The sequence below is a fragment of the Rhipicephalus sanguineus genome, chromosome 10 (genome assembly GCF_013339695.2).
Source record: "Rhipicephalus sanguineus isolate Rsan-2018 chromosome 10, BIME_Rsan_1.4, whole genome shotgun sequence".
NCBI lineage: Eukaryota > Metazoa > Arthropoda > Arachnida > Ixodida > Ixodidae > Rhipicephalus > Rhipicephalus sanguineus.
The window spans coordinates 39,001,820-39,114,217 of record NC_051185.1 but is presented as its reverse complement, the minus strand read 5'-3'; the positions used below and the strand labels follow the sequence as shown (position 1 = coordinate 39,114,217).

The window sequence follows — 112,398 nt, the reverse complement described above, 5'->3', positions numbered from 1 at the left end:
GAACTGCCGCGTTGTGCCAGAAGGGAAACATCCCTCACCATCCTGTGATACAATAAAGCGTTGAAACAATTTTGTTCAATAACGATTATCACTCATAATTTTTTAAAATCTATTTACTACGTATGCACTCGCACGTAATGCTTTAGGCTTCTACAGCGTGGTTTACTTCCACAATGGAAACAATTTATCTGTGACTGTCCTAAGGCTAGTAATGTGCCAAGATGTTTATTAGGTCAAGAACATTAAGCTTGACGCTCCAGCACAATGAGGTTTAGCTACCTCTACAATACAGCCTTGTTAAAATGTTACGTTTTCATGCCATGTCAACGTATACCCTTGCAGTGTTTCAAGTTACGTGATAATCGACCCCTGCACTTCCACATTACATTATTTTCTTTACTGGGTTGCGGTCTTCTCCTTGTGGCATAATAGGCCACTCAAAAGCTGGTTTTGCCGAACGATTCTGCTATATGATAATGGTACCAGTTACCTTAGAAGAGGAAATGTAGTGTGCAATCTGGAATTATCTAAATTTGTAGGCAAGCGCCAGCGTCCACCGAATTTTTATTTGAATGCCAAGGCTTCAACGTGACTCTTTTTTTTTTTCGAATGATATAGCGGATTCTGTACTGCGGCTGTTGAAGCTGTGAGCTGTGAAGCTGTTTCGCGCTGAAGCTGGCAGATAATTCTTTTATGACGTATGAAAAGAACCGCCCGCGGGAAAGCTCTCCAATTCGAAGTAACTCCTTGCGTTTCTTCTCGCCACAAGACAGGAGTTACTGCGGCTATCAAGCGAAGCCTAGCTTCATAAAAATTAGAAGTGAGCACTGTTCATTGGCCGTACGTGCGGAATACGATCAGCAACGGTGAAGTGTTTCATCCGGAAAAGGCAGGAGGGTCACGTGACCAGGCAATGTGTGCGTGACACAGACTTCGCCCGCATCTCCCCAAATCACTGTAGCAGTTGGAGCGATGCGTGAGTCGGAATACTGACACTACAATGACCGTCAGATATATTGCCGCGTTCTGAAATTCGTGTGAGGTACTGTGGTCTGTCTGCTGGCCGCAGTGTTTTGCTTCCTGGTCTGGAGTGAGATAAGCGTTACATTTACTTGCCTAATGTAGAATTTAATCTCCTTATCACCCGTAGAGGTATAGTATCTCCACTGCGACCTTTGTGGAAAGCGTGGGCTAACGTGTTGCACTTCACTGGGTGTTTCACGCGGACTTCTTAACGGGTGCTTGGTTCAAAAAGATACTTGTTAAAAAAAGCCAGACAACCCTTCGTGATGGCAGCCAGCGCATTTGACGATGACCACATCGATGCTGTTGCGATTGTGTCAGGGGATGTGACATCGTTACCTGACACCAGAAACATAGAACGTTCAAGTCCAAATGGAGGAACAGCCGATTGGCCACCGCATCAACGAGATGTACATTATTCAGGAGTTGATGGTGAACGAGGCACCGTTTTCACAGATGGTGGCGAATACTTCGTGGACAGTGGAACTGATCGACGTGTGCAACAGCACGGCGATGTGGAAAAGAGTGATCCATTTCCCGAGCAAAGTACACATATTCGAAAGTGTAGAGTATCAATGAAACACAGCGACTACTTCGATCACGAAGTAGAAGCGGATGATCGCGGAGACCACGAAGACGCCAATTTATGTGAAGCCAAGGTAGCGTCGCCAGAAGGCTATGATCGATGTCAAGCAGACACTGGAGACGATTTAGCGTCGCAAGAGGAATGGCCTTCCGGAAGGAAGCAAGGCTCACCACAAAGAAGCGCCGGCCAAGACAGCGAGTCCGCTGGTCAGCAGGACGGCTACCTTTCGGACAACGGTCAACCGAGTTCCTGTAACTCGTATTCCTTCGAAGAGTTGGCACTGCAGCCAAAGATTAGCATCGCCGCGATGCCACTCGCCATTCCGATAATTTTCCGACATCAGGAAGCTTCTCGAAGCTTCTGGCAGGCGGACTACGCGAAGGTGAGGCGAGATCTTGTCCAGTGCGCCGGATGCAAGTTACCCTCCCAGAAGGTGCTCAGGTCTGGCTTCCTCTCCGTCATCGCACCCAATCCGGACGCCGGCCGTAGGCTGCTCCAAATGTCCTCCATCGCAGACATAGCCGTCGCTGCGGTCCTTCCCAACTGGTACAACAAGAACATGGGCAAGATATCGGGCGTGCCTTTCCGCTACACCGATCGGCAGCTTGTGGACATCTTCGCCGAGGCCGGCGTCATACACGCTCGACGACAGGTCACGTTTCTGCGTAGAAAGGACGGCTCCGTGTCGGCGACGCCGGAAGACGGCATCGTCCTGACATTCAGGCCCGACATCGAGCTGCCGGAGACCATAGCGTTGGGCTTCGACGAGTTCCGGGTGCACACATACTGCGCGGCGCCCACTCAGTGCTACCGCTGCCTCCGTTTCGGCCACATCGCGCACGATTGTAACTCGGCGCGCCGCTGCAAGCTGTGCGGGGGCCCGCACATCTACAAGGACTGCAAGTCCCCAAACGAGCCGGTGTGCGCCAACTGCGGGGGCGATCACGCCGCAACGTTCACGGGCTGCCCGGAGAGACGCAAGGTCGCCATGGCGCGTCGCTTTATGCCCCGTTACTATGACGAGGGCGAAGACGCGTCGTCGGATCGGCGCTCATCTTCTCAGCGCCGCGCGAGTAGAGACGAGCGCAGCTCCAGAGGCAGCGCCTCTGAAAGAAAACGCTGCAGGAACAGAGAGGAGAGTTCCAGGAGCGATAGGGGAAGTCCACCTGACGAAAGTGAGAGTTCGAAGGAGGACACACGGAGCTTCAGACGAAGTAGAAAAAGGTCCAGCGACCGAAGAGGTTGTTCGAGAGACCGAAGCCCGAGGGTAGATTCGAGGTCACCCAGGAGGGAGAACGGCACTCCGAGCAGCTCCGACGACGAATATCGTGGCGGCAGCAGGAACTCCGGGGACACGACGGAGGATGGCGATAATACGGCAACGCCGGCGCGCAGGTACGTTTCGCCACAGAGGGAGAGGCTTACGCCACCCAGCGTCATCACGTTCCCGAGGTTCAGCAGGGACAGCAGGCGTCGGTTCAAACACGGCTATCACCGTTACCTACATAAGCTGGTGAAGCATGGCGTGCCCGTGTTCGAGCGCCCGCTCGATGATTAAGAGCTCTGGAGATTGCGTGCTTCGGGCTCCGTACAGTACGAGATGAAAAAAAGAAAACAAACAGAAAGCTAGAGATGTTCGACTCTGGTTATTTGAAACTGGAACACACATATGATCAAGAAAAAATTAGCATGTATGCGCTTCCACTTCGATTCTGTGGCGAAAGGAACCGATAGGAATCTTAATACTTGTGTTGTATTTGCAGCGTAAGTACTTCGAGCATGCGTTTGACCAAGCTCTGTCCGTCTTCGGCTGAAGTTAGGTGCGTGAATACCAAAGTAGTTGGTTGTTTGTTTTGTTGTCTTGAAAGGGAAATGTTTATGGTGAAAGATGATAGCTCTTGTTCTCCCTTTCATACTATATTACAATCAACATTAATTTTTGAATTATTGTCTTTGCTTAAAGTGCGAGGCGGTGCATGCGTAATGGTTAGATCTTTTGACGCAATGATGACTCATTCTTTGTTTGTTTAAGGAGTACACGTTTGCTTTTACGCACTTACACACTAGACTTTTAAGTCATGCATGAGTACATGACCGGACAAGCAAGTTGACATAACGATCAATAACAACAAAAACGATGCAAGCAGATACAAGGTTGAGTGCAATACAGTCCATATGGTGCACTTAGAGACGTAGACCTGAATGCGTGCATTACAGAAACACATTAGGGATTTTATAAGTGCGTAGCACTTTAGGGGCCCGGCTTGTCGTGCTCACAATCAAGCACTCAATACAGTCCTAAAGCATGGCTAGCAATACTCAAAACCAGGTTAAAATAAACGAAAAATGTCTAAAATATTATACTTAACTGCAATAACCAAGACGTAATCGCAATAATTAACCTAAAGGTCGCTAAAACTGCTTCGGACACATGCGTTTGACTCCTGAGCCGCGCAAGAGAGGGCGTCACCGCCTCGCAAAGCGCACGATTGCTCCTCCCGCCTGCACTTCGCTGACGCTTCCTCGCTATATATGAAGGAGGAAACAACCTGACGGTACTCACTGCAGACGACACGTTTCTCAACTGCCGTAACACGCAGGAAGTCGATAAAGAGCATCAAAAAGTAATGCGCATGTCGCACACCGAGCTTGCGATTCTCCCTAACAAGATCCTACTCGTGCCGGGGAAACCCTACATGCTTACCTCAAACATTGACGCCATAGACGGTTTGGTAAACGGAGCAGTGGGAACTCTACGAACGGGAATCGCTGGGTGACCGTGCTGCGCACTTCCTCAGGTTTCACAGTAGCGGAGCTGCGCTGTTTTTTTTTTATTAGTTGCACCACACCTATTCTGCGCAGTAAAGCCCTGCTACACAACATGATCTGTGGGCCTTCTGCGCAAGCAAACACAAAACCAGTGAAGATGAATTGGTTTCTTTGAAAGCGAAACTCAGCGGCGATAAGGGCTTCAGTGGTGTGTCAGTGCTTGTGTGCTTTCTTTGTTACTTCACGCTCTCGCTAGAATGTGAATCTTCACGGCTTACCGCCAACGGGAGATAATCCAAAATTTGGGCCGGAGCGGCACTTCCTCCAAGGCTCACTCCCATTTCATGGCAATGACCACTCGTCCAGTTTAGCAGCAGAGGAATGACAGTTGTTACGGTGCTCGGCCGCTGACCCGGAAAAACGCGGGTTCGATTTCCGATGGAGGCAAAAATTGATAGAGGCCCGTGTACTTAGATTTAGGTGAAGGTTAAAGAACCCCAGGTGGTCGAAATTTCCGGAGTCCTCCACTACGGCGTCTCCCGTAATCATACCGTGGTTTTGGCGCTTCAAACCCTAGCAATTTTTACACGTCCACGTTACGAAGAACGTTGGTGTGACTAGAGGCCTTTCGTGCGACTGCCATAATTTTGTTGCCTAAACAGAAGTGCCTAATACCTTATGACAGGACAGCACAAAAAAACGGAACACTGAACACACATGACAAAGCGCTCTTTTGCCGTAACATTGTGACATAATGTCTGCCATAACGTTCGTGAACCAACTCGCCCACCTAAGAACCCCTATCCTATAACACCCTGCTGAACAACCCTCACAGTCGCGCCAACACGTAAACCGAAATTCCTGTGCCTCCGTTCCATCTGTCGTCAGCCCCAGCTGCCTAAAAGTGCTAGTCTTCGATGCGTCCAGATGACACAGGAACTACAGTGTGTACATTAGGGGGTCTTAAACCCCCTCTCCTCCCCCCTCCCCCTAAGAAGATTTCTTGCTACGCCCCTGTCTGCTGTAGCATCGAGAAGCGTTGAACTGTGATAACGTTCGGACACCAACAATTCTACATATTTCATTTATACAGGCTTTATTCTAGCAATAAATGCGCGCCTAAACATGGTTCAGAATGCCCACTTTCCACAGTTCAGCGCGATTTCTCGGAATTGTGGCTCTCTCACCCTTTTCCCAGCTAAACCTTGTGGCATGCGTCTAAACGTCCCCGGACAATAGGTGTTGTTGCGTTAGCGCTAAACTATTTCTTTGTCGTCGCTTACCATCATTTTTTGCAGAGGCCGTATATAAAAATGCTTTCTTTTGTGCTATTTCTTTAAGGTCAAAAGAAAAGAAAAAGGTAACAATATAGCACTCAGGTCACTGCTTTTGCCGAATAAAACAAGCTCCATATCAGCGAAATGTTCCAGTGTAAGTCTCGCGATGATGACAATAAATAAAGATCTACGCTACTCGTGACATTTTATGCTCTCATCTGATGCGGCGCTTTTAATAAAGTTCAAAGGAAATGAAATATTCAGCTATTTTATACACCATCGGTAAGAGGCTTTTCAGCGACATCGAACATACCGAGGTTTAATTTAGACTTCGGTATGGTCCAGCTGACTAAATGGGACACCTGACTAATTGATTAGGCATAACGGTATAGTGTGCTTTTGAAACCTAGTTTTGACGACGGGAAGGGTACACTTGGCTTGGTTTTGCAAAGACTATACACATGCAGTGTTTTCTTCGTCTGATCACGTGGTGCCGCAGCGGCGAGGCTCCGAGCGAGAGCAGCTGCGACGCCTGTAAGTTGCGGATCCCGGGGCGTGACGTCACGCCTGCCACATTCGCGCTCTGGTTGCTCAAGGTCATTGCGACGCGATGAATAACCATGCAAGACACATTGTAGTAGAGCTTTCGCTCTCAAAGATTCACACTCACGCGAACAAAACTACGAGCATTGACAATGACGGCGAGAAAATTATTCGCCATGCTAAGAATAAAATAACCTGCGGAGTTAATTGTCAGTAATTCCCCAGTACTCCCAGTTATTATAGTAGCACACAGTTTATTCCGGGAACATAAAATTCATTTCTTTCGTTACTTTGTCACCACACTCAATTTATCCCCCGCGAAGTCACAGCGGCGAACACTGTGGTAGAGTGTACTGGAATCAAGAAGGTTTAACAAATGAGTATTGGCGATTGATCTCCAATAAAATTTGCCATGACTTTGAGGCTTGCTAATGAAAACTAGTAACACAAAGGCACACTTGGAGCAGTATCTGACCCGTAAAAGTTGCCATATAAAATTCGTCTGGCGTGCGAGAAAAACGCTCCCTTTCCTTCGCCAAACGCCGATGGTTTATCGTGCCTCTACTAAGATGGCGGCCACAGCCGCCATCTTTGGGTGGGCACGGCTTTAATCTTGTGCAATAATTGCCACTCCAGCAATTTTTGTTAACCTCCTTGACTGGAATAGACTAACTGTGGGCTGTACTTGCCGATGGTAAGTTATCGGAGGGCAACTGCTAGTTTTGTTTTCGAACTCCGTGATGCCGCCACTGTGGCCAACCGCTATTTGAAGAAAGTATAAATTAGTATACGGTATAAAAGTAAAGGTGTGAATTGTGCTTGCTGTTTAACTGTTGTTGTATCGCATGCATGGAAAATTGGGAGGCGACCCTATTCCTTAACTTCGGTGTCTGGTAGTGGTACTCGAACCTCGGCGTTCCTGTGCCCTGGTATATTCCTTGGGCTAACTGTGCGTTCCGTCTCGCTGCCGAAGCGGATCTCAGAGGCCACGAAGAAAGAAGCGCGTGCATTAGATCCGCTCCGCCAGACGCCACATCGATTCCAGCTGCTTAGAAGAAAACCGCCTTCTCTTTACCTGGTTCACCCAAAATGTTTCAACTTTGCATGTGTGTAATATACGCACACATACAAACGCACACACGAACATACATAAAGATTGGCTACCCCCCCCCCCCAAAAAAAAAAAAAGTTTCTGGCTGCGCTAATGACTCGATGTACAAGAGAAAGGTGCGTCATGCCCAATGTGTCAAGACTGGCTGACGTTCACGTCTTGTTCGTATTGTTCCCACGATAAGGTGTCCTTCTTTACGCTGCGTTTTCAATAAACCAGCGCTTCTGTAAGTCTGTTTCTTTTTCCTGTTGTCCGCATTTTCTTTCGCTGCTGGATTTTCGATCATGTATCTGTACCAACTGGCCCGAATGCTTCCTCCTATGACGTCACAACCGCGCTTGAAGTTTTAGAGACATTCTTTAACGCCGTTCACCACTATAAGAGAAATTGGCGCTGATTGTTTAGCCTGGCACCACTGTGTCGCGTTTCGACCCGGCCAACGGGCGGCGTAAGGAGTTGCTCTGCGCTTCAAGTTTTTTTTATCCGATTTATCTAAGCTCGTATTTGACACTCGCTCGCCGGTACTGTACGGATTCGTGTGGGCGTGCTGGGACTGATGAGGGAATTAACGCGTCAACAAGCGAATAACGTGAAACCGCTGAACTGTGAAAGTCGCCAAAGGACTGAATGCGCGCAATACGGCGCACGTGAATATCCCCAAATCATAGTATAACCCGTTCGCAGCTTCGTGGTGTCCTAAATACAGACGCGGGGATTCAGTTTGGATCTTATCTCTTCAAGTTACGACAGGTAAGTGCCACTTCTAAAATATCTGGTGTCGCTCGCAACGTTTTTTTTTTTTTCGCCAGAACTTCAAAGCAGTGTACGTAAAAGCCCGGAAAAAATCCCACGTCGTTTCGCGCAATCCACCTTTTCTGAAGGTGGTGTACGTGGCTTTAGTGGCTGCGTGTAGCGTAGAAAACATGCTTGTCGTTCTTGTGTTTTCGTCATTTCGCATAAACGATGTACTACATGTGATTCCATTCATTACCTACGTTTTCATCGCACAAAACAAAAAAAAAAAGAAAGATTCATAAAGGGGTTAGAGAGAGAGAATTAAACTTCATTCCTTAGGCCACCATGTTTACACCCGGAGATGGGCGACCACTTCAGCCCAAGTAGCCGCGAGCTTGAGCTGATGGCCCAGCCTTGTTCACCAGCTGTTGCTGGTCCTCGGGATTTGGTCTTTACAGCTGGGCCTCCCATTGGTCCTCTGTTGGTGAACCGATAGGTGTAGTCTGTCTATTCTTGTTGCATTCCCAGACCGTGTGGAAGAGCGTTCAGCAACCTGCGAAATTTGCAGTCTCTTCCATACGTTCCAGGATACTTCGCACGTAGCAGAGGGTAGAATGTAACAAATCTTGGATAACACCCAATGGCGACAGCAAATTGCACTGGAAATATCATTACCGAACTTCCAGGTTCACTTGCTAACTAACTGTTATGGAACGATGCATGGTATCTTTAGTTTCGTCGCAGCAGAAGAGAGGCAGAATCGCTTATTTTCGGAAAGTGAACTGACGTGGGACCGTCACGCGAAGTTTTATTCCGCGGATGCCAAGATAATCTCAAACTATACCATCTACTTTTGTTTCTGCGTTCCGATTCACTATCGTCGCTATCAGAGACAAAAAGCTTATTAAGCCTAGCTGTGAACTTCTTTTCTTTCGTGAAATGTGTCTAGCTTTCAATGATGAAAGGCGGATGGCGTCTTTTCTCTATTATTCCCGCAGACAAACAAGTAGTTATAAGTCACCTAGTGTTCTGTCTTGCCTCACCCCAAGTTGCCCGAGCGAATTATTGCGCGAACATTTTTATCAGACGGTCCATAGCGCAGCGCGCGAACAAAGATAAAAAGTACAGAGTAGAAAATGAGCACTAACGTCCAAATGAGCGTTCTTTTGCAAAAGAGAAAAAATATATATGTGCAGAAAACGATAAGTACAAGCCTTATCAGAACTTAGTCAAGTCAAATCATTCTGAGCACGTGGCCACAATTACCCTTTAACCCGGCTAGATAATCGCTCTAAAGCTGTGGCAGTGCAACGGACTGGGGGTTTGCAAAACGAAAGAGGGTGGGTGTGTTGGCGCGCTCACAACCTTTCGTGGGTAGTACTTGCTAGCCGTCGGTGATGGTATACAGGTGTCCAACTCAGCCTCGATAACTCATGGCGAAATTATATCTGTTGCCAGTTTTATAGCATATGCAAGAGACAAGCTGGATATAGGAGCTTACAGCACACTGAAATTCGTTACACTGTCTAGGAACGTTTTCAAAACGTCTTGCTCATGGGTCAGGGAAGTATTCGAGAGCCGCGTGCAGCATATTTATTTATGCGAAAGCCTTAGATGCCTCACGAGACGCGAAAAGTGACCGTCGGCGTCAACACGAACGTCATAGTGACGCCATCATGACGTCACACGATGACGTCATCATATGACACCGCGTTTTGTTCAAAGGTGAGCCGATCCCTGAGGCAGTGTATCACAACGTGAGGTGCCGTAAGCTTCAGGGTGATGGATCAATACATTCGATTGAAAATAAAAAGATGGCTTTCGCCTTCAAGCCGTTTTAGGCAGACGCTTAAGGGACCGTGTGATTTTATTGAGGACGCGTGGCAGCGGTAGCCGCCGCTCACGACTTGACTGCGCTCTCGAGCCACGAGTTGCGCGAGTCCGACGACGCGAACACGAGGCGCACGGGACAACGCCAGTAGGTGGACGGGTGTCCCTCGCCGCAGTTGACGCAGTGCGGCTTGTTCCGGTCCTTGCACTCCGTGTAGTAGTGGGCGCTCCCACAGAGTCGGCACGCAATGGTCATCGTGCAGTTTTTGGCGTAGTGGCCGAGGCGCTGACAGTTGAAGCACTGTATCGGTAGGGTGAGCCTGCAAAGCGATACATGGGATTTTGCTTTAGGTGAACCTTCTTTGTCGGCACTTTCGCGATTTGGGAGAATGAGTGCGTACTTGGCGAGTCGCGACCGAAGAACACTACCACAAAGGAAGAGAAACAAGGGGAAAGACTGAAGAAGGCCGTTCACAGTGAAGGCCATGCTCAAGTTTATAGATTGCTATTGCATGATCAAGGAAATGGGCTTCCGTATTATATACAGCAGCAGGAAATGGCCACTGCAGCCAAGGTGAACGAAGGCCATTAACGGCCAAGGTGCTTGAAGGCATTGGCCGTTAATGGCCTTACCATTTTCTGGAACGAAGCGACAACTTGATGGTTCTTTGGAAGGAGGCGCCGCTTGCCAACCACTTGAGTATAAAAGTGCACAGCCAAAATGTATGGTGCCCTGCATCTGCCTTCGGCGCGTCGGCATTGGAAATGGCAGATGAAACATCAGCGTACTAGAAGTTACACCTTCAAAGATATTGTGAAGAAACATTAGCAAGACCTCGGAACCAATATTTTTGGAAACTCTTTTGGCAGTATCTAGCGCATGCAATTCTGTCCTGCACAAAGGGTTGTGGGCCAGAAAGCCTGTTTTTTTTTTTTTTAACTTTCGGGTTGTTGCCCGGATAATCTCGTCTTAGTGCCCGTATTGCGGTTCTGGCTTCCGGCTTAAGTTCACTTGAAGGTCCTCGACAACGGGTGCTAAAAGCATGCCTTTCAAGCTTAAAATTTCATCATGGCGGTGCTTTGTGGCTGATCCTGTTTCGTCCAGTTATACATGACATATAATTCAATAATACCAGCGACATTTGCAATATCTATCTATCTATCTATCTATCTATCTATCTATCTATCTATCTATCTATCTATCTATCTATCTATCTATCTATCTATCTATCTATCTATCTATCTATCTATCTATCTATCTATCTATCTATCTATCTATCTATCTATCTATCTATCTATCTATCTATCTATCTATCTATCTATCTATCTATCTATCTATCTATCTATCTATCTATCTATCTATCTGTCTGTCTGTCTGTCTGTCTGTCTGTCTGTCTGTCTGTCTGTCTGTCTGTCTGTCTGTCTGTCTGTCTGTCTGTCTGTCTGTCTGTCTGTCTTACACACACATGTTCTACACAGGCAATACACAGGCAATACACACGCATATGTGCTACACAGAAAATACACACGCATATTTGACACGCAGACAGTACATACACACGCACATATGTGTGTGGGTGTGTGGGTATTGTCTGTGTATCATTACTACAATCAGACGTATAAGCACTGCACGACGAACAACGTTTCACCAGCGAGCCATATTCTCGCTGTTTCCCATCTATGCCTCCGTGCTTTCTTTACCTGTACCCCGTCATCAATAAGTATCTTCTGGGTACCTGCGCGTGACCTCGTAAGAAATAAGGCCGATGGTGACCGTCTTCGGCAGCCGTCGGTCGGGCAGGAACGTGAGCACCACCGTTCCCGTGGTCGTGTCTCCGACAGAGCCGTTGGTGTACCGCATGAATCCGCTCTGGCGCTGGGCGCAGATGACGCCCTGGTCCTGGAGTATCTCGAACAGCGCGGTGTCCGTGTAGCGCCGCGGCACGTTACGAACGTAGCCGACGCTGTTGGAGTAGCTGTTGACTACACTGCACTTCACTCGCATACCCGCCAGTGTCTCCGTCTGAAGAAAGAAAAGACAGTCAGTTTCGCTGCACGGGCGAAGCAATGCATGCGATAGCTACAAACTGTAGTGTTATACGAAATAAGGCTAGCAGCTCACTCCTTTCAAAACGCGGCCGCTGCAGTAAGCGAAGTGACCTCAGTGCTGTGTTTGGCTTCAACGCAAACTTTGCGATGAGAGCACAACACGTACAAAGCTATGAGCCATCGGCTCACCCCCTCCAGAGATCCGAATTACGGCGCGCGTGACCGCGGGTGACCACGCCCGGTCGTTCAAAGTACGCATTTCCTGCCGGAACCACGCACCTTGGTAGAGTATTCGAGCTGCCGTTACCCTGGTGCATGCCAATGGCGGACGCGTTCAGGAAACGTACCGGAAGTGACGCGTGGGCAAGCTATTTACTATGCTGTAAGCACGCAACTAAAGGGATCCACGGACATCTGCGTGTAGTTAAGAAATATAACATGTCGATTCCTCGCGACGTAGGAACCTACGCAATAAAGAAGCACTTGGCCGCTTAGTGCATGCGAGTAGTCATTTAACGTTTCCTCGCTGAGTGTACTTAAATTGTGGGCAGGTCCTAAGGTTGCTTGTCGCGAGGTTTGGGCAGTCACGGTGTGCACTGCAACGACATTTTGAGGTCGAACTGCTGGCAGCCTTTCGGTTTCACACTTTGGGGCAATCAGAATCAGATTGATGCATAAAACTGAGCGTCTGGTGGTATTCCAAGTATTTCTAAAGTCGCGCTTGGAATTTTACCTGCAATTGAAATGTCCACAAGCACACCTAAAGTCCAAAACATGAGACATCGTCGTTGGCATGTGGCCTACGAGATTGCATCGCTTATGCGGTGAAGCTCGTCCAATCTCGGAGGCCATAGTAGAGAGCACCAGAAAACACGAGGGGGGGGGGGGTGTCTAGAATTACGGAGCCTAGATATATGTGCATATAGCGCAAGCTCTTCCTTTGCGCGTCTACCTCAGTACACGGCAGGGGTGCATTCTCCAGAATTGGGGATGAGCTTATGGGAAAGTCTGATACCTAAAGCTATGGGCGTCAACACCCATAATCAGTTTGTACATTCATAAGTTAAGAGGGGAGGTTAAGGCGTTCGGTCTGCCCCTTCCCCCGGATACGCCCTGGCGAAAGTGTGCCTAGAAAATCGATATCGCCGAACGCACAACTCTATGCGCACCGTTTTGAAGTAGTGCGCAGCAGCGTATACGCAAAAAAAAAAGACTTTCCGCATAAAACGGCGCGAAACGGCTTCCCGCCGTTTTATGCCGAACTAAATTTTCTGCAGCTGGTGCGTTCGCTTTCTGCACAAAACTTGACAAGCTGTCACCGTTGCTGACTTAAGGAGACATGCCTCTGAGCATAGGCGTGCGTAGGGTTTCCCATAAAGGGGGGGGGGGGGGGGGGGGGGGTCGAACGTTCATCGCAGTGCCCCCCCCCCCACCCTACTAAGTTAATGTATGGAGCAGATTTTGCGCCCCCCTCCCTCTTAGGTGACTACAAGGGTTAATGTACGGGGCAGATTTTGCGCCCCCCGCCTAGGTGATTAGAGGGGCGCCCCCCCTGCCCCTCCGCACCCCCCCCCCCTTGTGCGCATGGCTATGCCTCTGAGAACACTATGGCACACTTATCGTTCATTTATCTACTCTTTGCATAACGGGTATCTTAGAAATTAATCTGGTAGGAGAGGCTGGAAGGTACAGCTTTTAAGCCACGTTGATATTTTTGCCAATAGCACACGCTAATAGACGATCATATGTGGACGAGACGACATCTGGGGTTGGGGGTTGGTGTGTGGCGGCAATTCCTTTCGCTGTATCACATTTCTTTCTTTTCATCCGTACCGTTCACAGGCAGAGAATCTTGGTGATGAGCTAGATGCGATGTTTCGATGACTAACTCACTATTTTGACGTCACATTGGCTCGGCTTACTGAAAAACGGCTAGCTTGAGTTCGATATTCGACGAGGGAAGGTGCAACGTTGATACAGCCTTTAAGTGACTTCTGAAGCGATCTGTGCAACACCGCTGGCGGCTCGACCGTTAAACTGATCACGTCCCATTTGCAGCCAAGAATGAGAAAATTATTTTTAAGATCCCAACTTGCACACTACTTCCTCCAGCAAACTGGCCACGCTACCGCTACCACTGTCCTGGGGGTAATACCGTCTACCAGAATAACGCCAGAATTCTGAGAAGAAACCAAATCTTCAACGGCGCCACTAAGAATTGAAAAGTACGCTCAAGGAGACCATTAAGGGCCTGTTCTTCCTATTCCATCCTTCCTTTTACCAGCATTGCGTGTGCAAACTCATCAGGTCCATGGCACGGAGTGTTTGGTTAAGGGGAGAGTGTTGTACCGCTATGTTGATATAAATTAAGTACTGGGAATCGCCGTCCTCTAAATTTCATCTAATGTGGATTAAAAGATTTCCCGTCACGCTTTTCTTTTTTTTTTTTGCTGCTGGCTAGAGTTGTACACACTCTGCACCTGGACCAGGTTGTGCGCGGCTCTGGTTGACTTCACGAAGATTTTCAGCCATCCCCTGTGATCCAATGTCTGGGCGAACACTTCCTCCTGAGCGGCGAGGTAGACGCACTGGGATAGCCAGCCGTAGTCTACGAAGCGAAACGACAGGCTCTTGTCGCGCGGCTTCACGAACAGCGGGATGGGTAGCGGCCACTTGAGCTTTCGCTCGCTCGGCTTGAGACTTTCCAGGGCTGCGTGAAGCTCGAGGGACCTCATCTCCTCCGCGCACCCGCCCGGACAGGCTTGCGGGCCAATTTCCCACGGTACGGCGATCTCCTCCGCACTCGAGACTCCCGGTGTCACCACCTTCACAGAGGGCGCTGTGAGGCTGTCCTCTGCGGTCGTGGCAGACCCGGAGGAGTCGTCGCGGACACACTGTCCGACTGTCCCGGGCAATACTTGTTTCTGCAAGTTCGACCTTCCGCCGGAGCCGTTCACGATGGCGGGTTCGTAGCCCGTGGCGACGATGGGGGTCTGCGTGCTGCTGAGAGCTTCCTGGACTTTCCGAGGAAAGAACTCTGGAACACTTGCAAATGCTTCATTAGAGCTGCTATTGAAGTCGACCATGTTGTACGAGCGGTTGATTATGGACCCTTGTACTTGGTCGTAATAGTCTGCCCAGTATTCGAGGTTGGCGTCTTGCCCGACACTTCCAGGAAAGATGTGTGTATTATGGGCGTTTGTATTTGAGCCTGTGAAGACATTCGAGTTGTCTGATCGGTCATCAGATAATTGCGTGTGACCGTTGTATCCCGCCGTTACATGGACAACGTACGTGTTTTGGTCGATCGCTTCGTGAAATGTATCTGAGGGGGTGCTGTAGGCGAGGTTGTTCTCAGGATCCTCGACAACCCCACAGTTGCCCATCTTTTCGTTCATGTACCTCCGTTTTGGCTCGCGGTATCCTAAGGTGCTGTCAAATGAACTCTGACCAACCGCTTCGCGAAAGTAATTTGTTCCGTAGCCTATAACTTGACCAGGATATTGGAGCATTCGATAGCTGGGGACTTGTTCGTTAACAGGCCCTCTGATCGGCTCAATGCAGTATGTAGCATTTAGGCCATTCAAGCCTGGGTCGAAAGTGTCACCACCAAAAGTATCAGTTGATAACACACTGGCAGAAGTTTCCTTTGCTATGACACACGACGAGCCATGTGACGCAGTGAATTTGTTGCGTTGATCCGTTTCAAGGGCGCTATTGACATTCTGTTCCTTCGACAGGTTCGTGCCGTAAGTCGGTGCATTGTAGAACGCCCCACAGGTTACTTGATTCACAGCCTGGCTGCTCGCATCGTTAGCACATGAGACGTAGGACACGGGCATTCCAAGACTGATGTTGTTTGCGGCGCCATAGTGATGCGGATAACACGAAGCGAACAATTGCGAGTAAAAAGCGCCGTTGTTGCAGAGAACGCTTCCACCGAATGTGCTTACGTCAGAGCTAGCGAAAGGTCTGAAATGATGGCCGTGCGGGTCGAACGCGCAGCTTCTGGCGCTGCTGTCTAAAGCGTCCTTTCTGTATTGGGCAAACGGGGGGCAGACTGTTGTGCTAGAAGTACTATTGCTGGAAGAGGTTGTGTTTTCGACTGCTGCTGCGCTGCCGACGTTCACTGTTAGGTTTGCAGGAACAACTTGTTCTCTGTGCTCTTCTGCCTTAGAATGAGTGTTGTTATTGCTTGAAGATGGAATCCCTACGTTTTCAGTACACCTGGTGTTCCCTAGATCTTCCTCTTGAAATGCATCGCTTCCTTCAAAGCTCCGCGGGTACTGGGATTGACCACTAACGGTGCTCTCGCCGCCAGCACCGTTCTGATTCGCAGCCTCCATGCATGCTTGCGTGGCGTGACCATTCTTATCGCTGTCACTTGCAAAACCCCGGTCCATGAATCGACGAGGGCCTATGCGAATCGCGTTGTGGGAGTCTAAGCAGCTGGCGTCATTGTTGCTGTTTCTGTCGCCACTGCCCTGGGCGATGGACGTTCGATAAGATCGGCTGTTACCATCGCAATAACCTTCGCCAACGGGATCGTTCATGACCACACCTTTCGAGTCGTAGTTGTCGGAGTACTGGGCGAAGGAATCAGAGTTTGAAGATAGAGGTTCATGAGCACGGCGAGTCACACCCTTGTCGTAGCAATCATCTACGCCATTAGGGGCGAAACCATGCTCTTCATCGCGGGAAAGTACGGAAGTTGTTTCACCTGAAGGTAGAGGTGCGTCCCAGTTGTGGCAGTGTCCGTTGGGACTGTTGAAGACGGCGTCGTCGAGATAAACCTCCTTCGGCGCATGTTGTCGCCTCCAATGCAAATCGTTAGCTCTATCTCTGCAGGAAGTACGGGGGATCGTCGTAGGCCCATTGTCGTAAGTGTTGAAGGGGAGACCATCGGTGAGACGCAACTTTTTCGATGGTGGAGGCTCAGAGCACGGCACATTGGTTCTGTCCTTGGCACGATCACGGCGCCTCGACAGTAGCTTCCCTGCACCAGTGTCTTCTGGGTCCCTGTGCTTCTCTCTTGAGCCTGACGGGGCATCGATTGCCCCTCGCGACATTGCAAATCTGTAAACACGTACAAGAGTTGAGAGTTAGCTTTTCTTCGATATATCTCTTTCAATGAGGACGCGTGGTTCAAACGTGGCTCAAACGGTTGCCTATGAAGGTTAGAAGCTCACGTCGATGTAAAGATAGAACAAAGGCATCTTTTCGCCTTCATAGCGTGCTGCAAACATCTCAGCTGCTGACTGCATTTTTTTATCACCGAATGCACGGCCGTTGGTCTTCTCTGGGTGTGTTTAATCTCCGATAAGTCACGACAGTTTGATGAACGCCGTTCAGCATTGCGCGCCTTCCAATGCGCCTCGAGTTTCTTTGCGCGAAACGCCAAAGAAGAAGTCAATGGCGAGCGGCAGCGCTGCCACCGAAGTCACTATATACGAGCGCAAGCAGTAATAACAAAGCAGTGGCAATAAAACGCTACGGCAGCTCCGCGAGTAATGAAACGGAGAGGCCTCGGCGTAACGCTTCGAGATTGAAAGACAGCTCCATGGTTTGGATACGGCGCGTGGTATTTACGCTCTCTGCGGTGTCTCACTCCATAGGCGGGCGCAGGGTTCTCATTTTGTGGGAGGGGGGGAGGGAGGGGCAAGTGTCATTGCAATGCCCTTCCCCCCTCGTTAGTCGAGTTTGAAATAGAACGAACTACGCAATGGAGGAAAAAATGAAAACGAGGCGATGACGTGCGTCTCACAAGAGTGTTCCATTGGTCTCGGGCTTTCTGGGGTAAGGGTGGGGCGTAAACTATTTCCTGGATGTAACATCAGGGGTCCTTGGTCGCTATTAGCATCAAAAAAGACCCGTAGCCATAACTCTGCGCACTAACTAAATTTGACGTGAAAGGTCGGACGGAGTAAAGTTATGGGGCAGAATTCGCGCCCCACTTTAGGTGATTGCCCCCCCCCCCCCCCGCGTGCGCACGCCTTTGTCTGAATCCACGCCCCGGCGACTCTTCCCTCCGAATAACAGAAATAGATCTAGAAGGTCAAGTGTTACGCCTTCGCGTGCTGCATGGACCGGAAGTACCTGCAGAGCCAGAAACTCGTCAAGGCCCCCCACATTTAGAGATTACCTGGTTCAACTTCAGCTGAGAGTGCACAAAAGAGCAGCACTGAGTTTGGGTTGCTGAATGTTCTCGTTATTGTTCTTTGTCTCCGTGGCGGTTCAGTTCCTTTTCCGTTTCCCTACCGAGCCCAAGGCCGGGGATGCCGAGGTTAGAAATGTGGCAAGGGTGGAGATGGGAAGCATTCGTGTTGCCACCCTTCGGGCGCGCATTAAAGAACCTCAGTTAGTCAAACTAATCTGGCTCTTTCACGATGTCACGGCGCATGCGCCCTTCTCCTAGCAGAAAAGTCGCCAAGCGCCTCTTGATCTCGGAGGCTTTCCTTCTCGCGACCTCGGTTGTCCCAGCCCCCATCTAAAACCATAACATAACGGCAGATGGCAGCACAGGAAAATGAAAAAGGCTGATTCACGAAACTGTCATGGTATTGCCAATTAACAACTGCGAAGACTAGTGACTCTAATATGACAGTTATTTTAAAGACTTGTTTCGCATTTATGTGATGAAAAAAAAAATGAAGGTCATTCACTGAAAAATACAAGGAAATTTCTCCTATTCTCAACTACCAGTTGGAACACTAAAGCCACCACGACGTTGCGGATTGCAAAGGGTCCACCTAACAAACGAGGGTTTCCACGTAACTTGAAGCGAATCTGAAGAAACAGGAACAAAGCCTTACTGCGTATTCTTCCAAACATTTTCTTCGTTAAGGCCAAAACGTTAGATGTCTCGTAAAATGCGAAAATTCACCATCGGCGTCAACATGAGTGATGCCAAAAATGACGTGATGATGTCACTATATGACGTCATCATGTCTTCCCATATCGCCAAAATTTCTGACGCCATCATGACGTCGTGACGTCGCTATGACGTCACATACCATGACGTCACGCGATGGCACCACATGGCATTGTCGCTTGGCCGAACGTAGGCCGATCATGGAGGCAGTGCAAAACCCTGGAGAGCTGCAGAAAGCTTGCAATGCTGGAGGCTGTGCAAAACCACGTTATGTACAGAAAGCTTTCGGACGGGGTGGGGGGGGGGATCTATACATCGACTGAGAAGAAAAAAAAGATGGCTATAGCTCTCGAGTCGTCTTGGCGAATGCACAAAGGATCATGTGAGTTTTTTGTTATTTTGCGTTAAAACTTCGCGTTCGAAGAAAAGATAAGCAGTGTTTCTCTTTTTTTTACCTCGATTGGCACCGAAATCTCGCTGCTGGTGCGTCACTGTAAGGTCACAGGTTTCCAAGTATCATTGTTTTACTGTAAGGTCATAGGTTTCCAACTACCATGTTTTTAGCGTTAACTACACTGGCCGAGGCGGAGCAACTTCGCGTGGCAGTTTGAGAGCGGTGCTGCGCATGCGTGAGGAGCAGTGACGTCACACGGCGCACAGCTGGCGCACCGGAGCCGCCGCCGCCGCCGCGCGCGCCTCGCCGATCTGCGCATTCCAGAGGAGTGACGTCATGGCTGTGGCAGACGCATTGGCGCCGGCGCACGCCCTGCTGTACGCCTCCGTTTCGCAGTGGTCGTTTGACGCTGCGCCGGAGCCGCTTGATAGCGTCTCTCATTTTGCGCGCATACGCAGACGTATCAGTGGGGGTACATATATAGCGGAGAGGAGGAGGAGCAAAAGGAAGACGGAAGGACGGGGAGGTTAGCCATTTGTCAGACCAGCCGGCTGGCGTGCCGGCTGGTCTGACAGGAGAGCGCAAATACTGCTAAGCGGCGCAGAAAAGCGGAGAAGCTTGATAACCAAGAAAGCTAAGAATAATCAGCTGTGTTTTTCGCCTTGACGTGGTCAGTGACCGCATCTACATCCTCATCATGATATTTATTTATTTATTTATTTATTTATTTATTTATTTATTTATTTACAAAATACTTCAGGCCCAAACAGGGGCCCAAGCAGGAGGGGCAAAGGTACATGAAAAGGCACATCAAATAAAGGCAGAGCAATCGCATACTCAACAGAAATAACACAGATAAATATAAAAATATATCTGACCAGACGAACTTTCGTCGAACTCTTGACTACAAATCAGCTGAACCTTAGCTAACGCTACATATATCCTGGCATAGCAGCAAAGCCACTGCAAGTTTTTTTTTCGTAATTGGGTTGCGGGGGGGTGGGGGGCATTGTGTCTCAGAAGTTCTTGCAAGCTGATACAATTCTTCACTGGGACGTTAAACCCCAACAGCTGTTATCATGATTATAACAATATCCTTTGACTCTTTTAGAGTACAACTTAAGACATCTCGATCGATAAACAGGAAACTATATAGATATTCTGCAATTGTATTTTGTTTCGAATTACGTTTCGGCGTCCATTTATTGAAAAAAATCACAGCATATCCACGGAGTGAATGATGATGGGTGGGCGAAGCTGCGGAGGTTCATCGGTAAACCGTGAATCTTCCGTAAATTCTGCCCAGTACATCATCACCGACGTGAGATCGGCCGCGTTTATACTAAAGGTTCGATGAGAGTTATGACGACTTGCAGCTCCCTTTAATTTTACATGTACGCTGTGAATTTTCATTGTTTAATCACGCACAGGAGAAATCGCACACACGCACTACCTTGGAGGTCAAAATCCAGTGCCTATATATATGGAGTGGTCAGTGAACGGTTGTGCGAGGAGAAACGTCTGGCGTCTTTCGTTAAGCAGCTGGCGTCTTTTCGTTTTGCTTTAGAAACATCTGGCGTCTTTCGTTAGTTTATTTCATCAATCAACGGCGTTTTGAACAAAATTTTTATTGTTTAATCACGCACAGGAGAAATCTCACCAGGCACTACCTTGGAGGTAAACAATGGCTGCTAATGGGAATGAGAGACAGAAGAAATCGGCTTTTAGCTAACACTTACACTTCTACTAACGTTTCCTACTGGAACATGCCAATGGCTGCTAATGGGGAATGAGAGACAGAAGAATTCGGCTTTTAGTTAACGCGCACGCTGCGAATTTTTTATTGTTCAACAACGCACAGGAGAAATCTCCCACCGGCACCACCTTGGAGGTCAAGATCTGGTACTAGCGTTAAGACTGGTTACGCACTACGACGGGGACGAACGGGTGCCGCTTTAAGGAGCTTCGCCCCTAAAATTTCGGCCGCACGTTACGCTCTGTATACAGCACTCGAAGGCGAAAGCCTGCCGCGCACTTGCTAATGAGTTAAGCTATCTAATCAGGGACGAGACATTTTTCAAGGCACAGGGAGCCGCAGCGTGGTAGACACGCATTAAGTTATCTTGACACTCTCAGTCCATTGCACTGTTTCTTCCCCATCCACTGAAGCTTTCTGTACCTTCACGTGGTATTGAACTACCTTTGGGATCGGCCCACCTTTGATCAAAGGACAATGCCATCTGGTGACGCTATCGAGTGACGTCATGATGACGTCACAAATGTCGGCGATCTGGGACGTTATCACGAAGTTACGCCACGTAACGTGTTTTAATGCTTTCTTCTTCCCAGACTACCTCTCTTCATGGCACTTACTAACAAAGTAGTGCAGTAATTGTAATGCAAACGTGTCACCAACGGCATCGTATTTGTTGAAACATCAGCTGTCTCGTAGGTAAATTGACACACTGTGGTGTAGCTGCATTAATTAGAAGGTGTGTACTTAATGCGCCGTTTTAAATACGTGCCCTTTACATAAAAAATGTTTCGACAAACCTCGTCGCTTTTATGTTGCTGCACTCTTCAACGATGGTTACTTACGTTTTATGGCCTCCGAAGTCAATCCATAAGAAGAAAAAAAGGGGTCTCCAGAAGGTGGGCTTCACAGAAAATGCAAGTGTGTACTCGCTTGATGCGTCACTATAAAACCGTTCATTAGAGCGCATTTGCATAGAATAACCTTGCCGAAGTTACTTGCAGAACCATGTACAACGTGTCTGTGTTTTATTCGAATATAAAATCCAAGTAGAATTTCCAGATCTGTCCTAGAGGTCGCTTTATTACGTTGGTCAGGGTATAAAAATGCCTTATATTGAAACAATGCGCAAATAAATACGATGTTGTTTTAGGGGCGAAGCACGTTAGGATCTCGTCTTGTCGGCATGTCATGCCGTGGTCACGGTCCATCATAAACTGGTATACGCCACAAAAATCCACTACACGCCACCGGTCCATACTATGCATATTATGAGTTAATGGTTGGTCGTTACTGCCTAAAACATTGTTTGGCTTAACAGCGGTGTCAGAATACCCAACGAACTTTACCGAGCCGTTCGAGTTTCTTATCTGAAACCAGAGACACAAACATGCATCTCTACGGTGAAGTCGTCTATTTGAAACACCACTTCTTGAGAGAGAGAGAGAGAGAGAGAGAGAAACTTTATTTGCGTATAACGCGGAGCAAAGCAAATGGTCGGGCCCCTATTCCAGGGCTCCGCTGGCCCTTGCCATCTTCTCTGCCCGTTGGATCAGACAAAGCTGATCATCAAAGGCCGAGCTGGACAGCAGTGCCTCCCATTTTTCCTCTGTGTTATTCATGTTGTGGTGTTCTTCGTTGTGAAGTGTACACTCCCATGTAATGTGAAACAGAGTTGGTGGGGCCCCGCACCACGGACATATATCTCTGTATGCTGTGGGGTAGAATACATGTAGCCTGTGTAAGTTCGTGTATGTGTTTGTCTGGAGTCTGCGTAACGCCGCAGATTCCATTGCTGTGAGGTTCTTATGCGGTGCTGGATAGAGTTTTCTATTCTCCCTGTAATACTGAAGAATTGTAGCAAAATTAGGGTCTAGGGGCGTTGGGTCCTCTATTGCAGTGTGCAAGGAAGCTCGGTGATTTGTGAAGCCTCGAGCCGCCTCATCCGCAAACTGGTTCCCGGTGACGCCCGCATGCCCTGGCGCCCAGATAATCGTTTGGGTGTATTCAATTGGAAAATCTCTAGGAGCTTTGGTTAGAATTTGGAAGGCCTTCGTACATATTCTACCCCTTTCGTAGTTCCTACATGCAGCCTTCGAATCCGTGATTACTGGCAATCAAGGAGGGCAGGGAGCGAAAAGCCCCACTGACAATAATCACTTCTTGAAACATATTTGCAAAGTGATGGTGCGTTAGTGTACCGGTGGCGAGTAAAGCACAAAAGAGTAAAGATTTTGCTGTAGGAAACACCGGCGCATACTGCGTGCATCTCCCCTCCCCAGGTTTCACGTTAGTGAAGCTGAAACACCCTTCCCTACATGCTTCGCCCCTACCCTATCCTTTTTTTAAATTCTTTGGCGAATTTACGCGAACAAGACTGCATTAGTATACTGAGAAGAATGTGCGCTGACCACGATTATTGCCGCCTTAGATATGTTGTACTGTTTCAAGTGACGGCGTGAAGCCAATTAGTTTCATTATTCAGACGTTCGTCGAATGACCACCGCTCTAGATTTTCGCCTGGCTATATTGGTCTGAAACTAGAAGCCTCCGATATTGGCCTCCAAGATCGTACCATGCGTAGGCACCGATCTTGGATGCCAGCTTTCACGTTCAGCGCTTTCTTCGCGCTGCGAAAGCGGAACACAGATTATAAGCAAGGCCGCGTTCAAGAAAGGTCCATTGTCATTTGAATCGGACACGACGCGCCCTTCGCTAGGCCTGGTGCTGGTGACAGCAAATCAATAACGAGAACCGGCTGCATGTCCAAAAGATGCAAGACACGTTGTTCGTAAAGAACTACGGGTGACCTCCCTGTGCGTTGTTGAACTAATTGTGAAGCTTTCGTTCGTCCATTATCCTGCGGATACCATTACTTGATTCTCGTTTGTTATTGGCCAACGTGGTCCATGGTTTTCGCTTCCCTACACCTGGTTGGTGAGATTGACGCACAACTGGTATGAGATTAGTGCTCCTGTTAACAAGAGCGGGAGGGAGAGGGGGAGGGAGGCTTTCCACTCAATGTGCGTCATTGTGTGCATTTCGTGCAGGCCCAGCCTTAGGATATGTCGCCTTACCCAACCATTGTAAACAGTCTCTTACCGGTAGGAAGCGCGAAAGGTAATAACCGGGCAAATGAATTCTCATATTATTCCTACCAAACTTCGGCTTGGCTAGGACAGTGCAACAGGCAAGCCCAAGCATTCATAACCTAGGCTTCATTCCAGAGGGCCCGCAAAAAAAGGAACATAACGACAAGCCTCTGGTACCAGTAAAACTTAATTATAAAAGAAATTACGTGACATGTGACGGCGTAGGAACTGGAGTGCAACTATATTATGAAAACCCGTGCCTAAGCAGCTTTAGAAACTAATCCTTACACGTAGTGAACTTTCAGAGCCCGTAAGATTCCAACGCAGCCCAAGAGCTTGTCTTGTTCCGCCATGTAAGCGATGACCACATAGCGTCGTGATTGGTAGCGTTTTCACGTAGCGAAATGAGCCAACTCGTAGCGCTTCTTTTTGTACGCCTCCTGCCTGGCGGGGCAGCGGAAGTGGACTGCCGTGTGCGGGCCTCTGCAGTTGGCACAGCGGGGCCGGTCCTTACTCTGGCACTCCGTGTAGAAGTGGGGTCCCGCGCAGGTCCGGCAGTGGGGTGGCCTGTAGCAGGCCCGCGCCGTGTGCCAGTAGCCCTGACAGTTGCGGCACATCACGGGAGGCTCGACGTACGGCTCGACGGGAAACCTGAGGAAGCCCAGCTTCACGTGCGACGGCAGCTCGACGTCGTCTCGGAACGTGAGCACCACGTTGCTTCGCGTGTACCGGACGTTGGTGCCGTCGCTCATCCGCAGGTTCTTGCACTGACGGCGCGCCTTCACGACTCCGATACGGGCCAGGATGGTGACTATGTTGGCATTCGTGTAGTGGAACGGCACGGTGCGGATCTTACCCATGTTCTTGGAGTACGAGCGCGGAACGTGAACGGTGACCGGCATGCCGGCGACGGTAGTCAGCTTGAGAAGTTCCCGAGCCATCTCGCCAGTATTGACGTAAAGGACCAGAGCGCCGTGGTTGGTCATGCGGTGGCTTAGGATCTCGTCGCCAGCCACGGCTCGCAACTCGCGAGCGAAGTGGTTCGGGTTCAGGTCCCAAAAGGAGACGTCGGCCACCGTGCTGGTGAAGACGACCGGCACGCCGTCGGTGTCCCGTTTTCGGTAGATGGCTCTCGGAGCTTCTTTGGGATCGACCGCAGCGACGTTGTAGAATTGACCGTCAGGTAGTGGCGCGATGGCGTTCACGTTGTGCCCAGAGGCCTGGTTGTCATCTTCCTCTTCAGCGATGACCTTTAGAATGCGACCGTTCAGAAGCACCGTCCTTAGTTCCTTGGTCTTTCGCTTGACCTCTGCCTCCTGCTGGCTTGTCATCGGCTGATTCTCAGTGACGTTCGTAACTTCCGACTCACGTTGGCCCCACCGACTCCTTTTCCTGACACGACCCTCCGATGATACCGCTGGTACTTTAGCTATGATCTGGTTGGATTCGTCTATCGGGGTGTCAGCCTCTGAAGCGGACAAGTCCTTCTTTTCAAGGCGAGAGGCTTCCGAAGTCGCGTCGCCGTCAATGTCCACGTCAGCCAAATAAGTTGACTCTGAACATTGATACTCTGAAGTCGCAGAGCCCACACCAAAGCGTTTCTTAAAGAGGGTATTGTTTTTGACAGTCCCTTCATCTGTTGTCTCCGACGTCTCATCCAATGATTCCTCGATCCCTTCTGGTGTCTCTCGCAGTTCATCCCGTTTTGGCACGACACACGTGGTTGCATCGTCGCTAGATGCGGGTTTCCATATCTGGTCTGATGTTACCGTCAGGTCATCTGAAGTCATAAGTTGCTCGTCATCTATTTCTGCTATGTATGACGGGGTCAACTTAGCGGAAACTTCTGCCGAAGATTCGAGATCTTCTGAAGCCTCTATTTCAGTCGTTTCCATAAATTTGGATAGAGTATCTGATACCTTCTGACCTAGAGCTGACATTTTCTCGCTGAAGGTAGTCGAACCTTTGAAAACGGTTCGAGATTTATTGGCATGTTTTGCAGTCGCAGTTGGATCCCAACGTTCGATCACACTCTGTGCCTTTCTCGCTGCCAATGAAGGCGCAGACAGGTCTCCAGGGTCGTCACAGTCAAGATTCTCAGCCACTTCACTCACCACCCACGAACCATCAGCGAGTGCTCTCTGTGCAGGATGTCTCTCATGCGACATGACGGCGCAAAATGGATGGCTCACCAACAATTAAGAGTTTTTATGACTGTGCGAACTTGTGGCCCTTGGCTGGGACGAGCGCCTCAGGTAAAGCAGATCGGAATTTCCCGAGCAATCCGAATAGAGCGCATCGATCACAATAAATGAAAAGATGACAGGCTGCTGAGCAGAACCTTCCATGAAGCAAAGAGCTGCCACTGAACAGTGGCAGCTCTTTGCCTTGCGCCTGATGTACGATACGTAGCAGCGTGATCTGACAGTCTCGTTTTCCCACCGAATAGCCACCAGTGCGAGCTCATAAATCGCGTGCCGCTGCAGCAAAGGGCCGTGATAGCCACGCCAGGTTGCACTCTGCATTGTGTATGCTAAAACATACCTTAGCGCCCCCTTTCACCCCTGAAGGAAAGAATATGACTTTAAGGGCTCGTTTCTAAGTTAGACGCAATATATAATGAGAACTAACAGACAATAATGCCAGAGAAAGTATAGGGGATGTTATTGGTTGTAGTTAGGATAAAGTGTGAAGAAAGTAAAGTGGACGAAAAGATAACTTGCCGCCGGCAGGGACCGAACCTGCGACCTTCGAATAACACGTCCGATGCTCTACCCCTGATGATTTGTAAACACTGAACGGCGAGTCGTGGTATCCTGGCCTACCGCACTTACTCGCATACTACCAGTTCTTGTTAGCATTGGCTAGTCATGGCTAGACTTGACTAAAGGACGGCTAACGCTAGCTTGTTGTAGCTAAATAACTGCTGATTTTATCTAGCTTTGGCTTACGCTATAGAGATCCTGAAATTCCAGGAAAATTCAAGCGCGTTAACTTCCAGTCTTCCCATTGTGTGCATTCGTTCTTACGGCGCACAGTAACTAATTGGAGCGTCTTACCATCATTCATCACCACTGAACCCAACCTAACCAAGTTTGAAGATTCGCGGCTTTCCACCGTATCTTGTCATTATTTTTTTAGACTTTACAGTGCTATTCTGGCGATGTTTGGTGCTGTTTTGCCTATTATGGCCTTACGTCTAACTGTAATTATTTTTCTATTTAGAGCGCAGCTCTTAGGCGCCCATTCCTGCGTTGAGCGGCGTCGCCGTCGGTGGCGTAACCAATATACGCTTTTCCACAGAAAGATGAATGATGGCGTAGTGGGGGCTGTCCTACTTCACAAAAATTATGATTTATGGCGTAGTCGCTGCCTTGCGGAAAACCAAAACTTCAAACACAGTTGGCCTTGCCCCAACATGAATCTGCGCTCAGAATTCGCATTAGGCACTATCGTAATCGTCGGTGAATTTTTCCACTTTTTTAGATGTTTTACTGGTACTGCAATTTCTGTATAAACACATTTGATACGTCACTTATTTTTCACTACGTATTATTTTGTCCTGCCCCGCCACGGTGGTCTAGTGGTTATGGCGTTCGACTGCTGACCCGAAGGTCGCGGGATCGAATCCCGGCCGCGGCGGCTGCATTTTCGATGGAGGCAGAAATGTTTGAGGCCCGTGTACTTACGTTTAGGTGCACGTTAAAGAACCCCAGGTGGTCGAAATTTCCGGAGCCATCCACTACGGCGTCTCTCATAATCATATCGTGGTTTTCGGACGTTAAACCCCAGATATTAATTATTTTGTCCTTCCTCTTATTAGTATGATGTATAAATCAGTAACCAAGGCTGTTGTGCTCCTCGTAGTGAAAGGCATTGGGGACATTTTGAATAATCATAAGGGTCATTCTTTCAGAACTGACCTATTTGATTCAGGTGTAGTTTTGTTACACTGCAGCCGATTTTAATACGGTTTGCAGCGAAACATTCAGGAAGGAAGAAAATTTAATGGCCTCTTCCGTATTTTGACGTGCAACGCAAAGAAACAAGAATAGCTGAGAAATAACGAAAACCGCGCGAAATACTATACAGGGAGATATGACTTGCGCCTATAAAGCTTTAAAAATCTGATTGTAATGCGGCATGCCAGACGTGACTAGTAAATGTTTGTACCGGCTATACAAATTTGTAGTGACTTATCCTACAGCAGATGTTGAAAATGACAACGCGAATCATCAATCTGTTCTGACATCAACAGTATGCAGTCTCTTATTGTACGAGAATTGGCGGAATGTCGCAATTTTCGTTATTTCTTATTTATTATTTTTTCTGCATTGCACATCAAAAAACAGTGTGGGCCAATAAATTTCCTTACTTCGTGAATCGTTTGCCGCAAAACCGTAATAAAATCGGATAATTAATAACGAAATTACAGCCCAATGAAATAGATCAGTTCTAAGTAAGTCACCCGGTACTCACTGTCGCACTTGTTGGATAAGTGGCCACTGGTGTCGGCCGAGCAATTAAGCCTTAAGGGGCCGATCATCCGCTTTTCTTGCTCCCGGTACCTGCATAAGTCGGCGTAACACTTCCCACCGGTGCTTGTGTGACTTCGCCCAGTGTGGTTGACCCTGTGTTGGGTTTTAATCGACGCACATTCGTTGAGGTGTTTTGCCATAGGACACTCCGCGCCTTTCTTCTCGGTATACATTTGCATTATCATTCACTCGTTGCATTTTTAGGCTTTATTACAGCCGGGTGGTGCCGCAGTGGTACCCTGTTTCGAAGCCTTCAAAACAGACGCCGTTTCGTGACCGCGGTAAAAGAATGTGAAGCTTACCGTTATATTATTACCTAGTAGACCGAGTTCTCTCGCCTTTGTGATAGAGCCACCCGAGTACGCCTTTGTTTAGCCTTGTGCTCCTCACCTGTGGCGCGGGAAGACATACTTTCATCCGACGACCTGGGAATCCAGTTTCGGGCCGTAACTACAGCAGGGGACGTGACTGGCAGGCATGACCTGGTAGGCTCTTTTTATTATTGATGACCCTATAGTAAATGAAAGTTATTTCAGCGGAGCTGTCTCAGTCTACTCAGCGCCGTCCTTGTCGTCGTCGTCGTAGTAGTAGTAGCAGCAGCAGAAGCAGTAGCAGTAGCAGTAGTAGCAGTAGTAGCAGCAGCAGTAGCAGTGGTAGCAGTAGTAGTAGTAGTTGTAGTAGTAGTAGTAGCAGTAGTAGTAGTAGCAGCAGTAGTAGTAGTATTAGTAGTAGTAGTAGCAGTAGTAGGCGTCAAGCAGGTCACGTGACCAGGTTAGTTAAAAAAAGAAAAACGAAGTTATGATGATTATGATCACTTTCGGTAGAAAATACCGAGAACTCCATTCGCGCATTCCCTAATTACATTATTAAGATTATTTATTTGTAACAAACCAAGGCCAGGCAAATCGCACTATGATTATTTAATTATTAATTCTAATGAACAAAGGCAACCCACCTGGGCACGTAAGAGGGCCATGTAGATAACGGGGAGCGCGCACATGGCAGGATTCCAGCTGAGCCGGCGGTAAATCACGTCACACGAGGCGTTCGCTGAACCGCCATTTCCCGAGCCGGAAGGTCACGTGATCTCGCTTTGCCCTCTCAGGTTTAAGCGCGGGTATTTCACATCTAGCGACGGTTTTAAGACTTGCGAAAACAGCACAAAAAAGCACAACGACGGAAAGAAAACACACAGGACAAGCGCTGACTTCCAACTGAATTTTTATTGGCATGACAGCATCATATAAGTACTTGCGATGCCAATGAGAAAAAAAGAGCAGGAAAAAGACGGAAAAAGATGGCTTCCTGGCACTGCATGTAAGCACGTGTGGGTGCTCTCCACAGTTTCAGGGGACCGCACTTGTGGATAAGATAAAAAATGAGCAAGCGCGCATGATCAGTGAGGCTGCTCAGACAGTACGAGAAAGGAGCGGGTTCGTAAGCAAACCATCGGTTGCCGTATCTGACAGAGAGCTCTATTTCTTAGAATGCGGGTGTCTGCGCAGCAGGCCACTTAGATTGTTACTGTTTTTGGTGGTTTCCTGTCACTGTATTTTTTTCCTGTTTTTTTTTCCTGTTCGTCTTTTTTTATTATTGGTACCGCAAATACTTATATGATGCTGTCATGTCAATAAAAATTCAGTTGAAAGTCAGTGCTTGTACTGTGTGTTTTCTTTCCGTCGCCGTGCTTTTTTTTTGCGCTGTTTATCTTAAGTACAGTACTCACGGATTGAAACAGGACAATTTAGGGCTAAGTAACGCACATACTTTCGTCTCCACCGCCTTCAGTTCGGGTCATATCGGCGTATTTTTACTCGAGCGCGTAGATCGGAGCCAACACTATCTGTAGAGACCAGATTGATTGCGACATGACGTGGTTATCTCGAGCAATGGCGAATAACAGTCGTATACTAAAAAATTCGATGTCTCGTTTGAATCCGTGAGTACTGTACGTACAACCAACTAGCGCAGTCAGTTACATTATTAGGTTTTAGGACACTTGCCCCGTCACGGTAGTCTATAGTGGTTATGGCGCTCGACTGCTGACCCGAAGGTCGCGGGATCGAATTCCGGCCGCGGTTGCTGCATTTTCCATGGAGGCGAAAATGCTTGAGCCCCGTGTACTTAGATTTAGGTGCACGTTAAAGAACCCCAGGTGGTCTAAATTTCCGGAGCCCTCCACTACGGCGTCCCTCATAATCATATCGTGGTTTTGGGAAGTTAAACCCCAGATAATATTATTAGTTTTATGGCACCACGTGATGTCGCTAGACTGTCACATACACTGGCACGCTCACAGTGCCGCTGTCCGATGGCTTTAACAGTTGGTTGGTTGTTCTCCAGTAACCAATGTGGTTTCCCACTGCCTCAGTGATCGGCCCACCTTCGACCACGCGACGATGTCATGTGATGACTTCGCAAATTTCGTGACCTGTGACGTCACTTTGACGTCATCACATAATCATTTTTCGCATCACTCGTGTTGACACCGACGGTGACTTTTCGCGTTTGATGAGGCATCGAAGGCTTTCGCTTTAATAATTCCTGGGCTCAGTGTTTGACGTTCGTTGCCGGCTGTCATTCACTTCGATACGTACCTGATCTAGTTTTACAGATGTGGCGACCGAATGTTTTCCAGGTACAATAAATAAATTTGTGAATGAAGGAATGAAAACGAATGAATAAGTCCTGTCCATGAATGAATGAAAGTTTTTTCATTTCATTGATGCGTTGGAGAGGAGGTTCTGGGTTAGAGTAGTGGCAAAGAGACTGAGCGGCCCTTGGTTTAGAACATATCCGGTCATCCTCTCTGAACACTTCTGGTTGCTTTCTGGTGCACATAGTTTTCACTATGCCGGAGTTTTAGAAAGAACTGCGTGAAATTTTGGATGTCGCATTCGAGAAACTGCAGCAGAACACTAATGTCAAAGTTTTGGAAAAATCAGACTAACGTTGTAGCTGACGTCCATGGTAACTTAAATGTGTGTTCGTAAAGGATAGCCTTTGCCATATATTTCTCGTACATTTCCTCGAAAGCGTTAGTTAAAAGAGCAGCGTTTCGAAGGAATGAATTGCTGTTCTGTAATGTACTTAAGATAGTGGTTTAAGTGAGGGCAACAAAAAATCTTAATCTAGCTGCTCGAAACGAACAACATTTTTAGCGCATATTGTTACAGCGCGAATATATTCACACTGTATATACACAGAATAAATTAGGCGGCTGACAAGATGGCGCCCAGCTCGTGGAGTCCGACCACGTCGTCTTCTTTCCTGTCCTCTTCGTCGTCCTCTTGAGCCCGTTACAATATGACATTAGCCGTTACATCAGCCCGTAACAATATGACGAGCTGCTTCTTTCATGAGAAGTTAGTTAATGAAAAAACATTTTGACAAGTAAAGACGTACACTTAAGCAAGCCCCACCTTCCCTGCATCGTTCTTATGAGTTACATATCTTCACATTTATATCTTTGAGTCTGCGCTTCGGCGTACCTTTGCTACTCTGGAGTCATAGTGCCTGGTATGAGTGCTTGAATACTGTCCTTAGACGCTGGCTGGTCCTCGCACCGCCGACACCTTAAGTGTCACTGTATAAGCACATATAATTGGTGCAGCGTCGGGTACAACGCTGTGATAAGGCTGGATGATAGAACGGCGCTCAGTGAAGCTTGACTGCTGGGTGTGTTCAGATAAGGACAGACCAAGAGGGGTCCCGACTATTTTTTGTTTTGCACGAAATTTTTATATGAGCTGGGCAAATGTCTCTATAGAAAGGAATGAACCTTCGTTTTGCGGAAATTATCACGGATTACTAGGAAAAAATTCCCGTTTCACAACAGGTGGAAAAAGGCAATTCTGCAACTTTCAGATTTCACAACTTTGGATGCCTATCACTAAAAACTTAACGCATTGTGGACATCAGTGTTAATTTTTCGTAAATCTTCAGCAATAGTACTATCGGCCTACGGAAATTTAAATTTGTGTGACTGACAGTACATTTTTGAAAAATTGCCAAACTTTGATTTTTGAGCGGCTGCCTCTGGCTGACCCCAAATTCAAGGCTCTTTTTTCGCAGTTTTCGCTAAAGCGCTGTAGCTGAAAATATCTCTCGCAAGTCTACGAAAGGTTTTTCGCTAATTAAGCAAAACGTTATGCGACTACACTGCATATTTATTTCGTTATAAAATCCCAAAAATGCCATAATTCCAAAACTAGCGAAAATTGCAACATTTTAGGGTCGTTTTAAAAAAATAATCATCACCGATTTTTATGAAAATGATGGACTATACCCGGCCATGACTGCTAAATATTGTGCTGCAGAAATATGTTGCATTATTTTGTTTGAAGTGAGAAAATTGAGCTTATTTTAATACCCATGTATAGTCTTAACATCAATGTGCGGCATTCTAATGATAAAATAAATTTAATAGACATATTTAGTTCGTAGCTCGCTTTTTTGGTTTTAATAATGACGATGGACCCAGCTTGTGTCTTTTTGACTGTTTTGAGACACAGAAAAGCTTAGCTTGAATTTTTCAGAGCTCCTCTGTCTGTATCCATACTACGGCACATTGAGGCAGCAGGCACGCGAGAGCGCGTACAGCAAGACCAGAGCGTAATTGAACGCCACCCGCAAGAGAGGGAAACAAAAGTACGTATAACAGCCAAGCACTCCGAGAACCTGTGACGGAGAACACATGACCGTCGTGAAATGCGAGACGCACCGCGGTGCGCCTGCAACGGTCGGACCCAGACAGGAGAGAGCGTTCCCCTCACACCTGAAAAGCAGTCTTTTGGGTGTAGACCATATGTCAGTCTGGATAGTGAACTCTAACAAAGAAGTCGTGTTGTTTTCTACGTGTGTCAATGATACAGTTTTTTCATCACATTGTAGTTACTCTAGTGTCGTCCTCTATTATTAATAATAAGTTATTTCGTAAGCAGATAAGATAGAGATTGCGGAGTAAGTAAGAAGCCCACTGCAAGCAGCTCTCTTCTCGTAAACCCTTGTGTCAAGACATCAGCTGCGATCCGGCTACTGAACTTTCGTTGTTGCACTAAGAACTTCCTTGGACGCTACCTTCACCCCAAAGTGATTGTACCTTATACTCACTGTAACCTACTGTGTCACCGAGAGACCTCACTGTGGCACAGTTCTGATGGCGAAGTTTCCTGAACGAAATTGCTGCGCCGACTACTTAAAGAGACACAAGCGGAAGATCAGGTTTCAAAGGAATTTCCGCAGTGTCAAAGACTTGGGAATTGACAATCTAAAGAAAGTGTTGGAAGCTGACACAGCGCTCAGAGTGCGTGAATCGCACTTTGTGTGCCAGAATTGCTTTAGGAACTTTAAGGAAGACATTGAGCATATGGAAGAGGAATCCAGTCAGCCCAATGAGGGTTTCCAGACTACAGAGGAAGTTATGGAAAGCATTAAGGCAGTCGTTGGTGCCCCATCAGCAGTGTCGCCACTAAAGCCTCCTCGGAGTGTAAAGAAAGGGAGGAGACTCTCGTACGCAAAGCGCAAGGCAAATGAAATTACTAGAGCTGCTGTAAGAAACATTCGATGCGGAATTCGCACAGCCATACGGTATTAAAGACATTCCATCACAATTCAGTTGCTGCGCCTGTGCCAGCTGGAAGAAAAACCTACACACAGCGTACATCAAGTGCACATGTTTTCGAGAGCGCTGCCGTCTGCTATCCTTGATACATCTGAGCCTAACAATAAAACAGGTGCAACGCTTCATTCCAGAGGCAACGAAGCACGCGATTCTAAAGGCCAGGAAGATAGCTGCAGAACAAGGTGTGTGGAGCCTTTTGGAGCCGTACTGCAAAGAAAAATTTAGTGAGACAGACACCAACAAAATCCTTGAATACTACACAAAAGATGAGCTGGACTGTTCAAGCAGAGTCCAAACAAAAAAGATGTGGTGCGCGTGCGCATCGATGGAAAAGCCGAATTCATTTCGAAGCGTTTCATGACGCGGTCGCTACGAGAGACATACTCAGTCTACAAACTTGCTAATCCGCTGTCAGCGGTTGGTCTGACAAAATTCATATCTTTGCGCCCAGAATGGGTCAAATGCTCACCGCATCGGGAGGGGTATGTATGGGAATATTGTGCAAATTTCGAACTATGCCTTATTGGGATCAAAAATGCGTCGGGGTCTTTGATGTCGACTGATGATGTGCAGGCGCTCTGTGTGTGCACGCAGCCTAGCACCAAATGCTTCTTAGGCGAGTGCGAACAATGTCCTGTGAAGAATGGTCTCAGCCTGGGAACTCAGTGCAAAGCACCGGACGAAGAAATTGTATTTGCTACTTAATTGGGAATCAGGTGAACTAATAAAGAAGACCATGATGCCTCCAGCATTCCTAAAGGAATTTCAAAATGTGACCATAAAATGGATCCCTCATAACTACCTCGCGCACGCAAGCAAATACCATACACGAGGAAAAACAGTGTTGTGAAAAGGGTTCCATTGTTTTCCACTTTGATTTTGCCGAAAATTGGTCCATCGTACTCCCAGATGAAGTACAACCTTACCATTGGCAAAGTACGCAAGTTAGCATCTTTACTTGCGTTGTATCGACAAGAAAGTCGACATGGAACTACGCAATAATTAGCGATGTCGTTTGCCACGACTCTGCACATGCTTGCTAGGCCCTGAGAAAAATCAAGGATCACATCGAAGATTATGCTCCAATTTACACGAAACTAACAGCTTCAGACAACCAAGTGGCTTTTTTCGGCAACGGGGACGGCAAAAATGCCTGCGACGGCGTCGGTGGCCTTGTGAAACAACAAGCCACACTACATAACCTGCGTTCACCCGCCACCGAGGTCATTCAGTGCGCAAGTGATTTTGTTACTATTGTAGCTAGTAAACTTAAAAAGGTTTTCTTACTGCATATGGAGAAGAGTGAAGTGGAAGCCTTCAGATAACTGAAGAAGGAGAAATGGAAACTTGCCAGACGGGTTCAAGGTATTCAGGCAACCCACATGTGCAAACACATGAAATCGGACCAAGGGAATTTCCTGTACGTAGCGCGGTGCGCAGACACAGAGTGGAAGGAGTTGTGAATCTGCAGTGTGCAAAATTTGATTGCCCGAGTGGATATTACTCATTCTAGGTGACGTGAATAAACTAATGCGCAACATGAACGTGCTTCTTGTAGATTCATAACTCCCTCATTCCCACCATCTCAACCCGTTTCTGCGAATGATAAATTCATCGAAATATTAAGACCGCAACGGTCTTAATATTCCCGTACAATGGTAATGCTCGAGCCACCTGTACATTATTGTAACCAACTCTAGTCCATAAATTTCGTTGCTTGATGGAAGAAAATCAGGGTAAGTACGCAGTTGAAGATGGTAACACGAAAACTTTTATTATTAATAAAGTATAGGAAGATATTTTTGCAGGATTTTCATCGAAATATGGCCCTCAAGTAGTCTTAGGGCAAGTTATAACCATTTTCCTTAAAGAAACAAACGCGAACCTCACATTTCGGGTCCCCTTTCTCTACCACCCAGCAGCGAGCAATTATGTCTAGGCACACTAACGCAACAATAACATTTTCCCGTACTGTTAGGGAAATACTATATAGTTAAATCTCTTTTGCGTTAGACAGGTGGTATGATGTGAACTAAAATGGTTGACGTGCAGAAAAATTTGTACTCTACACCACGAGCTCTCATTTGTACGCCCTCTCGGGCGCCGGCTGCCTCAATGTACTGGTAGGGACACAGACAGGGGAGCTCTGAAATTCAAGCTCAGCTTTTCTGTCACTCAAAGCGGTCAAAAGACACAAGCTGGGTCAATCGTCATTATCAAAACCAGAAAAGCGAGCTACGAACTAAGTATGTCTATTAAATTTATTTTATTATAAGAACGCCACACATTGATGTTAAGACCATACATGGGTATTAAAATAAGCTCAATTTTCTCACTTCAAACAAAATAATGCAACATATTTTTGCAGCACAATATTTAGCAGTCATGGCCGGGTATAGTCCATCATTTTCATAAAAATCGGTGATGATTATTTTTTTTTAAAACGACCCTAAAATGTTGCAATTTTCGCTAGTTTTGGGATTATGGCATTTTTGGGATTTTATAACGAAATAAATATGCAGTGTAGTCGCATAACGTTTTGCTTAATTAGCGAAAAACCTTTCGTAGACTTGCGAGAAATATTTTCAGCTTCAGCGCTTTAGCGAAAACTGCGAAAAAAGACCCTTGAATTTGGGGTCAGCCATAGGCAGCCGCTCAAAAATCAAAGTTTGGCAATTTTTCAAAAATGTACTGCGAGTCACACAACTTTAAATTTCCGTAGGCCGATAGTACTATTGCTGAAGATTTACGAAAAATTAACACTGATGTCCACAATGCGTTAAGTTTTTAGTGATAGGCCTCCAAAGTTGTGAAATCTGAAAGTTGCAGAATTGCCTTTTTCCACCTGTTGTGAAACGGGAATTTTTTCCTAGTAATCCGTGATAATTTCCGCAAAACGAAGGTTCATTCCTTTCTATAGAGACATTTGCCCAGCTCATATAAAAATTTCGTGCAAAACAAAAAATAGTCGGGACCCCCCTAGGTCTGTCCTTATCTGAACACACCCTGCTATTACACGACTTGAGCGCTTGTTGCACCTTCGCCACACACCTGTCTTCGGGAGCCTGCAGACAAATATGAGGGGAATGGAGCCGTGCTGTTACTGGCCAGTGTCTCTTGGCTAGCGAAGTGTCACATTTAGTGATCTGTCTTCGCATATGTGAGAAAACCGGCAGTTCTAGCCTCTCGCGTACTATACTAACGGTACCCGTCCCACTCGAACGCTGGTGACGCGGACGCGTACAAATGCGTTGGTTGCGCCAACGTGTCAAGCTGACTTCGACTAGAGCACATAACTGTAATTATTGTGATTGAGTTGATACCGCGTCGCAGGTGCGAATACCGCAGCGCACTAAAGCGTACGGCTTGTATTTACTGCCATGAAAGGCCGGAAGTTTCGTTGGATTGGGCAGAGAAAATGACTGTTTCTAAGTTATCACAACATACTTATTAAGGTGCAATGAAACTATTATTCTCGCCTAATGAGAAGGTCTAAGGGGCGCCTGAAGGCTTCCTCCAACTGTTTATTAGCTCTGTATTACGCCGAAATAAACGCTTTGCGTGCAAAGGTTCTTATCTGATTTCTTTCTGTTGTCCTGTTATGTCGTCGAATGCATTTGCCATTTGCTGTATATTGGATGGCAGTGCCGATCAGCGACCCTGGTGGCCGAATTTAGAGAAGTAATAAGGAGAAAAATAAAGAAAAACAGAAAGAAACAACGAACGAAGGACCGAGGTTCGGGTGATAGTTAAGTTAACCGAGGAGGCAAAACGTTTTTTTTTTTTTTATGTAGTCGGTCTCGTTAAGGTTTTCCAACTAACCACGCCGAACCAAGTGGAACATTTTTCTCCCTATGAGATGTTTCTGCTCAATGCAAGTAAATAAAATGACTTACCTGTTTCAATTTGTCTTTGTGTCAGCTTTGTGCAGCGTTTCTTTTTTTTTACTTTACAGCTTAAGAATGTTGACATAGTGGAGCTCACACGTATATGAAGCAAAATAAACTTGCGAGAAAGTGCGTAATTCGGAACAGCCTGTGAACGCGAAAGTAAGGTAAGTTAACCCTGTCACACTGACTGGCGTTGAAAGGTTGCGCTCCTCTGGTTAGCAAAAACGCCAGAAAAGCGTTTACTGTCCTAGTCTTGGGTGCGACCGCTTGGAGCTTCGGCATGTTGACGGACAGATTTTAACGCATTCGGCGCATGTTCCGTGGCTCTTGATGTGAAGCCACTATGTAGCCGTGTGAAGCGTCGCTTTGGGCAGAGATTGGCTGTTGCTGCTGCAAACACAACAAAGGAAAAGATGGGTGAGGCGTTCAGGCAGGAGGCTTAATAGGCACCGTGCACCGGAGAGATGGCGCTGCGATGCTTTCATTTATCGCGCCAGCGTCGCCGTCTAGTGCCACTATAGTTAAACGAAGCATATCGAGAGGCCATTCCTCATGCCGGCGGCCTATGTTTCGTCGCTCGTCTGATAGTCACACGCCGAGATTTGCCGATCTCCGAGTCTAGCGATGTTCACGCTTCTTACTTTAGCCGTGAACGCTGCCAATTCCTGCAGGGCGCGCGCACTCGGAAAGCCTTCAGGCGTTGGAAACTCTTCCCTTGTGATAAGCGATCTGAGGTGTCTGGATGAATGTACAGTCATCGACAAATTAAACACAAACGAGAAATTAAAGTGTAGAAGGCAGTGGAGAGAGCCACTTGGGATCGCTAATTGTGTGGCTCTCAAGGATTGTTTAGGGCTCAAATTAAGCTTTCAAACCTAAATAACGCTGACACTACGAGTGATGGCGCGAACAAGAACAATATGACGCGTTTTGGTTAACCTCAAGTTGTTCGTATCTCAATAGTCCATGGCTTTATAGATTGCGTGCCTCCTGGCACTGCTGTCAACTGCAGAAAGCATCGGTGCAAATTTTACGTGCACCCTCGTAGTTCTCTCATGATACGCCACGTGCTTTTGCAGACAAGAAATTCTGGTGTTCCACTCGCAACAAAATGTGTTTCGTCAGAGGTCACCTTGCACATTGTCTGTGACCGCCCTCTTTACAGCGCTGGAGGTCACACTTAATGACATCTTTGCTTAGTGACACAGAATTCTGCCGAAGCGGTGGCATTTTGGTCAATGCAGCAACACTCAATTTAAACTGCGGGCTACCATGTCTATACTGACATTGTTAATGAAGAGCGGTTTCACTTTTCAGGCGTTAGCACTGCATCAAAGGCGCCTGCATTTTGCGCTGTGCTGCTCGCGGAACATATGTGTGTATAGCAGGTTCACATGTTTCATTCTGCAATATCATTTCATGCTCAATGTGTTTTTCTTTCTGGTCTATGCATTTCTCATCTATTAAATAGCACTCGGTGTATGCCAAGCTCCTGCTGCCGTGCTTTGCACATTTGTGACGTCACAAAGTTTTGTCTTTGGCTATTACGTCACGATGGCTGTTACTGTGTATTACAAGTTGAATACCACTTGGACTCGCGAACTAAACTTCCGCGCTCGCAGTCAGAGAAACGTACAACTCAAGTGTTTTCCTTACAGAAAATTTCAGCCAATCCCGCTGCAGGACATATCATTAACGAAGCCGGCTAGCCTGTGGCAAAGAAGCACTCACGAGTGAAACGAATCGTGAATTCGGCCGCTGATTCGGCCAAGCGACCAGTCTGCTCCCACAAGCGCAATTCCGAAATCCGAACATGTTAAGAATTCATGTCATGTGCACGCGGTGACGTCACAAACTCTAACGGCAAGTTTCAAATGCGAAAAATATTGCATTTATGGTTTTTTTTTCTTTCTTTTGTGACATCCGATTCGTATTGTCCGTTTGGCCTTCTTTGGAATACGATGATACGAGGAAGTTGGTGTGGCAATTTCGATTTCAAGAACTGTTATAGCGAATGGTAGAATTGTGAATTGATCCGAAATGCACTTCTCGACTGAATATAACTTATCATCATCGCCACTAAGTTATCATCATAACTTATTATCATTTAGTTTCGTAGAATATGGCTGTTCCCATTTGCTGTAGTGAATGGCCCGCGGACACGCTCGTCCGCTTTCTTACATCCATGCATACCATAATGTCCTGGAACCCACTGGAATGTACTCAAGAGGTCAGCCTTCGTCATTGTGATTTGAACGTGACTACGCCTCAAGATACAGGATGCTTGTAGCCTGGTGCTGTTGAGGTCGCGAACGGCTTGCAGGGTTGCTTTAGATATGCGAATATGGCCCAACGACGTAGCGACCGTAGACGCATGCAATGAACAGGTGTCGTCGTTCTGTCGAGCTCCGCTGGTAGACTTGAAGCCGCCCTCTGAACGTAATACAAGAGTCTCGACTTGCAAATGCCACGAGAACGTCGTATGAAAAGTACTCTAGTGGTTTCAGCGAGCGTCATAAGAAACGAGGCTCGACCTTCATTGGCACCATTCGTAGTCGACAGATTTCTGCGAATCACAAGAAGCAAAAATTATAAATTCTTCCTGACTCCATGCTGGATTATATTTGGAACGTCGTATCGCGTCGAAAAATATCGGTCTAGCAAGAAAAAAATATACCTCTTGATTCAAAGAAATGCGAACTAAGATGATAAGTCGTGGAGGAAAGTTCAATGGTCGTAGGACAACGAAATCAGAGGCGCGAAGGTCACTAGGGGGATTTTCTTCCGACATTTACTACCAGTTTCCTCTGACATCTCAGTCTTTTTTAAGCAAGGAGGCTGGTTGATGATTGCTGGCACTTTACTTACACACTGAAAATGGTATCTCTTTTCTGGGAAAAGCAAACGTAGGGTTTGAACCAAGGTGTCATTTCTGCGGTCGGAAAAATTGGTAGTGATTAAGGTGATACCAGAAAAATGGATGACATACGTAGCTTTCGATTAACGTTTAAATTCGTCTGATAGGAAAAGCACATCTGCACTAGGTAGCCGAAAGAATTAAACTCTCCGCAGAAAAGCGATGCGATTTGTACCCGTACTAAGAGATCTTCCATCTCTGCGGTTTCTCAACTCGGTTGCTGGAACCCTCAAAAAGTTACGACCCACAGCGGCCAGGCAAAGCAAATTTCTGTCCAGATGTTATCGAATCGCGACAGTCAATCTCTGCGAGGGAAAACCAAGGTTAAATGAAAAAAATTAATGCTTACATTATGTCACAAATTGTTTTTTTTTTTTTGTCGTCGTGGAGGGTGAACTGCGCTTGATAAAGTGAAGGCATATTCAGATGATCAGTGCTTGCAAATATTCAAGACATTTCGAAGAAGGTTGAGGGCTCCTCTCCCGTTTCCGCTCCCTCACGCTGCTTCTGTTTTTTTTTTACGTTACCGAACAGCATAGATGTTCCTCGACTGTTCCATTTAGTGTTCCACGAATGCCCACAATGCTCTCAGGGCTTCGTTAGGGTAGGCAGAACTTTGCATCACACCGAAATACTGTTCTTTCGTAAAACAATCCCCTTTTCTTGATGGGAGGACGCGTATCACCCTTAGTTGCCGCTCTTAACAATTACAGCTTTCACTGTTAAGATCACTTTCTAGGAAATCGTTGGTTGGTCCTTTTTGGTGACAACACCCTGCAGGGCACGTAACACGTGAACGTTAGCTGTCTACACTATCAACAACAGTCGTGGACCAGACACCATTACCATGGCGGGCGACAAGACGTGTCGATGTAGAGCTTTTCGGGAGTCTCCAGAAGACATTGTGTACGTTGTGACAAATATAAAAGATATGACGTGGTGATTTCGTTCAAAGCTGGCAATTTTCTCTCGAGCTGGCACTGAAAGAAGAAAAGTTCCATCAGCGTTAATCTTGAATGCGTCACATATATTGTAAACGGCCGTCAGCGAGCCCAATATACATTGGACGACCGATCATCATGTAGTAAAATTATTAGCAATCTGATTACATTCTGAAAAGTATGCGACCGAATTTGGTACGTAATGGAGGCGTCTTGGCGGCACGCGGGAAGTCCAGTCAGTTTGTAGCCACCTCGACGTAGACATCTTTATCCCTGAGTGATTGGCGTGTTATTTGGAACACGATCTTAAGTTTTACTCTCGGAAGTGCTTCGCGGGCTTTTTGCGAGTTCATCGGCATTTGATTCAGCCATTTAAGCCGAGAGTTCATGTATTGATGCGAAACCTTTTAAAAGGCTGAAGTTTCGAGGGACATCTGCAGGGGTCATGAATTTTCAAGCCCCGGAAAGGCACTTTCTGCTTCATCTACCAGGTGTTTCCTGGTTTGTGTCCTTTTGACACGCACATAAAGATTTCTTTCCGTTCGCTGTTAGAAGCACTGAACCGCAATTGCCACACTGTCGCTTAAATTTCCAAGCGTGGGTAACTTTACAGAAGACTAATTTTTGCCGCTTTCCATCTCGTATACATCGACTGCAGGTACACAGCTGGAATGGCCTATAGAGGGTATCCACCGTATGCGAGTGCTGTATGTCAAGGACATCGATAAGCCGACCCTCCACGTATTCAGGGTGCATTATCTGTGGATGCACCTGACACACATACACATAGGAATTGTGGCGAACGGAATGGAACCTCAATATTTGCTCGCTCGCGCGTGTACTTTCATGTATATCGCTGATATCGTAACTGCGGCGAGATACAGTGGACTCCCACGAAAAAAAAAAAAAAAGGTTATCGCGCTTGTCGATACAATGCTGTTATATGATACAGACGCTTCTTTCGACACCGCTGATATGAAAGACCTCTCTGCCCGAGCGCTGAGTGCCGGCTCTCGAACGTTACAATATTCCCGCGCGTGTCTCAAGACTACGAAGCCTGATAAGAATAAGTACCTCGTCTCACGCGCTTGCGCGCCGACAAACGCGCATTGACACTTCAATATGTACATGGAATCATGATTCACTACCAAAGTAGCCGTAGTTTTTGCCGCAAGAGCGAAACAACGAATGTTATACGAAGTACGGCTAGCAGCTAACTTCTTTAGCATCGGACCTGGCATAAGGGAACGAAACGCTGGCGTGAGGAAACGCTGCCGTTGCAGCGAGCCAAGCGACCTACGTGCGGTCTATCGCTTCAACGTAAACTGAGCGGTGAGAACGTAGCACCTATGCAAAGGTACGGGACGTTTGCTAATTGTTAGCAAGAAATGGAGACCGCGCCTGGCCGGTCAGTGTACTCAGTTTCGGCAGGACCCACACAGCCGGCCCACCTCCGGAACCCCATCGGCCTTTCGCGCCACAGGAGAGGGTCGGAGAGTTTCTGCTCCGCTTGACCCACGATCTTGGGCTGCCCCTGTACGCTTTCACTCGCACATAGAACATACGACGAGCGGGGCAATGTTATCTTTCTTGTGCTTTATACGGAACCTCACGGCGACATCAACGGTGACGGGAAAAATGATCCTCGAGTGTCTATATATATAAAATAAAAGGGGGAACCTTACGAATCCTTATGTGCAAATATGAAAGCGTCACATGTCGTTCAGTCTGTCGTTTAGTCCAGTGTTGCAGTGAAACTTTGCTGAATTCATAGAGGGTATTCCCTAGAGCAGTTGTTCTCAAATGGTGGTTCCACGGAGCCGTCTTAGGGGTTCCGCGACGCTATCGCCCGCGAAAAAATAAAGTTTTTGGGGCGAGTTTCGACCTATTCTCAGTACCAGGTCCTGCTTCAGGAACTGCAGCAACATTCTGAACAAGATCACCTCGGCTGCCCCAACGCCTCAATTAAAATCTAAGCCTGCTACATCACTGCCCCCCCCCCCCCTCCCACCCGGTTCCTCACATCAAGGGGTCCACCATCACTTCGACCAGTCCACAGGGGCTCCCCGACACATCGACGGCTGAGAACCACTGCTCTAGAGCCACGCGGATAGCATCGCATGGATTCTTCAGTTCCTTGTTCGTCAATTTTGGGCGGCGTGAGCTTGGTGGCAATGCGGCCGTCCAGCATCGGTTAGGACGTTGCCTCGTTACAGTTCGCCGTGGTCGCTATGCAGGCCCTCGCTCTGTTTTCGTGCTGTCGGGTCCTCGGGCGTCATCTTGTCAATCGCCCGCCAGCGTTCGCTTTTCGTTCGCCTTCCTAATGCCCGTTGAGAGCCATCATGGGAGCCTTGTGGGCTTCCTTAGCAACCAATAGAAGTATACTTGCGAGGAACCCACTACGCTATAAGTCATCATAATTTTCGTGAAGTAGGGAAGCAACCACTATGCAATTGTTCGTCATTCTGCGGAGAACCGTGGTACCTGCTAAACACCTGTTAGGCATTATGTGCACTTTGTTGATGGTGTGGCTGATGACGACGAGAAATTATGGCAGATCCCTTTGTAAAGGCTTGGAAGCATTCAACAACCCTCTCGTTGCGCAATTCATATTGTGTGACGCCTGGTTACAGAATTCGCGCTGTGCGACGCTTGGCTGTTACTTTACTTTTCTACCACGCTACATTACATATGTTAATGTGGTTTATTGCCGACATGAATCCTGTATAGGGTATTTTTGCAAAGCAGTTTCAAACACCGCCAACCTCATTCCATCCTTGAAAGTTTTTCTTATTTCGTTTTTCTTTTATTTCGAGCGATAGTGGTTACGGACACCGGCGGCGGCAGACAACTACCGCGCCAAAATCGGCCCTTGTTGTGATCTCATAACAGCTTTCGCTGTAATAAATTGCAATGTTATTCAAAGTAAGGTCAGCTGCTGATTCCTTTAGGATCCGGTCTGGCATAATTTTACAAAAGACTGGCGCTAGGGAATACAGCAGCTCCAGGGAGCAAAGCGGTGCTCGTGCGGTCTGTCGCTTCAACGCGAAGTAAGCGGTGAAAGCACAGCACCTAAATTTGCAAGCGGTCTGCTGATCTGTGTCGAGGTAGCGCTCGCGCCAATGTGCGACCACGCCCATTTGGTCACAGTTCGCAGCTGCTGCCCGAGTGACGCAGCACCCCCACCAGCACCCCTTTTATGCTTTTTCGCCCTACGGAGCCGGCCAGCGAGTTTTATTGCTGCCGGAGCCGCGTCCGTCGGCAGCCTTAGCAAGCTTTCACTCGCACATGGAAGATACGACGCGCGGCGCGGTGTTATCGATTTGGACTTGATAAAGAATATGACGGCGCGTACGGCAAAAATGCGCCTCGAGTGTCCACATTACTTCTATCGCAGTAGGACGCCGCACCCTTGACACGTGGTAGGATCCGGCAAGGCACATAAAAGGTTGTATTTCGGCAGTTTCATGGCTGAACATTCGCCGAAATCTCTGCTCTTCCATTCGAATCGTAATTCTTGGCAGCCCTCAGCTGCTGAAGCCCTTGACCATCGATATTCAAGTTTCTCTAAGCATTAGAAGCGCTGTATTTTACTTTTACTGGAAGGAATTGACAACTTCTGCAAGATTCGATTATCGGTGACTTTCTATAGGTGGTCGCCGTGGTGGTACAGTGGTTACGGTACTCGGCTGCTGACCCAAAAAACGCGGGTTCGATCCCGGCCGCGTCTGTCGCATTTCGAGGGAGGCGAAGTGTTAGGCGCCCGCTTACTTATATTTAGGTGAACGTTAACAAACTCCAGGCGACTATCTTGCGACGAAACCGTTACGTAGAGACGGCAAAAGCTGTCGTGTGGCGGGTCGTGCCATGGACCCCACACAACAAATTTCTAAGCTTGTAATAAGTTGCGCTAGTACAAGCGTCCTCTGGTGCGTCGGTGAATGGATCAAGGTTGTTTCGACGAAGCTGTGCTTCTCCGACTGTTGTCAGGAACGCATAATTACAAAGCAAAAAAAAAAAAACGAGCTTACAAAGTCTCTGATAGGTCGTTACAACAACCATGTGTCGCAACAATCCAAGCGTTCACATTTCCGGCGTGCGTATTTGTCTGAAATGCTCGTACGCAAAGTTACATACACTATATGCAGAGCTGCGATACGACTGCTGGTAACTACTGTTGTGGTCGATCGTCGCGCCGCAGCAGTCGTGCTGTGCGTGACCAATCCCCCATAGCCATTGCAATGGTTCGAGTAGGTGCTACACACCGAAAATTAGAAAAATATACGAGAAATGGAGTGCGTACCACAGCTTCACAATACATTTCAAAATGAGGTCCTTAGAAAGTGTGGCACGTCATTACGGAATCCGATCTTCCAGTCAGTGGGCAGCGCTAAGAAAGTATGTATAAAGTATCCTTAAAACGAAGTCTGCGCAGTCAGTGTACTATGGGCAAGAAGAAAATAAATAGGAGACCTCTTAAACGGTGCACTGTGCTCATTTTCATTTCCTTCGTAAACGAATACTTACAGGGCACCTTTCTCGCTCACGTCATGGAGAAAATGCACTCACCTAGTTTCGTGCTCCACAGTCCAGCAAATTTCATAGTTTCGATAAGTATATACGCTGGTGGAAATGTTCCTACGTCTAAAGATATGCACGTTGTGCGTATTTCACATTTAATCGAACGGTGCTCCCCTCGCTTGCCTCATAAAACATTCGTATATCAGCGTTATGTCTGTACCATACACACTTTTGAGACTGAGCACACTGTCCCGTGATTCTGGTTCCAAACTATGGCTGTGACAAAAAGATGAAAGCAGTGTTCAGACAAAAGAAAATAAACCTTTATTTCTCGAACAAGTTCAAGTGGTAGTAATATAAAGGAGAGTGGAAAAGCTTGCACGGTATGGTATTATGAAACCAAAAAAATGAAAAAAAAACATCTCCTGGCCCAGAACATTGCTGTGGTCTAGTGCTGGAAATCGCACATCAACAACATGCTTCTCACGGTGGTTCACATGCTAACGCGTCTTACACGATCATGTGGGACAAAAGAACTTCCACACAATCAGTTCACTCTGAGTTCACGAAGCACGTAACTGAAGTTCCTAAACGAGATCACAATCTCACGCTGGGTGATTAGACCCACACGCACACTTTTCATTAGAACGAAAGAAATGAACAGTTCAGGTGTGGGCCAAACTTCCGTGACCGCGTCTTGATTTGCACGATGATCGAAGCTTTCACGATTGACAGTGCAGTCGGTGTCTGGCCACCTTCCGGAATGAGCACGTCAAAACTAGAAGCAGTTCAAAGAGCGTTTAAGTCGAAGGTCCTCTTCCACAAGCTGGCGAATGCGACCTCCCGTCGCCTGGGGCAGCCGACGTATGTGGCCTGGTGAGGCCCGAAGCAGTTGGCGCACATGGGGGTCCTGCGTTCGCATTCCTCGTCGCAGTAGCGGGCGCCGCAGTTCTTGCACCTGCTCACGGACACGCAGGCACGCGAAGTGTGGCCGAACCGCAGGCACTTGAAGCACTGCAACGGGGCTTCGATGTACTCTTCCACGATGAACTTCTCGTTGTCCAGTTCGAGCGTCCTGGGAAGCGTGGCGTCCGGCTTGAACGTGAGCACAACGCTGCTACGCGGGAACTCCTCGTACGTGCCGTCGTGCATTCGCTTGACCGTAAGCTGCCGCCTCGCACTCAGCACGCCCACGTCCGCGAAGAGCTCAGCGAGCTTTTCGTTGGTGTAGTGGTAGGGAACGCCTCGGATCTTGGCTTCGTGCCTCAGGTACATGCTGGGTATGACAGACTCCACTTCGGCCCCGCCGAGTCTCTTCAGGTTGAGGAGCTTGACGGCGTCCGCGGCCGTGGCCACGTTGACGCAGAGGAAGCCCGCGCGGTTGATCTTCTGGTTGACGACGTTGTCGCCGACGACCTCTTCTAGCTCGCGCGCCACCTGCCCTCCACGAATGTTCCAGAAGGTGCGGGTCGTACTTATGGCCTTGAAGACGACCGGAATGCCGAAGACCTGGCCTTCGTTACCACGCCCGGACAGACAAACGCCGTCGTTGGTGTTTTCCACGTCGGAGTCGTCGTCTTCGTACTTGCCGTCGGAGCTACTGTAAGTCCGCCGTCTTTTCGAGGAGCGTCGTCGGTGCGAGTCCTCGTTCGTCCTCGAACTCCTCTCGGACGAGTGTCCAGACCTTTCGTCCGAGCTGTCCTCGTTCTTCCTGCTCGTCGCAGGCTCTATCTTTTCCGCGGGCTTCATGTCGTCTCGACGCATGGACTCAGCCTCGGCTGTCTTCTCAGTACTAGCTCTTGGCACTCCACTAGTATCTAGCTCTCTCTCGTTACTCTGCTTGGAAGACGCTGCGACTGCGGTCTCAGGAGTAGAAGAGGACACTTCCTGGTCGTATAGGGCGGCTTTATTGCCTGGGCTCGATTTAATGTTGCTGGTCTTATCAGGGAACGAAGTGTTTTTAGTTTTCGCGCTGATCTCTTCGACAGTAGGTGGCCGCGGCCCATAAAGGACGTCTTTTTCTGCCATTAGCGAAGCCTCCTCCTTCGGTGCCTTAGCATTCGGCTCTTTTGCTAAAGGCTGCTGGCTTTGCGGCAACTTTTCTGCGTCTTTCAGTTCAGTGTCCTGGTCTTTCATTGAAGCCTCTTGCCTTTTCAATGCGAATTCACGCAACATGAAACATACCGGCTTTTTGGGGTACGCCTCATCTTCCAGCACCTTCGTTTCACCAGCTGTCGATGCACTTTCTTTGCTCGGCGGTTCTGGTCGCCGTTTTTCCGCGTCAGCAGTCTCGTTTTTACTTTGAATGGTCTGTTTACTAAGCGGCGCTTTTTGAGTTATGTCATCTTTTGTCACGCCTTGGTCAACCGCAAGTGTCTTAGCCGGCTGCACTGTGCCTGCTATAGCGACTTTTTCATCCTCTTTCCCGTGTGTAGCGCTGTTGCCTTCATCGGCATCAATCATTTCAACGTCCGAGCTGCCCTTTTCGATGTTGGATGTGGATAACTTAGGAACCGATTTACATGCTGCGTCTTTTGTATTGCTTAAGTCACCTCCTCCAGGTCGATCTTGTTTAGGGTCACACACCGGTGGTTGTCCCCCTTTGGCGACCCCTTGTTCATCTCGCTGTGGAGGCATTCCTTTCTCAGCTATTTTCTGCTGACTGGCAGTAGGAAGTCGGAGCTGCCCCTGACTCGCGGAAGTGGAATGCACTTGGGCGCGGAGTGGCAGAGGGCTAGCTTTTGGTTCTTGAACGTCCGTCACGACTGGTCCCTGAGGCATAGTGAAGTAGCTCGGAGTTGGAGTAGACGCCACCGGTCCTGGTACACTGGCCGGGAGCTGGCCTGCTGCTGTGTTGAGGAAGGGTGAAGATAGTGGAGGGTGGTGCTTTGTCTCAAGGGTAGTGGCTTGCTTCTGTTGATAGCCATAACTGCCAGGAGGAGTTGGACCTGATAATGATTGTTGAGGAGGCGTCATGTAGCGTTCTTGCGCAAAAGGAATAGGCATGTAAGTCATAGGGAAGAACTGCTGCGGATAGGCGGTCGTTATCGGAGGCCGCACTTCGGTCGTTCCGGGCGTACTCAAGTTGCCCGGCGTCGGGTTGCCAGTGGATGCTTGTGCTAGCTGACCAGTCGTGAAGAACGTTTCTGACGTGAGTTGTGACGGCGGCAAAGGGGGTGCCGGAATTGGTTGCTGGGCTGAAGCCGTAGTAGAAGTGCTTGCAGTAGGTTGCTGAGATGCAAGCGAAGTAGTGGGCCCCTTACACTGCTTGGTCCCGGAGGACCCTTGCGTAAGTATGGGACGCTGTTGCTTATCGGAAGAACCAGATAACTGTTTCTCGATACTACTTTGGGCGCTCACTTGACTTTGAATCGAACCGATGGTTGGAGCTCGCGGTCCTTTTTCTGAAGGATTTGGACGCAATACTTGGCTTGCTAGTTGTTCCAATTTGCCTTTCGGAAGCGGAAAGCTGATAGGACGCTGTCCTTTGCGGTCTTCGATGCCGCCTGGTCGCTCCTCTACAGGACTATGCGACGCTGTCGATGTGGCAGGCGGTTCATCTTTGCTTTCAGGCGCCGAAGGGGACTTCTGCATTACAGACTCAGGCGCTGCAGCCGCTGTTTGTGCAACGCTGCTCACAGATGAAGTTACCGGGGGCCCATGCCGCTGTTGGCCGGCTTTAACAGGCGTATGAGGTGTGCTTTGTGTTGTTTGTGGAACGCTGGTTGCTGATGCAGCAACCGCAGGACGCTGCCACTTTAGGTCAGCTTGAGCAGCTGCTAGCTGTAAACTTTGTGTGGTCTGTGAGACGCCGCTTGCGAATAGAGCTAATGGAGGACGCTGGCGCTGTTGGTCAGCTTTAGCAGGCGGAAGGTTTGTGCTTTGTGGGGCTTGTGAGACGTCACTTGGACATGTAGTAACTGTCTGTTGCTGACCTTGGTGGTCGGCTGTGACAGGCGGAAGGTGTCCACTTTGCGGTGCTTGTGAGACGCTGCCTGCGCGTGCAGCAGCCGGAGGGTGCTGACGCTGTTGGTTGGCTGTAACTGACTGAGTGTCGTTAGATTGTGGTGGTTGCGGTGCGCCGGTTACGCACGGAGCAACCTGAGCTCGCTGTTGGTACTTGTCGGTTGCAGTAGGCTGAATGTGCGGAATTTCTGGCGTTTGTGAAACACCATTTCCAGATGGAGTAACCGCAGAACGCGGCTGAATTTCGCCGTTGGAACCAGGAAGAGGCGCTGCACTTTCACTTCTAAACTTATCTGCAACCAACGGCCGCGGTTCCGGTGGCGCTTTAGCGCCTGGTGGACGATCGCACCGTGAAGCGGCCGGTGGTGTTCGGTGACATTGTTGTGGCATATCTACGCTTGAGGATGGTCGCCCAGAGAACGCTGGAAAAGGGGGCTGCGGGGGAGGAGCGAGCGGAGCTGACCGGGCCTGAATACCACCCATAGCTTTTTCCGGCCCCCCAGGTAACCTTTCCTTGCCAAATGATGATCCACTGTAACCTGAGGCAACAGGCTGGTCTCTGCAACCAGTGGTGCGAAGGTTAGGCCATGGATTCTCAGGATTTGCGTGAATATTTCTGTAGCCACTCTCAGCAGCTTGCTCCGTTGTTATCCCTTTCGGATTATTCGGCAGTGGAGGGCGCGCTTCATCTTTGAGCGGCACCATCGGGCGTTTGTCGAACGGCGGGATATCATGTTTCAAACCGACACCTCGAGGACCGACGCCTTGAAAGGGTCTGCGCTCTTCCTGGCCCATGGGACCGGACAATGGTTGTTGGTATGAAGAAAATCTTGGTGGGCCTTGCTCTTCTGAGTAGCCCTCTGTGAAAGGGCGTCGACCCGAACCCTGAGAATGGGGCGGGCGGTTCTCGTAAGGTGGGATGCCTGGCATTTCTCTGCCACGTTCTTGGAATTCGCGGGGGCAGGGGTAACCGCGGTCACGACTGGAACTCTTTGGAGGTCTTTCGTCGTAGCCGCCTAGGTCAGGATCGTGCATATTTTCACCAGGATATTCTCCGGGCGGGAATGGCTCCCTTTGCATGCCTCTGAAGTCAGGTGGTCCCGGACGGTAAGGCAGGGAACCAAATTCATCTTCCCATTCTGGAGGTCCGAGCTCGTGGGGCCCTTCACGAAAACCCTCAGGACCCCAGTCTTGACGCCGACTCCGAGCCGAACTACTGCGTCTGCTTTCTGGGCACGGCATGGAAGACGGTCGTTCGTCATTGAAGCCGCTAGAGTACTCCGGAACGAAAGGCCGCCGGCCCATGCCTCCGGGCCGTCCTCTTTCGTCGCCGTAACGGGGACCAGGGGGCGGCGGGCCCCACTCGGGGTCGTCATCTGGCCAGTGCTGCATGCGGCCAGGTTGGTGTTCGTGATTCATTTCGTCGCCATAATATTGCGGGTCGCCACGACCGCGGTAGTATTCACGATCTCGCTCCCCGCGATCTCTAAAACCGTCGAAACGCTCGCGCTCGCCTCCGTGACGTTCTGGATGGTCGAAGGAACGCCTTCCCCGGTCCGGAGATTCGAAGAAAGGGTCGCGATCGCCACCGTACCGCGGGGTACTTTGGGGACGACGAGGAGGCTCCGATGGTCTTGGAGGCGGGCCCCGCGGGTCGCCACCGCGCGGGCCGCGGTAGTCGTACGATTCCAATGGGAGGTCGTCGTGTTCTTCCGGAGCACGTCTTCCCCGGTGTCCTTTGCCGTCCCTGCCGCAGTCGTCCCGCAATGGACCGTCGAAGTGCATCGGTGATACGGAAGCCGAAACCGGGTACCGATCGTCGTAATCCGGGGGTCGCCTCCTGTGTTCCATGGGGCCTTCGTCCTCGGACTCTCTGCGCCGCTGACGATCAAGCAGCCCTCTCGAGTGGTGGGGAGCAGACTCCATCAGCGATGGTCTGCTGTTCATGGGTTTATGGAATGGTGGCATATCGGGCGGTGGGTGGTGTTGAGGACGCTGTTCGAATGGTGGAGGCCTGCCTCGGCTGTCACGTCTACGGTCACCCATGGTTTATGCAATGAAGGCTCAAGACCGGGGAAGTCGCGACGCACTGGCTACGAAGACTGAGTTACGGTCGTAGTAGCTAATGGGAAGATAGGTTAAGAAACATCGAACGGCACTTCGCGCTCCTTACGCGTACATGTCGTGCGAGAAACACAGAAAGGAGGCTCTTTGAGTCAGTCGGTGCGGCTTAGCGATCACGAAGATAAACACAGGGTTCGGCAACGTGCTTCGCTCTATGCCGGTGTTAGGCTGAGAGTCACGTCTGAGTCAGTGGCAAACAGCACAACAAGAAGGAAACACTTGCCCTGCCTGGTCAAGCTGTTCGATGAGGATAACGAAGGGTCTCGGCGTTTTCGCTCAACTGGTTGTTGATCCTATTTCCTTGGTAGCGCTTGTCCTTCATCTATTCATAGGTAGTCGGACGAGCGTCTTCGTCTTTCTCGGTTGTTTACCCTGCCGACCTGCGAATAATACGGCTGTTAGAACATATTATGTGTTTATACAAATTCAAGGAAATTTCTAAATTTGTTCGCGTTAACGTGAACTTATTTTTGCTATTTCGCAACATACCAGTGATATATATGAAACCAAAACTTAAAGTAAGCAATGAAGAAGAAGAAGAAAATGAAGATATCTCTGGCGCTCAGAGTATTCTTATAATCACAACTTAAATGATAAAACGTTTTGTGTTTTGGAGCCTATGAATTAGGTACAAGCCGCAAACTGCTCTACATTCGTTCACTGAAGCTTCTAGCAGATTACACTCATAGTGTTCCCGACCAGTGGGTACAATTCTCTAATAGTTTTTTTCATATCGGTGTAGTCGTGACGCACTGGCCACGAAGACTCAGTTACGGTCGTATTAGCTTATGGGAAGACAGGTTAAGAAGCATCGAAGGGCACTTCACGCTGCTTAGCAGATTACACTGTGAGTGTAATCTGCTAGTAGCCTCAGTGAACGAATGTAGAGCAGTTTGCGACTTGTACCTAATTCATACGCTCCAATACACAAAACTCTGAGAATATACTATACTTCATTTGCGTAATGTTTTATTTCTATTCACATGTGTTTTTATAGTTCTGCATTAATGTGCAGTATTTATTAACTACAGTGTGGTCAATGCCCCCTCGTAAGTATGAACCAGGCAGGAGGCAACAGCATTAACAATAATATGTGCTAACCACAGTTAACAGTGAAGATAATACAGACTTAGCTTTCTTGAACGAGCAATGTGACTGTCATAACGAAGGTCACAATGCTTAGGGCACCTTCTTTTGATAACATTGTGCACAGGTCTGAATAAAAAAATTAGGAGTTGTAATCACGAGAACAGAGACAAAGCCCGATCGCTGGGACAGAATACTCTGCCTCTTCTTCCTCTATATTTCGCGTTACATGCCCGAGCCCCTGTGTTCTTCGTCATCACAGTATGGATAACTTAGACGGCGCTATTTCGAGTAACGTTTACAACCCATAAGAAAACACACATCTCACGTGTAATACCCTTGAGGGTGCTTTCATTAGCTTCCCTCTTTAAGCTCTGCCACCGGCACGTAACCATGTAGTACACGTGGTTGCACTGTTCAAGGGCACACTTGCGTGCAGGGCTTGTGCAGTTTTCGCTCTCTTACAAAATCAAAAGTTTTATAGCTTTGTATAAGACTACATGTGGTTGACACAAGTAATCTCATGCAAACAGTACTCCTTTCGACAGACTCGTTTCCGCATCCACTCGCAGTTAGGTGTGCCACAATTTGAAAGGTGCTCATTCGAGTGCCCTCTTCAACAGTGGAGCGTGCTGTACATCACACGCGGCTACCCCATCGCTATCAGTTGTACGACGCGCCGACAGTAAACGTTTCCTGCGCGCTGGCGCTTTAAGGCGGAATCGCGTGGCGCGTTTTTCGCGAGCGAAAAACGCGACGCGCAGAGAACGCCCGCGTTGCCGTGGTCGCAAGTACATCCGCATGGAAAGAAAGCAGCGGCGTGTTGGCGCCGCGTTTGGCAGGTTGCTAGATTTTCATTAAAAGTGAACGCGAACTTCAAAAGGTTCCGCCGAGGTAGCCGAGGTGCGTGGAGATCAGCGTGGTCTGGTGGCATTGGAAGAAACCAAACAAGCGTCTGCACCCTAAACTCTGCTTGGCGGACGAGCGGGCGACGCGCCGCGCGAGGCGTTTCTTTTTTTTTTTTTTTCTACTCCGAGTAGGAAGACGCGCCCCGCCACGGTGGTCTAGTGGTTATGGCGCTCGACTGCTGACCCGAAGGTTGCGGGATCGAATCCCGGCCGTGGCGGCTGCATTTTCGGTGGAGGCGAAAATGTTTGAGGCCCGTGTACCTAGATTTAGGTGCACGTTTAAGAACCCCAGGTGGTCGAAATTTCCGGAGCCCTCCACTACGGCGTTTCTCATAATCATATCGTGCTTTGGGACGTTAAACCCTAGATATTATTATTATTAGACAGATTTAGTTGGGCGTCCGCAACAACGTACGGACGCAGCCTGCCAGCCATTTCCTATGGCAGGCTGCGTCCGTACGTTGTTGCGGACGCTCAACTAAATCTGTCTGTTATTAGTAGGAAGACGCAGCGGCGCGATTTTTCGATGGCATTCGTCAAAAAAACGCGCGCGTCCCTCCGACCGCGTGTCAATCGCGCCTGAAACCGCGCCATGCGGTTCCATCTTTATAGTGTGCCTCGTAGCCTGCGCGGAGAAAGGCACCCTTGTGCGTTAGCTGGTGCAACGCCTCCTATGACTGCACGCCCGAAACGTGAGACGCGAACGCGCTGCCCTTCCCTCGCCTATTTTACATCGAAGCCGTGTATGACTCAGATCCCGGGATTTCTCTCTGCGTCGACAGATAATCGTTTCGCGAATTGTATTGCAATTTTTCGTGAATTGAAGGGAAAATTGCAAAATTACGCCTGCATAACTAAGTGATCTTGCTCCCTTCTTTAAAATGCCTGTCTAGTTTCAAAATAAGCGCCGTTATTCAAAACCACGAGTGTTAACTTCGGCTTAGTATTGTTGATGTTAGCTCCACAGAAATCAGCCATGACATTCAAGTTTTTATCCTAAAACCAGGAACACTAAGATGTGCCTCCAGCAGCGTCTCTGTATTAGATGTACGTGCGGAGCACGTAGCGTCGGAAGCTACGCGCTCCTTACAAATGGATCTTACAAAGGAACCTTACAAATGAGAGCTGCGTTTTCATGCGGCGAACGCAGCACTCATTTGTAAGGTCCCTTTGAGAGATTTTCCTCATTTGGCTGCCTAGCTGCCGCTGTAGCCCAGTGGTTAAGGTGCTGGGCTGCTGACCACAAAGACGCGAGTTTGGTCCCGGCTGCGGCGGTCGCATTTCTATGCAGGCGAGATGGTAGGGGCCCGTGTACTGTGTGATTAAAGTGCACGTTAAGGAAAGCCAGGTGGCCGAAATTATCCGGACCCATCCACTACGGCTTCTCGAATAGCCTTAGTCGCTTTGGGACGTTAAACCACACGAACCAATCAATGAAAAAATTCGTAAACAGGGGGCTTGTGCTGGAGCTGACGTTTCGGCAAGTGGACTCGTCTTTTACAAAGTGGCAAATGCCTTGAAAAAGACAAGTCCACTTGTGGAAACGTCAGCTCCAGCACACACTCCCTGTTTACGAATTTCTCATCGTAAACTTCCATCTACCCCTTCCTGCCTTTCTTTTACGAACCAATCAAGCATCATTGGACTACCCGGTGTTGTTGATATTTGGCCGCTTGGGGCACGGAAAAAACGGAGCGCGGGCACGCGTTCCCCCTTGATCACACGTACGCGTTGCACCGTGTCGGCGCGTGGCTTTTTGAGAGGGCGCGGCGCCGCGTCGAAATGTCAAACGCTGCAACGCGTACGTGTGGTCAATCCTCTAGTCCTCCCATGGTTCGCCTACTTACGGCAGGGGAGACGCGCGTGTCGCTGTCGCAGCTTCTCCGGGCACGTCCACGGCCGAACTGAAAGGGAGAGGCGCGCGCGCGCCGCGTTTGCACTCTAGGCCAGCCGTACCACGGCTAGTGCGTCCTATTACACTCTGCCGGCTCTGGCGCCGCCGCTATTGCCGCCGCCACCACCGCCTACGTTGTTGCGGCAACCGAAGTCGTGGCGGAATGAGCAAGGGACCAGATGTACGCCGGCTGCTTTGCCGAAGAGTTCCCGGGCCTGCGCCACGAGGTGCTTGGGCACTATAGGAAAAACCAGAAGAAATATCCGGAACCCCACGTGCTTCTGGGCAGGTCGTAGGCGGTGGATCTGAGGAGGTTGCAGACTGGAACTTTCACCAACCCCTACCACCTGCACCGCTTGTGGCCCGCGCTGCACCCGTCGCCCTGCTGCCCGTGGAGCGAGCACGAACGGGCCGATATGGACCGTGTACTTTGGGAATGCGCAAGAAATAAAGATAGGCCACGAGGAAGGACGGCGACAACTGGAGGTCCCGCTGAAGCGGGGAGTCTCGCTGAGCGATGGCAAGCCGCTCTCCTCAGCGAGGCCCCCGAAGACCAGCATTGGGCCGTCCAGCTGGCCAGGGCCGTTGCCGAGGACCTCGGAAGATGTTCCTCGAACGGTGGATCCCGGACAGCCTAGCCCCGGGCACAGTAACAACCACTGGGCAAATAAAGTTTATTCAACTCAACTCAACCACAGCTCAACTTTTGCTTTTTCTGTCCGCTAGGCTGGGCTTTCTGGCGCTACAGTGGCATTGGGAACACTCCAACGCGTATTACAGCAGAGCGTTTATGGTCGAGGTTTGCCGTGTGTCGGAGATAGAAAATTATCATCATCATGATCTGGCACGTGCTCAATGAGCGCCCAAGCATTCTTTACTGATGGATAACAAGAGAAGCCGAAACGTGCCCGTCAGGCCTGCTGTGAGCCAGCGTTGCGCGACTCAGTGCAAGCTGCGCTAATTTTTGGAGGCCGCTTGGGCACAACGGTACAGTGTACTTATTTGTGCGACGAAAATTGGTATGGCACTAAAAGGACGGGGTCGAAGTGAGGAGACGAAACGACGCCCGTGTTTGTCGTTTCGTGTCTTCACTTCGACTCCCTCTTTTTGGCGCCATACTGATTTTCCTCGAGTAGTGAACCAACTATAGATCAGCAACAGGCCCTGTTACTTAATTGTCTTGTCGTCATTCTTTCGTGTAGTGCATTGCTCAAACAGTTCAATGCTATACGTCACATTGGTCTATCGTATTAGTTGACACCACGCCTTCGCAGGTTGGCCGCCTTTACTTATTGCGTGGATCGAAGCCCCTGAGACATCATTAACGCGCGTTTGTTCTCTGACACACTCCGCCCTCTTCTTGTCCATTAGCGTTACAGGTGTCGTTTTCGTTTCCATCGCTGGCTGCGTGGTCCTCAATTCTGGTTGAACCCTTTTCGTAAGCCTCCACGTTTCTGCCTCGTAGGTAGGGACCGCTAGGATGCAGCTGTTATATATTTTGCTCTTGAGAGATACTGACAACCTGCCATTCACGATCAGATAATACCTGCTAAATGAGTTCCACTTCATTTTATTCTTCTATTTATTTCAAACTCATACTCACTTGCCACTTTCAGGGCCTCGTTACTTATCGCAACCGCTGATCTTTAGAGAGAGCGTTAAGCACTGCTTTAGTTTCCTGCATATTAATTTTTGAACCAACCCTTCGGCTTTGCCTGGCCAGCACAGTAATCGTGCTTTGCAATTTGTACCCTGAACTAATCAGCGTGGGATTGTCATAAGCGAATCGCAGTTTATTAAGGTATTCTCCATCAATTCTTATCACCAGCAGTTCCTAATTCAAGGCTTTGAGAAACTGCTGTAAACAAGCGGTGAATGGCATTTGAGAGATTGTATCTCCCTGCCTTACGCCTTTCTTTATTGGGGTTTTATTGCATTCTTTATGAAGGACTATGGTGCTCGTGTACTGGCTCACATGCCACTCAAAAAGACCTTAATTTCTTGTCTTTCTTTCTTTTTTTTTGACCGTGTGCTTCAGTGGCAGGTCGCCAGCTCGATCGCCGGCCACGCTGGCCGTATTCGTACCGGCGTGTAAGGCAAGAACGCGTGTGCACCATGGTTCACGTGCGCATAAAATGAATACTATAACTGAATAAATAAGTTTAGCTACATGAGTTAATCCAGCTTGCTAGGTACAAGATATACAAGATAAAACCGCTTCACTGTGAGCAGAGGCCTAATGCAACAGATAAGACGCAAAAATTAAGTTCGCGCGATTATTACGTGAGAAGTTCTACATAAATGATATTCCATATAGATATCACACAGAATTACTTACTAGGGAGCAGTCTCATGTACTCGATTGCTCGATTATGTCGTATTCGGTTAAAAATATCTTCATTTTGATCTTTTTATGGTATAGCTGCCGTATCAGTATGTGGGTGTCATTATTACATATGTCCATTTGTACTCATGATTTCTTTTTCTTCATGGGAATATGTGTTGGTGGCTTGTAGCCCACCCTCCTATTTAACTCCTGCAAAGACTCTGACCGCGTAATCAATAAGTGCAAGTAGATATCGCGCAATGAACCCTAGGTTTGTAGCTCATTTAGTTTGCGCATCGTTATTTCGTAACTTAAGTGCACTATATTTCACTCTCCCCTAAAGCCCCAAGGCTTGGAACAGGACCATTGGTCAACGCCCTTCACTGTCGTGGCATTAGGCATAAATTTTAGTTTGGAATGGCTATACAATCAATACAGATGGGAGACGATAAATTTTAAAGACGATAGTCTTTCTTGGGGAACTTAAACGCAGAAATTTTGGTCTGTCTTTCTGTCTGTCTGTCTTTCTGTTTGTCGGCACGTCCCTCGATTCAGCCACTCGCCCAAAGTTGAACCACTTGCCCAAGGGCCAGCCGTCTTGAACTGGTACGGCTGTTCATACTTGTGAACGTTGTCGATCAAAAAGTAAATATCATGCATATCTGAGGTGCAACATCACTAGGTAAGTATTAGGTGGCGTGTTCCTTTAATAGAAAATGCATACATACGTAATTTTAAGGACCCTAGTTTCTTAAGCTGCGCTGAAAATGCATAAGAATGGAAGCTTGAGCGAGTTGGTATGCGTTCATCTTTGTTGAAACAGCGCCCACTAGACGACGACGAAGTAAAAGAAGGCACAGGACAGGCGCTGCCTGTGCTGTGCCTTCTTTTACTTCGTCGTCGTCTAGTGAGCGCTGTTTCAACAAAGCTGAAAATGCGACTGTGCTGAAATTTGCCTTCCTCCGTGCCCTTCGCACGAGCTCATTGTTGTGTTTCGGTTTCGGTTCTGTATTGCACTGTACGAATGCTATGGGTTGGTGTTGAAAAACTTTAGTTTTGAGAAGGCCAAGAAGGTGAAAAGAAATATTTAAAAAAGAAAAAGCAGCGTTGTGGGCGGCCTTCAGGCTGCCGGTTGTGGGCGCCGCTCTGGCGTTCCTGTTTTACCCAGGCGACGTGTAAATAAAAGAGTGTGTGGAGAGTACTCGTTGAATGCGGACGTTTCTCTGCTTCAGCGCTTCGCGCCAAACCGCGTTTTCGGGCTGGCTGGCGTCCCCGCCGGTCGCGTTGGTCACCGCCGGTCTTCGCCTGCTGCTGCGCCGGGACTACCAGCACGCAACACAGCACTCATGTTTCCCGACGTATTGCCAGATGGCGTCCATATCTCACACAGCGCCTCTTCTATCGTCTTTACACGACATTTGCAGCGAAGCACGCAGATACGCGGCCAATTTTTTTCTTTCTCGAAACCACTGCACAGATGCTGAATAAATTTATCTCTTTAACACCTTAACCGTTTTGGACGAGCTCAAATCATGCTTTCCAAGCTGTTCCCAAACCGTTTTAGACGAGTGTGGCTCGTCCACTTGATATTAAGAAGAGTTTTTGAGATAGCAAGAGTTTTTCAATACAAATGTTTAGGCGTCGTATTTACACCCACGTCGTCTAGGTGAAACATATAGATTTCCTCTGTTGTAAAGCGGTAAAAAAACTGGGTTACATCCGCAGGACCTTGTCTGATGCTCCGAAGGGCACTAAAGTAGTGGCATACAAATTGCTGCTTCGCCCAATCCAAGAATTTTCTTCCTCGGTATGGAGTGCGTTTAAGCAGTGCGAAATTAATCCTATTGAATCAGCCCAGCGGAAGGCTGTTCACTTCATTTTCGGTCGTTTTGATCGAAACTTCTCACCGACAGCTGCTCTTTCGGAATTAAACCTGCAGCTTCTTTCAAGTCGGCGACACATAGAATATCTGAAGATCTTCTACTCATATAAAAACTCCCTTTGTTACCTTTCTAATCTTTCCCTTTTAATTCCTGCTTGCCTGACATCAACACGAACGTATCATGCCTCAAACATTAGACCATCCCATCCACGCATTAACACTTTCAAATAGTTTTTTCCCCGCACGATTAAACATTGGAATTTGTTACCTGGCGAAGTTCGTTTCTTACCAATTTCTCAGTTCTTAAACGCAGTTCCTGATGTATAGTTTATTTGCATGTTCCAATCTCTGCTTGTCGCATATTTCTGTATATCTTTTACATGTACGTCCACTCCTGACATAGCCCTAACCAGCTGCATTATGTATAAATGAATATTATTAATAAAAAAGATATCTCCCCATGAGCATTTTCAACGAAACTCGCTTGTTTCCAAGCTAGTTCGTGTGTCGCTTCACAGTTGGCAGCACTTGTTTGGCAATTTCTTTTATTTTACCTGTCCCTTCACATTTTTTCGCGGCTTGTTTAGAAAATGGCGTCCATTGAAGCCGACCCATGCGTTGTTCGTGCATCGTCGCGGAAAAGATGCCTTTCGTCATCGTCCAGCTCTTCAGGAGACAGTTATTCAGATACCGAAGATATTCAGATACATTTATTCAGATACAGTTATTCAGATACCGAATTTACTTCGATTGTTGAAGCGCGAGCGCTAGTGATGATGGCATTGGGATTAGCAGTTCATCGGACGAGGAAGAATGACCCGAGGACACCATTACTGTGCTACTTCATTGTGTTAATTTGACTTACCGAGCATAGCAAACATTTTTTTCGTCAACCAAAACATGCTTTTTATAGGCAAAATATTCAATATCAATTTTTTAAAATAAAATTTTAGACAGAAAAACGCTCAGAAAACTAAACGGTTAAGGGGTTAAACGACAACATGTATGTGAACAGTGTCGTGAACGTGTAGACTTGAACCATATGCTATGTGGTTGTGCATCGAGTCACACGCGACGAACAAGGAAAAGTGGGACAGAGTGCTGAAAAGTGCTTCACTAGAAGATCAACTTCGGGCTGTCCAGGAGGCCCGTGAGGCGGCGGAGAGCTTCGGGCTCTCTGTCCCAACGTGGGAGATGCCCTCTGCACCTGGCACCTAGCCGAGTGTCCTTTAAGACCCCTTTTTGGGCAATAAAGTTTCACCACCACCACCAGGTCGCGGCGATTTTTCAAGAGAAGCTTGTTGTGACTCACAGATTTCGGTGGCGGCGACGAACGCGAAAACCCCAGCGCGGGCAACCGAAGGTGCGTCGCTCACATAGGTATTTGTATGCGCCGTTTTCCAATAATTCATGCTTTCTCGATCATGCGCTTGTCGGCGATCATCAGCAGTTTCTGACATGGCACTCTGATCATTTATCGAGGTCACTTGCATTTCACGTTGCGACATTTCATTTTTTGCATGGATATGAGCGCATGACCGTCGTTGCCTGTAGCAACAAAAGCGTTGCGCTGCTATGCACCTAGATGAATCTCCCATTTTCGGAATGGAAGAAGGAAACAATTAGGAGGGAGCATCTATCTATCTATCTATCTATCTATCTATCTATCTATCTATCTATCTATCTATCTATCTATCTATCTATCTATCTATCTATCTATCTATCTATCTATCTATCTATCTATCTATCTATCTATCTATCTATCTATCTATCTATCTATCTATCTATCTATCTATCTATCTATCTGTCTGTCTGTCTGTCTGTCTGTCTGTCTGTCTGTCTGTCTGTCTGTCTGTCTGTCTGTCTGTCTGTCTGTCTGTCTGTCTGTCTGTCTGTCTGTCTGTCTGTCTGTCTGTCTGTCTGTCTGTGTCTTGGCGCTCTCGTGGTCGTCTCCACGAACGGAGTCACAGGCATTTGTCGCACGCTTTAAGCGCCTTCTCTCTCTTCTCGTACCAGCGAGCGCTCTGAAAGCTACGCAGGGAGGGGATGACAAGGGGGCAAGAAGACGCGTCCGTTGGTAAGCGCGCGTCATGATCTTTAACACTCGTTTCTTTCTTTGTTTTTCTTCGAACACGCCGCTTACTTTCAGTGTGATGGCGAGCGCGAGCGCGGGCACGTGGCGGCATCCCGCGGCGGCCGCAGTAACTATGCTGCTCACGATGCTCAAATCAGCCGATGGCCGTGGACTTTGGGTTTATGGCGCAAGCATTTGGGTTTATGGCATCATTTGTCGAGAGAAGAGCGAGTGATTTCTAGCTGACTTTGAGAAATAATTGTAAATTCTAGGCTACGTGCTGCACTATACGTAATGTTTGCTCACGTGTTGTCACGAGCTTCGACTACCGATCGGCAGCGTTTTCTGGTCATGCTAAAGAAGTGTTGCACGGCCCCTTTAGCTTGGCATATACCAAAATCGGCGCAGGAGGACATGAGTGTATGACGGACACGATTAGCAGGTCGTGACATGAATACTAACACGACTTCCCTTGACCCGTACGTCGTGAAACCCTTTCCACCGGAGATGTGAGGAACATAACCGCATACCGCATAACTCCTGCTTGTGGTATGCGGGTATACGGCACTGGTGACTTACAGACTATATCAGCTCATACTTTGGAAATCTTAATGAGATAGCGTCAAGGAGCTCGTGTCTCTGAGTGTGCGGTGCCGGCGTCGTCAGCTTTGTCGATGGGTGAAAAATTCCGATGGATGCAAAGCATACAAATCACCGCTCGAGCCGGAATCGAACCCAGGCATTCTACATGGCTGTCACGTATTCTGCTACAGAGCCACGTCGGTGTCTCAAGCTGCTTCAGAAGAAGACCCTATACAAGCGTCATGTCGGGACAACGCCAATTGCAGTCGCGGGGGTTTGGTATGCGCTTTTATAACAACGTAATGAACATTACGTATGTACCCCTATGACTCCGTAACCTATAATGAAGACCATAGTGATTTTTTTTAACACAACAACACAAGAGAGATGACAGGACAAAGCACTACTCTCAACTACCATCATTTATTGCGTCACACCACTGTTTATACAGGAAAAACACGAAAAGATCATGCGTAGTGTACAGACGGGTCCACTGTTAACAGGAACGCTTGCCTGCAGGGCATGTTTGGATTTCGCTCTCTTGCAAAGACATAGTGGCTTAGATTTGCACAAGAGTATACTGGTGGTTGCCAGTTCTGCTTCTGTTTGACGGACTCGTGCAGTGCATGAACAATGTTTCCCTGTCCGCCTGTTAGAGGGCCAGCAAAATGAAAGGTGCTCATTGGAGTGTTCCCTTTAACAGTGGACCGTACTGTACACCACACGCCGCAGCCACCTCAAACTTGATCAACAGCGCGCACTCGCGTGATACAGAATCCAACAAAAAGAGAATTCACTGATACACAAGATTAAAGAAGGAACACTAATGCACTGCGATCCCACTAAGTGTATGAAAAAAGCTTCCGAAAATTCCCGGTTGGCAGTGTCACGGTTCTTTCTTAAAATAGTGGTCTCTGTAAACAGAGCCTGACAATTGCACCTTTTTTCAAAGTTGAGCTAAGTGAGAACCTCTACCTGTTGGTAGGGATCGCTCGTGTTCTTTAAAGCAGCCTGACTGTCGCACATACACTTTTTCACGAGAGAGCGGAATCTTGAACACCACACCAACGCTGCAATCTACAAACTTATGATGATTCTTTTCACATTGCGGCTTTGCATTTGCTTTAGAACTTCGGCTACACAACATACAGTTTCAGGGGGGCAGGAAATACTATTGGGATTTGGTACCTAGAGGCCACATTCTTAAGATTGTGAGCGACTAGATAGTGTGGCTGGCAATCTTAATGTTATATTAATTGCCATAATACACAACGCTCCTTTTGTACGCTGAACGCTAATGTTTTATCGTACCCTTCCTGAGATGGCGGCCGCGGCCGCCATCTATTGAGGGAAATGGCTTCGCTCGCGAGGAATAATTTCAACTCCAGCAAATCTTTTTAGAGCTCATTGGTGCGACCGCCGCTTAAAACAGGCCTGGAACTACCGAATGTTTAATAAAGCGCTGAATGCTGTTTAGGGCGACTAATTCCACCCGGAATGTCTTTATTAATATTGCTGGTTTTACGATGCAGATCTAAGGATATGGAAAAACCTCGCGGATGATTTCGCAAACATTGTTTTGTTGAGACTAACATTTTAGGTCGAAACAACGACCCTTTTATTTTCTGATGAGCGTAGATTTACGTTATCAAAGAAATATCACCTAAATCACGAATGAATTCCAGCTGGCGCTACCTTCTGAAAAAGGAGCAAGCTCTGGCATCAAGGTCGCCCGTGAAGTGCGCAGCTTTGTTCCGCAGTGTAGAAGCAGGGGATGGCGCGGTTCTGCGAGCGGAGCTTGTGTATAAAGCCTACGCCATCGACCAGTAAAACCTCACGTCAATGGGCCCCGAAGGGGTAACATTTGTCAAATACGCCTGCGCATTAGAGAATCCCAAGTTCGCGTCTCTCACATGTGTTTGGGCGGTGGTGTTTGCATGCTAGTAGTAGTCAACGACAAAAGAAATGCAGCCAGCACCACTTCGTGAGAGCCGTCGACACAGCGCAGCTGATGCCCTCCTTCATCAGGCTATTGGCGTTCTATTAAAAAAAATTTTTTTTGCATGTCTTTCTGGGTATATCTATCTTTTGCCAGTCTTTTCTAGGCATTTCTGTGTTGTATCATTGCTCTTTATTTCACACCCTATGTTATGCTATGGGGCGCGACGATATGCTTATTATTGTTCGCGCTGAAACGCTTTAGTAGCGTTCCAGTGCAGCCGTAAAAACCCGCATTACTGGAAAGCAAGCAGCGCTGGAACGCAAGCAGCGTTGCAAGCAGTGCTGCTGTGCATGGCATGACCGCGTTACGGCAACGGACGGCGAAGCTTGGACTAACAAACGGCTGCGCTGTTAAAAAGACATCACACCAACCGGCAAGCAATAGCCAGTATGTTCCTCGCTGGTCGTCACCGGCGTGAAGCTGCGTCCCGCGTATAACGCCTGTTTATGAGGTCACACTTCGCGCTAGGCCATAAACCATGTTGGTATCTTTCCTGTATCATAAGCGAGAGCAACTCCGCGTATAAAGCTGTGTTCTCTCTCACTGCGCAGTAAGGTGCTTTGAAGGGTTTGTACTTACGGATTGACGAAACAATTGTTTCCGTTTAGGTCTCTGTGTTGGTCCGATTGCATTCATTAAAGCACCGTTGCCACGTTGTCCACGTCAGAAGTCATCGATCACTCAATCTGTCTGGATCGATAGCTCATCGTATCGGCTACCAAAGCACTTTTAGCCAGACTGAAGTACAGCTTCCACAGTGCCGAATGACTGGATAATAAACATTGCGAACGGCGCCTCAAAGCAAACACAATGGGAGGCGAGAACACTTGAGAGGAAATTGGCCACTCGGGAAGAAAGGAAACGTTCCTTTTTGTATCTAAACACGTTAAGCAGCTGTAGGATTCGCAATCATTAAGTGTTTTTCTCTTATTAATAAGCCTGAGAGCCGTAAGTGCGCACCTGGGTTTGAAGTAGGCTCGCTCTTCTTTACGCAGGCGCAGATGGTTGATGAAATGCTCGAGTAAGCGAGAAAATACGGCGGAAGCCAGGGAGGAGAGAGGGAGAAAAGAGGAGAGGAGGGGGAGAATGACGTCAGAGTCAGTTTCGGCAATGAAGCCTCCTCTGGACTTACGCTCATTTCAGTTTTATATGCATCTTTTCCGAAAACCGTGAAGGCGCACTGGCTCTTGGGAAAGGCGCTATGTATGGGTGTGCGACTATTCGAAAGTTTCGAATATTCGTAGAATATTACATTCGAAATATTCGTATTCGATTCGAAAATCGTGTATTCGAAAAGTTTCGAATATTCGATAACTTCGAATATTCGACAAATTCGAATATGCGATTTGATTATCCTGCATAAAATAACTCGTGTTCCACATTTCTGCTGCGTTCGTATCGCTAAAAACGTTGCCGAGAGGAGCGATAAACATCGCAAGTACACGGAGGCACAATATCTCCCTGCGACGAGCGCCCCAATACGTATGATTTATTGCTGGTGCATCTCCGACGTGCAGCGCTGTTGGCGATCATGTAACCGTATATTTTCAATATTATGCGGCCGTAACGTGCTGCACTACCACTCGTTCACTATGCGGGACCACTTATGAAGAAAGACAGTGACCCATGTGACTGGTGGCGGACTGTAGGCACCTTCAGATACCCCAGTCTGGCAAAGCTTTGCCCCATGTAACTCCCTATACCAGACACTTCTGTTCCAAGCGAGCGTGCCTTTTCAGTGGCAGGGGGGGGGGGGTGTCTCTGTTAGAAGGGAGCGCCTACTGCCTGATCATGTGGAGCAACTCATATTTCTTCATGATAACAGTCATGAACGCCGTGATATTTGCTTGTGTTGTGATGTGCATTGTGCTAGCCTGGACACTGTGTTCTGGAGATAGCAGCGTATGTTGTGTTGACAGTCAGGCTGTTAATGTTTTTTTTAATAGCTACATGTTAAATAAAATATTGTTACTGTGGAGGCATTTTTCCTTTGATATTCGATATTCGATTCGATATTCGAAGGTGGATATTCGTATTCGATTCGTATTCGAAAAATTTGATATTCGCACACCCCTAGCGCTATGCACATTTTTGCCGGATGTGTCGCGAAAATGGATATGTTTGGGCATGGCCTGCTATATAGGACGCTATGGTTTGGGCTATGAACGCCAGCACTCCGCTATGATGTTGGTTTGCAAAAGGTGGCTGCCGGACGGAGATAGATAGATAGATAGATAGATAGATAGATAGATAGATAGATAGATAGATAGATAGATAGATAGATAGATAGATAGATAGATAGATAGATAGATAGATAGATAGATAGATAGATAGATAGATAGATAGATAGATAGATAGATAGATAGATAGATAGATAGATAGATAGATAGATAGATAGATAGATAGATAGATAGATAGATAGATAGATAGATAGATAGATAGATAGATAGATAGATAGATAGATAGATAGCATATGCAGGATCGCATCTCAGGTAGCGCTACATATTGATGCTGAAGAGAACTATGAACTGTAGGCGCATACTAGCTGAGGCAAGGATCTCTAAAGGTAATAAATATTGACACAATAAAGCTTACGAAAGTATCTGCAGGCTTCTTGAGAGGCTGTTTCAGCGGCTGCTTTCACAGTGATCCCTCCGTCGTGATTCACGGATTCAATGCGCTTTCTTTCTTTCTTTCTTTCTTTCTTTCTTTCTTTCTTTCTTTCTTTCTTTCTTTCTTTCTTTCTTTCTTTCTTTCTTTCTTTCTTTCTTTCTTACCGTTAGTCGATTTTATTTCCTCAAGCGGAAAGAAAAGCACTGTGCTCACTTTTTGGTGCGTCACTTTCATGGCTCCCAATGCTGCGACCCTTTGTTCGTACATAGTCCTGTATTCAGGCACGTTGGCAGCATTTCAGAGCCACCTGCTGCACTGCATGTCTTTTTATGTCTCCGGATGAAACCCGGCCGACAGAAGCGCAGCCACATCAAGCCAAGCCAATTGGTGTGCTCAAAGAGTGCATAGAGCGAACATAAAGCATTTCACAGCATTTTACTGCCTTTTTATCGAGACAGTCTCAGTCTGGGAAATATCACAATTGGTCTTACGTTTTCCGCTATAAAAAATGTGTTGTCAGTCTGTTTGGAGTTAATATCCTTCTGAGAACTTCTGGCCCTTGATGATGAGTGACCGACTGTGACGGTGTGCTGTGCCCTGTTTCGCTTTACAGCGAAAGCTGTTATGAGATCATTTCACCGGCCGTTTTTGGTGCCGTAGTTGTCCGCCGCCGCCGCCGCCGCCGCCGCCGCCGGTGTCCGTAACCAGTATCGCTCGAAATAAGAAAAAAAACTAAAGAAAAAAATTCCAGGATGGAACGAGGTTCGAACCTGGGCCCTCTGCGTGGGAGCCCAGTATTCAACCTCTGAGCCATGCCGGTGCTTGAAACTGCTCTGCAAAAAGGTCCTATACAGGCTTCATGTCGGGAAGGAACCACATTAGCATATGTAATATAGCGTGGTAGAAGAGTAAAAAACGCCAGGCCTGCGCGGAAAGCGCAGCACAGTCACAGCGAAAGCTGGAAGAGCGGCTTTTCTAGAGCCCGTTATAAACTCTCCTGTGGCTACTAATACAGGTACATTAGCAACGTACCCACTACCCATGGTAAGAAATTACCATGATTTATAGCGTAGTGGGTTCCTCGCAAGTGCACTTCTGTTGGTTGCCAAGGAAGCCCATAAGGCTCCCATGATCCATTTCCTCAGGGTCTAAATAAAGTCAATTCTCTCTCTCTCTCGCTCTACGTTTCTCCGGTTAAAGTGTGTTATAAAGCGTGGTGGGACAGTTAAATAACGACCGGGCGTCACACAATATGCATTACGTAACTAGTGGGTCGTTTAAAGCTTCCAACCCATTACAAAGGGCGCAACCATAATTATTCATCGTCATCAGCCGTCGCATCAACAACTGCACATATTCGCTTACATATGGTACCTCGCTTCTCCGCAGTACAACGAATAATGTCGTGCTGGTGCTTCCCAATTCCCAAAAATTCGCCTTGTGGGGTAGTGGGTACGTTGCTAATTACCTGTATAGTAGCACAGGAGAGTTTATAACGGGCTCTAGAAAAGCCGCTCTTCCAGCTTTCGCTGTGACTGTGCTGCGCTTTCCGCGCAGGCCTGGCGTTTTTTTTCCGTTCACTCTCTTACATTTTAACTTCCCTCTTCACTGTTTTCAAATGTGAACAATAATTTGTGATTTTACGTGCCAAAACGACGACATGATTACTAAGCACGTCGTAGTGGAGGGCTCGAGAAATGTCCAACCCCTGGGGTTCCTTAACGTGCACTGACACCGCATAGTACAAGGGCCCCTAGCTTTTCGCCTCCATCGAAATACGGAACTACGGTTGAACAGCGCTACAATAGGACAACACACGCGCATTGAATCATCTGTTAGCATGGCTTCCATAGACCTGCTCAAGAAAGATCATGATTATCTAGACCATTGAATGTAATCTTCGCGCATGTACTAGTAAGACAGCTGTCATCATATCTTTTTGTTCACTGCATTCGTTTTTCCGAGAGTATATATTACGCTGCAGCGAAATAAAAACTCGTTGTTGCCAGTCAGCGCCTGTTCTTGTCCTTTGTCTCTAGCTTTTTTCGCCGCCATCCGAAATACGAACCGCCCCAGCCGGCATCGAACGCGTGTCTTTCTGGTCAGCAGCCGAGCACCGTAACCACTATGCGACAGCGCAGTGGCTGTTCTCCAGTGTAGAGTGTACCATACCGGATAATGCTCCTGGTTAGCCTCCATGCCATTCTCCCTCTTTTTTTTTTGTTGCTCTCTTTCCCTCAACAGCAAGGTGATCAGGTCACAAAGAAAGAGGAATAAACGTTTAGTTGAAATAGTATATCGGGCCAAGCCCCGATTCTACCCTAGGTTGGAAGTTCTCTCAATCCGGGAACCCTCTGGCCCTTTGTATTAAACAGCTGAGTTCCGTGTAGCTGGCTACACCTTGGGCTCGTCGCAGGTCGATATCGTACGCCTAGGTGCGTGCATGGCAACTACAGGGATATTTTATGCATGCGCGTGTAGGTATTCACGAGTCGTGTTGCTCGATCAGCGCTCAAACGTCGCTGAAACCGGCATCTCGCGTGGTGCGGGCACCATTAGCTCGGTTTCTGATCGCCACAACGACCTTTCTGCGGTCACGTTCACGCCAATTTCAGCTTATCCAACCCGGCAGTAAGTCATGCGACGAAGGTTCTCGCTCCTGTATGTGCTTTCTTGAATTCCAAGGCCCTTCGCCTGAGTAGGTATCTGTGTGCGTGTGTGTGTCACGTGGTATTCAGCGTGAAAGTTTGCATTTTTTCAGACTACCAGGATCCGGCTGTAAAGTACAATATTTAGCGTGTTATTCTATTTGTGTAAGCTTGAAGCGTGGGATATACAACTCCTATGGCTTAAAAGTTAATATAAAATTCTGGATCGTGTTATGCATTCTAGATTTGATCAAATGTTTATTTTGGGCACGTGCTCGCATTTTATGTTGAACCGGCCCAAGTGCAGCGCACCACACAATACAACATATACAGGGTGTTTCAGCAAACATGCGCCTAGTATTACATAAGCGAAACACTTGCTCTAAGCGTGTCCAATTGGCCCAGTATGGTTCTCAGCTGTGCGCAGTACGTGAGGGTATTTTTTTTTTCAATCCACCAAGGCGTGTCATTAACGAAGATTGCTTAATGAACTCTTTAGTTTAGTAACTCTAGCGAAAAATCTTCAATGCAAAAGTTGTAGCACTTGTTCTGAAACGTCGGAATATTTCATCCAGGCTAAGATAACTGCCACTCCGATGAGCTGGGTTATTAACAAGGGTTGCTTAACTAAACCTTAAAATAGTCACTCTAACAAAAAAAAATTGAATAGAAATGTTTTATCGTTCGTTCAGCAAATTCGCATTATTTCATCTATGCTAAGAAAACGCCCCTGTTTAATTTTTTCCAGCTTTTCTTTAGAGTGCGCGAAATTATTAAAGAGTGCACTTGGCGCAGGTTAGTTGAAACACCCTGCATGTAGAGTGCTCAGCCATTGAAATTCTGCAGTCGGCCTGCATGAAGGCAGCTGCTGTTTTGAGCCATCGACGAATGCTAGGTTTTCGTCTGGGACTCAAATGTTGTCACAACGCGGGACCAAGGCTCTGTCTTTCATTATAGATACCATAATTAATTATTAGGTATCCTCGGTGCTCAACGGTGACGCAAGAAAGCGCCAGGCGCCATGCCGGCCGACTATCGTGTTTTAATTGCTGAGCACTGAATACCTCGCGGTTTGACATGGGACTATTACTTCATTGAAACCTCAGGCAAGGCTGTTTGTGCAACTGAAACCTTTTGTACTTCATCGATATTCAAAAGAAAGCTTCCGCATTTTGCACGTGCCAATCTGACGCCAACATTTTCTGCGTATCACAGCCGAGTACAGTTGAAGGAAATGTCTCAAGAGTGCGGTTAAGTACACCTCCGTCTAACTGCTTGTACCTATGACCATCTGCTGGAGCTGTACCTACTAGCGTATTGAAGGCGGCTCCGAGACTGTACGTTACTTAGGTTCAACTTTTTGGGCCATTGTGGCTGAAGCATTTCATGCTAACTGCGGATTCGCAAGAAAAATACATTCTTCTAGGCCCTAAACAGTGCGCCTTAAGTTTGGTCTTTCAGATCAGTGTTGCCTTATAAACGTAACACTTAACAACACTTAAGGAAGCTCAGCGCAAACACAATAATAACAAGGCAGCTATATGACTGAGTTTCTCACACACACATACACGCACAAGATCGGGTGCGGGGTTTTACCTGGGCCTGTTTATCTGCGTTCGTTGGCTAGTCTTGACTCGTCTTGATGAACTTCAGAACTGCGGATTACTTGGCTTGCTTGATCGCTATTTCTTTCAGTGCGTGCTTGCGTTTCCTTGTAGCAATTTGTCATGAGTCGGTGACCAATTCACTTCAGCTGATAAATGCACAGAAGAAAACGCTACGCGGTGGCTAGCTCTTAAGCGTGAACTAGTCAGCCAAAGCAAAAGAGGATGACAATACTGATGGGAGAACTTCTACAAGATATTCGAAGAGGCTGAGTCTTTCAAAGGTGTTGCTAATAGACAGAAATAGAGGCTTCAAATATAACAAAAAGGTCGGAATGAGATATCCATAAATGGTTGACTGCTGTGCATGAAATAAAAGAAGATTATAACAAAAAGGCGATGTGGCAATTTCTTGCGACACAGTTTCTGAAAGGACGTCAAGAAAGTTCATCATCAGCAGCATCATAATCATCATCATCGGCGTATTTCACGGGTTCTGAGCAAAGTTCACAGGTCCCAAGTCAGATGCTGGGCGTAGGGCCTCAGCCTTGGTGACTCAGGACAGCTGTGACACGAAGAGCTAACACAAAAAAAAATCCATCAAAATTATAAAACCGAATAAGCGAGAGCATATATTTCAGTGCACGGTGAAGCGCTGACATTCAAAGAACTTTTAAATCATTTTCCGAGAGTGTATATCGCTTCTGAGGCAAATGTCATCACTGGTCAACTTAATGATCTTTGCAACGTGTCAGCTACGTCTTGTATCGTCGCCATTTCTTGTCTCTTTCGCTCGCTTCCTAAACGTTCATCCGCGTTTCTACCATCCCCTGCTTGTTCCTTCCTCTTATAGTGGTTACATATCCTCAGTTAATTAGAGAAAGCTTACGTTCCGAAGGTCTGTTCGTTGTCCATAGCGTAAGGCGTCTCTCGCACAGAAACTACGCACTGTACACGGAATTAAATACTTCCCGCACCGATTAGCGTATTGTCGTATGGCTGAGATTAGATGTGGTGCCACTTCAACATGTTCGCGAAATCACGAGACCTTCAATTTCCTCACCGGGGTGTTTTCGCAAGAATGTTAGTTAGCGAGTCTTGAGCTTACGGTTCTCATTTTATGCGGTCCTTTACGCCAACGCTTTTCGACTCATCACCATCATTGCTCATCAAAGCCTCATTACGACCACATTAAAGCGAGATTGATTTTACCCGCCAACACACAGGAATGCATTTAACATACGACGAAAATTATTTGGGAATGTGTGCGGAAAATAGCATAGTCTTGGCGATCTATGGCCGCTGTTGCCTCTGTGCCACTAAACCGGCCAATTCTAAAAAGTGTGTCTCAAGAAAATATAAATAATGGATACCGAGCACAGACGAAATGAAACTGAGTATCAGGCATAGTTTTTCCACGTGAGGCTTCTATACCAGCACGATCGATCAAACAAAAATGCGTGCATTGCGCAGTCTGCGTACAAAAGCTAGGTGACGCTGTAGCACACTGTGCAGAAACTGAATTGAAATGTGTACCCAGATTTATGCGCACACTAGTTTTAAAAAAAAGCTGCAAAGCATATCCGAAATTCGCGCACGTATAGCTGGAATTTTGCTACACTGCACACAATTGCTACACTGCACACAACTTTTTTCCATATATGGCATTACGTTAGAAGCGTGATGGACAGTTTGAAACTAGAACGCTGCACTCCCTTCGTTGCTTTGCGGGTTCATCGGTAATGCGCCATTACTCAGGGCGTACTTTGTATACCAGTGTAAGGGTAACATGCATGTCCTACCTTGATTTTGCTCGCAGTCATGGAATCCTTCCGCCGAATCAATCGAATCCACTTCCGGAGCGAGATTTCGTAATCCAATACAAGAGAAATGGCCGGTCACTCTTTTGTATCCTTCCAGGGGGCTTAGTAGAATGAGTGATGCGTGTCACTCATTGTGTGAGACCCCTACGCCGGACGTACGGACGTATCAGTCGAAACACACCAGACCGCTTGATCGTAGAAATACCACAGTTGTTTCAATCTTTCGCAAAGAACATTCCCACGCAGCTCTCTCGGCGAACTGCAACGACAACTAAGGAAAAAATGAGATCGGCAGAACGTACGCTGTTGTAGAATTGTGACGCGGCAATTGGGCCCTGCTGCGTAGCGAGCATTAAAATTCTTGCCCAGAAGGGCAGGAGGCGTCCGTGCGAGGCCGACACCTGCTATATCTCTTCTGCGGCTTTTTTTCAGGGCTACGAGGCTCCGATGTCTTATTGTTCCACAACTCGCAGCTGTGTGACACGTGTCCTATGCGCAAACACGATCGCGCTGCGCTGCACTGCTGCTCTCGCCGCAACAGATGCCGCCGCACGGCTGGCGCTGCGCGCGCACTGAAATAAAAGATGGCCTCCGAAACGAAACAGGAAACGAGCGCGGCAGACGTTGAACGGCAACATCCTTACGTCACTTGCTACAACGTAGCGCATGCCGTAAATACATAACCGTCGTGGCATTCCTAGACATCTGTTTAACGTGACATTCGCAGCGAGTTCGGCTGTCCTATAAAGGGTATAAAGGGCTTGACGAACTCTCGCGAGAACTAGCGAGATGAACGGGACCCAGACGGCGTTACTGACGTGGGTGGTCGATCGGGCACGCCAACCATATGCGGGGGCCGCGGGAGAGAGGATTTTGACGTGAGCGTTCGGCGCACGATGCTCGACGCTGATTGGTCGGTTCAAAACGCGAGGGAGGATGTTTATAGATGCACACCTGTAGCCTGTAGCTCGGAAGGAGAGAGGGCCGCAGTCACTCACTCGCTCCCGATTTGAAAATGAGTGTCACACATGTGTGCTAGCATATGCGCGTGCCAGTTCAGTGGGGTACGCGCACTGAAGACCTGTGGTGTGTTGTTGCATCGGTGTTATAGTCACTGCCAGCTTGGACTTTTTGAGGCTTTCTGTTTCGCGTTTTTGAGGCTGTGTCGTGTCGGGTCGTTCACACAGGAAACGCGAGGATTGCGCGAGCACCTCTCTCATCTTTGACACACTCGTCGGGGAAATAATGCTCGTTGCTTACCTGACTTAGATGTTACGTGGTAACTCAGAAAATGGGCCGCTGAGTAACTCAAATAATACTTGCACACGGATGCGCCAACCAATTACGTCCGCCCACTTTCATGACGACACGGCTTTGTTCTTAGTGTTCCTAGTGAGGCGAACTGCTCCCAGGTGGCTATCTTACCTCTCTCCAATTCCCTCATACAAAATCGTCCGGTAAAAACAGTTAAAGAGTACTGACATGATTTTGAGACGTCGCGTAAGCGACACTTTTCGTTTCCTTGGTATGCAGTGTCAACGCTCTCTACACACCCGAGTCAGGAAACACGCATAAAATATTTTACTTTAATTTTAATGTTTTGGTCGCTGAGCATCTGCAAGCCAGCCCCACCGCAATGGACATTATCCCGACGGGTGAACACAGTTCCGCTGAGTTTGCGAACTCTGCGTCCTGCATGCAGCCTAAATTACGGAAATCACTGCCGGGGTCGCTGGACGACAATTCACTTACCGTTGTTTACATGCACCACGAGCAGATTACAGATCTGTCGCTAGTACGTCGCAGGTTGCTGCCTCCCGCGACGTCACACTGCAATGACACGTCACTGACCAGCCGCCCCCTTCGATATCACAACTAAAGTGTATTTCTGTTAAGGTGGTGGTATTAAAAATATACTCCACGCATTCCCAGGCACCACAATACTCTTTTTCGTGTTCTCGACACCAGTGTGTTTTTATTTAGACCAACAATCCGAAAATATTTAAAATTCGTGTCAGTACTCCTTTAAGAGCTTACAACCGACTAGCCTAAGTGACAGCATTGCCAACGTCTTTCCCTATCCGTGTCTCTGAGGCCTCTATGTTTTGTATGGCGGAGGAGACGCCAGCGTGCAAGTGCTGTGGGGTTTAGGCACGGGGTCTTCGCATTAAACACAATAACAGTATTTCCAGTCTGTATTGCATAATTATGAGGGTCAGCCTTTTAACACTAGTCAGGGCCTACTCTCGAAGCGAGGCATACGTACAACTCGTATGAAGTGCATTGTTGTTGCTTTTTTTACTGTACCTGACTTGCAGTTTCTTTAGGCGTTACGTAGAACAACCTGCTTCTGGGCGATTTGATACCTTTGAATCGTGCACAAACAATAATATATGAAAACGTAGAAATGCGGACAATCGCATAATGTTCGTTAGTTGTTCGGATTAGTTTCACAGCGCAGTTTTTCACATCACAGGTATTGTTTGTGTTGAATGTCAGCATTCTGGCTGCATCTGCCTGACAATGTCTCTTTTTTTTTGGAGTGGGGGGGGGGGGGGGGGGGGTAACATAAAAAGAGACATGGGAAAAATATATAACATGAATTCTCACAGCTTCAAAACTAATGCGAAATATTAAAGGTTAGTTCATGAAATAATTACCAAAAGGGGCATTATTTTTTTAGGTGTTCTTATGTCCTTACGCGTCCTAATTTAAAGGCATCTAATTCCAACAGGAAATCTTATCAGTGAAGGGGATCTTATATTCGCAAATAACTAATCGTAGGACGTTTAGATGCGCGAAGCTCCTATTTCTATAATTTTTTATTATCATCGATTTTATATAATTCAGTCTGCCTAAATATTGTGTCGCCATCTTCCCGCATTCAGCGAATGCACACCTGATCGATCGTACCGTATCCACTTGTGCCTTGGCTTCTCAAATTCCGTCGCAGAATTTGGAACCTCGTATTAGTGATTCATGCTGCTACATATGTACATGTATATGCATAACTATGATGTTGCCTCCTTCCCAAGGTAAAGGGTTGCAGACGCGTCAATCTGTTAGAGGACAGCTTTCATTCTACAATCACCCCATCTGTATTTACACGTGATGGCAAAATAACAACAACTTCATGTGTTCGTGGGTCTAAATGCAGGCGCAGTTTATGCTATGGCAAGTGCTTTTCGTGTGCTGTGGTGAAACGGATGAGTTTACAGAAACCTTGCACAGCTTTGTACAATGGACAATGTAGAACATCCTTCTTTGCACTTCAAAGCTGTTTACATGGTTCTCTCTTACGGCGACGCCCAGGAGCGACAAAGTATGAATTATGCTATTTTTGTTTTCTACAAAAATGCTCCTTAGCCTTTTTTTTTAATTCACACATCATGCGCCTGAAGACAGCTCGCGTTCTGTACGACGAAATTGATGATTGTTGTTGCATATATGACGAGGTTTGAGCCACCGACTCATATACAACTTAGTTATGAGAAAATAAGCGTAAAATACAGGAATATGCTCACTGAACAACCCATTTGAATAATAAATATTCATAACCTAAGTTAGCTAACAACAATGAGGAAGGGATAGGGTAAATTACATGGAGATTTTAACTGTAGTTTACCAAATATGAAATAAATGGAAATGAATTAAAATGTACGAAAAAGCAACTCGCTGTCGGTGCAAGATTGCAGATACCTAGGGGAAATGTAAACAGAGTTAGAAAATTTTAAGATTTACAATAGGGTGACGTGGCAGGAAACCGAGGGTATAATGGAGGACGTCAGGTGACGTACTGGTCCTGCATATGACACATAAAGAGGAGGTTGTAACAGTAGTTCCGCATTCATATTTGGCTTAGATCACGCGTGCCCAGTTATGTGAAGCGATATTCACATAGTAATACAGGAAGAAATAGCCGATAGCAATTAAACAGCAAATTAACTGTCAAGGTAAAGGTACATTATTTGCGTCGGCATTTGTAAGATTAAACGTCCGTGTCTTCCCGCGTTTGGTATCATCAATAATCATATGCGGGGTTTCACGTGGCAAAAGCACGACATGATTATGAGCCACTGTGCTGTGGATGCCTCGGAAATTTTGACCACCGGGAATTCTTTGACGTGCATTGACATCGTACAGTGCAAGGTATTCTAGCATTCCGCCTCCATCGAAAAAGCGATTGCCACGACCGGGAGCGAACCCGTGACCTTCGGGTCCAGCAGTCGAGCACCGTAACCACTACACCACTGAGGCGGACTCGCGTTCGGTGTCAACATAAGCAGACAGGCGACATCGTGAAATGCGAGTAACGCTTTATTTGTAACGCTGTACGAGGCCGCGTCTCGTTTCTGAGACTGCACGCGTAGTCTCTCACTTTCGCTGGCACTTTTGACTTGGCCGCAGGTCACTCGGCTAATTCTTCCTCTATCCGAAACTTGCGGATTCTTTGCGCAAATGCTGCGTCCCTGCGCTTCGGGCAGCCCGGATAGGTTGCTCGGTGGGGACCGTAGCAGTTGGCGCAGCGCATTTCCTTGACTGTGCATTCCTGCGCAAAAAAGTTAGTTTGAAAGAAAAAAAGATGAGCGCGCCAGAAATTAGTAAGCCTACGAGGAAAACATAGGGAACTCATCTTTGGTGCGTGAAATATACGAAGGAATCCAAAAAAAAAATCAAGCTCTGTGTCCTGTATAGCCCCGTTGGAAAACGCATCGTGCGTCATAAAATAACATATTAATCTGGCAAAATTGCAATCTTTCTGTCACACAAAGAATTCTGCACAGCTGGGGCCAAAAAAAAATCTTATACAAGCAAAGACCTCAATGATGTACTTCCGCAATCTCGCAGAATGGAACACTCGCCCGCATCAACTGAAAAGCTGTCCTGTGCTTTTCCACTACCCCCTTGTCGTTTGTCGTTGTTCGTGGTGTTTGTGGTAGTGGTGTTGTTGTAGTCGCGCTCTCTTCGAATTCCTAAACGGTGATATAAATCATAAACGCATATTCACATAAACATCGACTGGCATGTATAGCTTGACTTACAGCTTGCCTTCGAGTCGTCCTAGGCGAATGCATGAGGGACCCTGTCAGTTTTCGACACTACCTCAATGACCTTACCTGGCACTTACCTTGATCCTGTGTGGCCCCGCGCACTTGCGACAGCGGACGGTTCCGCGGCAGACCTTGTAGCAGTGGCCGTACCGCATGCAGTTGTGGCACTGCAACGGCGGCTCCAGGTACTCCTCGACCGGGTACGAGAAGTCGCCGAGCATCACGCGCGTGGGCAGCGAAACGTCCTCCTTGAAGGTGAGCACGATCACCCCGCGGGGCCCCCGTACGACGCTGCCGTCCTCGGTCTTCCTGAGGCTGTACTGTCGTCGCACGCTGACGACCCCGAGGTGCCTGAGCTTCTCGAAGATCTGCTGGTCCGTGTCGCGATAGGGCACCGTTCGTATCTTACCCTCGTTCTTGAGTAGCGCCGTCGGTATGCTCGCCTCGACGCTCAGGCCTCCAAGGGTCTTGATGTCCAGAAGCTTAATGGCCGCGTCGGCCGTGGCCACGCGAACTGTGAGCAGTCCTCGTCGACTGAGCCGTTGGTGCACCACGTCCCTGCCGAGTAGAGTAAGAACAAAACGTTATTAATGCGAAAGCCTTGGATGACTCATCAAACGCGAAAATTGACTGGCGTCCCACATCGAGGGGGCGTCAAAACGCGTGATGCAAAAAATCGCCACCACGTGATAGTTTTTACAGATAGCAAAAATTTGTGACGTCACAACGTGGCATCACATGGTAACGTCATCGCATTACATCATAGCTTGGTCGAAGGTGGGCCGATCCCGGAGGCAGGGTGAGGAGCAGGAAACTTACAATGCACCCGATCCTGGAGGCATTACGAAACCACGTTAGTTGCAGAAATCTTTCGGAGGGGGCGTGCGAGGTTCAATACATCTAGAGTCACTGTATATGGTACCTTTAGGTAGCGGAGTTGCGCATAGGTCCGGCTAGCAACCACAACTATACGGCGAAATCTCACTGCGTTTTTGCAGGCGACATGCCTACCGTGTCACCGATAAACAATTCTGGCTTGTCGAAGCCGGCGATAAACATTGGCTGTCGATGACTAGTGTTAATTCAGTTCGCTGCAGCGGCGGCGTCGACAAATACAAAAATTGGCCTGAGCGTCAGTTTCTCCGCAATGTAATGGTAGCCAGCGGCGTTTGGAAGACAGATGCGCAACTCTGCTACCTAAAGGTAGCATATTGGCCTGGTGTGCGACCGATGGCGGCGCTGCGAACGGCGCCTGTATGACATCAGAGCGGGGATTCGCGCGCTGTCGTCTGCTACGTAGGCCCAGCGCCGTGTTGAAACCACCGTTGTGGTAAATCTCAACAAAAAAGGAGTTCAGTTGTTATCTTGCGTATGGTGGCTACTGACGCTGTTCGAACAAGCACGGGACTGCTTTTAACCATTCATTTATAACTACAGCTCTTTGTTTCTTAGAACTGCGGCCGCTTGTCTCCGTGGCGAGTGCTGCGCAATGGGGAAGTACTGCTCTGTGCCTCAGCGTACTTCGTCCGCTCGTGAAAAAGGCGTTAGCTTTCACAACTACCCTAAGGAACCAAAGCTGAAGAAGTGGATCGTCAAGCTAAGAATGGGAATGCGCCCCACGCCTTCATCGACCGTGCGCAGCAATCACTTCGCGGACAGTGACTTCTGCTACCCACCGTACGCGCCACTCTTAGGTAAGCTTGTGACGGCGTTTAATCACCTCGCCAATACTTAAGCAGTTTATTGCACGCAGGCTATAAGCATAGGCGACTTACACCAGGTGCGGTTCCGTCCCACAACCTGCCGCGAAGACCCCTAGACAAGGAGCCGACGACGTGGCCTCCGAATCTCCTTGCACGTAAGCGCGCCTCGTGAGCTCAGCTGAGCGGCGCAGGATATCTGAGACTACGGCTGCATTTGGATGGTGTACATACGTATTTTACATATAAAGGCAAGCGCGCGCCTAGCAGAGTGCTTATCATAAAGTCATAAGCGAAACCTGTTGCTGCTGTGTAGTGCACATTCTCTAAAAGTTTTCACCTGAGGCAGTGCAGACACTTTTTTTAAAAGCGGAGCTCTTTAAGCTTTTCGTTAGGCTGCGTGGCGTGAAACTGGACCCAGCTTGCCTTTGCCACGTTAATCTCTGTGGCCCTGTGCGTTGTATAATCAGCGATTAACTATTTGTTATATTCTAATACCCATGCGACGGCCCTGTGAAGTATTAATAATATGAACTACGACGTAATATCATCCTCATTGAACCAACATTACGGGACAAACTGCGATCATGGTCATCGGCAGGAGGCAGTGCAACAAGGCGGCACTTGCGCACTTCTTTGCAGGATGAGAGCTGCGACGGTGATGCGATCTCCGTTGACGGGCTCGACCACGCATTCAACAACGTGGCCTGCGTCGTACACCGCCTCGCCCTCGATGAGGCACCGCGACCTTTCACAAGCTTTATCTACATACTTGCAGATGCTGGAGAACGGCACGCTTATTAAAATATCGAAAGAAACACCCAAACTAATCAATATCGTACGGCGGAAACACGATAACGAGCGAGAACACTAGCACATGGTTTCACTTCCTCACCAGCAATGCGGTCGGTGGCATCGGCGCACTCGTCAGCCATCCGGGGGATTTCTTGGCCTTGCCGATTGGGCCGCAACTAAAAAAAGTTCAAGATTACACTCGAAAAACATTCGTTGTAGGCGTTAGTTGACCGTCGCGAGGCTGTTCGTTCGACAATGTTCCCGCCTGAAGCAGACGATCCGCATACATTTGCAGCGGCTGCTGCAGCGCGGTTGAGAGCGGAGTCCTCGCTCTGACGTCACACGCGAGAGGGCGCCACTCCAAGATCTCGAGGCCAATGCAGTAACTCTAAGTACATCGACATAGAAGAAATACAAGATCGCTTTTGCCTTTTAGTTGACTGAGACGGACGGATAAGGGACCCTGAGTTTTTTAAAGAGAACGGTTAGCAAAGGAGGGACTCGGGAGCATGTTGGGGTAGGCCCCAAGTCTAGAGACTCAGCGGCTTCCTCCACTCGCCTAACGTGACTAAGAAATTTCTGAGCCACGGCACTCAGTATTTATACTAATTGCACTTTTGGGCCCGAGCTGGCAAGTTGTGCCTCCCACTGCTCCAAACTGTTTACAAGCTTGCCACCAAAATATGTTTTTAAGTTCTCTGGCTTTCGGTCGCAAAAGTGTCGTGGTACAACGTTGGATATATTTTAGTTAGCCGCCATAAATTCGAACAGACTCCCATCTGTACCTGCCGAGTATTGTAACCAGTTCGCGGGCGATCTGGTTCGGGTTGACGTCCCAGAAGGTGCGGTCACCTTCGACGATCCGAAACACCACGGGTAGGCTATACCGGCGCCCGCCGTTTTGTTGCTCTATGGAGGCCTCGTTGCCGAAGTTGACCTCGTGGGTCGAGCTGCACTTGTGCGGGAACTTGCGACGGCCGCGGCAGAGGATGCAGCCGGCTCTGCTTCTGGTGGGCACCGCTTTGAAGGAGTTCTGTGCAGCCAACGGCATCGAGTTCAGAGTTGGCGGTTGCCAGGAAACTGAGAAAAGCCTGCTCCGACGCTTTCTGTTGGCTCGGCCGCCGGTCTCTTGGACGTGAAGTAGTTGAGGAGCTGCGGGCGCTCGTTCCTGTGGGATGCCATGTCCTCTTTCGCTTAACTGCCCTTTCGTTCGATGTGGGTTACGTTGGCTTAACTCAGAAGTTACCACGATGTGAAACTGTGAAGGAGGAACGTAGGTTATCGAACGCTTGAGATGACGTCACGAGCACTCTTGAGCCTTGTACACTACGCGCGGGCGTTCACTCTTTCATTGTATTTCTTGAGAACGCGAGCACTACCGCCTGCAGTTGTAGCTGAAAAGGGCCTTTGGGGAAGCTCAGATACGCAGCACTGCGTTTGTGCGGCAACCAAAAGTAAGTGCTACGAGAAACATAAATGCCTATCCGTCAATTTTTATGAGAGCGCTTTCTTTCCTTATTCATTGCCAAGTCACGGGAGGAACTTTTCCGGCTATCTCGAATGAATAATGAAAGCGATGTGCGTTGATACAACGGCGGAAGCAAATTTACGGCCGTAAACGTTCCACTTATTTATGACTGTCTGAACGAAAGTATGAACGAAACTCATACTAAGCTCCTTTCTTGGAGCATTACCGTAACTGTTTCGCCTCAATTAGCGAAGTACCGTGGATATTACACTCTAGTTTACCATCGTAGCCAGGGTTGCCAATGGTGGCTACTTTTCGCCAAATTGGCGGATTTGAGAGGCCCGGGGCGATCTAAAATTATGAATGGCGACATGGCGAATTTCTGGCGATTTTCGGCTAAGGTCTCCACTGAGTTATGCATCCTAAGTTCAGTGTCTTTCCAATGAATGAGCGGCAACATTCCCGGTATTTTTCTTGGTTTTAGAGTAGAACGTGCACATTACGCGTCATTCGGTATGTCCGTCCTGTAACTCGTGTGTATCTCCTCAATTTATCTAAATGCAGCAGGTACTCGAATGTCCCCCAGCGACATTTTAGCAAAATGTAAGTCAGCGGACTGCCTCGCAAACCGCGAGGGGGCAGTGTTTGACTATAAGTATATAGCTTTAGGTGGTTTAAGCTTCTCTAAAGTTTCGCTTCTGAAGGGGCTAGACGACGGGTTGGCCGCGTGTTCCGACCATTGTTCCGCCAAAGCTCCAACTGTTCGAATAGCTTGGTGACTTATTCACTGTTGCAGTACCCCCAATTTAGCTTATTTATCGAGGCATTTTCCACTGTTCTCGGTGAGCGTGTGTAATGAAAACAATTGCTATAAACATTCTACATTGTCTACCTGTTCATTATTAACGCATCGGATTGACACGTGTAGATGTAAGTGACTATAAGAAAGGGTCGGTGGCGTCCTTTATCATATCAGTTCACACTTAAAAAGTGTAAGTCTCACTAATGATCGGTTCCTGCAAGAATTCTGTCGTGTTACCGTCAATGAACCTTTTAATCATTTTAATTCATATAAGGGTACGTAAAGCCGTCTACAAACAGCGCTTTCACGGTTTTCGCCCCAGGTTTACCACACCTTTACCTATGAAACAAGCCGACAGGGATGGAAGGATATCATGAGCGCTTCATTCATTCACCCTTGCGCCACCACGCACATCTTGCGGCTAGTCGGAGAAGCAGCACCATGCACTCCCATGGTGAAGCGGGAGATACAACTGGCATTGAGAAACGTCAATATAATTGAAGGGTCTTGGATGGTACTGTATTCTACCGAGCTATACGTGAATGGAAAGTTTTATTACTATGCCGCACATATCTAGGATGGCGACTTTTGGCGACTTGTGCTCGTCGTTTGGCGACATTTTCTCGAAAGTCAGTGGCAACCCTGATCGTAGCGGAGTGCTTAGGAGGATCTGAAGCTCTATTTGTAGCTTGAACCCCGTGATGTTGTAACTCAAATGGAGAAGCAAAAACAATCTGTACTCTGAATTCCATGTTCTTGAGATTCAGGTAGATGTTGTCATCTTTGTTCTCTACACTATTATCTTAATTTGGGGATATTAACCTAATCAATGGGTGTGTTCGTTAATTAATTTCTGCTGCCAATATTAACATGCAAAATATGTGGCAAGGATGCGCGATTGACTGCGTAAAAGGTGTGAGTATGGGCCTTCAATTCATGCCCCAGCAGCTCCTGCCCGGAACTTGGCTTACTCCGCCTGCGAATGCAAATGGGAAGATTTATAGAATAGCCCTAGCAAAATGATGGCTCTGCTCATTGTGTTCAGTTGAGCAACTGTGCGCTTCTTTCAAAGACCCGCTTCTGTATTTCCGGCTACAGCTGCCTGTCTTTGGCCCAGAGATTGGTCAAGATCTGGACCACTGAATAACTCAACTTCTGAAGCCCGGTTTAGTACTTCGTACCTATACACTTCTGACACGGGAGGAACGTAATTAACAGAACGATGAGTTCTCCCTTAAGTGAAAGAATCTCCTCGAACGACGTACTCGTACAAGACGACTCGAGCAGCTCCAGCTTTATGGCTTACCGGCCGGACCAGTCAAGATGATAACGCAGTGGATAATGATGTGCACGACCTGTACGACAGTGACAGTCGAGATGTGACCGACATGTCACCCAGTGACATCGATGACGAAGATTGGATAGAACCATCTAGCTCTCCGAACTGTAGCGCATCGACTGTACATGCACCAAGAGAACGCCAAGAATCTCGAGACTGGATGACCGCGGAAAACCGCCGGTCACCTCCTGATGCAAGCTATCAAGAGGAGTTCGGAACTTCGCTGAAAGAAGAGCTTTGGTCTTCTAGATTCGGAATGTACCCACAGAAACCGTGACAATAGGGTATCCTCTAAGGAAGCCACAAATCGAAAACCAACTACATTAGATTCAGATTTAGGATACAGTGACGAAGACACCAGGGATGCCTTTGATGACTTTAGTGACAGTCGGGCGAGTGCCTTTGAGAACACCTGCCGTCAATCACACGAAAAGAGGGAAAGGAAGATGGCGACGACGACTACCGCTTCTGCCGCTGACGGCAGTGAAGAGGACACTTGGAATGCATTTGAAAGCAGGAGATGGAATGGTCAGGTGAGAGCTTCGAGAGAAGACGACGACTCAAGCGCGTCGGACGAAGTCTTCGACATGTCGTCTCGAAACAAGTACAGGACGAACAAGGGCATCCCGCTGCTCTTCAAGAAGCTGAACGACACACCGCCTGCCTTCTGGGAGGTCTGCATGTGCTGTGCTGAGCAGCACATCGCTGCAGCGAACCCACGAGGCACCACTGGACTTAGAGGTCACTAGGAAGGGCTTCCTGAGGGTCACCGTGGAGACTACGACAGCGGCTAGCATTCTGCAGGTATCACTTGTCACATCAAACAGTGGTGTAGCCAGAAATTTGTTTCGGTGGGGGCACGCCCATAATCTGAAGCGGGGGCCTGGCATGCAATTAGTGCAGTCCAGTGTCATTTTGTGTCTGGACCTCATAACAGAAAATTTTTGGGAAGCGCATGTGCCAGGTTTGCCACCCCCTTGGTACGCCCCAGACGTCAAAACATTACGGAGCGTTAATTAAAACACTGTCTAGTGTATTCATTCTTAGCAAGCTTGCTTAAGGATAAGATCGATTAGGAAAAAATGTTTCAGCGCAAAATAACAGAGGGACGAGAAGGGAGGACACAACACGTGCGCTAACTTTCAACAAAATGGTTTATTTCAACCGAAGCACGAATATATACAGCGGTGATGCTCAAACGCTACAGCCAGATGTCATGCGCAGAGAAGTACTGATGAGTACCTTGTAAAGAAGGGTAACGATGGCTGGCTCGCGATGCATTGCAGAGCTTGTGGGTGTGCCCCTGTTTTACAGCGAAAGCTGTTATGAGATCATTTCACCGGCCGTTTTTGGTGCCGTAGTTGTCCGCCGCCGCCGCCGCCGCCGCCGGTGTCCGTAACCAGTATCGCTCGAAATAAGAAAAAAAACGAAATAAGAAAAAATTCCAGGATGGAACGAGGTTCGAACCTGGGCCCTCTGCGTGGGAGCCCAGTATTCAACCTCTGAGCCATGCCGGTGCTTGAAACTGCTTTGCAAAAAGGTCCTATACAGGCTTCATGTCGGGAAGGAACCACATTAGCATATGCAATATGGCGTGGTAGAAGAGTAAAATAAGCACCAAGCGTCGCACAACGCGATTTCTGTAACCAGGCGTCAAACAATGCGAATTGCGCAACGAGTAGGTTGTTGAATGCTTCTAACCCATTACAAAGAGCTCTGCCATAATTCTTCATCGTCATCAGGCACAGCATCAACAAAGTGCGCATAATGCCTTACATGCGTTTAGCAGGTACCACGGCTCTCTGTAGAATGACGAAAAATGGCACAGTGCCTGGTGCCCTACTTCTAAAAAATTACAATGATTTATAGCGTAGTGGGTTCCTCGCAAGTGCACTTGTATTGGTTGCCAAGGAAGCCCATAAGCGCATGATCCATTTCCTCGGGGTCTCAGTAAAATTGCAATGATTTATAGCGTAGTGGGTTCTTCGCAAGTGCACTTGTATTGGTTGCCAAGGAAGCCCATAAGCGCATGATCCATTTCCTCGGGGTCTCAGTAAAGTTCTTCCCCCCCCCCCCCCTCCGTCTCTCTCCCACGTCAACGTATGTTATACAGCATGACGGGCGAGGGAAATAGCGACTGGGCGTCACCGAATGCAAATTACATAACTGGTGGGCCGTTTAAACCTTCCAACCCATTACACAGGGCTGAGCCATAATTCATCGTCGTCAGTCGTCGCGTCAACAAAGTGCACATAATGCCTTACAGACCTGTAGCTGGTGCCTCGCTTCTCCGCCGGATGACGAATAATGGCTTAGTAGGTGCTTCCCATCTTCACAAAAATTGTGATTTATGGCGTAGTGGGTACTGTTCTAGTGTACTTGTATTGTAGCCCCAAGAGAGCTTACAACGGGCACTAGAAACGCCGCTCTTCCAGCTTTCGCTGTGACTGTGCTGCGGTATCAGCGCAGGCCTGGCGTTTTTTGAGAGCACCAAGGTGTTATTGACTAACCGTGATGAACTAACGAGACTAATAGTAGAAGCCGCCGAAATCGCAAAGTTTGGTAGCGATTGTGTAAGCACGCCGTCCCTGTCCCTGTCAGAAAAAGAATTGTATTTTTTGAACATGCATTAATTTTGTAGTTCGTGCGCATATCTTCTGTTAAAGGCTATGAGAAGAAATCTCGCTTGTCTGCACGTCTCCTGTTAAAATCAGAATACTTCTCTGCGCATGACATCAGTACTTCTCTGCGCATGACATCTGGCTGTAGCGTTTGAGCATCACCGCTGTATATATTCGTGCGTCGGTTGAAATAAACCATTTTGTTGAAAGTTAGCGCACGTGTTGTGTCCTCCCTTCTCGTCCCTGTTTTATTTTGCGCTGAAAAATTTTTCCTAATGTCTTACCAACAAGGCCGAATTTCTCCCCTTGATAAGATCGAGACTACTTCACGAGTGTAATATGGTTCAGCATTTCTCTCCGGTATCCGTTAGTTGATAACAATGCCCTCTTTCGGAGCGCAGGACATGGACAACCTGGGTGGCATTCCCGTCGAAGTGGTCTTGCCGAGGGGCTACTCTGACAACGTGGCCAAGATCTCCAACGTTCCGCTCGTCTACACCGACGCCCAGATCCGCAAGTTCTTTGCACCCGCAGGCGTGGTGGCCGCCAAACGGCAGGTCGCCTACCGGACCCAGCAGGACGGTTCCATCAAGACCATTCCGCGGGACAGCATCTTGCTAACCTTCAGGCCGGAGAGGGAGATTCCGGTTCGCATCAGACCGGCCGTAGAGTACGCTGAGGCGCTTGACTACCGCTATTTTCCCGTCCGGTTGCACGTGACCACACCGACGCAGTGCTACAACTGCTTTCGTTACGGACACATGGCCAAGCACTGCCGCCGGAGCGTGCGCTGCAAGGTGTGCGCGGGCGACCACTCGTACAAGGACTGCGTCTCGCGCTTCGGGCAGCGGTGCGCGAACTGCGACGGCCCCCACGCGGCAACATACGGCAGGTGCCCCGCGCGACTGGCCGCTGTTCGCGACAAGCGTTACGCACTCCGGTACGGCCGTATGTCTCCAGATGGGAAATGCTACTGAGCAAAACGAAACTATGGGCAGCTCCGAAAACTGGAGATTCAAAGTTAGAAGGTCGCTATGTCTGGGCGTATAATATGGGTACAAGAGGGCTGTAGAACCTAAGCCTAGTTCATGTCATGCGCACGGCCTACTTCTACACATCGTAAATACAGTAGATTGCCATGCATTCATAATCAGCAACTTGCGTGTAACCAATGGCAGAATCTCCCCGTCATGCATTCATTATCACGTCCCTTGCAACCAGGACCAACCCAGCATACCTCCCATGTACGCAATCACCCACCCGCTCTGCCCACTGGGTCTCACACCGCGTGTCCCAGCGCCCACCCATCGCATATCTCACCATCCAGCCAAAATAGCCACACTATTTTGGGTGGATGGTGCAAACAACGCCGAGACCTATATAGCAGCTGTCCCAACATCCATCCAGCGCACCCTTCAAGTGTCCCACTTTGTCAACCGTTATTCCCGGACGTACACCCCAGTTCCCATCATACCTAGCAAAATTTCTAGTGTATTCATCACACGTTTTGAAATGGGCAATGCTGGGACATTCAGTAGGGTAGGGCGCTCTGTAGCTCTTAACCACTTCGCTTGTTCCTTTCCAGTGCAAGAGAACGGGAACTGTGACTTTGCGCCTGGAAAGCGTTTTGTCGACCAAGAGCGAAATTATGCCTTGACTTCATGAATAAGGGAGGCCACTTAATTGCGGCGATGTTACCAAGGCATCCGTACATCCGCAGGCATCCGCAGGCATCCGCACTACGTGTGTCGTAGGAGGTGGGCGCCTGTCGAATGACGCTCATGTTTATGACGACAACAGCGCGAAGACAGCAGCTGCGTGTACATGTGTTCGTGTGTGTGTCTGGGGGTCCGGGAGGAGGGTTATATCACTGTTATCACCAGATGCCGGGACAGCGTAACGGTTAATCGAAAACATGAAGACGCAAGGTAGGAAGAAAAAACAAAAGACATCACTGACTCGCAAATGACTATTAGAAAGCCCACACACATTTCTATCGCCTGCTCCCACGTGTTCTCACATCCATGCCGTTATTTCCAGAAAATTTACAAACAGCGAAATTTCAGTGTTATAAGCGTATGTGCGCTATGTAATAACATTCGTTGCAGAGTGCGCGCTGTCCTGTTTATTTTTTTCCCATCCCTTGTGGGGTCGTCGCTCGCGCTGTTCCGTCAGATGTTCAACTAGTGCCAACTCTACGGAGTGTCGATTCTTAGGCGGATGATTTGGATCGCTTCAGCGCCTCCTCGTCAAGTCGTGGCGATTTCATCTTTTCCGTGGAGCTCAAACCACCAAAAAAAAAGGTTATATGTTTTTATGCTGCATGTATTGCTTCCTGATAATGAACTCTGTTACAAACCCACTAACAGTCCCAAAACAATGCTGGTTTTTCTAGTGATCACTATAAAAGCTTAACACTAATTTTAATGCATCTACGTTTTGCCGCACGAGCGTTTCGCCATACCGTTTCCATATGAATGGGCGCCGCTGCTCTCGCAAATGGATCACACGTGCAACAGAGCGCCACAGGCGCCGAACCACAGTCATTGATTTCATTGGAGCTTTAAGTGGTCGTGGATTAAGTGGTAAGATCTAAAGCAGGTGAATGCAAGCGAGCAATTGTGATGTAGATGCGCTGAGCGGAATGCACAAACGAGTAACGTAACAAGAGGACAGGACTAGTGTTCACTAGTCCTGTCCTCTTGTTACGTTACTCGTTTGTGCATACCGCTCAACGCATCTACATTACAATGCTGTACCAACTAGCCCAAACTGATGCGTTGCAAGTGAGTAAGCAAGTAAGCAAGCAAGCAAATATTATTCTGTCTTTTCATTCTATTGCACCTTCTGCGTATACATGCGCCAGTGACTTCACGACAATCAACCTCTAGCGAAGTTTTACGGCTGGCTGCAAGATCTGCTGGGGAGGCAGAATGGAGGAACACTCTGTAAGAACGTGTGCCATTATAGAGACGCATATGTAAGCGTAGATACTAGTGGTACCGCAAGTGTACTTATGAAACTAGGCTATTTCTCTTCTGCTAAAATTACATACTAGATTCGAAATCGCCGAGGCATCCACGAATTCCAACAGCTCTACTGTACCACATAATTCACTACACATGGACCCCTCATCACCACGATCACGACCGGATCCTATAACAATTCATGACCAGCTGCTGGTGCTCACTGATCACGGTGATGATGCCCTTGTTCAAGAACTATCAAGAACCTCTTTAACACATGCACACGGGTTCGTGAAACATGCGTGCGTTTTCGGGACACGTATAAGCACTACATATCAGCTTACCGCTTCTGGTGTTGGTAATACCCACGTTGCCATTGGCAGCGTTACCCAACCGTAAACAACTGGTTATATAACACATGTGGCTCTTCAACATATATATGTGTGTGCGTATAAAATTTATACATATCTTTAGCGTCATTTTATAACGTGTCGCTATGTAAAAGACTTACGCCACAGTCACCTACCCGCCGCATGCTTCGCATAACATCGACTCCCACGGTACGTGAGATCTGACGAGGACACAAGAGAAGTTTGTCTGTGGTTTGTCTCCTCTTTTCTTGTGTCCTCGTCGTCGTTGCGCTAAGTTAAACATGTTCAAGTCAATCTGGCATCGTCCTCGGTCAGCATGAGGCCATCGCACAGCCTTGTAAGAAATGAAGATCGTAAGAAATGCTGCGTCGTTCTGGCGGTCTAAGTGCACTTTACGGTACGATGATGTGAATATCATACGTAACTTTCGTTGATGTATTCCTCCGGGGTCGAGCAATTCTTCAATATAGCTTGCTGAATAATAGAAATACAAACATGTAGTTTATTAGACTGATTTAAAAGCGCAGCCAACACTGGAACTACAGACGTTAATCTGATATGACGCCTGTATCAGGTTGTACACATCGTAGGAGTATCATGCAGTGTTTATTGCTTTCTTGTAAAATTAGATAGCCAGCACCACAGCCACAATTGACGTTGCACCGATATTACGCCTGCATAGGCTGTTTTTCCAAACCACTTTACAGACCTGGCGTGGCTCAGTGGTAGAATACCTGATTGCCACGCTGAATGGTTGGATTCGATTCCTGCTGGGATCCTAATTTTCATTCTTTCCATTCGTTGAGTCAACGCTGCCGATGTTGGTTTTCCTTAACGCTCTAGCATTTAAGTTACCAATGTCTGTTCTCACCCTTCCTGGGTAGATATAAATTGTCAATCACCTGTGGCGCATACTCGTACACCGCGGTCCGTGGGAAACGGGTATGTGCCACACGTGTTTAGTGGAAACGGTTTGACGACGTACGCGGCAGGATTTTAACGTTATTCATGTCATGACCCGGCACTCATATTCGTCAAATCCTCTTACCCTCCCATGCAAATCTTGGTCTACACCAAGTTAAGGAGGCGATCATGAGAGCACCCAGACGTAGGCGGCTAGATAGATAGATAGATAGATAGATAGATAGATAGATAGATAGATAGATAGATAGATAGATAGATAGATAGATAGATAGATAGATAGATAGATAGATAGATAGATAGATAGATAGATAGATAGATAGATAGATAGATAGATAGAAACGCCCAAAGTGCCAGAGGTTCGCTAAGAAATGCTTCGCATTTAAAAACGTAAATAGTAGGTACAGCCGGCTTTATTATGCCTTTCTTTTTTTGGATCGGATCACCAGCATATTGCCAACTATTCAAAATAGGCTAATTATTTAAGAACTCCACTCGCGACGGGCCTCAGGGTCAACATCCAACGACCGAGCATGGTGGACAAGGGCCGTACCTATTTGCGTGCCGCGGTAACTTATTGTAGTCACTAATTTATCACTAAGCTCGCGGTCACTAATTGGCAGTCATAGCTAAACTACAGCTGGCCAACAACTGTTCCGCAGATGCTTGGAGCACGCACCCGCTTGACACTTGGTGCGCTGCTTTAGGCACGGTATACGTCACTCACTGCAGCTGCGACGTGCGCGCACTTTGTACGGTTCTTAATGAAGAACGAATGACCCTGCTAGCTGAAAACGGAATTCGAGAGTGTTCGTAATTCGGTGTACACATTGACCGACAACTGCTTCGTGGACTACATATTTCGCAGCAAGTTTTGGCGGCGAACAAGCGAGCTAAAATAGAGCGGGTGAGGCAAGCGGACGGGAACGGAAAAAAGTGACAGACAAAGCGGCGTCGGTCGAAATGAATGTCATCCGCTGTCAGAGTTCTTCAGTCATACGAATTGAGAAACTCCTTACGGGCCTCATGTATAAGAATCAGAGCATGACATCGGTGAAAATCGCCTATCTTTGCCGATCATGGCGCCACCTGCCGGCGGAAAAACAAACTAATAAGTGGTATTTCTTTTGTTTTATGTTGCACATATAGATAGGCAGGTAAAAACTTCATTTTTCCTTTTGAAAGCAATGGTGGCAAAGGGAGCAAGAACCCCCCCCCCTCCCCCCACCTTCCTTTCACAAAAAAAAAATTCTGACTACGCCCCTTTAGGAACCTTCTCAAATGTTGTATAGATGGTAGTATAACGTTAAGCTTACGTATCCTCCGTGTTCGCTTTTAGTAATGTTGTCGGTTTTATTGTTCTTGAAGTTGGACAACGCGAATAGTTTTTTTTTTTGCTACAAAAGGTTCCCGGTTCATTTGACCGCTGTTCAGTGAAGAGCCAAACGTGGTCCGCGACGCTAACAAAATGGCGTCACTTCTAACGTCAGAAATCTCGCGTGTAATATTGTTCCTTGCCAAAATTCAACGCACGTCGATCGCTGTGGAGTTTCCTAGAATAAAATAACAATGGTGAAGTTGGGCGACATCGTTCGTTTGTGCCTTCAGTCTCCGCCGGCCTACGTAGTATGAAAATTAGCTGTATCCGCTATGCTGGCTGATTCGCTATGGGAACTTGGGCGCGAGGTTCCGGGTTCGATTGCTGAACATAGTTCAACGAGTAAAAGGCAAGCACCGTGTGGTTTACCTATATTTAGGTGCTCCTTAGATAAGTTCAACAACAAGACTGTACACAATTTGCAGCCCTATGCTGTGGCGTCCTGCGTAACAACCTGCCTATCTTTGGCACATTTAGCTTTCTTTCTTTCTTTCTTTCTTTCTTTCTTTCTTTCTTTCTTTCTTTCTTTCTTTCTTTCTTTCTTTCTTTCTTTCTTTCTTTCTTTCTTTCTTTCTTTCTTTCTTTCTTTCTTTCTTTCTTTCTTTCTTTCTTTCTTTCTTTCTTTCTTTCTTAAAGCATGCATTGATTAGTCGGCAAACTCCATCCAACTGTATACATCGAAACAAAGTCGTAATTTCTCACATTAGGCATTCTTGGTATTCACTTCTCATCGGAAGTCATAAAAAAGCTAACTTCTAAGTTATCTGAGAGTTTAATAAGCAATATAGTTATGATAGCGAAACGCGCAACAGCGAGAAGCAGCGGCATCAGGCGAGCAAGCTCGAAAAATTATCTGCATGAAATTTAATAACGAAGGTCTGTTTTCTCGAAGAAGCCGAGGCACTTGACACCGAACCTGACCACACATCATTTTAACTGAGGCTGAGCGGCTGTAATGCCCTCGATTCCGACCATCTTATCTCGTGGGTATCTGCCGAAAGTCCCAAAGGGGGCCCCGGTACATCGCTTGATCCAGTCACCGTTGGTCTGATAACGGCGTCATTTATTACGCAAATGCCAACCCTTATACTGCCCCTTGGAATTCGTCTCCATGACGAACCGAAACCACAAACAAGACCACGGTGGACTTCGTTCCGCACAACGGTTTCCTCGCCAACTAAATTCACGAACTCCTACGTCCGAAACCATCAAAGCTAATTTCTCATCTTGCCACAAAACAGTCAAATAAAATAAATAAAACTATACTCAGATGCATATGTGAATCACATGCCGTAGTTCACATGAAATGATTTAGTTAACGCACAACTGTGTAGCCATCCAGTTGTAAACGCAGCAAACACAATTACTGACTTTCTTGTGCTTCTAGTAATAGACATAACCACCCATTCAAGAATATTGTCGACTAGAACTCTGCAACCATTAACGAGATGAAAACGTCATGTTCCGTTTGCTCTATTAACCACTACGAATGCTTGCCCGAAAACGGCACACTACAAAATTAGCTGAATAATTCAACGATAGCCTATAAGTCTCCATAGTTCTTGCCATCATTGCGCTAAGTTATGCATCCGTCAACTGTGCTCGCCCCGCAAACAGTGAATGAAAGGTGCGAGCATTCCGTATTCTCTTGTGAAGTGTGGCTCTATGCATTGCATATGAGTGAACTCCTAAACACAAAATTTATTCTCTCATTTCTTGCTAAGAAACTCAATTTTCTTTATTGCGAAGTGGTAAAATATTCGGTGGGACTTAGGATTACTGTTGTCTTGAACGTTTACTAGAGCCCTTGGCACACAGTTTTTTCAGATCGTTTTATATTTTTAGAGACGTTCCTTCCTCCGGTCGAAGTAACAGTTTCAAATAGGTGGATCCTGCACACGCGGCGCGAAGTGGAAACATATCGCTCAATTGTTTATTCACTACTGTGGCAAGCTCTCGTTCCGTGTGCCGCCATCCTCGCACGCTCAATATTTCCTGCTTTCAGACGGCCGATCAAAACATTTCCTTCAAGCGATATGCCGAAACGATCCTTCACATCAGTCGGAGCTCAAGGTAATTGGATGGCAGACCCCAGCGACAGAGCAGAGGCTCACCGCGAACTTTGCCGACTTTCAGTTTGATCATGTCACTCTGTCCCGAATATTCCTGCAGAGACGAAGATCCGGATTCTTCTGAAGACAGTGCGCTCAGGCATTCCACAAAAAGGGCGAAGATGCACTCGGACAATGTCCACAGCAAGTACCAAGACAATGCACCGGGACAGGCGAGTGGATCGAAAGATTCGCACTTGTGGCCGGACGCTCGCTTTAGGCATCTCTCGGACACGGAGTCACACATGGATTCAGATTCCGGTGAATCGTACTCGCGCTCCGACTGCGACTCATGCTCGGACTCTGACTGTTCCAACGAGCGACGGTCGCCCTCGAAGTCTCACCAGGAGTCGGTCTCAAAAGGTCAGGTCAGCCCGTCTCCGCTCCCAGAGCCCGCGGTGACACGCAATCCGATGCTGCCGCCCAAGGCCACCTACGGTGGTCTTGGACGTCGGTGGTTGCCGGCTGCCCAGGCGTTCCGCGGCAAGCGGAGGAACAAGGACTGCGGAGCGAAGCCGCGCGGCTGGTACGGCCTGTCGTGCTCGTATGACGATGACTTCAAGGTGGAGGGCATCGAGGTGTACTTCAAGACGGTCGGCTCGGCGCCCTCCTTCCTCCAGCTCGAGATCGAGAAGGTCACCGTAGACCTGACCGCGGCTGCCAAGGAGCCCATACTGTTCCAGAGGGTCACCTACAACGGTAGCCTGGTTGTCGTCGTCCGTTCTGCCGAGGCGGCAGCCAGATTGCTGCGCGTGCGGAACATCGCCGGTTATAAGGTGTGTTGCGAATGTGAAGGCAAGAAAACTTGTTCGTTTCTCGCATCATGACTTAATTCTGCGTTGCCAAGCCCCAAACTATATGAAATACGGAAACAAGCGTTTCCATCTCCCAGGCTGCTGTCCTGGACAAGTTCGGGTTTCCGTGACATCGCTCAGTAGCCCATCTAGTCAATTCTGACCTGCTGGAACCTGTCTAATGGCAGAAAAGGCCAATCAAGTAGTTCTCAGTGCGGCAGAATTCAAAACTGCACAGCTATGGGGTGCACTATCGTCATATTGCTGGCACAAATATAAAAGAAAACAATAAATAGGACAGGCCGTGACAGGCTGTGTATTATACGCGGCAGCATATATCTTAGCGTACGTATTATTGTTAAGATCTTGCTCCTAGACTCATTTCGTTATGTTGCGACATCATTTACTACTTTTCACTATTTTCTTCCTAATATTTACAAATTCCGTTTCTTTCTTCTTTTGTTTATTTCTTTCGTTGTGTTACCCGCCGCTGCGGTCTTGTGGACGTGGTCCTTGACTGTTGACCCAAAGTTCGCGCGATCGAATCCCGGCGACGGCAGCCGCATTTCGATCGAGGCAAAGTGCTAGACTTAGACTTAGGCAATGTAGAGATTTGGGCGAGTTGGTAGACTTAGGTACACGTTAAAGAGCGCCAGGTGGTCGAAAATTTCCGTAGCGCTCCACTACGGCGTCTCTCCTAATCACATCGTTGTTTTAAGACATAAGACCCCAAGAATTATTGTTTCTTTCACTGTGTTGCCAAAGTAATTTCACACGATGTTTGATGTCTAATCTCAGGTAGGCGTCAAGGTACACTCCGGCGATAGCAACAACGTCGGCAAGATCACCAACGTGCCGCTGGCCTATTCGGACGAGCAGTTGCAGGAGTGGTTCGTGTCGCAAGGGGTCATCCACGCCCGCCGCCAGGTGGTCTACAAGCGGCAAGTTGACCAACGCGTCGAGCGGGTGCCTACTTTCAACGTAGTTCTCACGTTTAGGTTCGCACAGCAGAATAAGAATTTCTTTGTAATGCGAAGCTTACGCGAACATTCCATGTGTCAAGCGTCCCTCAAGCCGTCTCTCGCGTCTCCATACGTTTCAGGCCGGACAAGAAAATGCCAACGACCGTGGTGCCAAGGCCCGAGGCTGCCGAGTACCTCGGCGACCGGCCGTTCGTGGTTCGTCCCCACTTCGAGCCTCCGGTGCAGTGCATGTGCTGCCAGCGGTTTGGCCACATGGCTCGCTACTGTCTTCGCACGCCGCGATGCAAGGTGTGCTCGGGTCCGCACAGCTACAGGACCTGCGACCGCAAGGACAGGCCCCGCTGCGCCAACTGCCACGGCCCGCACGCGGCCACGTTCACGCGATGCCCGCTGCGCCGCCTCGCAGCCGTGGAGAAGCGGTGGTCGTACGACTCAAAGGACGACGAGTGAACGGGGAGGTTCTTTCGAAGCGAGGGAGCTGGTTGATGGTGGACTCCGATGACGGCATTAGGGGCGTCTTACCGACTCCAATAGCGAGCGCCTCCTTTTGGCATACAGTAGCGATTTCGAAACTATTGTATATAGGCCAGAAACATTGCCTGCACTTGCTTCTGGCGTCAAGCGACGATTTGCAAACTATAGCGCATTGTCCAGCAGTCGGCTGGCTTCCACGTGTAGTTTTCTAGGCCCGAAGTGCGCTTTCGATCAGCCGTAAGCGTAACACAGAGCTGTAATTAGAGCATTTTGGATACCTTCTTTGCGAGTGCACCCCTGTTGACCAGGGGCGTAGCCAAGAGGGGGGGGGGGGGTTGGGGGGGTTCAAACCCCCCCGAAATTTTTCAGTTTTGCTTGCGTATATAGGCACGCACACATACAAACGCACGCACGAACATACATAAAGTATGGTTGAACCCCCCCCCGAAAAAAATTTCTGGCTACGCCCCTGCTGTTGACTATCAAACAGCAGACACCTCAACCGCACAATGCCAGTTAGGCAATTGCGCATTCACAGGAAGCAAGGTTCTAGGACACTTGCCAATGAGGGTGCTGCTGCGGCTTCTTAGAAAAATCGTACTGAACGACATATTGTTAGTGCGCTTTATAACGTTTGTGGACTTTGCCAGTCATAATGACACCGTATAGCATCGCCATAGATCCTTCTCCTCTTTCATAGCTCCTTTCCACTTCCCAGTTACAGAGTCACATCTCGGATGGTAAGAGCGACAAATGTTTCGTTAGAAATACTCCTAGTATGCCGTTGAAGTCCACCATTATTCTAGGAAGGCAGTCACACTGGGCATGTCTGAGACGATGGCTACGGCGTAGAAGAAAGCGTCGTGCTGAAAAAGACGGTGAACTGCAAGGTGCGTCAAGCACAGTTTACCTTTCTTTCTGTCGTTATTCCTTTAGTATATTGTTAAAAAGAAGACCAGCACAAATCTTTGTTAATCTTCCCTATGCAGCTGAAATAACAATTTTCTTTCTTTTTTTTCTACGCAGCAATGCTTTGTTACAATTGCTGCTATATAGCATTGCACTGTGGGTCATGGATCTTAGTGTTCACGGCTATCTTTCCTATAAACGTTCTCTTGTAGTGTTTTAATTTGTTAGGATACAATGCGTTGGCGCTTGCTACGCTTACGTTTATTACTGCGTATCTTACAGGTGATATTAGTTACGTCAAGACCCTTGTTCTTAAACACCTGTTCGATAATTGTATGCTCGCAATGGCGCGAGAAATGCGCGGACGTGCTGTGTGGAGCTGCACTCGGAAAGAATGCCCGGCTTTGTATGTGCTGTTCGTGTGACTAAAATAAATTCACTGGTAAAACAGCAGGTAGATGAGTTTTATTGTGTTTTCCTGAAAGCTGAAGCTTGGAATTCTGTTTACAAAAACATGTTCGACGATTCAGGGTAATATGTACTCTACTATTAGTATGCTTCTATTCTGTTTCCTTCAGAAGGCACACATTCTTTTCACTCTTTAAGAGAAAGCCTTACCGTGGTTCTAGTGTTGTAACTTTAATTTAGCTATATTAAGAAACATCCAACATAGAACTGCTCCGAATAAACGGAGCGCTGAACCGATTTGAAACAGGTCTCTGGTTTACAAAAGAATTGTTAAATTATGAGATATGTATATCTTTACTAAACCCATGCTTCTTTTAACAAGGAATTTGTGAAACTTGGTAAGCTGAAGAGATTAAAGCACAGTTTGCAAATCCATAACTCTGGAACAATGTCTAGTGTATCACTTCTGCATACTTTGCTACAGCATGTACGTATAGGAATCCACAGCACTTATTAAATTTACAGAGTGAAGCGAAACTTATAATGATCTAATATTTTTACTCTGTGAACATTAGTGAGAACTAAGAGAAATAATGTTGTCAAGAAAAACTAGCCTTCAAAATTCTCCTTCTTTCGTTTACTATCAAAACAGTAACATGCTTCAGATCGACGTGTCATACCTACCAATGTTGATCCGCAAAACATCCAGTGTTTTCTTTTTCTAAATTATAATAAAATGTTAGGTCATTATACAAAAGCCTTATGTGGTGCATGTTGTTTGTACGTATTAAGTACACAAGACTTCAGCGACAAATGTAGTTTGTAAGCACAAAATAAGTTATTTTTCAGAGTAAAGCGCAAGCGCACACGTTATAGACTAAGCGAGTGAAATCGCAGCAGCAAGCATTGCTGACCAAAGCTATTCGCCTTACCGTCGACGAATGAACAGCAGAATCAATAACCTCACTTTAATCTAGTAAACTACGTCAAGCATGTCGCTTTGCGAAGTCCTTGTGAAATTACCACATCTATATAGATCAGGTTCGATGAGCTTTACACGCTGAAATATAAGTATAGGCAAGAACACACCACGACAACAAGAAAAAAAAAAAAACAGCGCTCGCGATCTGACTTATGGTCTGTCCACGTCAACGAAATTATCATGAATGACTAATCAAAAAAGCTGAAAGCTATCTCAATGACGCGACAGGATGGTTGGCTTGTCGTTTCTTAAATCTTCTTATTTATACTAGCCGAACATGTGGCACTTCTTGCTTGATTTCATCGAGGAATACTCGTCGCATTCAAAAACGCGAGCGAAGTCCGCGTTCTCTCTCGCTGGGACGTTGCACATACGCTCGCCATCGTCCTCTCCGCAGAAGAGGTAACACCCGAAAACAAAGAAGGTTCGGGAACCCGTCATGCCGCCCAACACGTCGTCTTCCGCTGCGGCCGTATTGGGGGTGTCGCGATCGGCAATGACGTTCCGCCTGTAGGCACGCCAGGCGACATGGACTCCCGCGACGGCCGCTTGCAGTTCCAAGCCGAAGGACACGTTCAAGTTGTCCACCCGGTCCGACGCACCTGTGGCACCTGTGGTTCCGAGGCACCTGTGGTTGTCGATCAGACGGCTAGGACCGAAGGGACGACGCTGCACGTAATCGAAGTACATCGCCGCCGCCAGACGGGCACCGATACCCGCGTACAACGCGGCACGGTGACCAAGACCGCGTGTGGAGAACCAGGGAAAGAAGAGGTGGTGCGGCGCCAAACGAAACCCCAGGTACGAGACGTCGCCCTGCCGTTCTCGCTGGTGAAGACCAGTTAGATCCCCCACGTCTCGCCGCGCAGTGTCAACGCTCACGACAGATGGCTTCGCCAGACGTTCGGCGTAGATCATGCGGTTCAGGAGCGGACGTGGGCTAACGTTGGGGTAAGTGCCGTTGCGACCGAAGAGTGGCCCCAGGGGTTTAGAAGTCTCCGGGAGTGCGAATATCATGCCGAAGCCGGTCACCTCTGGATATGGCAACGGCTGACCTCGGAGGAGCGCGCCGCTACGGAGCGTGTTCACGAACTCGTCGCGTATCGTGAACGCTAGTTCGGAGACGTCGGCTAGAGCTCCTTCGGAGCCGTTGAAAAGAAAGCGGTCCACGGCATACCTGAACAGACCGTGCACGTCTCCGAAACAGTGTCGTTCCTGTTGATCTCTGGCTTCTTCAGAAGAGCCGAAGAAGCTTTCACGTACCTCGATTTTCGTGTAAAATATTGCCGCCTGCACAGCTAGACATCCTAGAATGTCTTTCGCTCCGTCTTCGCCTCTGGTCTTCAGAAGGCCCAGTATCGCCGCGAAGGAACCGCGGTCGAAGACGACGACGTAGTCGACTTCAGCGATGTTCGCCCCGAAGTACTTCTGAAGCAAAGTGTTCCACTTCTCCACGGGAACCATCGGCGCAATGCGTAGAAGTGACGTCACGTTGCCCAACGCCTCTTCCTTCTCGAAGGCGTTCAGGTAGACCTCGAACACTTCATTCATGTCCTTTAGACTCGTAAGGATTTCTGAGAAGCGGGCGTTGTCACTGATGCCATTTCCTGCCATACTGTCGTACGGGAGCCGAAGGTACGTCGCCACGTGTCCGGACCTGATGTGTTCCATCAGCGTTCGCAAGATGGACTGGAAGGCAACGTCCAAAGGGAACGCTAGCGTGTGCCGTCTGTTGCCTTCGCGATGGAGCATGTCGACGCCGAAGAACACCGGAAGCGCTAAGCGTCTCGCCATGAAGAATAGAGCGGAGACGAAGTCGGAACCTTCGCTACGGTCGGGCCACGTCAGTCCCGCTTCAGCCAATACCGTCTTCAGGTCGTTCGCGGCTTCGCCTTTGGCGGCGGCGAGGCAGGCGTCAAGATAGCGGACGGCTTTGCCTATTGGTTCTTCGTCAGCCTTGACTTCCCGCAAGCGTGCCAGGGCCGTCGCGACAAAGTAATCGAGGTTCTCGGCTCCCGACGTTGTGTGGGGGTGATTCCGCTTCCAGGATCCGCACGCGAAGCGGTAGAAGTTGTCGCACGGTTTGGCGTCCGCGTCTATGGCGTCCCGGAGTAGGATACCGTACGCGTCAGCGGTTGAGGCTAAACCTGTGCCGGACCGCAGCGGACTGTTCGCGGTCGCGTTGGTGGTATGATTGCGCGTATTCTTGTGACGCGAGGGCGCATTGGAGTGCGAAATCATGTGCAACGCGATGAAGAATATGATGGCGGTGAACAGAAGAGCGAGGACGAACGCGCCCGTAAGCACTAGGAGGGAAGGCTTCCAGGGTTTTCCGCCGTCGTACTTGGCACCGCTAGTAAGCCCACTAGGAGCGGAACCCTGCATGTACAAAGGAAACAGTTTCAAACTTAAAAACCTTGAGTCTAGATCTGTCACATCTCATTCAATTCGGGGAACATCTATTTGCCGCTGAGCAGTTTAGAAAAACGAGGGTATATATAGCATTTTCGAATTGTGAACCGAAACAGCGAAAAGTCGATGCCATTTTGACGTCAGACATGCAAAGAACGTTAGAGTAGAGGAGAAATATTTCGGGCACCAAGAAATTGCTGAAATGTGCTGCGCTGTCTCTCCTGAGCAGAAATTAGATACTTGATAAAATGCCTCAATTGTTGCCAGAGAGAACGGAAGTCCAAACTCGGTGTTGCCAGGTCGCGCACCCGCACCGCGAACCACTGACGCCAACTTGACGCCATGGATTTTGAGGGACGCAATCGGGTCCGTGGGCGTATCATGGGCAGACAACGTACACGCAATACTCCAAATTGTGAAACTTGACTGTCAGGTGTATGCGGCCTTGAACTGCAACGGTGCCTACACGGCCGATATTGCCGTTCGGGTTAGTTCCATAGTTCCATGGTTGAACCGCTATTTCTACTTTTGTCTACTTTGTAGTATTTTTTTTCTTGTACGAAGTCACTTTCACGCGCAAGAAAGTGATTTTACAAGTGTACCTTGCTACTATAGGATGAACTACGCCTCCAAAGAAATTCTGAGGAGCCGGAGCGATCACTAGATTCCTAACTCAATTCAATGTATTCAGATGTTCACCAAACTACGTGTTACCCTTTCACGCATAAGAAAGGTTAGTGTGGGCTGTAATCGAAGACGAGTGGCATAGTCATGGGGTGGCACACCGGGCCCGTGCCGCCCCCCCCCCCCCCCCCTCCGAAATTCTTTGTACCATGGCATACAGAGCACAAACTGACATTCGACCACATTTGCCTGCCCGGCCCCCACTTCCGATCGAGGTCCCCCCCCCCCCTAAAAATATTTCTGCCTACGCCCCTGCCGAAGACATTTCAGTGATGTTCATTTGCGTTCTGAATCACCACTGGTTGACCACTTGTGGTGCATTCTTGACTAGCTTCCGGCCAACAAATAACCTACTCATGCTTTAAACTTTCCTCCGATTAAAACTTTGAACTGAACATTGTATGCAGGTATGGTTAACCGAAATTAAGCATTACCTCTTTATATCGCTCTTATACGTTACTTTTACCTCTGCGTCACAGCGTCGTCAACGTACTCACTTAACTTTCTCTGCATTGACAATCCTACAGTTAAGGCAATAAAAGTTGTTCTTAAGATTTCGAAGCGGCTCGTAATAACTAATTTAAATTCCACCGGAACTTCACCTGCGTAAGTCAGCACAATTAGAGGTCAAGGCGGAGCTCGCGGATGAAAGAGTTACATCCGCCACTAATAGACACGTTTTTTTTCAATGAGTTTGAATTCATCATCAATGCAAAACTGTACTAATGATGCGTCAGCGGCGTCGAATTGTAAAAAAAGGGGTGATGGGGACACGCGCCAGCCAGATATCCCTCCCACTCCGCTAATCTCATCTTGAAACTGACTCCATTCAGCTCAGCATAGGTGTGCGCACGGGGGGAGGGGGGGGGGGCAGGGCGGGCTTTCTCTTATTCACCTTAGAGGGGGGGGGGGGGCGCAAAGTCAGCGCCATACATTGGCATAATTGGGAGGGGAGGCGCTGCGAGGAACCTTCGTCCCCCCCCCCCCCCCCCTGAAGAGGAACCCTGCGCACGCCTGTGCAGCCCAGCTATAGAACCTTTGAGGAATGGGCATTGCGCACTTGTAGCACTAGCTGTAAAGAGGTTTCTAATACAAAGCCCAGTTTGCCTGGGCTTTGTATTAGAAATTGTTAAATTGCGGCTCAATTCTTGCTTTTACTTATTATCGCCCGCTCAGATATGTCGTAACACAAAAAGCAAATCGCATCGCTCACGTGAATCATGTAAAAGGACAGTTCTTCGTTCACGACCACATCCTGAGGACTGGATGGAACGGAAGGCTTGCTCTTGCTGCTTAGGCCTAGCAAGCTCAGTCTTTCGCGTAGAGGTGACGGCAGCAGGATAGAAGACCTGGAAGCATATACGACATTCCGTTTGCCGATACAGTAGACGGGCAAATTCTGACACATCTAAAACTAAGAAATATATGAGCTCTTTTACTACCGCTCAGAGCTGCTGAGGATATATTTGAACCACTTGGTTTGTGTGAATTCTGCCACCTCTGTTCGAAGTAGACAATTGGAAACAGAGTGAAGTTAACTCTTAAAGTAACCTGAGTTATGCAGCGCGCTTTTGACGTTAGTTTTCCCGGTATCACGCCTAAAAAGACAAATTTCAATGACACATGGAGGCTTGACGTAATGGGAAATCTTCGAACGAGGCTTATCACTCGGGTCAGCGATACTCTTTGTTCGGTGATTTCTCATCACCCCGACGTGGTGTAGCATATCTATATATTGATTGGTGTACTAGAAGATGTAGGGCCACCTCGAGTACAACATATGACAGAGCAGACCAAGAACGTGTATCTATGAGCATGTGAGCGCTTTTGGAAAAGATGTGCGATCTGTACGGTCGTGAGCCCGATACACAACGATATAATGCTCATATTTCGCATTTCGAGATTGTTCTCCCACAAGTTCTTCAAATTTGTCGACTTTAGTATTTGTTTCGAAATTCTATATAGTCAGCTAACATGCACATAGATGAAAGCTCATCTGTCTCGGAATAGACTTCGTGAAATCCATGACGCTTGATTGGAGATGTCACTGTGGAGACCTTAAGGCGAGCTGTTCGTGTTTTTGAACCCTCTCTGGTCACAGAAAGAGAGAGTGATAATTTAGGTACGATTGTTCAAACTATTTTCCTGTCAACCCACACTTGTCGGGAGGGGTTGTTCGGCCGACTTCAGACTGAGCGCCAGCGTCCTCATATCTGCTTCTTCACGATGGCTGCCATGTTCCGCTTGTGGTTGCCGAAAAGCCGCATGCCCTTATCCTGTACTATACGGCAACCACAATAATATCTGGAGCTTTACGCGGCAAAACCACGCTGCGACTATGATGGACGCCGTGGTGGAAGGCTTCGGATCAGTTCTGGCCATCTGAGGTTCTTTGACGTGTGCCTGAATCTATATAAGTTTACGGGTATTCTTGAATTTCGACACCATCAAAATTCGACCGCCGTGACCAGGAATGGAACCCCTGTCCCCGAGCTTAACAGCGCAACACGTTACCTGCTAAGCACTCAAAGTGGTTTCCGAGAAACATACGACATCAGCACGTGTGTTCTCATTGCTTTATCGGTCTGGAACTCTCGCTAAAGATTGTGGGCTGTTTATTTCCGAAAAGTCATGAAAATTCGAAGAACAAGGATGTTGCTGCACTGCCTTCACGAATCATAATACGAATCGTTCAAGTTTTATGTCCCGAAACCACAATAAGGTTATTAGAGATACCGTACGGAAGGCTCCAAAAATTTCGAGCACCGTTATTTTTAATGTGCACCTAAATTTAAGCGAACGGGCCTCTATCTATTTTGCCTCCATTGAAATGTGGCCGCCGCAGCCAGAATTCCAACCCGCGACCTTCGGGTCAGCAGTCAAGCCGCATAATAACCACTACACCACCGCGGCGGTTTGCCCGGACGAAGGCAGGTCCCCCTGTCGAATCGCTCGCCAGAGTGACTTGTCTTGTCCATAAAATTTTCATCGTTTTAAGCTTCCATCTTTCTTTGGCCTCTACCCCATTTGATCCTCTAGACAAATGTAATCAGACATGCGCGTCTTGACGGCGATACCTCTGCGTTGTGACGGGTGAAGGGGTTCCCGAGCGTCTTCTTCCAAGACCCCCACTCTTTGTGCGGCGCACTTGTGAAGTGGCGAACTCGATGATGGTTTCGTCGTCGTCCGAAGCATAGTACGAGGTGCCGACCGAGGGCGACGCGCGCCCCTTCGGTGACGAAGTACCCCTGGGACTTCCGTTCGCTCCGCGACGTCCTCGATCAGCCAAGAGGGCGCGGGTGAAGTGCCGGTACCGTGGGTCCTTCAGAGATATGGTGGGTCCGCGTGAAGTGGCATGGGCGGGGCTCGCCGTCGACGGCCCGGCGTCGGCGGCCGGAGGGGTGGCCGCAACATGATCTTTCGCAGACATCGGCTCGTGTGACGCAGGAGCTCCTGTCAGTGACGGATTACACTATGAACCAAACTCAAACTTCATCGGAATTACTCAACTCGACTGAAGGTCGAGCACCACATTCATGAGAGTTACAAAGCATAACTGTATTCCGTTTCATACATCAGATTGCAAAGCTATCGAAGCTAGCCAGACTTCTTGCAGCAGGTGTGAGCGCCCCAAGAAACAGTTTAATGATTGTACCACCCGTAGTGTTCTTTTAGTTTTAGACTGGGTGATAAATGAAGACGTTTATGCCTCAGAAATAAATAAACCCCGTAATTTATATGGTTGTCCATAGGTTGTTCTGGAACGCTTAGCGTCTCTGTTTTCCTATTGTGGCCACCACGATCAGTTCCGGTAGAGCGCGGCCGGAGCCAATCGCGGAGGCCACGTTTACGACGACAAAATTCAGAGCGATGCGCGCGGATTACACATTTTGCTGATTGAAGGCCCGTGAACTTAGATTTAGGGGCCCGTTGAAGAACACCAGCTGGTCAACCTTTTCTGGAGCTATCGATACGGGTCTTTGGTAATCATATCGTGGTTTTAGAACGCAAAGACCTAACAATTTTTAAAATGTGCTTATACATCTTTAACACCGGTATTACCTGAAAGACGCCGTGGAGGATCGCATAATTGGACAACCATTGGTCTCAATATTGGTATGTGTCGATGACAGGTGGCTATTAAGGTCTTGCTCAACATAACTGTGAGCTTGTAAAATTCAGCTAAACTTTACAGATTGCAAAATTTCAAATCTGCGTTTTGCAGAGAAGATCTGCGAATGCTTGTACTACCTCCGAGAGGCGGTCCTCCGCCAGTCGGAAAAACGTCCGCGTGAGTGTTTCCAGGCGCCCCCGGCGGAAAAGGTTTTGGTACCGGACCACCACCACCGCCACTTCCAGGAGGCGTTGACGACGTTAACGCTGTTACTGGTGAAGGTTCTCGCCCCGGCGAATTTCGTTGCTTCGGCGACGCGCTTCCGGACTTCATAGCTTTCGGCGAGCCCCGCCGAGGGGACGCGTCTCCCGGTTTCGGAGCGGGTCTCTCTTGCCTCAGCCCGGCCGGCGAACCCCTTCGTTTTGGCGAGAGGTTGCCGCGGACTTCAGGAACGACAGTTTCATTTTGCTGAAGGTTCTGCGGGGCTACGCCAGGTCTCGCATGCGGGACCACACCGCTCGTCGTCGATGAGGGCCGACTGGTCGGCGTGCCTGCTGGATTCGGCGAAGCCCGTCCGGACGCATTCGGTCCCGTGGGAGTGGGAGACTTTCCCTGATTCAGCGTCTTTACCGGTTTCTCCGTAAGCTTGGTCGGTGATGCCCCACGCTTTGGCGAACCGGTCTGTTTCGGCGAGCTATGTCCGCCGGCGTTACGCGGTTGGTCGTGTCGTTCCAGTGGTTGAATGGCCGATGACGTCGGCGAGCGCTGACTCTTCGGGGATGCGCTGCCGCCACTTCTTGTTGACCTCGGGGATACGTTGCCCTTCGGGTGTGCCCTCATTCTAGTTGGGCTCTTACTACCGGATGTCATGTTCCTGGGGCGCTTCGAGGAGCCAGTGCCAGATCGCTGACCGTCCGCCATGTCGCTGCTTCTTAATGAAATGCGTCGGAGGCAGCAGTGATGATGATGAAGAAGTGCTCTTCCTCATGGCGCTCACCTACAAAGGCGCTTGATCCAAAAACCAGGCGGCAGGATGTTTAAGGTTAAGACCTATAAAGCTAAAAAAAAACATTGGAAATGTAGATTAAAAATCAAAGATCGAATAAGTTACAATGCTAACGAGCAAGCGGTAAGACTATCAGATGGGATGATGTTGATAATTCCTTCATCATGCAACGCCCCATTTGCTGTACCAAGGCTTTGTTTTATTTTTTCGGTTAACTTATACAGCATTCCACCCGACCCAGTGCCTGTACTTTAGTGGCCTTATATCATAATTGACGTAATCGGCATCACTTTAGGCAACAGCTCAATTTTTTTGGACGGTTCATCTTCCGCAGTGGCTAAGCTCTGTAATGAGAAAGCGAAAATTCCTTTAGGCTAGTCAGCATATCCCTAGCGCACACCTTGGGAAGCGATGCTCTTGTTTTGTGCCTCTGGAAGATGTCGACGTTAACGTTCACCCTCTAGTGTTTGCCTCTGCGGCGTTGTGTTTCTACATCTAAATATAGTCAAATGAGAGGTGTTCCCCAGGGCTCTGTTCTCTCGCCAGTTTTATTTAATATTTTGTTTGGTTCAATAGCCCTGTGCGATAAAATACAAGTATACGTATATGCAGATGACATTGCGTTTTTTGCGTCTGACTGTGATATACATTTACTCCATTCAACTTTACAGTCATATTTAGCAACATTGGCAACCTGGTTTAATGATATTCATATGAAACTAAACGTTACGAAAAGTTCCATAATAGTTTTTCCTTTGGATGTGCCAGTTAATATTTCTCTTCAATACCATCAAGAAATAATTCCCTAAGTTGACTGTATTAAATATCTAGGTGTGCTATATGATGAAAAACTCAGCTAGCGTAATCACATTGAACATATTAAAATTAAGGCTACACGCGCTGTTGGGATGATAAATAGACTTGGCCGGCTCCGTTCCGGTCTACGCAGAGGTACACTGATCATGATTTACCGGATGTACGTTCGCCCGATCCTTGAATTTGATTGTGTACTGTACTCTGGTCGACCAGCGTACAAGTTAAACCCCTTTGTGCTTTTAGAGCGGGAAGCTCTTCTCAGTTGTCTAGGTGTGCCAAAATTTACAGCTAACAACGTTTTGTATCAAGAAGCTGGGATACCTACTCTCGCTTGCAGATTCCGTATTTTAACAGTTAAAACTTATTTCAAAATTTATTAATCTACTTTAAGAAGGCAACAGTACGTATTTTTTGCCGAACCCAGTGTTTTTTCAATGAGCATTGGTTCCGTGTATATAAGCCTCAAGTGCTGTTTGTTCAAACCCTACTAGATGCCTTATATGTTAATATTTTAGAAATCATTCCATCAGGTAAGCCCATGGGCAATGTGCAAATGGAACTCGATGACATCTTTCCAACGAATGCTATACACTTGCCCTCTAAGTATGTGATTGGCTTATCAGAAGAGAACATGTCTCAATTAGAAATTAATGCTGTAATTTCAACAGATGCATCTATGAGTGATGAGAAAGCAGGTGTGGGTATTTTTTTCTCAGTCATTATCCTGGTCATATTCATTACGCCTCCCAGATTATACACCCATATTTGAAGGGGAATTAACGGCTATTATTCTAGCTCTACGAAAACTTACAGCAACTCATTCGACAGCTGTGATAGTGACTGATTTGTTATCAGTATGTTCATCCCTCTCATCGTCGTCGGAATCAGCTGTACTAAATACATTTAAATCCTTATTCCCTGCAAGCATTCGTCTAGTGCGATTGATATGGGCGCCAGGTCATCGTGGTATTTTTATAAATGAGATGGCTGGCTCACTCGCGCAAGCATCCCTTGATGGTCCGATTATGTCAGTCATGCCTCTAACAGCTTATGTTATAGCGGCGAGGTTCAGGAAATTTTGTTTTCTTGAGGATTCGTTATAGATTACAATATCTAATCCAGAATTTTCGCATTTGCACTTCGCATGGGATAATAAATGGTGTCCAACGCGTAAATTGGAAGTCTCCATAACTAAATTAAGACGCCGTATACCACCGCTTAATTTCTACTTAAACAGGTCTAGGTCTGGTACCATCCCCTTTATGCTCCAGCTGTAATGAACCTGAAAATATCGACCATTTCCTACTAAGATGTCGCCGTTTCAAAAATCAAAAGAGACAGTGTTTTGAACTTTTATTCAAAAAATTAGGACATAGGAATTTAGCGAATCAGCTCTCTTCCCAAACCAAGCTTAAATTCAGCATTTCATTATTAAACAACATTAATTTCACCTACGTAATAATCATGTATTATGATTAATTATAAATAATTCGAAATATCCTATCAATTTTTTTCCTTTTTTCTTTCTAAATTTTACTGCGTATGAAAAAAATTCCATATTTTATTTTTTTTAATCACCTTTCCTTTTACCCTGTATAGACCTTAATTTTTCATTTACAATAACCGCCGGCTTCTTGGCCAATCCCCCGTAGTGGGTAAGAGCCAGTACTGAGGTACAACCAAGCAAGTAAGGCGTAGCTTGACTGTTGTGGCACGTGAGCTCTTACTTATATTTCTGGTAAACCGTCCTTCTCTACCACGTCTTTTGTCTGCATCTTCGGCGAACTTAACACGTTCATGGCCACTTCTTCTTAGGGTTAGTCAGGTGGCGCTTTCATTAGGGTGATCATCATCATTACCGTCGAGCTCGCGGACAGAACGGACAGGATATCACGAGCAAGTAAGCAGCAGCGCGAGAGCACAGAAGACGCCATGTCGGACGAAGTTCCCAAGCTCCACAAGAAGCATTCCAGAGGGTACAAGGATGAATGCAAGTGGCTACCGCCCTCATCCGAGCACATGGACTTGGTCGCGCGACGCCGCGCTTCGAGGGCCGCTTCTTTTCGCAGGAGAATGTCGATGGCTCCGCGACACCGCTCGCATTCGCACGCACATGTAAGTCCCGCCAAGTCCAAGGAGTCCAAGGAGCACATGGGCCACGCTCCAGAGGATGCCGTGAAGTCCAAGGAGCACAAGGGCCACGCACCGGAGGACGCCGTGAAGTCCAAGGAGCACCTGGCTATGACCACGGAGAGCCATAAGAGCAGGGCTTGGAGGCACTCGAAGGTCCTACGCAAAGAAGAGGCATACGTTCAGGAAAAAGTGCCAGGGGTAAGCGACGCAACATCCTGGACAGGGTGCGAACGCTGAGGCCGAGAACGATGGTATTCTATAGAAATGTTCAGTTTCAGTTTATTGATGCGATCTAGCAGTTTACGAAAATGCTTGAAGTTCTTGTGAGACCCAAAGCCGCAGCGGCAACTAGAGGGTTCAGTGTCATACCTAATGCTTCTTGGAGTATAGTAAAGACTTGCCAGAATACAAGAGTCTCAGGGTCCCCTATGCATTCGCCTAAGACTACTCGAGAGCGAAAGCCATCCGAGGGGGGGGGGGCTATCTTACCGGATGCCTTATGCTAGGCGAACGCCGTTTTAATTTTAAGGCAAAAGCCTTAGATGCCTTTCATCAAACGCGAAAAGTATCGCGTTTGATGAAACGCCTGGCGTCAACACAAGTGCGCGAAATATCAACATGGATCATGTGTTGACGTCACTATACCACCGTGACGTTACAAGTTACGAAAATTTGTCACGTCATGACGACGTACTATGACGTTACTAACGCGCCGTCACATGATGACGTCATCACATGAGGGCCAATCCCGGAGGCACTGCAAAACCACGTGAAGTGCAGAAAGCTTTCAATCCTTCTAATCCTGAAAGCGGTGCAAAACAGTGATTGGTGCACAAAAGCTTTCGGAGGGGGAGAGGGGTCGATCAGAGGATGAATAGAAATGACTCCGAAGGGAAAAGGAGATGGCTTTCTCCTTCGAGTCGTCTTAGGCAAAAAGAGAAGCGAGCGTGCGCCTTGTTTTCTGTCCGCGCAAGAAAATGGCCAGGCAGCTCGTCAGTTATTTCGGAAGCATTGGTTTATTCCCAGGTGATCGATCGATCGATCGATCGATCGATCAATCAATCAATCAATCAATCAATCAATCAATCAATCAATCAATCAATCAATCAATCAATCAATCAATCAATCAATCAATCAATCAATCAATCAATCAATCAATCAATCA

General features: G+C 47.9%; 4 protein-coding genes and 1 long non-coding RNA gene across 7 annotated transcripts in view; 1 reads left to right on the top strand and 4 right to left on the bottom strand.

Moving 5' to 3' along the window:
• Positions 1-9,911: 9,911 nt before the first annotated feature.
• On the bottom strand, positions 9,912-15,743 carry LOC119372625 (uncharacterized). Its single transcript, XM_037643097.2, has 3 exons — positions 14,404-15,743; positions 11,611-11,897; positions 9,912-10,194 (listed from the first exon to the last, which is right to left on the bottom strand). The coding sequence occupies exons 1-3, from the start codon at positions 15,433-15,435 to the stop codon at positions 9,945-9,947; spliced, it is 1,569 nt and encodes a 522-aa protein (XP_037499025.2). The 5' UTR covers positions 15,436-15,743; the 3' UTR covers positions 9,912-9,944.
• A 15,740-nt stretch (positions 15,744-31,483) lies between these two features.
• On the bottom strand, positions 31,484-46,736 carry LOC125760069 (uncharacterized). Its single transcript, XR_007417732.1, has 3 exons — positions 46,512-46,736; positions 37,196-41,981; positions 31,484-32,237 (listed from the first exon to the last, which is right to left on the bottom strand). It is a non-coding gene; the product is annotated as an uncharacterized LOC125760069 (long non-coding RNA).
• A 28-nt stretch (positions 46,737-46,764) lies between these two features.
• On the bottom strand, positions 46,765-74,515 carry LOC119371699 (protein piccolo). 3 transcript variants are annotated; one of them, XM_037642155.2, is made up of 3 exons: positions 73,975-74,515; positions 72,165-72,279; positions 46,765-52,933 (listed from the first exon to the last, which is right to left on the bottom strand). In XM_037642155.2, the coding sequence occupies exon 3, from the start codon at positions 52,473-52,475 to the stop codon at positions 47,253-47,255; it is 5,223 nt and encodes a 1,740-aa protein (XP_037498083.1). In that variant the 5' UTR covers positions 52,476-52,933; positions 72,165-72,279; positions 73,975-74,515; the 3' UTR covers positions 46,765-47,252. The 3 variants fall into 3 exon arrangements, with proteins under 3 accessions (XP_037498083.1, XP_037498082.1, XP_037498084.1); XM_037642154.2 differs by lacking the exon at positions 72,165-72,279 and having other exon boundaries at positions 73,975-74,514; XM_037642156.2 differs by lacking the exons at positions 72,165-72,279; positions 73,975-74,515 and adding an exon at positions 65,887-66,122.
• A 3,796-nt stretch (positions 74,516-78,311) lies between these two features.
• Positions 78,312-82,592, bottom strand: LOC119406336 (uncharacterized). The gene is made up of 3 exons (XM_037673076.2): positions 82,327-82,592; positions 79,124-79,604; positions 78,312-78,544 (listed from the first exon to the last, which is right to left on the bottom strand). The coding sequence occupies exons 1-3, from the start codon at positions 82,590-82,592 to the stop codon at positions 78,404-78,406; spliced, it is 888 nt and encodes a 295-aa protein (XP_037529004.1). The 3' UTR covers positions 78,312-78,403.
• A 28,440-nt stretch (positions 82,593-111,032) lies between these two features.
• The window catches only part of LOC119371697 (uncharacterized), a 26,424-nt gene continuing 25,058 nt past the window's right edge, over positions 111,033-112,398 (top strand). The window contains exon 1 of the mRNA XM_037642152.2: positions 111,033-111,431. Within this exon, the coding sequence (XP_037498080.2) occupies positions 111,033-111,431 (399 nt within the window). The remainder of the gene's footprint in view (positions 111,432-112,398) is intronic.

What these genes read in the sequence shown, in the direction of transcription:
- LOC119371699 (XM_037642155.2), bottom strand. Translation starts at nt 52,475, where the DNA reads ATGGGTGACCGTAGACGTGACAGCCGAGGCAGGCCTCCACCATTCGAA.
- LOC119372625 (XM_037643097.2), bottom strand. Translation starts at nt 15,435, where the DNA reads ATGCTCCAATATCCTGGTCAAGTTATAGGCTACGGAACAAATTACTTT. An exon ending in CCGCGCACAACCTGGTCCAG is followed by an intron (nt 11,898 to 14,403) that starts GTGCAGAGTGTG and finishes TTCTTTCTTCAG; the next exon opens with ACGGAGACACTGGCGGGTAT. An exon ending in TCTTACGAGGTCACGCGCAG is followed by an intron (nt 10,195 to 11,610) that starts GTACCCAGAAGA and finishes ATCGCTTTGCAG; the next exon opens with GCTCACCCTACCGATACAGT.
- LOC119406336 (XM_037673076.2), bottom strand. Translation starts at nt 82,592, where the DNA reads ATGCCGTTGGCTGCACAGAACTCCTTCAAAGCGGTGCCCACCAGAAGC. An exon ending in CTGGTTACAATACTCGGCAG is followed by an intron (nt 79,605 to 82,326) that starts GTACAGATGGGA and finishes TCTACTCGGCAG; the next exon opens with GGACGTGGTGCACCAACGGC. An exon ending in CGGGGCCACACAGGATCAAG is followed by an intron (nt 78,545 to 79,123) that starts GTAAGTGCCAGG and finishes TTTTTTGCGCAG; the next exon opens with GAATGCACAGTCAAGGAAAT.